The 144,179-nt window shown below is 29.4% G+C and overlaps 2 protein-coding genes across 2 annotated transcripts; both read right to left on the reverse strand.

Moving 5' to 3' along the window:
- Positions 1–16,401: 16,401 nt before the first annotated feature.
- LOC107452308 (dual specificity protein phosphatase 3) lies at positions 16,402–23,183 on the reverse strand. Its single transcript, XM_043045932.3, has 2 exons — positions 22,231–23,183; positions 16,402–16,974 (listed from the first exon to the last, which is right to left on the reverse strand). The coding sequence occupies exon 2, from the start codon at positions 16,954–16,956 to the stop codon at positions 16,417–16,419; it is 540 nt and encodes a 179-aa protein (XP_042901866.2). The 5' UTR covers positions 16,957–16,974; positions 22,231–23,183; the 3' UTR covers positions 16,402–16,416.
- Positions 23,184–39,232: 16,049 nt separating this feature from the next.
- On the reverse strand, positions 39,233–118,455 carry LOC107440672 (inactive tyrosine-protein kinase 7). Its single transcript, XM_087165629.1, has 13 exons — positions 118,199–118,455; positions 103,180–103,491; positions 65,239–65,526; positions 62,037–62,184; positions 59,718–59,857; positions 57,009–57,305; positions 54,734–55,021; positions 52,728–52,997; positions 51,130–51,402; positions 49,625–49,819; positions 45,801–45,998; positions 43,186–43,418; positions 39,233–41,486 (listed from the first exon to the last, which is right to left on the reverse strand). Exons 1-13 carry the CDS (start codon positions 118,236–118,238, stop codon positions 40,905–40,907), a joined length of 3,264 nt encoding a protein of 1,087 aa, XP_087021755.1. The 5' UTR covers positions 118,239–118,455; the 3' UTR covers positions 39,233–40,904.
- Between the last annotated feature and the right edge of the window lie 25,724 nt (positions 118,456–144,179).

The raw sequence follows: 144,179 nt of genomic DNA on the forward strand, positions 1-144,179 counted from the left end.
AGAATGTAACTGTTAATAGATTTTTTTAGAGGTTACCGAATGGTATTACGCATAAATTTAAATTAATAGTTCAACAAAAAACAAGTTTCGTTTGTTTTTTAAATTGTTTATTAATTATTGTGTATTAATGTAAAATATTAGGATAATATATTAACTGTAAAGGGCAACGCCTGAATAAATCTTTATTTTTTTCTTTCTAGAAGTTTTCTTATATTTTCAATAACAGAATTGACATGAACTAAATAGCTTTCATATATTTCTTATAAAACAAGATTATTTTGAATACGATATTAGTTTAAATAAAATATAATGAGATTGATTAAGATGATGTGAGTTTTTTTTTAATGCTTTTAACTTTTTTTCAGAGCATCGAGTTTTTTAGCAGTTTTGATTAGCGGTTCCCAATTTTTTTAGGGTAGCAGAACCCTGAATAATCAACCTTCTTTCGATGGAACCCCGACTTTGTAAATAAAGTTTATCAAGTTATAGTGAACGTTGTAACCTATAAATAACTATATTTAAATTTTTTATTAGAGGAGTGAATATTTTCTGTCGTTATAATAAAAATTTGGTAATATTAATAATTAATAATTTCATATTAGGTTTTATAACCGACAGTAAAATTTGCAGCCCTTGTGCTATATCTAGTCCAGTTATTAATTTGTTTATGGTAAATATGCATAAGCTGAAATTGAATAAAATAAGCTGACTTATAATTTACTTCGAAATGAAAACTTAAACGTTGAAAATGGTTATTAGGGAAACATATTTTTTTATTAAGAAATTTAATTAATTTATTTTGATTTAAAAAGTGCGATAGAAAATACAAATGCAATATTTTATAAATGCTTGCTCTTTTCATAATTTATTCAATGTAACAAATATTATATTTTCTTATAAAAAAATGCCATTTCTATTTCATTGGCATTTGAAATAATTTCATAAATACAGTAGGGAACCGATTATCCGGAACGATCGGGACCATCGCTATTTCGGATAACTGATTTTTCCGGTTTTCTGAATCGCTACAAAAAACCGTTTTTTTTATTGTTAAACCCAACTAAAAAAAAAAATTTGGAAATAATCTTAAAAAGAAGAAAAAACGATGAAGTAATACACTAATGATTATTTCCAAAACGATGGTAAGGTAAGGTAAACATCTTTCAAAAAAGAAAGAAAAATCCTAAAGTCTTTTAAGGAAAAAAAATTTTTTTTTCAAAAATGGCGGGAAAATTTATCGAATTTCGTTCCGGTTTTTTGGTTTCCCGGTTTTCTGATTTCCGGATAACGGGTTCTGTACTGTACAACCGAATGATTCAACATAATCAGATGTTTCAAAACTCATCACTGGGTATATAAATTACTAATTAGCGGAACACCACGCAGGAACCGCTGGTTTAGATTACACACAACCATGAATGCCAACATCTTTTATTTCAATAGTAGATATTTCTGGAAAATTTAAAATGTTCATACATTTTGAGCTTCATTTTATTTTTAATTTCCAAAATTTGATTTACAGTGACGCTAATTAATCACCACGATGTATTAAAAATAGCACATATATAAGATCTAATAAACGTTCAGTTAAGTGCTAAAGGCAAAAACATTCTTTGCATTTACTCAAATTAATCTTTAAAAAAAAACGCTTTAGAAAATTATTAATTACTGCGATGTATTAATAATAGCAAATATATAAGATCTTATAAACGTTCAGTTAAGTGCTAACGGCAAAAATATTCTTTGCATTTACTCAAATTAATCTAAAAAAAAAACGCTTTAGAAAATTATTAATTACTGCGATGTATCAATAATAGCAAATATATAAGATCTTATAAACGTTCAGTTAAGTGCTAAAGGCAAAAACATTCTTTGCATTTACTCAAATTAATCTAAAAAAAAAACGCTTTAGAAAATTATTAACTACTGCGATGTATTAATAATAGCAAATATATAAGATCTTATAAACGTTCAGTTAAGTGCTAAAGGCAAAAATATTCTTAGCATTTACTCAAATTAATCTAAAAAAAAATGCTTTAGAAAATTATTAATTACTGCGATGTATTAATAATAGCAAATATATAAGATCTTATAAACGTTCAGTTAAGTGCTAAAGGCAAAAACATTCTTTGCATTTACTCAAATTAATCTAAAAAAAAAACGCTTTAGAAAATTATTAATTACTGCGATGTATTAATAATAGCAAATATATAAGATCTTATAAACGTTCAGTTAAGTGCTAACGGCAAAAATATTCTTTGCATTTACTCAAATTAATCTAAAAAAAAAAAAACGCTTTAGAAAATTATTAATTACTGCGATGTATCAATAATAGCAAATATATAAGATCTTATAAACGTTCAGTTAAGTGCTAACGGCAAAAATATTCTTTGCATTTACTCAAATTAATCTAAAAAAAAAATGCTTTAGAAAATTATTAATTACTGCGATGTATTAATAATAGCAAATATATAAGATCTTATAAACGTTCAGTTAAGTGCTAAAGGCAAAAATATTCTTAGCATTTACTCAAATTAATCTAAAAAAAAAATGCTTTAGAAAATTATTAATTACTGCGATGTATTAATAATAGCAAATATATAAGATCTTATAAACGTTCAGTTAAGTGCTAAAGGCAAAAACATTCTTTGCATTTACTCAAATTAATCTAAAAAAAAAAAAACACTTTAGAAAATTATTAATTTTAATATCTTTTAATAAAAATTTGAATTTTATTGATTTGAATTTTAAGACTTAAAAAAAAAAATGTTCGTTTTCTAGGTTTATGAGGTTTAATCGTGTGTATGGTTCTTTTTTTTTTCTTCCACTAACTATGCTAGTTATAGAACAATAGTAATCAGTAAGAAAGTACATTTATGATCATATCAGGGTTCCCCCGACCTGAAAGTGATACGGAAAAGAGAATGATCTGGTTGTAGAACCATTGCAATAATAGATGATTTTCGGGAGGAGTAATTCTATTCTTAACAATAAACTATTCATCGCTATCATAATTTTCTTGAGGAAAAAGAGGTCCTATAGATGCATTGTACCCGTTAAAAACTTCTGGTAGTCATGGATTTTTTATTTTTCCTTTAAACATGTCAAAACTAATATGGTTCATGCAGTCTTAATAAATTTTAAATGTAGGTCGTAAAAGTTAAAAAAAGAGAAGTTTTATTTTATTAAACTCGCATTCGTTACCGTTTTTAACATTTCCAAATTATATTAAGTTTATTTTATTTTATATCCGTCGTTAAACAGCCGACTCAATTTGGGTTTACGACTACTAATGTTCAACTCCGTAGCCTTGTAATTTTGAACCCGATCCAGAAGACAAGGAAACTCCTGGATCAGTACACCCAGAGGTATTGATTTGTTATGGGAGCATGGAGGACTGTACGACTGGACAGATTTAACGTGCATCAGTCACCATTAACTACACGGAGTGTCTTCGGCAGGCTGGGATCGAACCCAAGAACTCTTGGACATGGGCCCAGTGCCCTACTAACCAGGCTATCCCGGTCGCATATTAAGTTTATTAGCGAAATTTCCGATTTTGCATCGTTAAATTTCAAGTAAAAGCTAATAGAGAGAAATTTTAAACATTTAGTTAACAATATTGCCGCAATTTTTTAAAGGACTCTACGAACCCTGTAAACTAATCATTGAAGCAAGTAGGTCCTCACGTGCCCTTGATTTAGAAACCACTCATGATAAAAAAAAGAGAAAATATTAAATTTATGTATATGTATTTACCGAGTTATTGTAGCGATTAAGAACGTTTATAACATAATTTTTACTAATGGAACGAAGCACATTATGTTGTACAAATTTCGTTACCACTTATAGTTTGGCGAAACCTTGTTTGATTGTTAGTGAGAATTTTCTTGTACAAATTCATTCTAGTACAAAGCACCAAGTTTTTTAAATGTTTCCTTTCCCCTCAATTAACCCTTTAACGGGCCCTTTATTTCTAGTAAAGGTAAATTAAAGTATTTTTGGAATTGAAATTGTTTTAAGAACAGTAATTGATGTAAAAAAAAAAAAACTCATTTAGTTTATAAATATGCCATTTTTTTGGTGGTAAATATATTTAACCTATTAGGAGCTTACTGACTTTTATTTTTCTTTATTTATAAAATAAATTCCTTAAATGCTACAAACTTCAAATGGAATTATGTACTTTATAACTTTCATACGTTTTTTAAAAGGGACAAATGGTTACCAATTTTATTCGAACTCACTTCAAGAAAACTGAAGTTATTGAAAAATGGAAACCTAAATTAAAAGTGGTAAAACGTGGTGGTAAGTATACTTACCACGGCCTTCAAAAGGGTTAAGAAGTATTAACGAGTTTGCAGGCTTGCCAAGGGTGACAAAATGTACAAAAAGTGCTGACAAATAAAATTCTAAACTTTATTAAAAGAAATTAAAATTAGCAAACTTTTTATTGCCTATATTTTCAGTTTACTATTGAAAGTAAATGCTAAAGTATGATTCTGTCTCATAAAGTCATGAACAAAATAGAAGATCAAAGTTTTTAATATCAGTGTAAATATAAAAATAAATTCTTCCTTCCTAAACATTTTGGACTAATTAGCAGTTATGAATCCACCTCCTCATCGAAACACTATGCAGTTCATCCTAAAGATGAATGGGAAAAAGGACGCAAGCGACCTCAGGTACCCGGATGTTTAATACCAATACAGTTACAGTTTAATACCAAATACAGATCAGTTCAACAGTTACGAAAATCTTTAAACACCATCTGTTCAAAAATAACTAACAGTAAAATAAAATAATTTTAGTTTATTAAATAAAAACTCCTGAAATTAAACAAAACACCAACAGATGTTGCAAAAATTCTGTTGTGGAATTAAAACGTTATCTAATTTGCCTCATGCATTGTAAAATAACAACCTCATATCTAAAAAGTTCTTGGAAAAGATAAAACTGGAGTTTTTTTTCAGTGATAGTTTCGATTTATTAATAATAAATGACATCTAAATATTTGTGGTATGAGAGGCTTTTAATGAAGAATGTGAGAAACGCGATATTATAAATTTTAAACACAGTGAGTGCCATTCCAACGATATTTACATAGTAATCGTGACAGTCTTGTGATAAGAAAGAAAAATTAGAAGAATTTGAAAAATTTCCCTCGGCGTTGTCATTTTGCATTTTTCAGAAAAAGTAGCCCCAATAAATTAAGAGAGTGGTATTGTTTGTTCTAGCTTAAAGTATTGTTGGATACAGAAGGACTGCTGGGATGTTCATTGTTTAACTCTAGATAATTCTCAACCGATTTTGCCGAATATGGTACATGGAAATAAAAAAATATTGTTAATTAAACTATAAAAAATGTCGTGATAGTTTGATTACAATACGAATTTTATTTTATTACCGGGATTAAACAGCCGAACAGAAACTGATTAATCTGGATATTAAAAAATGGATATATATTGGTCATGCTCTACGTAAAAACCTAAAATATTTTAAGTAAAACAAGTTTTTGATTGGAATTCTCATGCCAATAGAAAAAGAGGAAGACTTAAAAATATTTGGCATAAGACAATTATAAACGAATTGAAAAAAATTGGAAAAACTTGAAGAGAGGAAAAATATCTGGCCACAAATAGAGTGAGATGGAAAGCTATAATAGAAGCCCTATGCTGCAATTCGGAGTGAAGAGGAATATGTATGTTGAACAGCTGACCGAATTATGAGTTTACGACTATCAATGTTTAACTCCATAACCTTGAAATTTTGAAACCAATCCAGAAGACAAGGGAACTCATCAATTATTGGAACAAACCAGTCATCTTGGAAAACTTCATTGACGGAACTAATCCGCGGGAGCTTTAATTGGAGAGGAAAACAACGAAAACCTCGCATGGTTAGCTCGACGACAGGGGATTCTAATTCGTGATCCGTCTACCACTGCGAATATTGTACGTCAGCACTGTGGTCGGTGCAAGCCGGGAGTAGACTTCGTATCAACAAGCTGCCGCTGGAACTCGAACCTGGGTTACCTCATCAGGAGGCGAGCACTCTAACCTCTTATTGGAGTAACAATTCGTATTACAAAACAGTCTTTAATACCAAAGTTTAAAAATCTATCCATTCTTTCAACTGACAAATCAATTGTTTCAGCACACTTTTTTTTTCCGGTATGTTCAAAAAGGTGATAGCATTACGCCACTTTTTTTTTAGCTAATTGTTACATTCGATTATAAATATCATTCAAGCCATTTCACTTTCCGAAGTATGGTTTTTTCTATATTACTTTAATATTTATTATAGGTTTATTTAGAATCATTCTTTACAGAAAATAAGTCTATTATTTCAAGATATTTTTCTTAAGAATGTTTACAATTATGAGAGTATAAAGAACATCACTTTTTATAAACAAATTGCTCTGTTTACAAACAATTTTCTTCAATTCCCATTTGAGGAAGAAAAAAAACATGTTACATATATCAACAAATTTTTTTGAATATCCATTGCCTGAAGAAAACAGTCAAAATTCCTCATCTAGTAATAAATCATAAGCAAACACTTGAAGCAAAATAGGAAAGAAGGCGCAGCTCTTGGCATCTATTTCTATATTTAAGTGCCAAATAGAAACTAAAAAATGAGTGTTTTTCAGACCACACTTATGTCATCCAATTGTTCACCTCAAGTGGTCTATCTAACCCCTGGTGATTCTAGAACGACAGGAGACTTTCAGCACCATCAGACTGCAAGTCGGGCGCCTAAATGAAATTAACCGTTTAAAGGAACAAATAAATCTTTGTCATGAGGACTAAGAGATTTGCTCGGTTACAGTTTTAATATTTAGGAGAGATCCGCCGCCGTCATATTCAATCACGTACGACGAAATGATTAATAACAGGGCTGGTTGGCTGCCTTAAGCATTTGGCGAAGAAAAATAGCAATGCATGTTCTAAATGAGAGAAAAAGATGCCTTACTCCTCTTCTAACTGATAAGGAACACAAAACTTTCAACAAAAAGAAATTACTTTTCATTGAAGTAAACATATTTTTCCTAAAAAATATTTAATAATTTTGTTTTAATTTATTTTATTTTATTTATTCATTTATTTTGTCTGAACTGATGCACTACTACAAGGTTAACAAGACCTGGAGTAGGGCTGCCAACTTTCTACGCTTTTTGGAAAAATTTCTTCTAGTGGTAGCAAAGTTTTTGAATTAATGTATAATTCTTTATTTTGCAAATTTGATTTAGAGTTATTTTTCGCACCACTGTTTGCAAATGATTTGACAGTTCATATGAAACGCCACTTTCTTCCAGGTCTCTCGCGGTAAAGCTATTAAAATGTTGACAAAATTATCAAATTTTTTGAGAGATTTATTTTTTAGTTATTTACTACTCTATAACAGGGGTTTCCAACTTACATGAGGCCGGGGGTCACAATTAAAAACACCGGTCAAATGGCGGCCCCAACTTTGTCAAAATTTTATATAGGACCTTTTTATGTTTGAAGGAACATTAAATATTACTGTCAGATTTTTTTCAAGTTGTTCAAAACAAAAGTATTGAATTACAAATAATAATAAATATTTTCTTGAATAAATATTTTCTTGGATGCAAAACCTGAGAAACAAATTTTTTTGCACCGTTGGTATCTTAGATTTCACAGAAACGAAGAAATTAGATTTTTTTTTTAGCGAAAAAAAATACACCGAAAAGCTATTACATTATAGCCATCCTGCTAATAACATGTAGGACCACATTTATCCCTCAAAACTGCTTGCACCCGCCGTGGTATTGATTCCACAAGGTGCTGATAGGTAGTCTGAGGTATCTGGTACCAAGCGCTCACCAACTGGTCCTGCAATTCCCTCACATTGCGAGGGGGTAGCGTGGCTAAAAAGTGTAAGACTGTTTAGGGAATATTTACTTGAGACTTTTCCAATGAGGCAGATACTTTGCAAAATGATTGAGCAATGAATGATATATTTTCATATTAGCCAAAATTCTTAGGAATATTTACTTGAGACTTTTCCAATTAGGCAGATACTTTGCAAAATGATTGAGCAATGAATGATATATTTTCATATTAGCCAAAAAGTATCTGCTTAGCTGAAAAATATAAGGCTGATTCTTAGGAATATTTACGTGAGGTTTTTGCAATTAGGCAGATACTTTGCAAAATGATTGAGCAATGAATGATATATTTTCATATTAGCCAAAAAGTATCTGCTTAGCTGAAAAATATAAGGCTGATTCTTAGGAATATTTACGTGAGGTTTTTGCAATTAGGCAGATACTTTGCAAAATGATTGAGCAATGAATGATATATTTTCTTATTAGATATAAAGTATCTGTTTGGCTAAAAAGTATAAGGCTGATTCTTAGAAATATTTACTTGAGACTAGTCCAATTAGGCAGATACTTTGCAAAATGATAACAATAGTTTGTATTTATCCAGATTTTCCAATTTGTCTGCTCCATATTAATATTTCAACGAGTATTATCAAATGATTTAAAAGAGTCGGACAAAGATGGCTGACAAACTAACTACTCGGTATCTGACGATATCTGGAACAAAGATCATGCAATCGCTTGAACAGAATTTATTTTCCTTTCTCAGGTCTTTTCCAATTTTTGTAACTTTCCGTCAGCGACACTTTTACCCCTATTGTCCCTCATTTTAAGGGTGTTTCCTGGCGCCAGGAGACTATCTTTTCCCGCGCTTGTCTTTTTCTCAACCACAGCACGTTTTTATTAGAAAAAAAAGGGGGACGCATACGCCTGATTTACTTTCATAGATGAGCTTCCTCAAAATAACTTTTACGCTAAACAATATTGGAGCGACTTTAAATCCACTAAAAAACGCACCCTTGAAAAATATTTATCAGCTTTAGCTCACGCGTGTAGACGTCATGTAGCAGAAGAGTTGACAGTTAGATTAAAATACACGTGGCTGTGCAGGGATGACCGCTTAAGAGGTTAAATAACTGATCACGCTTCTCCGATATTATAAGTAGTTAGAGTGTAAAAAATCTACCATAAAAAACACAAAGGAAACATCTGTGAATTTCTTTTCATTGATCTTCTATAACAGGGGTGGCCAAGCTCCTTAATAGTCGAGCCATTTTTCAAAATTTGAAATTTTTCCAGAGCTGCAATTAAATACGTATTTAAAAGGTATGCAAAAATGCTATTAAAAATTTTTCTTTTACATAAATTATATTTATTGAGAACATATAAGTAAAAGCACAAAATATGTGTATTGAATTTAAATATTAAAAATTAAACACATTCATTTCACTTCTCTTGGTAATTCTTTAAAGTTTGGTGAATAATTGGTGACAGCACTTCTCATAAATTTTTTGAGATGCTGGTTAGAAAATACTGATCTGTGTTTGGATTTATGTTTTACATTTTAGTTGTAGAGCTTGATCTTCTTGCATCTCTATTAATTTTAATTCTCCAGATGCTTTTTGTGTCATAATTATATTGGAAATGGTAAACTCCCCTTGAATTGAACAACGTTGCACTTAATCTTTCATATTTGTTCTCAGTAATTTGAAAGACATTTTGAAACACATACGGAATGATAATAATTTTTTAAAATATAATAGCACAAAAATGAAAAGGGAACATGTGGCTCGCGAGCGGCAGGTTGGCGAACCCTGTTCTATAATATAGACTATCAATGAACATTAAATATTACTGTCAGATTTTTACCAAGTTGTGCAAAACAAAAGTATTGCATTACAAATTAAAATAAGAAGTAGATTTTTAAAAATATCTAATTGCATATTAAAAAATTCGGGTTACAATAACTTAAATGTGCACCTATGTGTTAAGCAATTAATGTGCAACACATATCTAATTGCTAAGATATAAAATTTCAAAAAGGTTGATATTAAAACTTACATAGTAGCACACAAAATGTTCAATGAGAAAATTGAGGTTTGTCTGCTGCAACCACCAGAGAATAGATTTTTACATTTTAAATTTACAAATGTGTGTGTAAATATTTTCGTCCAAAATGGGTGGTTTCAAAAACTTAAATCGGAGAATATCTTCGAGAAAATTTCTGATACACATATGCTAAATTATATTCACAAAATACAAAAAAAAAAAAAAAATGAAATAAAAAAAAAGCAACATACACGATTATTTTTGTATTTGAATAAATATTTTCTTGGATGCAAGACCTGAGAAATAAATTTTTTTGCACCGTTGGTATGTTCAATTTCACAGAAACGAAGAAATTAGGTTTTTATTAACGAGAAAAGTATTTTAAACCCTTACAGATTTGTTACGAAAATTGTCCACAAAAAAATGACAACTAATATATTTTAGTTCGAGCCGGATGTGGCCCCCGGGCTGCGAGTTGGAAACCATTGTCCTATGTATATTCGGTTTAAATTATTCATATGCAATCCATAAATCTCAATCCAGCAGGGTTCACACGCACCTGGAAAAAATTAAAAAGTGGTAGCAATATTTATTGAATTTTTTTTATAGTATTGTGCATGTAGCGTCGCCGATTTCAAAACTGCAATCGATTTTCCAGTACGTGTTACAGTTTTTATGCAATTTAATATTATATTCCTAACTAGAATTATTTTAAAAAATTAACTAGAGTGAATACTGGGCGTCCCCACTTTTCTTCTACGTTGGGGGAGGTAAATAAGCGATAATATATTTTAGTTTATGAACCGATACGCAAAAGTCATGTATTTTTTGCCCTGAATGTTATTTTCAAAGGAACGAGCAGTATCTGTAAATATACAAATCTATACGTCCTTTATAAATTTGTACATTCAAACAAAAACATAAACTAATTTTTAAAAAAAATCTGTCGCTTACCGAACAAAACTGATTTCAGATTTGAAATCCTCACATCTGAATTAGGTAAGATACTATACTTGTTTAAATGTGACAAAAAATATGTTCCACATTGTAAATGATGAGACTATCGTTAATTATATAGACTATAAATAAATAAACCTAAGAAACTGAAATTGTAAGATATTACTTGATTTAAATCTTCATTCTCTTCAAAAAATTAAAAATTGGAAATAGCAGTTGACATGTTATAGGCGTTCGTTTTTAAGACTTAACCAAGCATGAATGAGACGAAACAAAAATGATTTGAAATAAAATAAAAATAAAAAAAAAGTTGCTAACGAAAAATTGAAAAATAAAGGTAAGAAAACAAAACTAGAAAAAAACCACAGTAGCCGATAAACAAAAAAAGATGAAAAACAGAACTGGAACTACAAGGGTCGAGAAGGACAAAACAGAGTAAAATGCATTTCCAAGCGCTATGGAGTGATGGTGAGGAACTAATGTCGTTCACAAGGGAATCAGCATTCATATGAATAAAAAAAGATTTGAGGATATCAAGATGAGTGATGCGACTAAGGCGGAAATAATTTTGGTATTGTCGAAATTGATTTTATGCCTAAGATTGGTTGCAATTGATGATTTCTCGCATACGATATTTTTTTTCTCTCTCTCGGCTACTGTAGTTTTTTTCTAGTTTTCCCCATATTTTTCCATTTTTGTAGGCAACTTTACGTTTTATTTCAAACAACTCTTGCTTCTTCTCATTCATGTCTGGCAAGTTTTGAAAATGGGTGTCTATTTTTTGAGCGCTCGAAATATGTCGACTGTTATTTTCGATAGGTAATTTTTTTGAAGCGAATGAAGTTTTTAATGAAGTAATATGTATACAGAGTTGCCAACTGAACCGGATTCAACAAAATAATTAAAAAAACGGTGGAGAACTACAAACTAATTAAGGAAGAAGTGAATTAAAGAAAATTTCAGTAGTGGTAACAATTAGAAGGCGAATATCCTTAATTTTTCACATCTGTGACCACCGCTACTTAGTATTTTTCAAATAAAATCCTTCTACACTGGTGGACAAAATTAAGAGATGGAAGACATTTTCCCAAATATCTAAAAAAATACTGAATATAAATAAATGAAATTTGGTATGGATAGAGCTCATTTCATGATAATAAAGTATGCAAAACAAAAATGAAAGTGCCATTCACTGGCAAGACCTATTGCCATTAAAGCCAATGTAGTCTGAACTTAAGGATAAAAGATGACAATAAAAGTTAGGAGTTAAGGAGGACTTGTGGAAGAATCTCCCATTCTTCCACGAGAGCAATTTATAACTCCAGAAAGGTTCTGGGGGTAGGTTGGCGCCTCGCAATAGCTCTCCCAAGAGCATCCCAAGCACGTTCAATAGGATTCAGGTCAGGGGATTTGGCTGGCCAATCCATTTGTTGAATATCCTCGCTTTCCAGATACTCATCAACCATGAGAGCCCTATGTGGTCGCGCATTGTCGTCCATAAAAGCCAACTCCTCAGGGCCAACAGCGCCCCTGAAAAGACGCACATAGGGCTCTAGGACCTCCTGCCTGTACCTCTGGGCATTCAAGGAACCATTGTCTAACACATGGTGCGGTGTGCGGGTATCTTGCATGTGCGAATGAATGTGCGAAAATGCTTTCCATCTCTTAATTTTGTCCACCAGTGTATTTTAAAACTCTGTCCCACCAGGCCTCAAAATAATAAATTAGTATCTTTATAGGAGATATTCCTATTAATTTTAACGTGAATTTGTTTGTTAATTTGACAGTAGTAACAACAAGAGTGGTTGATTAGGGAAGGAAAAAAGATGAAGGAAATTTATTAACCTTCCGCAATTCGAGAATGCTAATTTTCGGAATAAATATAGAACTGCTTGTCAGAATATTTCAGTCCTACCTTATTTTCGCAAATAGTAAACAATAATGCTATTTATTAAAAATTGTAATGTAAGAAAAAGCAGGAAAATATAGATCTAATTTATCCCAGTAAAAAAAATTAAAATTCTAGAACGATATCAAATCTACATTTCAATCAAGGAAAAAAAAATAGAAGCCTCCTACTAAAGTTGTAAAACTGTAATCCATAGTTTTATGTGACAAATAACGAAGTTGTAAATTTTTTAATGGTCGTATGAAACTTACGAAATGGTGTGAGGTATTTTTTTTTACACATGATACAAAGAATATTTTTTTCAGTGATGGTCTCATTTTTAAAACATGTTTTGATCTTAACTAGAAGAATTTGAGAAGGAACATTACAAAAATAATCCAAAGGAAAACTTTAAAAACTCACTGTTTTTTTCTTTTTACTAAGATGGGTGAATCTTGAATTTAAAAGATTAATAACTTGATACATCTCATAAATCATTACACAATTGTGGCGCCTGAGTTATACGTGACTTAAATTCGGCCATAACAGTTTCTGGGTGGAAAAAAATATTTCGCAATTTATATTTCTGGAAAACGCAAACTTTATTTATGTCGATATCAAGTGATTTTAAGCGCAGATTGAGAAATCATAAAAACGTCTAACAACTTGTGTCATTGTGCTTTCTGAGTCCTTCGTTCTTCTTTTTTAAACTATGCTATACAACTTGAAAAATAAGTATTTTAAAACTCGTAAACAAGATTTACCGGTCAAAAAATTCTGTATTGAGTGGGTTTGAAATCTCTAAAAAGTATCATTTTTTGATCGATGACGAATCGAAGAAAGAAAAAAAAAAAGTGGGGTATAAGGTTGTTTAAAAATGAACTGAAATCCTAAGTTTCAATAAATTACTAGTGGTTTTATAGTACAAAATTACGAAACCTAAATAAATATTTATTTATGGAAATAAGTTTTGTTAACTAAGTTATGTTCTTCACGTCCAAAACGCATTCCGTCTATACTTTGCCTGTAGTTGAGTGCTTTATAATTGCAAACGGCAACGTTTGAGATATGATTCAATACATATGTGTGTATTTTCATATTTACACCTGTTCTTAGTCCAAAACGCGTGTTTTTTGAGTTGTACCACTATTGCAGCCCAAGAGTGATATATTTCAGCTAATAAAAAATGAAATTTTAGGAATAAACTAGCAAACTTTTATTAAAGCTTACGCAAACTTGTTACTATAGTTATAATTTCAATTGAATTTTTTCTCATTGAAATACTGTATACCTGCCAACTTTAAACCTTTTTCTCAGTGGCAGTAAAAATGAAAATTGAACTACAATTTTAAGCGGAATTATACTTTGTATTTTTTAAATGGTTAAACACACAAACATTAGATATTCATACATATATATGCGTTAATAGGTAAAAGTTGATTGCTATGGGACAGTTATAGGTGCCAACACCTGTATTTTACGGTAACAGTTTTCTTTAGTGGTATTAGTTCTTAATTAGCATTAATTTTAAATGTTTAATTAAAAAATAAATAATTAAAGAAAATTTTGCTCTTTTTCATTTCAATTGTGCAAGTAAATTCAGCGATTTTATTTAATTTATTTATTTAAAAAATATAGAGACTATTATCTATGGCGACAATTACTACGAATTCTCCGTACTTTTGGAAAATAGTTTTATTAGTGATAGCAAGGGTAATGTATTTATATTTTAACCCGTTGCACTCCGAGTACTTTTAAACGCTGATTGATCTAATACCATCACTATAGCAATTAAAATACATAATATACTATTGTTATACAATTTTAAAATTCTTTAAATAATGTGGTTACTAATTATTAAGATATGAAATTTCTTAATTTTAAAGTGGTGACTGTTGATGGTGCCTCAGCGGAGACATCGGAGTGCAAAGGGTTAATAAATTAGAGTTAATAAAAAGGGTTAAGAAGAATTTTGTCAGCCACTAAACACAAGTAATTTAAACAGATATATAAAATGTCGTCTTGACAAATGTTAAAGTTCTTATAATTTTTAAAAATAAAATGTTTTTTTTTAAATAATTTTACTTTAGTCCACTACCACCGTAAAAAATAATACGCAACGGCCTGAAATAGTAAGTCTTTGAATATAAGTGGAACATCTGAATTTGCTGTTGCTCGGTGACTTTACATTGGCGACTTTATTGCCCGTGTCGGCGAAATTAAGAAGTTCCGAATTTTTCATTCGTATTATTACTTTTTCAGCTTCTCAATCACTGAGGAGCCTACTTTTCGTTACATTTATGCAAGTACTTACATATTTTGGGTGTGAAAAAAAAAACATCTGAATTTACTGTTGCTCGGTGACTTTACACTGGCGACTTTTTTGCTCGTGTCGGCTAAATTAAAAAGTACCCAATTCTTCACTCGCTTATTACTTTTTCAGCTTCTCAATCACTGAGGAGCCAATTTTTCGTTACATTTATACAAGTACTTGAGCTTACATATTTTGGGTGGGAAGATTTATATTCTGAAATTAGTTTTGTTCGGAAAGCTACAGATTTTTTTTCCAAACTTTTATTTTTATTTAAGTTTATTTGTCAGAATGCACGAAATTATCAAGAATGTATTAGTTTATATACATGCATTCACGCTTGTCTTCTTTGAAAATAACACTTAAGACAAAAAACGTATGATCTTAATGTGTTGCTTCATAAACATAAATGTATTAACACTTTCTTCCTGCCACTTCTTACGCAGCAGAGAATTTAGGACACTTAGTATTCTCTTGAGTGAGTGTAAAAAAGAAAAATTCCGCATAGGGATATATTAATAAATTGCATAAACTTTTTCCATTCTTGGAATCATCAAAATGTGCACGAATGGCGGTATATAGCGAACACACTTCACATAACGTTGAGCATATTAAAATACTGATATCTTTATATAATATAAGAAGAGAGCGAAATGATAACACATAGCCAATCACAGAACACTTGCGGTTAGTAACGCACAAAACAGCCAATTAAAATTGAGAACACATGTGTGAGAAAAGGTAATAATTTTTAATAATGCTGCTTGCTAAAATGTTACAACTAAACTTACCATCTAAAGCTGAGTAGCGATTTTTATTTTATTTTGAGTATGTCTAATAATGATGTCAGAGTTTGCCATTGTTGTCCGTGCATTTCTATTGGACTAAAAATCACGAGGTAGGATCCAGTTTCTCCTCATTCATTTCAATATTGTTTTGGTTGTCATTAGCACAAAATTAACAAAAGTCGTAAAGGTATTGTTTTGCTTTAAATTTTTTTGTATCCCTAATTTAAAGTTAATTTCCAGTACTGCTATTATCAGTGAAAATTTTAAATGATGGTTGTAAACTCATCAAATTTGTTTGAACAATATAATGTTATAAGAATATAAATGTTATTTTAAAAAATGATTACTTCGAAAAATCACTTCTGTTCACCTCAAGCGTAAGCAAACAGAATTCCTTTTCGTACATATATTTTAAGTGAATAATTTTAACTTCAGTAGAAAAACTGTTTTCTGCCAAGAAAAAACAATTATTGCGAAGCAATCATCGGGGTTGGTGAGCGGTAGCGAACAGGAGGCTTAGACCCCTAGTATAACAAATAAAAATTTTAAAGACTGAGATATCTGTAACTATTCATAACTTTTTATTTCTATTTTCATTTAACATACACAACTGCAACAAGAATCCATCATTGGGTAAGATCTCTCTCCGTTGACGAACACTTCTTATAGCTTCTTGCAGATTCATGCCAACTTCTTTCACCAAATAAGCCAACACTAAAGTTGCTGAACGACTTATTCCTTCTACACAGTGCACCAAAATACCCCTTTCCGTGGATACGGCTTCTTTTATGAACACCAAAGCTTCATTAAAATGTTCGCTAATAGAGTAAGACATGTGGTCTATAGCCGGAACTCCAAGAAAACTTATTCCAGATTGAGTATAGTCTTTCTCGGAAAGAACGTGCACCATTTTCAGCGAACTGTCTGTTCCAAATGCAGAATTTAGAACATATTTAACATTCTTGGATTTTAGTTCGGCTAAATTGGCGGCAGAAGCTGAATTCCCAATGTATATTCCTGGATAAACCTCATCCATGTCTTCAGTGGGATATTCTTGCTTGCCATAGGGGAAAAGACAAATTCCCTTGGCCTCGTCCACTGTGCAATGCATATTGTTTTAATCACTGAGCTGGGAAATATAGAAAGATAAATTTTCAATTCGTGAGGTTTAACCAGAGTTGGAACATTATATGCTGAGAAATATACAGTTTCAGCTCATATAGACTAAAGGTTATGAGAAATTTTATGTATAATTTAATTGTACATTTTATAACCCGAGTGGAGCAGCCGACACAATTATGTGTGTACGATTATCAATGTTCAACTCCGCAGACTTGTAATTTTGTACCCGATCCAGAAAGCAATGGAACTTCTGGATCAAGCATTGGGATAAACTAGCCATTATGGAGGACTTTTTGATGGAACTAACCCGCATTTGTTGTTGAACCTAACCCAGAAGACAAGAAAATTTCTGGATCAAGCATCGGGTTAAATTAGAACTTCGTGAAGGGATTTTTTAATGGAACTAACTAGAGCCGCGATGGTTCCCGGGATTGAAAGTTTGCCTTCCAATGAGGTGAACCGGGTTCGAATCCCAGCGATGGTTGGTCGATACGAATTCCCCATCCGGCTCGCACCGACCACAGTGCTGACGTGAAATATCCTCAGCGGTAGACGGATAATGGGTTAGAGCAACAACTCCTAGTAAAGAGCAGGCCTCAGCACGGGTTACCATCCTTTCGATCACACAGTCGATCCTTTAGTAGTCCAAATGTAATGACATATTTCGTATTTTCCACCACTGCGCAGCTTAATACCCCGAACGTAATGACATCTTTCTTATTTTTCATCTACTGCGCAGTTTATCTTCGTTACATAGGACTATTACATTGATCCGTGCTGAGACCTTCCTTTTTCTAGGAGGTGTCGGTAAAAGTCTCTTTCCCGTCAGGCTGAACGTGGGAAGTTCTCGTGGTCTTCCTGTCCATATAACGCAAAAATGCAGATTATTTTAATCAAAAAGTCCTCCATGAAGGTAGATTTCCCCCAATACTTGATCCAGGAGTTTCCTTGTCTTCAGGATGGAGTTCAAAATTACAAGGCTACGGGGTTGAACATTAGTAGTCGTAAACTCAAAATTGGGTCGGCTGTTCAACGACGGTTATAAAATAAATGTAAAATGGAACTAACTAGCATTTGCGTTATAAGGAAAGGAAAATCACGAAATACTCCTATGGTTTTATTTTTGTCTGAAATCGCATAAATACGATTTCTTCAAAACTCTAAGCTGCTGTAGATAACACTAAAAATTAATCAATTGGAATAATAGTAAGTCTCACCAATTCGACAAGTAATAAGAAAAATAATTTTGTTTAAAATTATATTAATCTCAAATAATTTAAAAAAGGCCGGAGAGGTTCACTCATAAGGAACACAGCTGAAAGTAAGACGGAAAAGAGAAAAAACTGGTAGTAAAACCATTTAATTTATACTGATTTTCCGGAGGAGTAAAATTAGCTCTTATTGTTCTAAATTATAAACTATTAATCAGCATTTTAAACGATTAAAAAATAATAATCTGGTGTATAACTGTTTAAAAAATCATCCCGAAAGTGAAACTAGAGAATCAATTTTCTGAAGGATAGAGGATTGCCACCGGCTGTAGTACCTTGAAAGAGGAAGAAGTCTTCCCGAAAACAAGCTATTGTGAATTGATTTCCGTTTAACAGTTTTTGCACTTTTTCTTTTAAGTGTTTACAAATTTAAAGAGCTGTTAAGGAAACGCTTTTAATTACTGATTACTTCTACACCTTTCTGCTTAATTACTTTTCGTGTCACTACTTAATATAACAAAAGTTTGGCGAAAAGAAAAGCTGGCAATTGTGCATTATGAAATAAACCCTAGGTATAGTTCGTCCACCCTAAGAAGACGATTAAAAGTCGAATTTTAGTACGATTCCCTTATTTAAAAAAGAAATCACGCAGGAAAACGCTAAAAATAGTTTTCTACGATATTAAACGAATAGTTTTTTCTTTACCTAAAAAAAAAAAAAAAAAAAAAAAAGACGATAAATTAGATAGATAGAAAAAATCTCAGTAACACTGTTTCAATTGTCCTTTTAACGTGGGTGGACTTTATAAATTTCCTCTATTCCTTATAATTTCCTCTATGCTAAATATTCTAGAAACAGTGTGCATTGAACCAAGTGAGTATTTCATTAAATTCTACAAGTTCCTATATAATTGTAATTTTTACGACAAAAAAATGACAATGAAAACAAGTGAAATGAATGAAAAATAATAAATAAATCTGATTGCTAATAAATTTTAATAATTAAAACGAATATAATTTAAGAAATGAATTTTAATAATTAAAACAAATATAATTTCAATGTTTTAATAATAAATTTTATTAATTAAACCTAATATAATTTTAATAATTAAAATAAATATAATTTGAATAATTTAATAATGAATTTTAATAATTAAAACAAATATAATTTGAATAATTTAATAATGGATTTTAATAATTAAAATCAACTTTTAAAAATTAAAACAAACTCGTATAAAATCCGTCATACCAAAGTATAGGTGTTATACTGTTTGTTAGGCGTCAACTATAATAACTGATAAATTGAGTTATTTAACAACTTTATTAGTAAATTTTAATAATTAAAACAAACTTTTAAAAATTAAAACAAATTTGCTAAAAATTCTTTATGGAAAAAGTATAGATGTTGTACTTTTTATCAAATATAATAATTGATCAATTTTTTTTTTGTGCCGCGAAAACGAACTAAAGTCGCAAAAGTGGGCACAAATGATAAATTCAAATTAAATATTACTTTTAAAAACTACGAATGTTAAATAGGTTTTATATGTTAAGTCTTAAATTAAAACAATTTTTCGAAAAAAAAGATAAATAAATTTTTAAATAAATAGCCAATTTTTAAGTAATTAACTTTTAGTTTTGTTAAGAGAAATTTAATTTTCTTAAATCAAATTTAATTTATAACCGTCATAGAACAGCGGACCTGTTTCGGGTTTACGGCGAATAATGTTCGTCTCCGTAGCCTTGTAATTTTGAGCCTAATCCAGAAGACAAAGGAATTCCTGGATCAAGTATTGGGTATTGAGGACTTTTTGGAGGAACTAATCCGCATTTGCGTTACATGGAGAGAAAAACCTCCCACGGTTTGTCTGACGGCAAGGAAATTCCAACATATGATCCGTCCAACATTGAGGATATCTTACGTCAGCACTGTGGTCTGTGCAAGCCGGGTGTGGAATTCGTATCGACCATCCATCTCTGGGATTCGAACCCGATTCACCTCATTGGAAGGCGAACTCACCATAACTTCTTAAACCAATTCAAAAACTTAGTTTTTGACAGATAATCTCTAAAGGTAAGTAAAACAAAATAACACTGAAAATACATGCAGATGCATACCTGCCTACTTGTACTGTCGCTGAAAAAGATTTTACGACTTTGTAGTAAAACAACAATTAAGTTAGGAATTATTTTCAAAAAACGAAATGATTTAAACATCTATAAGCAAAATCAGTTTCAACACACATAATTAATTTATTACAGTACAGAACCCGTTATCCGGAAATCAGAAAACCGGAAAACCAAAAAACCGGAACGAAATTCAATAAATTTTCCCGTTATTTTTTAAAAAAAAATTTTTTTTCCTCATAAGATTTTAGGATTTTTCTTTCTTTTTTGAAAGATGTTTACTTTACCATCATTTTAGAAATAATCATTAGTGTATTACTTCATCGTTTTTTCTTCTTTTTAAGATTATTTCTAAATATTTTTCTTATTTTTAGTTGAGCTTAACAATAAAAAAACGGCATTTTGTAGCGATTCAGAAAACCGGAAAAATCAGTTATCCGGAATAGCGATGGCCCCGATCGTTCCGGATAATCGGTTCCCTACTAATATTTTTTGGTAGGTAAGAATAAGTAAAAACATTTTTTATACCACTTTTTTCAACATTTTTATACCACTTTCTTCAACATACAAAATTTTTTTCTCCCACTGCTTCCGGACAGGCCACTCTGAACGGTAATATTACTGCCGGTTAAAGTGATAAGGGTTAAAACACTGTATCGACCTGATCCTTGTATAGTTTTTTTTCTTTCAATATACCTGTTGTAAAATGCGTGTTTTGTTTATTCTTTCTAATTTAATAACATTGATTGGCAGTAATATTGACTTCCATTTTACAAAAAGTATTGAATCTTTTTACATTATTTAGCCAGAATAAAATAAGAACACTATTCTTAATTATAAACTATTCCTCACCTTTTTACTTTTTCTTAAATGAAAAACAATCCTCTACATGCATGTTGAAATTCTCAAAATTTCTTAGTGGACGTAGAAATTTTACTCCTCCTTAAAATCAACTCGAGTGAAATGATTTTTTCATCAGTTTTCGCTCTTTTCCGTATTGATTTATCTATAAACTTTCAACCGTAGTTTAGGTTGCGAGCAGTTTTGTTACTACATACTGGTTAGGTAGCTTGCTTTCTTTTGAAAAGTCTTTCTCCTTTAATTATTAATTTTTTTCAGGTTCCCACTGGCCCTAAAAGTTTTTAAAATAATGTTTAAAATAAGAAGACGAATCTCTATCAATCAATACAATTACGACCACCAATGCCTATTACTTTTCAAATAAAATGTATCTGTACAAAAATCCCGGCCTAAAAAGCCTCGAAATGTTAAATTGGTTTCTTAATAAAAGGAAATTCATATCAGTTTTAGAGTGATTTTGCTACCGATATTATATTTTTAAAAAACCGAGTGACACTTGCCAAAGCCTTCCCAACGAGGGTAACAATTTAGCAGCTATGCTGTTAGAAAAATATATGTCTAAAAGCACAAATGTTGGTAGATATGGTGTTATTGACGAAAATTGAAAAAAATACATTTTATTTTTCAAGGTCATGAAAATAAAAGGATATAGTCAATTTTTTAACATTATAATCTCTTCATAAATTTTTAACGAAATTTTATTTCAATTCATATAAAACGAAACAGATTTATTAAAAGGATGGCTTTAAAGAATCTAATTTTTCTGAATTTATCTGATATGCTTAAAATATATACTTGTTTATTTTTTAAGTATTTATAAATCCAACAAGTTAACGATAGTGCTAATATATTTTTAAAATAAACATTTAGAGAAAGAAACGAATCGTGCATTGAAACACCCGTTATGTAAACACAACAAAACAGACATTAACACTAGAAAACTATTTGCACGAGGAGAAAGTGAAATAATGTACACATAACGAATTGCCTAATCATTAAATTCTCCTAGTAAAAACATATCGCCATGCAATAATCATTTCCTTTCGCCTTTTCAACAGGAATTACCTGTAATCCTATTTTATGCACCGCATGGTGTCAAAATACTGAAGACTGCAGCAGCACCTGCTCAAATCTACCTCACAGATCAAATAACATTTTTAAAACGATTCTAAATTGGCGAATTCTGGCTTTTTTTTGACGCTGGGAGGCGCTGACTGACAGGTATGTTTTGACCTTACGACAGCAGGGGGAACACATTTAGAATCATGACTAAGACAGCTGGCTTTTCCAAAAACATTTTTAGCTGTCTCTTAACATCTTCAGATAACTTCAGGAGTTTAAATTTGGAGTCAATGGCACGCATGCTGTTTATCTCAGTACCGTCTATGTTGGCGAAAATTAGTACCATTTTCAAAGTAAATCTGGAACTATTACCTCATATTTGTCACGTTTCACACGTTCGATGTCAGACCGCGTAATTGATAATGGAATGAGTTTTGAGGATGTAATATTTCATGCAATGTAAGCGAACGTGCTAAGAAGATTTTTGGGTGTAAAGGAAGTTAGGCATTTATGCATAAGTGCTGCATGCTGCCGCTGTAGAACATGATGAAGGATCGTGTTCTCAAAGACAGCATTTCTTAACACGTAATTTCACACTATTCAACTTTTAAGATTTTTAGTTATTTAATCATTTTTTTAAATGCTTAAATAGTGACAGTACCTCTGCTGCCCTCTGTTAAAAGTAGATTCCATTTATTTATTTTTAGTACTTCATATGAAATTTAAAATTCTTCACACCCTTGTTCACCACTAATTTTGTGAGACTCTAACAGGAAGTTAAATATTCTGTCGTTCTCTACTTTACTTAATTAAAATGAAAATACTGACTCGATTTTATAAAAATAGATTTCCTTTTAACACATTTATTTACACAAGATGTTCCATCATATTGTCATAACAACCTGAAATCTACATCCTTTTAAAAAAAATAAAACGAGACGAATTCTAGCTTATAGCTCACACAAAGTTAAATAATAAACAAATGGAATCTATATACTCTTCGAACACCTCCTGGTGTATTAATGCTTTTTAATGCAGCTGAAATAGGATTGCAAAAACATATTGTTTTCATAATCTATATTCTAGTTTTTTTGGATACTTCTTTTTAGTATTTTTTTTTCCATTTCTTTTTGAGCAGATACACTTACGATTTTCAATGAAATAGGGCTTTACTCAGTGTTTAAAATGAATATTTTAGAATGGGTAGTTAATAACATGATTTGTAACCTGTAATGTCAAAAATAATTAACTCCCCGAAGATTTATTTAATCTTGTTTCGTGAAATTCTTTTTTTTTCTTAAATGAGGGGAAAAAAAATCTATATTGAAAAATTTATCAAAAAACATTTTTGTAGTAATTATAAGCAAAAACACTTCTGCGTATCTATTCATCTTAAGGTTTTATAAATAAGGTTTTGTTTGTCGAAACTTAACAAAACTATATTCACCAGTAAAAGGCTCTGCCCCTCTTCTTACTATCATTCGTCAACCCCCGAAATGTTTATACAGTTAATTTCTATCTTTTCATCTTCATCTTGTTTAATATGGAACAAGATGAAGATGGAAAGTTCTTTATTCATCTTTGAATGAAGATGGATAAATGATTGTTCTTTATCCATCTTTATTCAAAGTATCTGAATATATTGTTCTTTATCTTTTATATTAATCACATTAGAGGTTAGATTTCTAATCTTAATTTTTTACAAAGTATAACGACTGAAATATTTCTTAAAATAAAAGCAAGGACATCTTTTTTACAATTACTCCTCAACTGTTTTAGTTAGATTGACAATTTCTCCTTTTTTTAACAAGTTGTTGCAAGCAACAATACTTTTCGATTAATTGCGAGTAGTTTTTTTTCTTTACATTGAAAAATCCAATAAAATTGTCAATATAAACTATTTATTTATTTCAAAACTGATTCGAAATGCTAAGTCATGCTCATTTTCAGACATAATTGTTCGTAGCTGCTTATAGTTTTCGCTAAACTAAATTACGTAAAGGAAGAAAAAAATCAATTTTGACATAAAATAATTCAAAAACTAATGACCGTATCAGAATTATTTTGATATCAGATTGCTTCTTAAACATTTTTCTGGAAGTGTGCCAAACTTCATTTTTAAATTTTTTTTAAAAATTTTTTCTGAAATAGTGGTGGTCGTGGCAGCAACTTATTTTTTAATATAGGAAAATAAAAATTAATTTAAGAACAAGAAAAAAAAACATGCTGTAATATTTAAATCAAATGCAATATTGAAAATTTATGAAATATTTATTAATGCAAAAAAAGCTCTTTGTCTTAATTTATACTTGATATTCTCTGCAAAAAACAACCTAATAATTTTTTTTAGAATTAAAATGAAGTGATTTGAAGAAATTTCATAAATTCAGTAATGGAATAAAATAAATAATGGAAAATAACTCATTAAATAACTAGTATTTAAGCTATTTACCACAGCGGGGCATTATATACATTTGGTCCTAATGCATTGTCACTTTGCCTCACAATTTACAGTGATAACTTTTTAAATATTTCTCTGTAACTTAAACATTCTATAATAATCAAGTATCAAAACACTATTAATGAAACACCAAAAAACAATAACATAATTTTAACAGCAATAATCAATTACATTTTTATAACTGAAAAGAGTTGGAAAAGAAAATTGTTTTGCATTTGAAAAAAAATTAATACAAAACTCTTAACAGAGCTATAATTACATTCAATACTTATTTACCTACCATTAAGATCCTACTTTTTATTTTATTACAAAAATATTTCAAAAAATGATGAAAAATAAACATTAGAATGAAAAGATAAAATTTAGGATAAGTCAATGATGTTATTTACATACCATTAAGATAATAAGAACTTACTTTTTATTTTATTAGAAAAATATTCGAAATAATGATGCAAAATAAACATTCGAATGAAAATATAACATTTGCGATAAGTCTCATTCATGTTCAGGAATGTTTGTTTTTAAAATAATGATTGATGGCAGTAATTCGTAGAAATCTCAGGTTTCGATATCAGAATAATTATCTACATTTCAAAACCGGGTATGGATTTATTTTAATGGTATTTATATTTAGAAGTCTTTTTATTCTAATTTAAATATATAAAAGTCAACTATTTCAACAAGAAGTAGTGATTTATGAGTAAGTGATTATTTTGCTGAAATCACGGCATTCGCTTAAAACATGATTAACTAGAAAATGTGAACGACGTGACTTTTTCCTATTCGAATGAAAGTCAATAAAGATGAATAGTTAATAACTATTTTTTAAAAAGCAATGAATTTCCATAATATGCTGGATCACTGCTTCTCGTGACCTTCTAGTATATTGAAACCATATTAAATTAATCAACACAGCAAGTGAAAACTTACTTGACAATGGTTAAACCACATAAATTTGTATCATTTTCACCTAGTAGATATCACATTTTAATGCTTGTATATGCGTTAAATTTTTAAAAAAGTTGCGTTTTATTGTACTAGCTTTCATTTCTTTTACTAAGCATTGAATTACCATAATATGCTAACTCAATGCTCCCAGTGACCGCCAAACATATTGAAACGCTATCAAACTAATTATCATAGCAAGTGAAAATTTCCTTGATTAGAACTGAGCCACTGTAATTTAAATAATTTTCACCAAGTATCACATTTTAATGCCTGTATTTGCGTTAAATTTTTAAAAATATTGCGTTTTATTGTTCTAGCTTTCATTCCTTTTAAAAAGTATTGAATTACAATAATGTGCTGGGTCCATGTTTCCGGTGATAGCCAAACATGTTGAAACGCTATTAAACTAATTATCGTAGCAAGTGAAAATTTCCTTGATTAGGATTGAGCCACAGTAATTTAAATAATTTTCACCAAGTAGATATCTCATTTTATTGCTTGTATTTGCGTTAAATTTTTCAAAAAATTTGCGTTTTATTGTACTAGCTTTCATTTCTTTTACTAAGTATTGAATTACCATAATATGCTTACTCAATGCTTCCAGTGACAGCCAAACATATTGAAACGCTATTAAACTAACTATCATAGCAAGTGAAAATTTCCTTGATTAGGATTGAGCCACAGCAATTTAAATAATTTTCATGCATAACACATTTTATTGCATGTATTTGTGTTAAATTTTTAAAAAAACAATTTTTTTAATGTAAGTGATGCTACCAATTGTTCAATTTTAACTATCAATTATTTAGGCTGTTTACTGAAAGCTACAAAACATAATTTTCATTCTTTATTTATCGAAAATAAGTGTATTCGTTCTTAAAAAATATCAGCAATTTTAAAACATGTATCGCAGTCCTGCTTAGATAAGTACCAACTTAAGCATCTGAAGCAGAATTTATAATATAAATAATGCTACCAAATATTTAATTTTAACTACTAATTGTTTATGTTGATTACTGAAAGTTAAAAAATATTATTTTTATGTTTTATTTAATGAAGATCAGTGTATTCGATCTCAAAAAATATCGGCAATTTCGAAACATGTATTGCACACGTACTTAATAAGTATCAACAACTTATGTCTCTTATATAAAAAAACAATAAAACAAATTTTATAATATAAATAATGCTACCAATTGTTTAATTTTAACTATCAATTATTTAGGAGGATTACTAATAGCTATAAAAATGTTTTTATTTTTTTATTTATCAAATATTAGCGTATCCAATCTTCTTAAAAAATAACAAAAATTTTAAAAAAATGCTTCGCATTCGCTCTTAGATGTGTACTAACAACTTATGCATCACATTTTCATCGGAAATAGTTAATAAAAACGAAACATAATAAAAGATTTCGAAAAATGTTTTTGCAGGAACCATTGCAGGAAGGTTTGGAAAAGTATAAATTATCAAGTATTTTTGGAAACCATGGAAGCCGTTTAAATCAAATAATTCTAATAATAAAATATTATTAAAGCATATAAAAAGAAATGGATTAACAAAATATCTTATGGTAAAGATTGATCAGGAAAAAAGTTTTTTGAAACTTAGAACTGTTTGAAATATTTTCTGTTTCTCACTGTTAAATCTACATAAAATTCCAATAAATAATTATTTTTTTTGTACAATTACAATAGAGAAAGAATTGTGATTTTTACAATTGTTAGAATTACAATTTTGAATAAAAGTTGTTTTTGAGAGAGAATTACAATTTTTATAATTATAATTATGGAGAAAATTAAATTAATTATTATGAAATATTTTCGCTCAATTTCAGAGATAAAATGAAATCAAAAATTATCTTACCTTTGGTAAAAGACAATAATTAACCTCGGAAATCAAATAAAAATAAATCAACTGAAACAATATAGCACAGTCAAAGCACTCGGAGTTGATTCGTCTTGCAAAAACCTGATAAAATGTCATTTTAGCAGCAAATTATTGTTTTTTTCATTATTTTTTATTCATGATTCCATGTAATACTACATGCGATTTTTAACAATTATATTCAATATTTTTATTGATGCATAACTTTAGCTTTAATTAGTAATCCACACACCTTATAAAAATATTGCAGATTGTAAAATAAAATTTTTTTTCCTTCCATTTATGCGTATTCAATACAATGCGTACACTTAACCATTTCTGAAAGAAAAAGCGTGGAATAAATACACTACAACTTTCATTCTTAAAAAAAGAAATCTGAGAAGAACAACTCGATTCTGGATAACATCACATCAAGTTCAGAAACATAACATATCATTGTTCAAAGCCAACTTTAAATTCAGGAAATCATTTTCCGTTCGCAATGTTAAAGCTAAGTAGGGCGAAATCAACTCTTCTTGGAAAGAAAAGTGGGAATATCTTAAACGTGGAAGCATATGTAGCAGCAATTTCGCAACTGGTATCCAGTTGCGCTTCTCTCATTATCATTAAAAATCTTGTTCTTACTTATGTAAAAACTAACTGCGCAGATTCTTACATATACATAAAAACGTCAATTGCAATTCGAATTCTAACGCTCATAAATACTGTATCATTCTTAAGCGAACGCTTGAAAATGTGAGATAATTAACCATATGGTAAGGAATAATTCATCGATTTAATGTGAGACAATGGAATCTGATGAAACGCGGTAATATTTACATATATTTGAGTGACATTTAGATAATAATTTATTTTCGTAGATTTAAATGAGTGATTTTTAAACTGTGAGAAGCGCGTATTTATCTATTTAATCTAATATGAGTATTTAATGTAAAAAAAAAAAAATAACAAGCAAATGTAAAAGATAGTAAAGATAAATTTCTGTCAAATTATTTTCCTGCTCCATCGAAGGACGTAGTGAAATATGGAAATATACACTGCGGAAACTTGATTTGAAAATTAAAATGCATTGCGTAGTGAGAATTAGTTGTTGAATGGGATACTGATGGCATCTAGGACAACCCTTTTCCTGGAACACACGCTACAAAACTGACAAAATTTCCGTAGCAAATGCAAAATATTCGTCTCAATGGGTAGCAAAGTTTATGCTTAAATATTGTATTTCATGATTTAATAAATAAAATTAAAAGATAGAACTTTGACTACCACTGCATATAAATAATTTAAACGATGAAGAAATCGTCAAATACTTCATTGCAAAGAGGCCACAGGTGACTAAAATTATAAAAAATTGGCAGAAATGCAATTCTTTCTTTTTTCTTTATGTAATCTGTTTAATTACTCAATCGTAACTACCACCATTAACTTACATTGAAAATTGTTCATATTTAAAACAAAATTTTACCTATCACTCCTAATTGTAAACTAGGAAAAAAATGCAAGAAAAAGTTACTAGTTTCAATATATTTTTTTGCTTGTTATTAGTTCTTACTTTTTTAGTTGTCCATGGCGTCTGTGCATAAATAAATTTCTTATGCTTGCTGGTTTTATATTTATAGAAAAAAACTTCCAACTTTGATAAAAAAAAAATTAAGTTTCAGATCACTACTAGTTATTGCTTAAAGGAAGCCGGAATAATACGAGATAATTGCAATAAATAAATATTGTATATATTATTTTTTATAACTAAAGTGGTTGCTAAAATCACTCTTATAAAGTAAAGTTGCCATGGGCGACTAAAAATTCAAGAAATGCTGACTAACAAAATTCAAAATTTTATTAGAAGAAAGAAAAAATTGCTTCTTTTTACAGCATCTTTTTATTTTTCAGTTGAAAGTGCTATTAAATATGAATACTTTGATATATAAGTCACAGTGAAAGTTACGGTTGAATAATTAAAGATATAATAAATAAATAAAAAGGAATTGGGTATAATATAGCCTACGTCACAGGTTGTGTTGTTCCTACTAAATTTAACCCATGAACGGCATTTTCTGCGAGCCTAACTTCAAGCCACAAATAAACAAACGAAGTGTTCGATCGTTTAAATAGCTGCTCGCCAGATTTTATTGCATTATAAAGAAAAGTTATTGAAACTAAATACAACTAAATAAACAACAACAACTAAAACAACTAACAACAACTACTAATAACAATAACTAAATAAACAACAACTAAATTCCATTTGTTTAGCATTGCGTCATATGTTGTTCCTACTAAATCGAAGTAGTTGTGTTTTTTTCATATTATACCCAATTGAGCTTCTTCAACTTTTAAATTTTTTAGTCGCCTTTTGGCATTATAATATAAAGTCTTTGCAAATTATTGTTTCATTTTCTTAATATTTCGTCTTTAGATTTGCTATTGATTCACAATAAACAATTCATGCATTTATACCAGTGGTAAATTTTTTTAAATAATACTGTTTCTTTATTAGTTTTATAAGACAATAAAAAAACTCACCTTTCTATTAAAAGCACGAGTCTTCTTTGAAAGATTTCTTTAATCGAAAGGGGCGATGTTACACGACAGAAATGATGTACTTTTCACTTAGCACAGTGAATGAAACGGTTTTGCATTTCACTAAAGCACGATTAAACTTTCATCTTAGCACTTATTGTAGGTTCCATATTAATTTACCCATTTAATTGTGCATACTACTTCAACAACAATTTACTACCTTGCATGTGTTGTATCTTAGTTTAAATATTCTAATCATGCAGTCAATTTCACCACATATACCAAGAGTTTAGTATTTAATAACTAGAACTGCAATGTTAACGTATGCGATGTAGCTACCATATTTATCTCAAACCAGCCTTTAAAAGAATTGGCTGTTACACATTTATTATAACGAAATGAAACCAATGATCCAAGTAACTTTTTAAATTCCACTAATTTCTTTTCTCTTCACAAAAAATCTTTTCTAAATATCATTTCAAAGGTGTTTAGATCAATAGCTATCGGTTTATTGAAAAAACAAATTATATTGACATTGATTGTAACTGTTAACCATTTAATTATTAAGAACAAAATATTGCATATTTGTGCCAGGCAGTTTTGCCATTACAAACGTTTTGTATCATACATTTTTGTTTCATTTTATGTTTGCAATAAATTCCATGCATAGTTTGCTACCACAGATGCCAATCGAAGAAAGATAAATCTTTCGAACAAACCCTTTTTTCCAAGCTGCTATTTTTAATGGTTACCAATTAAGGTTCAAGAAAAGTGTAAATTTTGTAAATAAAAAACATTCAGTTGGCCTTTATATTCTCTATTTTATTCGACAGAAACTTAGTTTTTGCTTATTAAATCAACACCAGAAAGTAACCAACTTTTCTTCAATTTGGAAAATATCGTTTTCTTCACCCAGGATATGAACGATATTTAGATCTTTACCTTTTTTTTTTTCTTTTCTTGTTCTTTTGGCACAGATAACTTCTTTTTAATCCATAAACAAAACCCAGTTTATCAAATCAAAAAAAGCTTTTTTCTATAGTTTAAAACGTATCACACCATCAAATAAAAACATCTTCAACTAGTTAGTATTTTTCACCTTCTAATTGCACCAGTAACCTCTTTTCGATATAACCAGTAATAGCTTTTTTTGGTCTCTTTTCCACAGTTTTAAAAAGGATTAAAATCTTTAAACCAATCAAACGAAATTCTTCGAATGAATTAATACTTCCCGTTCTAATGAAACCTGTGATTTCCTTTAGATCTCAGGGTAAAATCCTGTCCATTAAATCAACACCAGTCATTATGGCTTTAAAATTATCACATTCTGAGGCAGTTGAAAGTTGATATTGATAGTTTATGTGGGCTGAGTTCGTTATCAAAGCAATTTGATTAGTTTATAGCTCTTTTATCCACAATTCCAATGCCTGCATCAGAAAATATTTCTCCGCACAGAATAGAACAGAATCATTGATGGGGGACCCCTAGCACTTGTCTGTTACATACTTTGGAATGAAATAAGAGGAGTTCGAGGTTGATTTCCTCAAAAAAGGGTTGCCACGACATCATTAAAGAGGATATGCCATAGATTATAGTTTGGGGTGCTTCATAAATGAAAGGGGGGGTCTGAGAACAGAAAGGGGATGAATAATTCGATTATTGTCCATCTGCATTCGCCGTCCTGAAGAGATTCGTCACGCTAAAAGGGAAAGTAGAACGAGCAGAATGTTACGTTCACAGTAATTTCCTGAAATCATAATCAGAAAACTATAGAATGGGTTAAGGATAGAAATAAAATTCCATTAGAAAAATGAAAGATAAAGGCCAACGTAAACTCAATGGGCTTTTCCAGTTTTTTTTTAAATAAATAAATAAAATTACGTTGGGCCTTGATTTAGCGAATTCATCGGCACGAACTAAGGGTTTAATCGTAAAATCCGGGAGCAGAACTAAAAACAAAAAATTTCTGTACTTTCTTTATAAATGAAGAACTATTAGGTAAATGCGCAAAAATATATCAAAAATTTTGCAATTTTTATAGAGTAGTTAAAAACACAGAATTCAGTGGAACTAACTGGCTTCACTTTATAGAAATTTTTTATCTAGAGGTAGCAAAATTTTTGATATAGTTAAGGTAGCCCTGGATGATTTAAAATTAAGAAACAGAGATGCCAACTTTCACTCGACAGCGGATAAATATTTTCGACTGGTAGTCTTCATATATATATATATATATATATATATATATATATATATATATATATATATATATATATATATATATATATATATATATATATATATATATATATATATATATATATATATATATACATATATATATATATATATATATATATATATATATAAAACCGTCGTTGAACAGCCGACCCAATTTCTGAGTTTACGACAACTAATGTTCAACTACGTAACCTTGTAATTTTGGTGGTTCAATTCAACTGGTTTTGTGCATTGATAGGAATAGTGGTTTTCACTGCATTTTAAACATTTGATTTCGTGATTGCAGGAACTTTGTACGTGATTAAACTTCTGGCAGCGGTGATATTGCGTGAAAGTGGTAGAAACTCAATTCATTTTTATGTATTTATTGTATCTTTAATTATTCAACCGTAACTACCATTATGACTTACATTTCAAATTGTTCATGATTAAAACAAAAACATTCGCTTGCAATACTAAACTGATAAAAAAAGTGAACGGTCTATAAATTGCTAATTTTATTTTGCATTTATTGTCACCTGTGGTAACCCAGTAAATAGAATTATCTGGTGTCTTAAATAAATCTTAATATTAAAACACTTAGATCAGTGATTCTCAACCTTTTTTTTGTGACGGCACACTTTTAACGATTTCGAAATTTGACGGCACACAATGAAAAAAATTAGTTTAAAAGTTATTTACTTAACTATAATACACTGTGTTAAATAGTTTGTGATAATAATTTTGAATGTGAAATAAAGTACTACAAAAGCACATTTATTAAGGGATTAATTATTTCTTTCGACTAATTTTTTATTAGTTAATAACAGTTCTTTATGTTTTTTGCTAGTTATTAATTGTTCGCTTGTTTTCTATAGCTAGTTTTTTTGCTGATTATTAATTCTTGTCAACTAGTGTTTTTGCTGATTATTAATTGTTAGCTTATTTTTTGTTAGTTTTTTTTTTATAACTTTTAATTGCATAGCTTACTTTAATGATTAGCCTTTATTTAAGTTTGAAAGTTAATATTTAGCTTTGCTTTCCTTTGATAATTAATAATTTTAATGATCATTAAATTTCCTACTTATTTCAACATTTTTTAAAATTGTCAACGACAATTTAAACACTTCCTTCTTATTTTAAGATTGTCAGAGACAAGACAATCGCTGACAAAGATGTTCCCGCGGTTAAAGAGTGGAAAAATTATAATATACACTTTTCTTTAATTTAAACTTTACTCGTAATTAAAAAAGCATTATAATTTTTACTGTATCATTTCTAATATTTGGCGGCACATTTTCAGAATTTGGCGGCACACAAAAGTGCCGCGGCACAGTGGTTGAGAATCACTGACTTAGATCAACTATCACTTCTTTCATTTGTGAGAAAAAAAGGAGTTGCGATTTTTTACGAACGCTAAGCATTAATGGGTTAAATATGTGCAACTTAAAAAAAAAATTCTAAGAAGAGGGGAGTGGTTGCTATCTCTGAGAATTATAAATGAACTAAGAGTTCGCATTGCCTTTGAAAAAATAAACAAGGGTTTGATAAAGTAAGAAAAAAACTTTTTTTAAAGGAGTTCGCATTAACCATGCTTTGTATTTCGAAATAAATATATCCAGTTGTGTACTCGATTGTTTTGTAATTTCAAAGCTGCTTCCTGCACCAAAAAGTGAAAGAAGTGGTAACCGATAAAAAGATAAAATCTGAAAAAAAGATGTAAAAATTGGCAGTTAAACATTTTTAATCAGCTTATTATTAACCCTTTGACGGTTATGAACGAGTTCAGCTCGCAGTCGAATCGTGCTTCATAATGCGCGCAAACAAGTTCCGCTCGGGAGCAAGATTTCGACCGTAATGGTTAGTAACGAGCACTACTCGCGAAGTGAAATTTCTCCCCAATGCGCGCTGACGAGCTGAGCTCGTTCGCCATTATTATTCTGCATTAACTATGTTAAAAACGAATCCTACTCTCGAAACGTAGTTAGTTTTACTGCCTGCAGAAGTCAGTACGGGTTCCATGAATTTCTTTTCATAATGAAGGGGGAATTTATTTTTTTACCTTGTTCTTTTTATGCGAATGCATTTATTATTTCTTTAACTGAAATATTGCACTTGTCTACACTAGCTATCTTCTTTCCGATATAACATTAAAATTTCTTCGGTAGTCTGACTCACTCATTGAAATTTACTCAAGTTGAAAAAGAGAACCTCTTATTGGAAGACCAGAAACGCTTAGCGGCAATGTTTTTCTTAAAACGTTCACGCCGGGAAAAGTGAAAATACTGGTAGAAGAACTATTTCAATATTAGATAATATTCGGGAGTAGTTGATCTAATCTCAACAATAACAATTCACTGTAAGGAAATTTATCACGGCGAAGAAGCAATTCAATATAAAAATTGCATCCGTTAAAAACAATTGGTACTTATGGATTTTTATTTTTCTCGGAAAAAAACTAAAAAATGAAATTTATTGTTACCAGTTTTTACTCCGGTGCGCTGCCAAGATGAGACAATACAGCGTGACCCACCGGCGTGAACGTGTTAAGAAATCATTTGTTCTATGGTGTCATGTAACAATACCAAATTCTTTTTCACAAAACGATACGTTATTTTTCAAGGGAGATAGGGTTCATTACAGGGCCTGATCTAGAAAAGCGGGAGCCCTAGGCACAGAAATGTCAGGGATCCCCTTGTCGTTAAACTAAATTTACATGTTGTTAAATTATGAAGTGTTTTAAAATTATTAATAACACAATTGAATTACGATTTACTAGCAAATTTGAGTTTTTATATTTATTTAAATTTTTGTTAACTCATAACTCTAATAGACAACTCTTAAGGGAAAACACAAAAGGAATTATTTGTAACTTTAAGGCCTTAAGATAAATCAGGCATTGTATGCTTATATGCGAGTATGCATAAGGGAATTTTCTTCAACTGAAAATTAGAAGTGTTTAGACAGTAAGAGCAAGGGTTTTCTTTTACTTTTAATAGCATTAAGAAATCAACGGAAGAGAAGTGACTAAAATTTATGGATCTCTAATCTTACTAACATTAAACTTGAATTTAAAGTTTAATCTACTTTTAAGATTTCTAATTCATAATAAAATTATGTTAACATACATAAATTTACTTAAATGAATTTTATTGTCTATTTATACTCATTAACTGCGGAAATAGAATTTAATTTCTTATGCCAAGAAAATGCCTTATCAGTGAACTTAGCTATAATTAGAATCAAAAGTACCGTTGTGATCAACATAACAGCAGGCAATCACACTTACTATTTAACTAATTCTTTTTACGCCAGATGGTGCATGAAGCCATAACTTCGGTTTTCCATACCTGCCGGTCAAGACCAAGAGTCACTTCCATTACATTTCCCCAACTGGACCATCTCAGGATGTTTCTTCCCTTTATTACCAATCGTCTGTAGGACAGTTTCGGCCGGCCTCTTTTCTGTTTTCCATCTGTTTAAGTTGGGTATTTTGGGGATAATCTTAGCAAACGCTCACAATTAGATTTTAAAGAATTTTTATAATTGTAAGTTTTGGACATTTTAGTTCACTTTTGAACAATTTTAGACAGTCAAATAAAATGCGCTCTTTCTAGTATTTAATAAGAGATCAAAACACAATGAATAAGGAATATTTTTTATTAAAGTTCAGAACAACCGCACATGACTAGAGAAAGGATCTCTCGCTTACAAACAACACAGCATTTTGTTTTTCAAAGTAAAAAAAGGACAGGACATTATATACAGATATAAATTGATGAAAATGCCAGCATTTCGTTTTTTTACCTATATAATAAATTAAGATAAGTCTAGATTATATTAAAAATATGGAGAAAAATATCAGACACATAATGATGAATTTTCATAAAAACACAACATTGCACATTTCAATAAGCGAAGTATAGCGAAGCAAATGTACAGAAAGAAATGGCATCAATTTTTACACTAAAAGCACTTTATAACTTTTACAATGATGTTTTTTACAATATTAATTAACTTCTTTTTACACTGTAAAACTTTGTGTTTTTTTTTCTTCAAAAAAGAAGAAAAAGTCATCAGAACCATATACAAACATCGAATACATTTTCGACAGTTTACAAAACAAATTTTGATGAAAATGCAATCAATACCAAAAGGCAACTAATATTTTCATTTACAAGGGAGAACTTTAATTATTCTGCAATAAAAAATACTCAGAAGTTGATATAGTTTAAAATAGAACTTTCAAACAAAAGCAGAAATTGAATCCAAAATAGTTTTGAATTATATAGAAATGAACCAGAAAATAAACGTTAGTAATTGAGCCTGATTAAAAAATGAAATGATATATTTGGAATAAAAAACTTATAAGAATTAATAAAAATGATAGTAGTATGAAATATAGTACAGATGAAGAGTCATGTAAAAGGAGTTTGTCTCAAGTTAATTACTAAATGATCTTTGTGGAACAAATGGCTAAAAATGAAGTGTTTAATATATATTTTTGAAAGTGTGTCAAGATTTATTTAGTTATGTTACAAAAAAACAAACTACAATGAAATAGTTTATAGAAACTGCATTGAACAATTCTCAGAAATAAAATTTAGATACAATTTAAAATAGCTTACCAAAAACTTAATAGATAGTAAACTATAAAAGTTATTTATAGCTTAAGACACAGACATTTTAACTATAAAATCAGCTATATTTATTTAAAAAAATTGTGCTTGAAAAAGAAAATTTAAGATAAGGTTTGCATTTTTTTTCCAGAGGGGAGAGAATATACATTGAAAGACAGTATAGAGCTTCATAAAAATTAAAATAAGTTCACTTCGACACAAATAGCTTATAATTTTGCTTCATTTCCTAAGTTTAAATAATTGCTGAAGTTTCATCTTGAAAAATTTATTTTTTAATCATCTCCAATCTAACATACCTGGCAGGAGCAGCTGAAAGCAATAAGGTCCAGCCCTAGGAACAGATATATAACTAACTGGTTAAATAACACAAATTTGAAAATAAGCTTATTGAATATAATGAAGAAAACATATGAAATATGCCATAATATCAGGTTGGTGGGAAAATTGTGGCCAAGGAGTATCCAAAAATAATGGCTTATTATTACAGTACTACCCATTATACTATTACATACTGTAATAATAAGCTTTTACACTAGGATACTTCTAAAATGGACACTTTGATATTAAAGTAAACCTCCACTAGTTGAGATATTAATCTAATAAACTAAAACACATTTTAGGTGCTATAAAAATACTTTGTATTGCTTATTATTTTATTATTTAATATGACAAATTTTTTTTTTAGCAATTCTTAACTATTGAAAAAATTAACCAAATTTAACAAACTTAATTGTCAGGAGATAATTTCATACCAACCTAAAAAAAAAATAAACTTGCACTTTTATTTAATTCGTAGGATTTTTGGCACTCAATCACCGATTTCACACAAAAAATAAAACATAGAGACATTTGATAGAAAACAGTTATCAATATCAATTGCTGATTATTTTAAATAAAACATAGAAGTCTTTTTTTAAAATTAAATAACTTGTAATAACTTGTTAATTTTGAGTATAATAAAAACTAGTTTGTTGATTGGTCAACGGCACTTCAAGGTTAATTTTTGTTTATTAAAAAAGGCTAAATTATAAAGATTTAAATAGGTTGAAATTTTGACTTGGTTTTATAAAACAATTTAGATAAAAAATATTATGGAAAGAAATTTTTTTTTTCAAAATTAAAAATAATTTTCTAACAACATGGTAAATCCGTATTGTTAGAAGAATTTCGAAGAACTATGTACTTTTCACAAAGGAAGACATTATTAAAATTACATAGGTAACTTCCAATACATATTTGAAGTAAAATATTGAAATATATCCACTTAAATTATCAAGCCATGAGCCAAGAAAATATGTACATATTTTCTTTATATCAATGATACTTTCAATTAGTTATTGTTTAAAATTGATATTTTAACATATAGAAATATGTTTATAATATTATGAATTTAAAACTTTTTTTCAGTCAATAAATGGTATTAAAATCAGTCTATGTTTGAGCATTTAATTACTATCTTAACTAACTAATTGAGCTTAATTAGCAAATTTATAAGTATAGATGATACTAAAATATCAATTACTTATCATAGTTACTTATCGTAAAAAAATTTACTTTTAATGGTTTGAAATATATAAATTCTTTTTTGGTGTTAATAGAAAAAAAAATTTTGCTATAAGTTCTCATAAAACATTGGTTGTAAATTAAATCGCTAATAATAAAAACCTATTGAATAAAAAATAACACACACACAAAAAAAAAAATTAAACATGAAAAGCTCTTATTATCTCATAGTTAAGAGATAGCAAAAGAACATTAGTCTTAAATTTAAGAACATTAGTCTTAATGTTAACATAACATAGTCTTATTCAAACAAAATAAATTCAACTTTTTAAACGTTTGAAAACTTGCTTGGAGTAAAATTTGTAGCTTTTTAACACAGAAAAATGTGTTCAATAGGGTTACACTACTTGATAGGAAAAAGTTTGATCAAGTAGCTCAATAACTTAAAAGGTAAGCACATAAAATAAAAAAAGTATGCTTAACATAAAATAAGCATTTTGATTTGAACTAAAAAGATAAAATGTTAAAAGGTTACAGATAAAATGTGTTAAAGTTAAAATGTTGGATGCATATTTTAATTTTGTTAACCAATATTTAGCAAGTTATATTATTTATAGTATATTAATATTATTTAAAAAATTATACTGAAGTTTAGTTTTCCAAACTTTTCAATATATACATTAAAAAAATCAGCGTTTTGTTATAATAAATTCAGAAAGTTCATGTTAAATTGGTAAATATCATTCCCATCATTCAAGTACAATGAGGCGTAACATAGTATATTTGATAAAATAAAAGTATTATTTTTTTTATACATTTTAAAAACTAGTTTGTAAGTCTAGTTGTCTGACTGATTCAAAATGTTAAAAGAAATAAAATGAATTTCAGGCATAGAGAATTCCAGTATAATCTAGATTAAACATATACGAGCATATCACAATAAAAAATTATAAAAATTGTGAAATGTACAAAAAACATCACAAGTCATAGTAAAAACAATACAAAATTTTAAGAAGAAATATCAAAATAGAAATTTTTGCAGTGAACTCTTTACTAAATTCATATCTATACACAAATATATCTACATCTTCTTGCAACAGTCACACATAAGCTTGCCAAAAATGAAAAGTGGCAACAATGTTTTATGAATTATGTGAACACATTATTTGGTAAATACCACAGCAGCAAACTCTCAATTTTTTAAAATAAATATCGACTAATATTACAGTAGGGATTAAATTGATCATATATTCAACCTTGTTTATATTTCATTCATTATTTCATGGAATTCATTCAACAGTTGCTCTCCTAACAACATCATTGTATGAAGAGATTTTTCTGAAGAGGAAATGCATAAAAATGTATTGTCTGTCTATGGAAAGAACTTCCCTCCCCATTTGTCTGTAGCGGTGACTATAATTATTATTAACTATTTCAAGTTGGGTCAATATTTAAGATAGGCTTTAGCTTGGATCGACAAGAGTAAGAGAATCAGGGAAGAGAGAAGCTCCCCTCTTTGAAATACGCTATTTCTTGTTCTTATAACAACAGGAGAGAGAAGTATGCACTTATATACATTTACAAAACATTAAAGAGGTCTATTTAAATCAGAATCTGACTGACATAGACAGCTAAAACTTGAACAAAACTTTCTAAATGGAATCAATTATAGTACATTAACATATAAATCTTTTTGTTTATGTAATCTTATTTACTTACTTTAAACTGAATAAAAAAGTTAGTTTGAAGAAAAGGAAATAAGTTTAAGAACAATAGAAATATACATAAATTTATTTTTAAAGCAATGTAAAGGTAAAACAACTTTAGAAAAAGAACCTTGATAAAAAGGAATAAAGAGCAAAAATATTATTATTCACTCAAATATTGATCTCATGATAATAAAATTTTAGAAGTAAAAAATGAAAAGGAACTCTGACATAAAAAAATTAAAAGAAATATATATATATATCACTTTGATTTCTTATATCTGAAACGATATTAAGAAGAATTAAAAGTCTTAAGAAACATACAGTATTGTATCTATACAATAGAGTCTAATTATTCAAAAGATTTTAAATGCACATTTAAATCTGTAACTGAAAAAAAATTTAATAAGTATGTTATTTAAGCTTTGTAATAGAAATAAAGATCATGTATATTTTTAAATGACTGAATGTTTGAAGATATCTATTCACTTTTAGTTTTTCCTGTAGAAAAACTTACTTTCCTTCATGTTATTTTATAAGAAAGATGTGTATTAAGAAGAGATTTCTCAACAAACTTGTTGAAAGTCGAAAGGCTTAACTGGTAAAAGTATTCAATAAGTTTGCAATCTCAATACTCAAAAAAAAAAAGAAAAAAAAAAAAAGGTTCAGATATGTTGTCGGGCATCAGGCAGTAAGGTGTATATTTAGAATTGAGAGTTTGCTGCATATATTTTAGTGCCAGCTTAGTGGAACTAAATAATTTTAGTTTAAGGATGGCATAAATTGTAAAAATTATAAATGACTGTCAACAGTCACTTGTCCTATCCTCTGGACAATGTCTGTAAATGTAGGACGGTCTCTGGCACAAGAACTCCAACAAGTCTGTAACAAAGAACACAAACTCAGTGGTGCCCCACTTGGTGGCTTCCACCTCAGTTCCCCATTGTCCAGCAACCTCAACACAGCTTCATTGGTCAGATCAGAAAAGGGGAGTTCCGCTTGTGTAAACAACTCCCACACAAGAACTGCAAATGACCAGACATCACTCTTTGTTGACCACTCATCCTCGAGTATCGCTTCTGAGGGAGCCCATCTCAAAGGGACGTTCTTGTTACGATACATAAAATATTCCTCGGCGTAGGTATCACGAGACAAGCTTGGAAAACTGATTTTGATGTTCAAACGTGAAGATACAAGGCAATTTCTGGTGGCTAGGTCTTTGTGGGTAAAACGTTGGTTGGATAGGTGTTCCATGGCTGTAGCAATTTGATGGCACACACCCAGCATCTGTGGGACATTTAGAGGTGGTGGTTTGGGACCTTTTCTAGAAACATTATCTCGACGAGTAGCGAGGAGAAATTGTTTCAAATCTCCCTGCAAAAATAAATAATATTATACATAAAAGTTACACAGAGTTAAGCGTTAAAAAAGTTAGGATATAAATTATTTTTGAATGTAAGTTAGAACTTTGCAATCTCACTAAATGGGTGTTTTTACGGAACAATTATTATGTATAGTACCTTTCAATACAAAAACAATAGTCAGCTATTAAAACCAAATTTAAAGAACAGATGACACTATAGTAGAAACTTCTTATACTCATTTAATAATATTATACTCAACTCATAAAAATATGATATATAAGTTACTGCAATTACAATAGAAGATCTTTATAACAGAAACCTTGAAATGTGATTTTTTGCATTTAAGAATTTTGTGTTATATGGATGAGTGCTTCCCAACCTTTTTATAGCTGCGGACCGGTCAATCTTTGATAATTTTAATGCTGCCTGCTGAGAGGGGTAAGTAGATTAATAATTATATTTTAGATAGTTTTGATTTAATGATTTTAATTTAATTGTATTTAAACATGCCTTGAAAATAAAATACAATAACATGCGAGGTATAAGCAGAGCTTTTGGTGGCGTTTCTCAGCTCTCAGTTAAACTCTTGTTCATGTGAAGTTGTACAAACATTACAATATATATAATGGAAATAATTGAATGTTAATTAGGCTGTCTGGTACTATTTGATCCGCAGGCCAATAATGGCCAGCGACACAGGGGTCAGAGACCACTGATAAAGATCATTTCATTTATTTTTAAACTTACTAATTAAACATGGCAATATATATCTGAAACAGATCAATAGCAATTTTTAAATACTAATGAGCACTTAAATACTTATTATGAGCATTAAAACTAAAAACCAAAATATTTAACAATTTTGGTTTGCTTCAGAGATTGTTTGGCTAATATAGCTTATGAACGATTGCAGCTGAAAGAAGAATTGCATTATATAGATCTTCTAGTGTATCTCAAGATCACTATTTCTCGTAAGGATTATATCTAGTGTTAATGCAATTATAATCTTTTATATTAAAGTTAATATGATAGCTAAAAACTTTTGCTTATTTTCTTTTCTTTTAAAAAAAATCTAGAAAAATTTCACAATTATTTTTCACTATTACAATAAATTTTGAATATCGAGTAAAACAATTAGATAGTTCCACAATTTATATACATAAATTGTGGAACTGAATGCGAAAATTAATTGTGAAAATTGACTTTTCTCCATTTTCTTTTCTTTTTAAAAAAAATCTAGAAAAATTTCACAATTTTTTTCTCACTATTACACACAATTTTGAATATCGGGTAAAACAATTAGATAATTTCACAATTTATGTATAGGACTTTTCTGTATTTTCTTTTCTCTAAAAAAAAATCTAGAAAAAATTTCACAATTATTTTTTCACTATTACAAACGATTTTGAATATCGGGTAAAACAATTAGATAGTTCCTGAATTTATGTATAGGACTTTTCTCCATTTTCTTTCCTTTTTAAAAAAAAAATCTAGAAAAATTTCACAATTATTTTTTCACTATTACAAACAATTTTGAATATCGGGTAAAACAATTAGATAGTTTCACAATTTATGTATAGGATCTGCATTTATTGAACCACATAAATCACTTTTACAACATAAATTTCAGGAGAAGAAATTTTTTTTATATTGTTAACAGTAAAACATTCTGCAATTTTTTTCAAAAAAATATTGAAGAAGATATTTACCCAATCACTGTATTCTGTTATAAATAAAAATGGTTCTGTCTCTCGACATATTCCTAAGAGCTTAGCAATATTTTCATGACGTAATTTGTTAAGCATATCCATTTCTCTTCGGTATTCGAAATGCGAGTTTTCATCTCTAGTCTGCAAGGCTTTAACCATGACTACGACCTCTTGGTCTGGATCGACAATGCCTTTTGCTTTGGCCAGAAACACCTCACCATACTCTCCATGACCTAAAATAATATCTCTAGCTTAAAACACATTTTTACAGAAATAAACGATGAAAAATACATCTCACATTTGATATTACTCAATTAACAACTTATAAATAAAGACAACTTTCAGCTTTTAATAAATTAAAATACAATCTTTTTTTAAAGGTTCAAAATTTTTATGAATTGAACTATTTACTATACTATTAGGCTATCATTATTTTTTGGGTAGGTGTTCATCCAGTTTAATTTATGATATCAAATATAATTTGCATATTGCTATCAATAACCTGTTGATGTCATTATAAATGCCTAATAAACAAATTAAAAATACAATGTCTAATTTTCAAATATTTCTTCCTTATCCATTCTACATCAAACAAATGACTCTGGGTTGTCTTTTCACTTGAAAAAGCTCTTCTGGAAACAAGCTTCGAAGTCGAAATTCAAAGCACAAATGCAAGATAGGATTAAATCCAAGACTTGGAGTAGTGAAGATCTTGCTAATATACCCGATTGCCCAAGACGTGAGGCAGTAGCATTGTTCCGGCTGGTTACGAGACATGACTGCCGGAATGAACATCTCCATACAATTGGTATTTTCGACACCCCTCTTTGTCCATTATGCGATCGGGGAGAATCTCTGAAAAGAGCTAATCTGCATCAATGCGGGGCACTTCGTGGCTCTGCAGACTGCGAGACTGCCTTGCATTGGAGAGCTAGAGAACGCCTGAGGCTTCAATGACTTCGGTCAACATTTGTAATTGCTAGCTCATTGTTTCGCATTGGCTTGTTTTTATAAATGAAATATGCCTTGCCATTGGAAATGAAAAAGAAAAATCTGCCTTATCCAAATCTAAGCGATTTAACAAAGTTATTTATTTAAACACTTTTTAACATTAATAAAATTTATTTTGCTGTTTTATTAAATATTCTAAGTAATAAATTATCAAGTTCTTTGCATTAAAAAACGTTTCCAATCCTATCTTAAATATAAACATTCAACTCAACTTAATATTTACTTCAAAAACCAAACTGTCTTATACTCGTATCAGGAGCAAGCATTAATTATTTGACCTATTTTCTTAAATACTTAACAATGTTTACTGAATAACTCTTATTTAACTACTATCTTCACTAAGGAAGCATGTTAATGGTTTCAATTCAATTTGCTAAGTCATATATCGAAAAATGAACAAAAATGAATAAATATATACATAAAAATTGCTTTTTAAGTACAGAATGCATTAATGTATGCTATTTTGAGATAAACTGCAAATTTTTAGACAAAATATGATCCCTTTCCATTTTTAATAAGAGAACAACAAACATTTATACAAGCATATTTTTGACAAAACAATTTAATCTATCTTTCAAGATACAGTAACAAAAGCAGCAATGAATAGACTTCTTACTTAAATGAAAAAAAAAAAGATTTGTTTACAACATTTCTGTATCTTTGGCATTCATGACAATTTACAGCATTTTGAATGGCAGAGGGAAAAAAACACGTTTCAAATGTAAAAAAAGATTTTATAAAAGGGGACATTTGTAATGAAATAATTAATAATGAAGTTCAATAAACAAATTGATTTTATCACTGTGTAGAAGTCAAATTTTAATTTTTTTGGTTTCTACGTATTCTTTACATTTAAATATAACAAGAAAACAATTCATCCATGCGCTAATAATAATGGTAAAATAGTGATTTAACATAACAGATTACAAAATCACCTCCTTTCAGTAACTTTTAGACGAAAGAACTATGATAGCACTATATACCACTAACAAGTAGGTTCTCAAACTTTTCAATGAAAGCTTATTTCAAAAAATAATGTTTCTCACGTATAATTAAAAAAAGTTATTTTTTTTTTTCATTTACATTAAAAATTTTTTTAGAAATATTTTGACCTGAATATACATTTAAATGTAATCATTTTTAAAAACTGCTTATAATTATAAATGGCGCAGTGGGAATTATGCATAAAAATTAGAAATATTAAGATTTTAGCTTAAAAAAATAAATAAATAAAACACGAAAACGAAATAACATTTACAGTTTATTTTTAATAAAATAAAAATACTGTAAATAACTGCTTGAAATATAAATTCAATGAGACTTGCTTTTTTCATTGTATAAAAACATAAGCATATCGTTTAAATTGGTTTTAATTATCATTCTGTTTTGTTGTTATAAAATATAAGTTATATATTTTTTATATTATCAAGCTTGAATATAAATTCAATAAGACATGGGCTTTTTCATTACATAAAACATGACACAAAATTCAAAGATAACTTATGCTTAAATCAGTTTGAATTGAAAGAATGCTTATTTGTTATGAAACTATAACATAAAAACTTATTAAATAAACGTAGAATTCATTTCAATTAACTGCTCACCTAGCAACATCATTGTCTGAAGTTCACTTCTAGGAAAGTGAGATTTTTCTAAAGAGGAACGACTTTTCTTTGAGTAATGAGAACCAGAGCTGTGAGACTGGGCTTCACAATCACTTCTCCCAGCACTCCCATTTAGTGGTTTTGTCACAATAGCATTCATTTCTGTGTCATTGGGTAATGTTCCATTTTCACTTTTAGCTGAGGGTAAAAATGAGGTTATTAGATTCTGTAAAATATTTATAAATTTGTGTTCTTTCAAAACAGTCATTTAAGGAAATTTATGCTTAGTCTTTTTTTTTTTTTTTTACCTAAAATTTATACCTTATGAGTGCTCATATGGAGGTCAAAAAATAGTTCATTTAAAAAAGCGATTCCCAAAGTGGTCTATATCGGCCCCCAGGGGTCAATGACAACCTTCAAGGGGTTCGTGTCAAGTGAAAAAAAAATTGGGGGTCCATGAAATGAAAATGGGGATCAACGACAGTGGATCTCATATAAGCAAGTCATGACTTTAATTTTGGCATTTCATGAATGGAATAATCAACATACACTGATAGTACCTATTTACTTACATTATACTACCTTATAATATAAAGACATACATTTATCTAAATTCTACATAATTTATAAAAGTTGCTATGAAGTAAAAATTTTATTAAAATTTAAGTTATTAGGATTATTTTCTGATATACGAAACTGAATTATTATAAACTAGCAGTTGCCTGCAGCTCCACCCGCGTATGTTTTTATTTTCTCTGTGTGTAAGGATTTATTTTGTAACAAAAAAGTATTTTTCCGCGGTAAATTAATTTGAATTTAATTAATAAATGTATAAAATTAATATGTGTTTCTTCTTAAGTTTTCACACTACAGTTAGAAATTTAAATCTTTCACAGTGAGTAGCACTATACCAGCTGTCAAAAATACATTTGAAGTTGCTGAATTTACAAAAAATCAATATCAGGTAAATAGGGGGTCGACCCAAAACCGAAAAACATGGCAAGGGGTCTACTAGACAAAAAAGTTCAGGAACCACTGATTCAAAATTAAGGATTTGAATAAAGTAAGATATATAAATGGTTTTTGTGTGTATGGATGAATAAGCAATTTTGTAAAATTCAAAAGTTATGCTAATTAAATTTGCTAATACTAAAGTTTATCTACATATCAGTGTATGTTTTTTAATGCAGAAGAGCTTGAATCAGCTATATTGAAACAAAATTATTGATTAACTGATTGAACTCTAACTTCCTTTTCAATTTGTTTGCAAACTTTTTGTCAAGAAATAACTTCTTAGTAAGAAAATTAATGTTTTGTTAGAAAATTAAAAATTTTTCACTCTCTTTTATTGGTAAATAATAACATACATAACTTGATAAAAGTGTAAAGATGAATTACTTGAGACTTAAAAAATACAGCTATCACAGTTTTTAAAAGCTCGCTTATTTTACAAATTATATTATTAATAAATAATTATAGTAAGATTAATTTTAAAAGCAGCAAAAATGAAAGAGAGAGAGAGTCAGATAATAAAATAATTGTATATATCAAATGAGAAAATGATTAATAACTTCAGTTGATTCGATTCAAATAATAACTTCCGTTAATTGTTTATAAATTAATAAAGATAATACCAGACTTCTCCCGAGGAATAAAAAAAAAGGCAAGGCACTATAAGTTTTAAAAAAGGGCACTATAAGTTAAAAGGGCACTCATTCAACTCTGTACAAATTTATCAAAATGTGTAATAAGTAAATATTTGTAATAGATAATTAGATTTGTAACAGATAATTTTACCAATGTGTAATTATTATTTATACAGTGAATTAATTTAAAAAAATGGAATATGAATAAAAAAACAGTGTTTCTCAGGGATGGGCGGTTTATTTTTACAAAAAGGACTAAGACGGTGCATTAAGTCAAAAAGCAGTCAAAATGGATTGCTTAAGGGAGAACATTGATAATACGGATTAAAAAATTGCAAATAAAAGCTGTTAAATTCTTATTAAGGAATTCTTTAAGAACAAACAAATTGCTTTAATAAGCTTTATTTAAACTTATAAAAAAAAAAGTAAGTATACCAAAGAATGTATTTTTTTGGAGCATTCAAAATAAATTTTCGAAACAAGAGCTTGGTGGAAAAGGTTGTGATATCTTTTAATGTGATTAATACACTAGTGCTATTGAAATTTTGCAAATAATCATGTTTTTTTATTAAAAAATAAGAAAAAAAATTCAATATCAGTACTGATGAATCAATGCTGCTTGAACATTCTATTTATGAAGGCCGAAAGACATAAACAAAATTGATTTTAGACAACAAAATTTTTTGCAATGAATAAAAATATTTCATTAAAAATAAAACAAGTAACATGTTTACAATTACAATAATTATATATTACATAACAGCAATTATATTTTCCAACTATTTTAATGTTCAATAAATTGAAAAAAGTTTTATAGAAGTTGCAAAGTAATAGGAACTCAGTAAAAAAAAGTTAGTTTATGGTTAAAAAAAAAAAAAAAAAGTGTAGCAGTGAGTAAAAAAAAAGTAACACAAATTAGTAACCCATTGCATTTCAGAGGGGGTTCTCATTGTTACATATTATTTTGTGGCCTCCAGGTATTATATGCTAAATGTGAAAATAATGAGTTACATCTTGTAAATATTAAGTGGTTATAATTTTTTTAAAAAAAAGATTAGGTAGGTAGGTATTTTATTTACGTCGCATTTAAGCAGCACAATGGGCTATTGGCGACAGTCTGGGAAACATACCAGATGATGATCCGAATACACGACATCACAAGTATACATTAGTGTTAATTCATTACTCCTCTGCACAGGGGATGACTCCTCCAATTTGAAAAAAAAAAAAAAAAATAAAAAAGGTCACTAAATGACCATGAAGAGCAAAGGGCTATTAAACTTCAAATAATAAAAATAAAAACAGGGTGCATAGCTAAATCTCTCAACAAAAAATAAGCACCTTTTAAGCACTAAAAAATATTTTTAAGCACTATATAACATTAACAAAATGCAAAATAATTTTCAATACATAATCATGACAAAATAACTAGTGCCTGACAAAGAACTCTTTTATTGATTATATTAGCCACCATAAAAAGGTCTAGAGATTTTTCGGTTCAATTTAAGAGGATGAAAGATGAAGCCTGAAATTGAGAATATCTTGCAAAATGCAACAGAGTTGCACATGAGAGTGCAAGAATCTCATCGAATCCAGCTCAGTAGTCACTCCCAAGTATTTCATTAAACATGATTGGCGCTATCATACATTACGGACCGATGGCACGCCGAAATGGATCGTGGTTGAATGAATTGTGAAAACATAGAACAGAAAAATTTGAAAACCATGCTTCTACATAACATGTAGCGAAAATCAACACGATAAAGTAAAAAAAAAAAAAAAAAAAAAAAAAAAAAATCCTTTTCGAAAAGGGAAAATTAAGCACTTTTTAAAAACATCTCATTAAAAGAGCACCAAAAGGGTTTTCAAAAAAACAAAAATCAAAAATAAGCACTTTTAAGATTTTTTTAAAAATGCTAAGCACCAGGAAAAAATATAACTAAAAAATTATTACAAAGAATAAACCACAAATTATAATAAATTTCCAATTGTTTTCATGCCAATGCTTAACAATTTAATAAATTAAAAAATTGAGATAAAATTATTATTTGTAAAAATTTAGATATAATACAATGCAGATAACTATTTAAACTTTTTTTTTACAATAAATAAATAAATATAATAAAATAAAATCTAGTTTATCAGGAAAAACAGAAAAAATATTGAAAGGTTATTTACTTTCAGCAGTAGCTTCTGCTAATAATCTTGCCTTCTTTCTAGCCCTTCTCATTCTGCAATAAACCATTAAACCAATCACAAGAAACATATAGACTCCTGCAGCTCCTAACGTGATTCCAACAGTTTTGGACATGGGTATATCCTCATCGGTATTAAATCCTTTACCAGCACTATTTGGACTGTAATGTTCAGCACCTGCAAATACAATTGAATAAAATGTTAAGAGGTTCAACAAAGGATTGGAAATACTTGGCTATGTAGAATAAAGCAAAAAATGAAAAGACATAAATTGACATACTATGGTTTCAGTTTTATTAACAAGAACCTTCCTCAGTATTTAAACGTCAAACTAATAATAATAATAAAAAAAAATGGTTTTTAATGATTAAACACTAAGGAAGTTTTTTGCTAATAGAACTGAAACTACAGTATGTCAATAATGCTTTTTCGTTTGTACTCTTTTCATGCTTTTTGCTTTATGTTAAGAGGTATTTAGAATTTTAATAGTAAGCACACAAAAGTTATCTGTTGGCTGTATAAAAGTAGAATAAATTTTCCAGTGTAGATTCCCAGATGTTGTTACAGTTTATTTATTCATTCAATTTTTTACTATTATTTGCATTTGCTAAAACAAACAAAAGATTATTGCTGATTTCTGACTTGACTGTTAAAATACTGCTCAATCGAACTTATTATAATAAATTCTTATAAGAGCCAGTACAGAAAAAATTAACTGATTCATTAAAGTAATAGCTCTTTATGGAAATTGTTCATATAATTATGTTACAAAAAGACACTTTACTAGGTAATAAAATGGATTTTTGTTTTTTTATATTAGCAAGATAATGCAAAAAGAATAACACTTATTTTAAGTATTATTCAATATGAGACAATGTTAACTAAAAGCTAAATAACTAGTTCATATATGTTAAAATAGTTATAATATAAGTCATAGTATGTTAAAACCAAAAACATACTGTATTAAAATAGTTAAAATAACCAACAATTTTCAAAGCTACATTGAAGCATCTTCTCAGTGCATCATACAATATAGAAAAATTTGATGAAAAATATTACTAAAAAGCATTAATAAATAAATAAAAAGCTATTCAATGAAAATTGAGAGCTATTAGACATCAAAATGCATTAGGGGTTTTATATTCTAACAAAAGAAAAACAGATAAAATGGAAGGAAAAATCACAAGTTTCATTATTTCTTACTAATCATTTTAGTTTTTTGCTTCCATTTTATTGCATTGTGCATAGAAGGTATTGTTTCAGTGTTAAACTAAAGCTATTGCATTTTAACTATTTTAATATAAAAGTTTACAAGTTTTAATATGATTTTTGTTTTTCCCATCGACTTTCTTAAGGTATAAATTTGTGTCTTAGTTCAGAGCAATAAGAATAATTTAAGCAATAAGTATAAAATTAATATAAAATCTTTCTGAACCAAACATTTCAGGTTATAAATTAAAAATAAATATCACATAGAAGACACTAACTTTTGACGTTCAAGGTTACTTCTGCCCTCTTAAATCCTCCACTATTGCCAACTGTACACCCATATTTTCCTTCATCTTCCATATGAACTTCAGAAACATAGAGAGACCCATTCTCCATCACTTGAAAACGTTTCTTGTCAAAATTGTCCATCATGTTGTTTTTATCCCACTGTACGGCAGGCATGGGATCTCCTAAAGCTTGACAATGCAAGATTGCAGGATAACCTTCATACGCCTGAGTGTCAACAGGTTCAACAACAAATTTTGGCATTACTAAAAAAGAAAATTATACAGACAGAAATCAGTGACAAAAGTTTCTAGACATTCATAAGCATTTTTTAATCAACTTATATGGTAAATTGTCTTAGAATTCCAGGACATTACAAATATACTACATGAGAATTTTTTTTTTTTACATAGAGTTATAATGTTGCATAAGGTCATTTTGGCACTTTTTCTAGACTACAAACAAGTTGACAATCCAGCTTTCTGCATGAAACAGCATACTTAGAACATTAATTTATTTATGGCTAAGAAGTATGGCTTGAGTTAACTCTAAGATGGAAGGAACTAGTATTCTGTGTACAGTCATTAATAACCATGACTCAATAGTTAATAACCATTGTGAACAAACATATCACTTCGAACTCCAGATGATATTCAGGAAGGCTCATGAATTATACAGATGATAATGGTATTTAAAAAAAAAAACTGAAAAATGTAATTAAAATATTTATAGCAATAACAATTAAAATTTTCGTTTGGCTTGAAAGTATAAAAGTATAACTAACTTAAAGATTTTGCATAGCATTTACTAAAATCAAGTTAAATTTATTATAATTGTAACGTTTAATCAAAAGTAATTTTCATATCTATATTTATAGCTAGAGTAAATATATTTTTATGAGCTGTACATAAAATAATAGCTTTGAAAATCCAAAAACAATATAAAAACTAAACCAGCGTCTTTAATAATTTACTTTCATATCAAAATAAAATACCAAAATTAACAAATGATTAGCACCCAATTTCATAAATTATATGCATATCAATTTAACAAATTTTAATTAGATTAAAAGAAAACAAGAACAAAAGTTAGTAGAGTTATTAATATTTAAGAACATGACATACCTGCCAACTTTTAATCCCTTCCATTATAATTTTTCCCAGTGGTATTAAAATGGAATTAAACTTCAATTTTAAACAAACAAATACGTTGTATTTGAGAAAACTTAAGTTAACTACCATGATAGTAACGCATATTAATATATGTGCTTATTTTTTTTAAAGAATAGTGGTGATCAAAATCATCCAAAAATTAAGTTTATAAAAGAAAAAATAGTATATACTTACTACCACTTTAAATATGAAAATAAAATCTTCCGGAAAATCCGGAAGAATTGGCAGGTATTACATGAACAACAAATGGATCTTTTAATTTTTAAACTCAGCTTTAAAACAAGTATTTTAATTAGCAAACAATAAATTTTAATCACATAAATATGTGTGACAAACAAATTACAAGTCTTTTTGACAATATTTAGATTATAACAAAATGAGCATACATGATTAGATAAAACTATGCATATGTGACTCACCAACCACATCAACATTAATTGTGGCATTGATGATTCCCTGAGAACTGGTAGCAATGCAGGTGTATTTTCCAGCATCTTCATGAGTGACTCCCTTGAAAGTGAGAGTCCCATTATCGTCTTGTATGTGAGAAGGCCAATCAAAAAAGGGCTGACCCATCTTTTTCCACCGGACAACTGGGGCAGAATTTCCTCTGGCCTTGCAATAGATCTTGGTATATGCTCCCAACTCTAGTCGCGTGCTAACAGGAGGTGGTACAAATTTAAGTTGTTCTGAAAAAAAAAAAAGTTTCTTATCAATACATTAATAGAAATTCCACTTAGAAAGATAAAGAAAAATTAGTCATAAGCAGACAAGTAAATACAAATTACAGATATAGCAGAAAATAGCAAAAAGTTTTAATTATGTGACAAAAACCTGAAATTTAAATATACAAAAAAAAAAAAAAAAAAAGATAAATGATTGCTAAATGGTACATATTTTATGAACAAACATACTTAATTTTGTCAGTTTTAAAATGTTATAACAGGGTGTGTAGCGAAATTATTCAACAAAAATAAGCACCTTTTAAGCACTTTTCAAGCATTCAAAAAATATTTTTAAGCACTTTACAAAAGTATAATTATTAGGCAGGGTTGGAAAGTTTTTAACAATTGACGGTTTTATCTTGTTTTAACCGTCATGTCAAAAAAAATTGTTTTGGCATTGTTTTTGACAAATTGGCATAAATCATGAAATTTTGAATCATGTAAAACGAATAGCGTTTTCATACGCTACGGACTGACAATACGCCGAAATAGATTAGGGTTGAATTAATTATGAAAAAGTTGAATAGAACAATGTGAACTGCGTCTTTTTGCATAATTTGAAGAGAAAATCAACATGGTAGAGAATAAATGGCTGAATACCCTATCTCCATATGAGGTAAAAAAAAAAGAAATCATCAATTAATCACTATCATACACAGAAAAAAAAGGTACATACTCATACAATTAAAATTTTTTTTATTTTTTTTAGAATTCGTCTGATCAATTTACATTATTAGGTTGAGCAAAATGCATTTTTAAGAGTTCAACTTGTCAAAATAAGGTTTGACTATCCTTTCACACCAAAAATAATGTTATCGATCTCAGCTATCTTATATTTGAAATTTACCACAATAAACCATTTTTGTCAATGGGTTGGCACTTCAGTATAAAAGTTACATTTTCTTATTTAAATTTCCCATTCTTAGATAGAAAGGTAGTTTTAGAAATATGTTTCAAATGTACAACTGTAAAGAAAATGTCAGATAGCTTAAATATACTAATTCAGTGATGTCACTTTCATATTCCATCTAAATATTTTATTTTACTTAGGCTTACCTGACATAAGAAATAAAAAAATACTTCAGAACATCACCTTGCAATAACTTGCCGTGTGTCTCATTTTTGATTAAATACACTTAATATCAAACATCACTAATTTGAATTTTTAAACTTATTTTTTACTTATTAAATTATTATACTACTTATTTATTAAAACAAATACAAATTTTAAAGCTACATATATTCTTTTGCTTCTTTTACAAAATGTTAGATACACAAGAAAAAAGTGTATAAAAGGATGGAAACATTGCATATTTATTGAGCAATTAACAAATTAATACGTTACTGTGTCTAGATTTCTTTTACAACCTAAGAAATATAAAAAAAAATATGGACTAAATTACGTTCAGACGGATAAATAATATATTTAATACTGGATATACTTAATATAATAAATTTAAATAATCAAAATACGAAAAGTAAAAATTATTGCCATTTATTTAACAATTAAGATACTGATTTTAACATTTCTCAAATGTTTAGTTGCAGTAAAATGGTGAAGACAAAGCATTTTGAATAAAACACTTATAACAATTTACATACTTCATTTAGCTATGTTTTAAATGCTGAACTATATTCCAACAATTCAAATCAAATTATTTAACAATTAATTTTTTTTAAAAATTCCGTTTTAAAAGTACCTTTAACTACTAATTTAGCTTCTTCAGATGTAACAGGTGGAAAACCATTAGTGATGACCTCACATGAATAATCTCCAGCATCAGACAGAGCAACCTTGTGAATATATAGTGTGCCGTTGTGGGAATAGATGTGTGAATGCCCATTTCTGGCTTTAAATGGTTGTTTATCTTTTAACCACCTAACAGAAGTAACTGGATAAGGACTCCCGCTGAATTCACAGGTAAAAGTAGCAGGATCTCCCTCTTCTGTCACCAAACCAGCTGGTGGTAGGATAATAGAAGGAGCAGCTAAAATATACAAAATTATCATGATTACACAGCTAATTACACCTCTGAATCAAATAAGTATTATTTAAAGTCAGGGCACAAAATTTCGATACCATAATACTAGATTAGACTAACATTATACTCGCAACTATTTTCAAGAAAAATAAAAAATTTTTTTTTTAAAATTTTAAAAAGTGTAGTCAAAGAATCATTTTAACGACTAAAACCAGGAAATAATGTAGAAAATGAAACATGTTTATTGCTAAAAAAACATTGCTATTAGTCTAAATAGGTTTCAATAGTTCCAATGTTATCCACATATCATTAAAATATGAAAAGAAATCAAAAAATTAAGACGTCAGAAATGTTCCAGTACTTTTTATACTTCATATTTGTATACCATTGCCTTTTGACACTAAAATTATAAATTTTGGAACTTGTATCAAACTCTGTAAGAGGGGATTTAATTTATTGAAATTCTGAGCAAATCATTGAGTGTCTCAGTCTTTTAAGAGTTTCTCTAAGCTGTCTTATTGTGACAGCCTATCTCTCACGCGTAGACGTGATACAACAGCACGAAAATGTGTATTTGGGAATCTCACTGAACATTTTTCATTGTTAAACTTCTCCAGCATCTGAATCAAAGTTAGTGAAGTGAACAAAATTTTTGCCGTCTCTACCTGCACAACATCCATTTTATCAATAAAAGAGATTTGTATTTAAATTCATGGAGAGTTTCTTTTATCTCATCTAGCCAAAACTGAAGAATTTTTTTCTCCAGAAGGCCAAAATGCATGCATCATGGAAGGCAAAAAGGTAAAAACCTAACAGAGATATTATAACATCTATTAATATGGATTGCAGTCTTTCTGTAATGCACATCTTTGCATATTTAATTTATCTCTCTCTTAAAGTCTGAAACTATTGCTCCCCATTTTTTATATTTTATTTTATTAATCGATGTTGAACAGCTGACCTAATTCTGAGTTTACGACTACCAATGTTCAACTCTGCAAACTAGTAATTTTGAATCCAATTCAGAAGACAAGGAGAACACTTGGATCAAGTACTGGGAGAAATTTCGTTTTTGTGGAGGACTTTTTGATGGAACTAACCCGCATTTGAGATACATGGAAAGGAAAACAATGAAAACCTCAAACGTTTAGCCTCATGGGCAAGGAGACACTAACCCATGATCCGTCTACCACTGAGGATATTTTACGATAGCACTGGAGTCGGTGCAAGTCGCGTGTGGATTTCGTATCTACCAGCCATCACTGGGATTCCAACCCGGTTTACCTCATTGGAGGGCGAACATTCTATCCCGTGAGCCATCACGACTCCCTTTTTTATATTTGTCAGCTGAAAGCTCAGAACTCTTAAGAAAAGTATGGTAGTTTCATTTGAAACACATCATTTTGTAGGACAAATCTTACTCAACAGCACTAAATATTCAGTCACCAATAATGAGATAATGGAAAAGAGAACTTGCCTCGCAAACAAGCAATTAATCAATAATTTTTCAATTAAATTATTAAGAATTCCCTTTTTAAAAAATAAACCGAATAAAAATAAACCGAATATTTCAGAAAAAAAAAAGGTTTAAACTAATTTCTATAAATAAGGCTTAATTAAGTAGCATTAGTAATACTTATTTAAATATTCAAGCTGGCAATAAACTGTGGAAAAATTCTATTTCAATACGGAAATTTTTAGAAACTTACTCAATTTTAAGAAATTTTCTAAATTATAAAATAATTAGAATTTTTACTAAACCAGTAGACCAGGAAAAACTGGCAAAATCCAGTAGAGTGAGTAGGCAGCTATGAATGTGGACTCATTTTAGATTCAAACATTTAAAATAAAATAAATCAAACATGTAAAATAAATCAAGTTCTAGAAGATAAAAAAATAAAATAGTTAACTCTTAGACTCAGCAAGAATTTTAATGTGGAAGATGCATATACTTTAACTGGCATAAAAATGTTAAAATAAATATGAAAATTACCTGCAACATAAAAGTACAAAGATGTTTTTTCTTCACCAGCAATATTTGTAGCGACACACGTATAATTGCCAGTATCCGTCTTCTTTGCATTATCTACTATCAGCTGAGAATCATCCACACGAATTCGTCCGCTATCGCTAATTACATGGCCACTGGGATCTTCCCACCAGATTCGTACTTTTGGCGTTCCACCAGGATTGACACAGGTCACTTCAAACTGACTGCCTAATGCCACAACTTTTAACTCATCATGCGTAATTGGAGGTTCAAAGGGATTATCTTCAAAAGAATTAATATCTAAAAAAAAAAGGATATTTAAATGTTAAAAATATAAGGTTGACAATATATATATTTATTACAAATATTTTGTCTTCATGAATATCTTTTAGTAATGTAATTTAGTCTGTACAAAGATATTCGTTGCTTCAAGTTTATATAATTTTCAAACTTTAGAATACTATCTTTAGAGCCTAATGAAAAAGCCTCAATAGTTTAAAAAAAAACACAATAGAATGCAGCAAGAGACAAAAGCTTAGAAACTTTTAAACATTTACAAACAAATAATTAATCATTAACTCAAATTGGGCCAAGATGAAAGTCACAGTTGGAGAGTTTAATTTATAAGCAGAATAATTTAAAGAAAAGACTTAAAAAAAAAAAAAAAAAAAAAAAAAAAAAAAAAAAAAAAAGGTTTTAAAACAAATTAGGACAGGATTTTGAGGAATCTGCATTCCCAGGAATTAAATTTTTAAACTTAAGCTTCTCATTACCACCTTCAGGGGTAGCAAAGTTTTTTAAAATTTTAGGGTAATTTTAGGAACTTTTTTCAAAAAATTTTAGGTAAATTTTAGGGGTAATATATGATTTTGCTAGGATAAAAACAGATCACACGGTAGTTTATTACATAACAGAAGATTATTACAATTCATCCACACATATCATAAATAATTGCAAGCCATAAAATAAAGCTCTGAAATTTATTAAGTCAAGAATGAAATCTCTTAAGTGTATAAATGAAATTTCAACTTTACATATTACCTATCAGAAATTAAGTGCATAATTCAGGAACAGGCAAAAGTGAGAATAAATCAAGAGAAAAAATAAATTAACACCAACTTGGATTTTTATTTAATTTTTACCTTCTTAATCAAAACTTTAGTACAGTACAGAACCAGTTATCCGGAAATCAGAAAACCGGAAAACCAAAAAACCGGAACGAAATTCGATAAATTTTCCCACCATTTAAAAAAAAAAAAAAATTTTTTCCTCATAAGATTTTAGGATTTTTCTTTCTTTTTTGAAAGATGTTTACCTTACCATCATTTTGGAAATAATCATTAGTGTATTACTTCATCGTTTTTTCTTCTTTTAAAGATTATTTCCAAATATTTCTGTTTTTTTTTTTTTTAGTTGGGTTAAAACGGCTTTTTGTATCGATTCAGAAAACCGGAAAAATCAGTTATCCGGAATAGCGATGGTCCCGATCGTTCCGGATAATCGGTTCCCTACTGTATTACCCTTTACCTTACTTTATTAAGAAAAACTATTGTGTGATATTATTAGATTTCAAATCAGCAATTTATATTAGAAGTTAGAGAAAAACTAATTAATCATGATCATTTTTCTAATATATTCTTGATATGATTTGTGAGATTCTTTTACTGCCCTCAATAGTGTTGTGGTGATCTTCAACACTCCTCCATAATTTCGAATGGTATCTTTGATTAGTCTGAGAGACATAATAGTATTCTCATGGTGACTCACATTAAGCATTGCTTTATTTATCGAAAAACCTCTATCGGGATCAGAATTCCCATGTGGCAAAATTAAAACAGTTTTAATTAATGCAGTTAAATTCTTATATTTTAGATTATTGCTTTTTTATTTATATTTAGCCTATAACCCTAATTTTTTAGGAACACCAACAAAATTTTATCAGATTTTTAGGAATTTTAGGGTTTGCACATAGTTTCAGGAATTTTATGAATTTTAGGGGGAATGTGACCCCTGCAACTTGTTTATTTACAAGAGGGAATGATAACAGGATCGTTAGAATGCTCCTTTAAAAGCGATTTTAAAACTCAACAATTTGTTTTGCAACACATGAAATACTAGGTCATTGCACAATCAAAAAAGTAGCTATAATAAACACACTTTAAAAGTTACTTAGTAAAAGTTACTTAGTTAGTAAAAGTTACTTAGTAAATGACATTTTAAGAATAACAATTAAATCTTATTATTTCTATCTTTCAAAATATTGTTATACCCTGATAAAAATCTCACATCAACAGGAAAGGCACAAGTTTTTATCAAACTATTAGTTTGTGGCAGCTGAAATTAGTTGCCACAACCTCGAGAAAAGTTAATAAAATACTCCCTGGACAATGTTACTATTAGATTAAGTTCTACTAGAAACAATTTTCTTGTAAATGAACTGCTATTTTTTTTTTTTTTTTTTTTTTTTTTTTTTTTTTTTTTTGCAGATTGATTGCAATTAAAAAAAATCATACAACTTAAAAGACAGTTAAAGGAATTAAAGTTTCATTACATAAAGAGAAGAAAAAAAATTGTTAAGAATGCAGAGAACAAAATAAAGTGTTTTAGAAAAAATTTCTGACAGAAGAACACAAAATTAAAAAACTTTGGATGACACTATAAACAAGATAATATCACCCAAACAACTTATAAACAAGAGTATATTGAACTTACAAGCTAATTTTAGTCTTGCAGCATATATCTGTTGAGGAGCTTCTTTGCTTATGTCACTTATACCAACACACTTGTATATTCCTTCATCAGAATCCAATATACCCTTAATGTGCAGGGAACCATTGGGAAACAGTGTAAATCTGTTTAATAAAAAGAATAGCTTTAATATTCAACATATCAATTGATTAACACCATATTTGTATGCTTTGCACATAATTTAAAGGAAAATATGTAATTTTCAATTTTTGAGATGTGCTTTAAACTCCCCTAACACTATGTTGCAACATTTTTGAGACACCCAATATATTTAACAGAATAGGTAGGGTCTAAAAAGTTTATTTTTTAAAACTTACCAATTTAAAGCTTTGATAAAATGTATTAATAATACTTAATATTATTCAAAAACAATAATATAGCTAAAATATTTAATATTTCCAACTAAAAATATTGCTTAATTACGACAAACTAATCAATCAGGGGTCTGTCTAGGTTTTTCTGAGAGGTACCTATTTTGTGAAAATTAAAAATATCAAAAAATCATAAAAAATTTGGATTTATCCTTTCTTACGGGATACAAAAATAAAATTTTAAGAAAGAGTATTTTGTGAAACTACCGTTTTTCCTAAAGTTGAATTTGTGAAGGTACAGCTCTACGGTAGTTAATTTGGCCTGGACAGACCCCTGTCAATGAATAAATAAAAACATGCAATTTTTATGCAAGCACGACAAACATCATAATTGTAATTAAATATCATTATTAATATAATTATATTTTATAAGTTTTAAGTACATGCATTTAAATAACTAAATTCAAAATGGAGATAATTCAGACATTTTCATTAAACAGCAAATTATTTGACATGCAGAAATTATAATTTAAAACTTATATTCACAATTTATTATTACTTATTAGTTTATTTTGAGCATCAAGTAATAACATACATACGCTTGTCATTATTTCTTTAACTTTATTAAAAATACAGTCTTAAGAATGTACTTATACATTATAGTGTCATATTGCATAAAAAAATATTTTGACTTCAGTAAATGCTTTACACAATTGCTTGATTTAAATCAAGTGCTAAATTTGATTTAAATCAAATACTACACCAACCCTGACACATTGACAAACAGATTACTGTAAATGAATATTTACATTTGGATACCTGCAAGTGACATCATTGTAGGTAAATTGTGCAATTTGTCGATTCAGAAGCCAATCACATTCAACACACACATATGACGCTGCTTACAGATAGCTAATTATAACCAATTTAAATCACATGGTTAAGCCAATCTAAATGACACTAAACGTCAATATAGAGAAAAGCTTAAGTTTAGTGAAAATGAAAAGCTTTTGTGGTCTAATTTTTTAATCTTTAAAAACTTACTCCAACACTGCACTACTTGAGCTCATAAAATTTGCAAAAACTGAGAATACGGCAGTGATTTCGAAATTGCTTAACTAGGTGGGAAAATGACGATTTAAAAAAAAAAAATTTAATAACTTTTAAAATTATTTAAGTTATTTGTTCTTGAGTCCATATAATTCTTTATGGCAAGATTACATACAGGGAACGTAGCCAAATCTTTCAACAAAAAATAAGCACCTTTTAAGTACTTTTTAAGGATTAAAAATATTTTTGAGCACTATATCCATCAACAAAATGTGAAATAAATTTCAAAGACTTTACATGATCATGATAAAATAACTAGTTTCTGACAAAGAACTCTTTTCTTGATTATATTAGCCACCATAAAAAGATTGAGAGATTTTTTGGATCAATTCCAGAGAGTGGAAAATGAAGTATGAAATTGGGAGTATCTTGCAAAATGCAGCAGAATTGCATAAGAGAGTGCAAGAATCTCACCGAACCCCACTCAGTATACGCACATGAGGACCTGCAAGTATTTCATCAAACACGTAAAATGATTGGCGCTTTCATATGCTATGGACCCCGAAATGGATTGTACTTGAATGAATTGTGAAAACGTTGAATAGAACAATGTGGAAACCACGCTTTTGCATAATACGTAGCAAAAATCGACATGGTAATGAATAAAAGGCAAAATTTTCGAAAATTGAAATTTAAGCACTTTTAAAAAACACCCAATGAAAAAAGCACCTTCAAGACCTTTTAAAAAACGAAAATAAATACCTTTAAGCACTTTTTAAAAACTTTACGCACCATGATATAGTAGTTTAAAATTATCGCATTGCTTCAAGTGCTAGGCACCTAAACTATGGCTTTTTTAAAGTTTTCCTAATCAGCAGAGATTCAAAAAACAGCGTCAAACAGTTTAATAGGAAATATGTACCTGCTATTATTGACTAATGGAACATCATTTGTTTGAGTATACCACTCAATAGCAGCAGCATTTTCAAACACACAATCGAACCATGCAGATCCGTTTCTGGTAGATATTGTATCTTTTGGTAATACTTTAATATGAGCAGCTGTATCACCTAAAATACAACACAAATATATTATTAAATAAGAAAAGTACAGAAGTACTTATGGCTAACTTTATTTTCTGTTATTTATACACAGTCTTTTGATATAAACAAAGCACATTTTCGAAGTTAGGCAATGTTATGTAGATATAAACGTTTTTCCTTTTACAGCTAACACAAATAAATTAAGACAACTTTTATACAGAAATATAGTACTCAGTATGTACTTCTATAACACAACATACACAGAATGATACTTATAATTACAAAACTTAATAACATAGAAGCAATATCAATAAATATACAGGGTGTTCCAAAATTATCTTTACAATTTCTAAAATTCATAACTTCGAACATAAACAAGATATTTATATTCTGCCCTTTACATGTATTACTGCAACTAATAAAGTTTTTTTTCTCAATAGGCTGAAAAGTTATAAGTGAGGATGTGGACACCACAACAGAAAGCTCAATGCGTCTCATGGTTCATAGAGACGAAATCAGATACACAGGTTCAACGGAACTTCAGGTCAAATTGCCAAAGAGACCCACCATCCAGTCCCTCTATCCGTGCATGGCACACAAGCTTCATGAGCACTGGATCAGATAAGCATAAAAGTGGAGCCGGACGACCCAGCACAAGTCCAGAAAATGTGGAGCGAATACGGAAATGAGACGCATTGAGCTTTCTGTTGTGGTGTCCACATTCTCACTTAAAACTTTTCAGCCTATTGAAAAAAAAAACTTTATTAGTTGCAGTAATACATGCAAAAGACAGAATATAAATATCTTGTTTATGTTCGAAGTTATGAATTTTTGAAGTTGTAAAGATAATTTTGGAACACCCTGTATAGATTTTCAAATTGTCCTTGTTATTTACTTTTTCATATAACTGTCCGAATCTCAAACTTTACTGAAAACAATGATCTGCAACAATCAAGTAAGGCAATTTGAATTTAAAATTAATAATAATGAATAGTAAGAAAAAAGTAACCATATTGATTTACCTTAACCCAGGTTATCATAAGTAAAAAAAAAATATATCTAACTGATTCACTTATGTATAGAAAAATCAATCTTTTTCTTTATAATTTAATTTAAGTAATAATTCTATTGTTAGAACAAATGATAATTTTAAAGCTAAAGAATAATTTAGTTAAACAATGAAATATTTGAAATGCATTGAATTACAAGGAACAGAAAACAAGCAAAAATAAATAATGAAGTAAATTGCACAAGTAGAAAATTACATTTAATGACACTGATTAGAATGGTAAAATGATAAAATTAATGCACAAAAGACCAGCCATAAGTAAGCATTAGGTTTTGTAGTAAAGAAGCTGACTAAAATATGAGGGAAGAAACTCAAGTTTAGCATTATTGTTCAATAAAAAAAATATTAACAACTTGGAATGCAAAACAAGGGAGAAAAAAAAGTTAGAAGTTTAAGATAAATCAATAACAGAAATAAGTATAAACTAAAAATTAAAATAAATATAATGCTGCATTGTGTTTAGCCAAGATATTTAATAAGAAATAAATTTACCTTAAAATAATTTTTAATGGAGATCAAAAAGTTGGAAAGTATTATACAAAATAAGAAATTCATAAAATTGGAAATGTTTCTCAGTTAAATATTTATGAATTCTGTTATTAAGATATTCACTTTACTTATGAATGACGTGAGGCAATAGAATGACTATTATAGAATTTTGAACTACCTATCTGGAAATAATATCTAAGAATTAGTTTGGTGTAAAAATGTTGCTTTTGTAAAAACTGTGTAATCACTATATTGTCACAAATCCTATATACTATATACACTTTATTTACACAAAATACATGAAATCAATTAAGAAATTATGTGATAATTGTTTGCTTAAATCAGTTTAATTCTACTTGATTTAAAAAAAAAATCTTCGATTCAAAAATTAATAGGGAATTTTTTGTAGTTGTTAAGTTTAGAAAACCATAAAACAGTAACCATGGAACAGACTTCAAATGAAAAAAAAAATTGTGGGGGGAAATTTCAAATTAAAGATTAAATTTTACATCAGCTTGAAAATGCTATTCTAAATGGATTAATGTAACTTAAAATCAATTGATATTTTTATTACTATGTGCAAATTAAATAAAATCCACTGTATTTAATACAGGGTAAGAATTTTTCCGGAACAAATCTTTTCTTTCCAGAACATGGAAAAAACTGAAAAATTGGAGACACTAAAATTGACTAATACAACTGTTTAAATTAGAATAAAAATAGTTTAAATTAAAGAAAAAAGTGCTTCTTCAAGTAAAGATGGAAAAAAAAATATAAAACTACATTCATATTTTTTTTTTCAGTTTTAAAACGAATTTTAAAATCTATATAACTCATAACAATATTTTTTTAATGTGATTTATGATGTCTTTATTTTATAAATTAGATGGAAGTTAATACTTAGATAAATTTTAGATATTTTAGATATTAATTATTTATTTAGATATTAATTATTTTTAATACCAGGCATAATAAAAAAAAAGTGTACTATTGCATGTAATTCTGTGCAATATTTTCAATTTATTGCATTCTGCTAAAAAAAATTAATGCATATTTAATAATTGCACACCACATTATTTAAATTCCGACTATTGTTGCAAATATTTTCGTTTAAAAAATAACGCTTTGTTAAAAATAATGTTCAACTATTTAAGTTTTAAAAATACTTTTTTTAATATCAAACTATTTTTTGGTGATTTTAGATATCAATTGTTTTTAATACCAGGCATAATAAAATAAATAGCTTGCAAATTAATATTTAATTTAAATAGATTAAGATTACAATTATAAACTGCATAAAAATTTTTTTTTTTAAAAGTTTGTTTTATTTCTTTTAACTTGGGCTGGAAGAAACCTATTTCTTCTGGAGTGGTTTGTCCATGGTTTTATCCATTGTGGAATATGGAAGGTATTTGCCATCCCTGAATTTCAATTTTTGTTCAAAATGTGAGCTATCAATATCGAAGAAATAGTAGTGTTAAAAAATTCTTTAATAGTGTAATTAGTTAAAAACAACAACATACTAGGTAGAATCAAAGCAAAGTTGTCAGCACTATCAACAACACCCACATCGCTGATTGCTCGACAAGAGTATATTCCATTGTCTGATGGTGTGAGGGATGCAACCTGTAAACGCTTGTTCCGGAAAGAGATTCTTTCATTCCTGAACAGTCTCAGACCATTGTGGAACCACTCAAACCGAACTTCAGAACTTCCTTCCACTTTGCATCTCAGGACCATTTCGCCCCCTTCCTTCAATTCCTCAGGAGAATCTGGACTTTGAAGGACAACACGAGCTTGGTCTCCTATCCCTATAAAATAAAGACATAAATCACTTTAAAAAAAGAACACCATTAATGTATTATGAAGAAGTTTAGCATAAGAAAAAAAAAATAGAAATTTTAAAAACAAAATTTTTTAATAGGACAAAAAAGGAGAAAACAATTCAGTTTTTGTCAGACCCAAAACGAAATAACAAGTCGTACGTCAGTGATCGCCTCACTTTTGATCACTCGTGGACAACCACCTCAATCTTTTGAAGGTAAGTTTCTCATATAATTCAGAGAGTGTGTTTTTAAATGTCTCCTTATAAAACAAAATTGACGTATTTCAGCGATTGTTGAAAAGTGTACTTTATTATTAAAGACATTTTAAATTAACATAACGACCAAGATTGAGAAAGAAAAGTTCCGCATCCGGCTTGCACCGACCACAGTGCTGACGTGAAATATCCTCAGTGGTAGACGGATCATGGGTTAGAGTCCCCTTGCCGTCAGGCTAACCGTGGGAGGTTCTCGTGGTCTTCCTCTCCGTGTAAAGCAAATGCGAGTTAGTTCCAACAAAAAAGTCCTCCACGAAGGCAAATTTCTCCCAATACTTGATTCAGGAGTTCAATCGTCTTCTGGATTGGGTTCAAAATTACAAGGCTGCGGAGTTGAACATTGGTAGTCGTAAACCCATAAAATTGGGCCGGCTGTTCAACGACGGTTATAATGATTAAGTAAAGTCTGCTTAGTAAATAAAAGTAATAATATTCAATCCGCGTGACTTCACTTCATCAGATCACTGGGAAAGGCAGGAATCCTCGTTCATTTATTTTTTCGCGAACGTAGAAAATTCTTTCACTGACCATCAGGGTCCACCGTTTCACGACCACTGTCCAGCGTATTGGTCTGACAAAAATTAAAATTTCTCAATTTTAGTATACCGGAAAAACTGATACTTCAATTACTTTATTCATTTACTTTTGTTTGTTAATATCGGCAAGTTTTTAGAGTATCGATTATAGATTGAATGGCGAAAAATTTTGCATTTCACGAAAGAATGTTCAGATAAAATAGAAACTTTTTTAGAATTAATTATAACATTAATCATTAGTAAAAATTTCTTCATCTATACTATAATATTTTAACAATTTTGGTCAAGGTAAAAATTTTCTTCCATCATACAGTGTTTCCTCTACACAAGTACTCCAGTAGAAGAAACACTATGAAATTATATGGGAATTATATTTTTGAATCACATTACTAAGAAACTTACAGATTTAATTAAATGAAAATTTAGTAGTTAGAATTGTGTCATACTTGACCGAATTTATCAATTGGTTTTGTAGAAAAATAAGTTTTTTTTCTTTCTTTTTTTTGCATTTAATACATCTTATTATCACACAAGCTAAGAATATGTTACCATTACCGCCGATTTAAATAGCTTAGTTTAAAGAAAAAATGTATTCCGTGACTATGGTATAATTATGCGTTGTACATATTTGTTTTTCGGAGTGAAATAAAGTCGATTTTTGGAACTATTATTTAGATAGAGGTCAATAAAAAACATCATTTTAAATTAAAGAGCACAAAGATGTTCGTTTTGCTCCAGCAAAGTTTTTTTTTTTTTTTTTTCACTTTTATGAGTGCCTAGTAGATAATGAGCAGATTATCTAGGTAGTTCGCAGATTACCTAGTCAATTCGAGAAATGAAACAGTTTTTTGGACATTTAACGGATCACCCTAGTTAATCCGCACATTAGCTAGATAAAGTGCAAAATAACACTGATTTCTACACTTCGGAGATAACATATAAATTATTTAGTGATTGATAAGAAATAAACAAACAGTAACGTCCATCTCCCCACATAAAAAAATTTAAAATAAACATTTGGGGGTGAGTTTTGCTTTAGTATATAATACCTACATCGTAGTACATTTGAATATAATAGCATGATTAATCAAAAAGTAAATAAAAAGTATTAAGTTTAATTGGCCTAAAAAAATATTATCCAGATTTTAAAAATTTCAGCAAAAATCTCAAAGTACTTTAATGGCAGTGATTAACTATGTTTTGAATGTTCTACAAGGGGCATGAAAAAGGTTCGATCTACAGCAAAGTCAAATCATTAGTTTCCTTATATTTTCCTCCCTCCCTCAAACATGACTCAACAGTTATTCCTATCTTCATTTTTTATGAGTTATTTCATCTACAAATGTGATTACTATCGATAAACTGAATAAAGAAAAAAAAAAAAAATGGCGATGGAACGCCGAAAAACCCGATGTGGCCAATGTTGCCACCACTACTCAAAAGATTTGCCGCCTAGTTATTGAGTGGACAGGTAGCATTTAAGCTGTCAGTCGAGCCTGGATCTAAACCTTCTCGAGGCGGTTGGCACTTAATCATCATCAGAAATACCACGAAATAAAAAAGAATAAAACAAAGAGCAAACGAAAACAAGCTTTTCCTCCATGCATAGAAAAGAACGTTTTTCAACAATGTCGGCCTCGTCTGCTTTTATGATTTTTTGTTTTCCTCAGAACTTCAATAAGTTTAAGATCTGCAAATACCCATCCCAGCGAAAACCCGAGGGTCACGCCCAAACCGGAAACCTACGCAGAAGGAATGTCTACAAATCTTCCCAACTACTGGGCAAGAAAAGGCCCCTTAATTATCATTACTCTATCATCGATGTGGGTAATTGGTCTTCTAAAAAGTAAACAGAATATAAAGAAATGAAGGCTTACAAATGCTTGCCGATATGCTATTAGCAGAAACAAAATCTGTCATCCTGTCAACGACGTAGAGAGTAATGAAAACTGCAGAAAAATAGAACCTATTCATGGAATAATCATCTGCTAACTAATAAGAGCCAGAAGAAAAGAAAAAAAAAACAAGCTTTAAAATTATATTGATGACATGACATATTGAGGATTATATCTTCAAGGTACTTTGTATAATTAACAACAAATAATTGTCGACCATTTTTCTTCAAATTCGATAATGAAGCACGTTCCTCTATTTATAATCATACAATAAAATGCAACAATAATTCGAGATTAGGACGTTATTGACAGGGGAAAGAAACATTTGTATTGAATTCTTTTTTCACAGCCGGAGTATATACTGCTACCGAGTGTTATTTACGCGAATTTGTAAAAATACGAATGTCTGCTTTAATCTCAAACAGTCACCACTACCAATAACTACTAGTGTATTTCTAAGGCGACGTTAATAAGCAATTAAAACCATGAAGGGCAGTTTCAGGTACGGCAAATGATTTTAAAAATATTTTGTAATGTGCAGATATCATCCTTTTACAGTTTTTACGTTTACGAAGCATGATAAACGGCAATAAATAATTTTTAAGATCCTTGCTTATATACATATTATTAATAAGGATTAATAATTACGAAGAAATATGAGATTAATATACTAACTAGTTTAACTGTCCAATGAAATTTAAAGATATTTCTTATCCGTCTTTTTACTCAGTTTTCTAAGGCATTCTAATAGGTTTTGATGCTTTGAATCTTCCATTACTCGTTAACGATTGGTCAGTTCTTGAAGAAGTCTTTATTTTTTCCTCGATTAAATATCATTTTCTGACATTCATTTTGTGCATTTTATTGCATCAATTCTGTCAAGGATTCCAGAATTATATATTTATTTCGAATGCTGTAGCAGATTCAGAAGATGTTACAAAGTGAAATTCTCACTCACTTGGGTTTATCGATTGATAAAATGTGGAGTTGGGTGGACTACGCTGAACTCGCCCGACACACTTATTTAAAAAATATTTAATACATGCTTCAGACATACATGAAAACTTTAGATAGTTAAATTAAATGGCTGTCACAAAAAATGCCCATTACTTTATTTTTTAATTTGAAGATAACATTTTAGTTGGACTGTCGGTCAGATACAAACAAGGAAACAAGCAAATAAATAAATCAAAATGACATATATAGGATTGTAAGGTTGATTGCATGTAATGTTCAATAATAGAATGAGAGCCAGGAACAACTATACTGCAATTAACACATACGTTATTACATACTAGATATGCAACGAAATCAAAGAAAGAAAAAAGACTAAGAAATAATTAGCGACGTGAAACTCGTGTTTACTTGAAGAAAAAAAAAAGGATCGGAACAAAATTTTTATTAGTCCATTCAGGACGGATATCTGTAAACCAATTTATTTTCATAGGACTAGCAGTATGCCTTGTTGCAATTCAAATTGCAGACGATTTTTTATACTATCTTTGAAATAACACCAGTGATATTTTCTAGCTTACAGCTCCATTTAATCAAAGAAAGCGCTTCACTGATAGTAATTCTTGAGTAATTGGGTATTTGCAATTTGAAAAGAAGACGATCACTGATACACAAGACAGGTGACCTATCACCTCAGAGCCAGCTGATTGTTTACAAACGAGACATTTATTAAATACAACAACGCCGTACCACACATCGAATCTGTTAAAATATAATTTGTTCTCGTCTACGTTTTTTACCTAATTTAGATTTTATGTATTTTATTGTAACCGTGATATATTTTTGCTTTGTGTACCTGGCAACTTGAATGCATTATTAGTTTGTCTATGTTCTACATGGCTTCATGTGTTACTACATGTGTTAAATAAGAAATATATGACGAGAAAATTTAAATCTTAGTGAAAGAATATAGTATGTCTCAATTTAGAGAATTGATATTCGACGGACTTGGATTACTCGAAAAAGAATGGAAAGAATAGTTGCTTACGTAAACAAATGCCACGTTTCAACAACCAATCAGGATCGAGATACTACGTCACTTGCAGGTTCTCCATTATTTAACTTAGTCTCATCATGCCAAGCAAGCATAAATAAAATAAACGTGGACATGTGCAAGTTAGGGTAGACGTCATAAACTAGTATTTTGAAAGCTATATGAAATCACGTGCTTACTTTGCAGATAAATACGATTTTGAAACATGTTTCTAAAAACTTAAATAGTTTAAAGTAAACGAAAATTGAAGTAAAAAAATCTAAGTTTACATACTATGGACCAATTTATTGGGAAAATTACTTGGTTTTGGTAAATCATAACTATCATTTGTTGACCGCGACCAATAGCATAATTTTCGATGCAGAATTAGAGCAGGGTATGCTGCGAGTCCTTCAAATACATCGTTTAAATTAGTTCGAGTATAGTTAATCTTTTTAGTGATAATTTTTATCTCTAAAAACGTGTTTTTCTTCTTCTAGTAATGTTAAGTCACCAAAAAGGGCCTTTTTGGTAAAAAGACCTGTTTTTTTTGCTTTCGAAAAATCTTATAATTTGGCGAAATATAAGAAAAAAATCTTAAGAGATTAAGTATTTTTTGTGATATTGGGAAAAATTACAAAAACTAATCTGCTGAAAATTTTGAAAAAAAAAAAAAAAAAAAAAAAAAAAAATCCTGTTTTGTGAAAAATTATTTCATAATTTTCTGAATCTAAGAATAAAGTAGAATTTGATTCTTTCTGATAGGGCCCTGGTTTTGTCAATAAGTAAAAATAAGGTTTAACTCTTGAAAGGAAAGGGGAAAAAAAACACTCGGTTTTCTAAAGAATTATAATTTTAAATTGTGAATTAATGGCATCATCGATTATATTTTTCAAAAGAACAATTTAAAAAAAGGGTGCATTTGTAAAGTGAAAAATATTGTGCAATAATTATTTGAATAATTAATATAATTATTCAAATATTAATTATTAGTATTATAATTATTAATATAATATAATTATTTGAATAATTAATTATTTAAATAATAATTATTCAAGGTAAATATTTTGTAAAGTTCGGCTTCCACGATAAAATTAAGAAAAGTCTTGTCTTCAAAATAAAATAATCTGAGAACGTGAACTGTTTTTATGTTAATATATTTTGAGAAAGGTTCGTTAACAGACCCAAATTTTTCATATAGAGACCTCTAATTATTAAAAATAATAAGATTTTTTGATGTTTTTTAAAATTATTTCAATATATGCCTTTCAGTTTTGTGCATCAGCATGCAATTTTAATTACTATCACTTTTTTTATACACCATAAAAAGAAAGGCTATTCAGTAATCATAAAATCAAATTCTATCAACTTGAAAAGTTCACCCAGCATTAAAAAGAATTCTATTTAATCATTGTAAATTAATAACGAAATAAATTCCGCTAACAAGATAATTACGGATTTCCTTCAATTTCATTACATACGACAGGTGAATTTTAATCAATTCAGACGGATTATATACGGATGAATAATAAAAATAATTGCAGAGCTAATTTAATATGCATCGATAGACGGTTATCGCCATAAATAATCAGACGGGGAATGATATTATAAGGAATAAGATCCCTTCAGACGGCTGTCACTTATAATTGCAATTTCGAATTAAAGCTTAATTAACGTTTTAAATCATGTCGACAGTTTAATATGAATTACGCGTTATTACGTTATTCCTCTTGTCTTTAAAATATGTGAGATCCTTTAAAACAATTGAAAAATGATGTAGAAAGATCGCTAGAAAGCTATCTTCCATAAATGTTTAGTAACTGGAAAACTTAACATTAGAGATAGGTGGTGGCAATAGAGATAAGAAATATGTAAAAATTATCTTTTATGTTCCACACAACTCACAATATAAGGCCGATTCAAAATTATTTAGATACCATATTCCTCAAAGTTGTCTTGTCTTAAAAAAAAAAAAAAGATTATTTTAAAACTAATGTATTTGTTATCGCGTTGCGTAATGAAGAGTTGCTAACTTGCTCCGGACTACGAATAAATATTTTCGAGAGGTAGTCTTTTAATCAATGATTTTTTGTTAGGTAAAATCGATTTAGAGGGTTTGTTTTCACCACTATTTCTAAATAATTCAAAGGCTTATGCTATACGTCTCTTTGTTACGGTTAAGCCTTTTAAATAGCTGGCAAACTTAACAGAATTTTTTAAATTTTAGTGTGTAGTTCTCTATCGTTTTCTAAAATATTTTATTGAATCCGAGCATTTGGCATCTCTGGTAATGTATCATTGAATTATGAACTTGTTGTAATGTATATCAACAATGCGCAATGCTAAGCACATTGCCATAGTCATACCATTGGTCATGAACTTGTGCAGTGTTAACCTCCATGACCAACCCGCCCCGCAACGAAAAAGCTTCATACTCTACTTCGTCGTTGGTTTATCACTATAAATCTCTTATTTATTCAAGTTTACAAGGCAGCTGATTCTTTTTACAACAACACTCCCGAATGCGCGAAGACCAGAATCATGAAGTTTGGGGATAGAATATGAAAATGGTAACAAAATTGGACTCAACTGCAGTATGGAAAATATCATATGATAATACCATACTACAATAGTGTTAAACGAAAAACCCTTGGTTAGATACCTATTGACCAAGCATGCAATGTTATCACATTTCTTCGTTCCTTCGATAGGTATTCGTTTTTTCTGACAGATGCATCTACTGGTCATGCCTTTCATACTAGCTTGTCAAATGTATTCACCATCTTTTACAAATATATTCTTTAATGAGACCATGGAAAACAGAAGCCACATCTGCTATCATAGACACTCATCCTTGCAATACAATTGTTTATGCAAATAATATTTCAAGATACAGTAACGATACAATAGTATTCAATACAATAAAGCCTTAAACCACGTGACGTAGTGACCAAAGATGCAAAGTAATGACACGTTCTTGGACAAGTATTTTTTCCCTACTCTACTTTAAGTGTCTGTCTATCATCTAAAATCAATCTAAATCATCCATCAACTCTTATAAGCGTACTCTTTATTAGGCCATCATACGTCTTCCACTAATATCATGAGCTAGTCTCGTAATACGATAGAATGAATACTAGTTCAGGGCTAGTTCTCGTCGTCTAACCAGGGTTCAAATTTAAGTGGTATTACCATGGCTGTCAAAAATGATAGACCTGGAAAATGGGGCTAGGTGCTTGGCAATGGGCGTGTGGCGTGCATAGCTCACGATAATGCCTTTGGTAAAACACCTACTGGTCAGAAATGCCACGTTTACCTGCACCAGATGTGTTCGTTCCCACTAACAGATGTGCTAACAAGCCGAATCCTTCAGTACCAGCAGCAGGCGTAGCATTCAACAGCAATTATTGAGGTACCTGGTACCTCTCCAGTACTTGCCAAACGATATATATTTTGCTTAATTAGGCACCAAAATCTAAGACAATAATTGAGTCTACAATAATTTTTATAGATAATAATTGTTAGCTATCTTAAATAATTAATTCACTTACGGTAATTCGTATTAAAAGCGTATTGAATTACGCTCTGAATAAGAATTACATCGCTCATATACACATATTATTGCACATATATAAGCTTAAAAGTTGAAACTGATGAAGCTTAAATATGAGCAATGTTTAAAAACAAAAATGTAATATATTTTAATATATCAAATACGTTGAAAATTATAATAATACAGCAACTCGTTGTCGGTCTTTAGTGGGAAAAAAAAGTGAAAAATTCTAAAACAAACCCTATCTCTACCATCGATAGTTTGTTCAACGATTATCTTTAGACTTGAATCTTCTTTTAACTGTGACCGCCGCCAGAGGGTGTGTCGATGATAAAAACTGTTTTCCATGTCAGTCACGAAATCTTTCAGGACGGCGGAAAAGCCGATTACGTTGGCTAATCATGCTTTCATTCTAGTCGCCACAACCTCCCCTTTTTCCAAAAATAAAACTTTTTTAAAACTTTCATTCGGTATCCATTTTCGTTTTTACACCCCGTTTCACTTTCAAACAATCGTTATTTTCCCACATTTTTCACCGCAAAAGTGTTTTTTTTTTTTTTTTTTTTTTTTTTTTTTTTTTTTTTTTAAATGGTTGAGTATTTGGAATATACAAGTTTTAATGTGTTATTTCTATAAATAGAAGAAAAAAAATTAGATAGAGAGTTAGCTTACATTTCAGAAACTGTAAATAGTTTAGATTAAAAATAAGCTTTTCTACAAAAAAAAAAAAAAAAAACAATGCAAATGAAATTTTAAAAAAATTACATCCTTTTATAAGAATTTTTTAGCTTTAAAAGAATTTTTTAACGAATTAAGAAAATAAAACAACTAAAATCTTAGAATAGTAAAAAAAAAAAAAAAAAAATTTCTTCACTTACAGCGAAACTAAAAAACAGCAATGTAATCAGTAAAAATAACGTAACACTAGATTGCCTAAGGAAGTCATTTTGACTGCTTTTTAATTTCAATTAAAAAAACAATGGTGTATATAATGACTTAATTTCTTAGAATTTTTTGACTTTTTGTGCAACATATAATTTTTTTATTTTTAATATTTACTAATAACTTGTTATACAACTGTAAATAATATAAAAAACATTAAAAATTAATTTTAAACAAATTTCTTTATTCTTTTACAATCCAATCATTCTGACTGCTTTTGATCAATATAGGTATATACTAAGTTTCAGTCTCTCTAGTGTTAAATTTGAGATATTAGAACAGTTACATTTTGGAAGTTGTTAAAAAAAAATACGTGTGATTTAATGAGAGGTTGTTCTACATGAATATAAGGTACTAGTTAACTTTCACAACTGAATGATTCAAAATCGCATTTGGGAAGGATGATTCAGATCCAAACATGAAGGCTACACCATTACGGATTTTACAAAATATAAATCGATATAGGCAATTCGACCCGTTTAGAAATACTACTCATTTACCAACCATTGGCCAGGTATAGTTTCCATTAAAAAATCTTTGTTCTGATTTTTATTTGAATCAACTCTTTACCCAGCATGTCATTTAAAATACACATCAGAGACATTTCGGTAAATCGATACTTCGTGGAGATCAAGTCATTTTTATCTGTCCACAATTCAAAGATATCAGGGGTAGGCATTTTCCAAAGAACTATATCCAACAAGCCATTTTTGATTGTTTTAATAGACCCCAAATCAAGATAATTGAAATTTTCAATTTTAGAATTCAAACAAACCTGAAGAGACAAAATTATGTTTTGGAACTACTATCAGACTCGAGAGGATCTTCGGAAGTCAAAATAAGTTGACTTTGACCTCGACTTGGATTTCTTTCTAATGATAATTAATTTTCTGATATTTGAACAAAAATTCCTTTTAAATTTTTTTAAACCTCAAATTGCTAGCTTTCTTGAATTTCTTTTAAAAATTTTGCATGTAAACCACAAGCATTTGTAGATATAGCAGTTCTTAATATAAACGAAATGAGAACGGTAATTGAGTCATATAAGATACATCACGGGCATCAAACCTTAATTCATCCCAAAAATATCTTAACCTGTTTTAACATTTAGTTAATTCAGGCATTTTACAGGGCAGATTTGTTGGCCACTCTTCCAGGGGCAGCATATTAGGTGGGCCAATGTTGCTCCCACAGTAAGAATAGATAGTACAGAGAATAAAAGAACATTCATGCCTAGCCCGGGATTCGAATCCAGAACCCTTGAATGAGAGAGCATTTCCTCTCTCATTCACAGCAATTTGCGGACAAGTGATCATTAATTTTATAAATCACGCTTACGAAATAATTGAATAGCTTCTAACAACAATACAGATAGCGATTTTTCAAAAAAAAAAAAAAAAAAAACAACAACACAAAAACCAGTGGCCGGTTCAAAATTTTTGTAAAAGGTCCTGTTTTGTAATACTGTGGAAAACCTAACCTCTACATAATTTTGTGAAAATAGGGTCCTGTTTCTGTGATTCTGTCGGAAACCTACTCCGAATTATGTAAAATCGCTATCTTTTTTTTTTTTTTTTGTGATGCTGAGGAAATTCAATTCATAATTTTGGGAAAAAAGGGTCCTGTTTCTGAAATACTTTGGAAAACTTCAATAATTTTGTGAAAATAGGATCCTGTTTTGTGATAGTGGGAAAAACCTTAATTTTGCGATCCACTTTTTGTGACACTGTGAAAAACCTATTTATAATTTTGTGAAAATAGGGTTCTTTTTTTAATGATAGTGTGGAAAATCCATTCGTAATTTTGTGAAAAATACGACTCTATTTTTGTGATTTTATAAAAAATTACAAAAACTAGTAGTCTGCCAAAACTTTAGTAAATGATCCTATTTTTTTATTTAATTTTTAAAATTTTTTTTTAAATGTAAAGTTGCCGCACAGTTTTTATTTATTTATTTAATGTAAAGTTGCCGTACAGTTTTTATTATTATTTTTTTTTTAATGTAAAGTTGCCGTACAATCGGATTTTCCTGGTAGGTTTATGTTTGTGTGAATATCTGAAAATATGAGTTTTCGTGGAAAAAACTATATTATTCAAGGAGTTTTGGTAATAAAGTTATGAATTAAGGAAGTCATTGACAAAGTTTTCAAAGGGAAAAAAAAAAGAGTTTTATGAAGGACCCATTTTTAAAATGAAAAATGTAGTAAAAACGGACCCAATTTCCTCCTAAAATAACCCCTGCAATTATTCAAATACGAACACTATTGCATTCATTTTGGCGCTTTTTAAAAACTTATTTAAGGTACAAAAGAAATAAAACAAAGAGGATTTAGAAGGAAAAAAAATATATACATGAAACTTAAAATCCAGTGAGGCTTGCGATCTTCTTCTTTCTTATCTTCAAAAGTACTTCCAAAAAATGGTTTAAATATTCCCCAAGAGACGCAAACAACGATCACCAACCAATTTTGAAAAGAGAAATTTTCCTTCAGAAAAACTTCTTTTTTTGGCGTGAAAATAAACTCTGGGCGATACTTTTTTACGAGAGTAAAAGCTATAAAAGTTCTTGAGAACAAAAGTATTACAGATATGGAAGCTTAGAGAAAACATGTTACTGTTAAAACTATTTCGCAAGGTAAATAACTTATTTTAGAAAGTAGTTGGTTTACTTTGAGCACAAAGAACAAAAACACTTTCATAAATTAAAAGAAACTTTATTTTTTATGGGAAGTCTTAACATCTAAAGAAAATGGGGAAACATCTTATAATTACACGAACAACATTATTGGAATTATTTTGTAACAACCATGCGTTGTTTTGTTCTTAACTATACAAGTAACAGTTTTTTAAGGTATATACAATAGTTTTAAGGAATAAAGAAGTATATACAATAGTTTTAAGGAATAAAGAAGTATATACTATAATTTTAAGGAATAAAGAAGTATATACAATAGTTTTAAGGAATACAGAAAATAAAGGGGATTCTTTAGCAGATGAGGAGAAATAGTTTGAAAATTTTTTGAATTTCTAAAGATTGTTTTTCAGAAAGGAAAAACAATAAATGTAAGCGATTTGCGGTTTCAAGTACGGAATTTCAAGCTACACATTTGTGAATTTTTAGATTTCTTTTCTTTTCTTAAACAACGGTTTAGTATTTTTCAAGTTACGATAGATATTGATAATAAAGTCAATAAGCACTATCACTTTATTTGCAAACAATAAAAAGGAAGGCACATTATGAATTTTCTCTCCCAGTCTCCACTACATCGATAGTTGGAGGGGAAAAAAAAGAGGTCTCTTGACAATTTTTTTTATCCTTGAAAACGAGCCCCTAACTAATAATCATTGAAATATTCCCAAAAAAGAGAGAAATTTGATGAAGTCCTGGGTACATTACCTAAGGAGAAATGGTATTCTTTGATTAGTTGATCTATCAATATTTTGAACGTATTGCACGTCAATAAATAATAAAAATTTGTTTTGAGCATAAAAATCATGCTTCTGATAAGTTGTGGATTAAGGGGAAAGCAGTAAAGCTGATATATTCTGAATTAGAATCAAAACACAATTTCTAAAATTTACCAAATATCACACTTTTTTATCGCTCCCCTGAGATGAAAGTTGACGCTTCATCCGAAAAACACCAATTTAAGAACTACGATAAGATAAAATGAAGATATTTCTCTTTCTCTCTCTTTCCCTAGGGCGGGTGACATTGATGACACATTTATGAGTGTGAAATTGAGAAGAAACATTTGAGTGGTCGTTAGCCTGAAGCAGACGATTTTATTTCATTCCTCAGTCATCAGCGACATAGAATAAAAAAATATACAAAACTGATATAAAATTTTGTTCGATTCCTTTGATGTTATGTTTCGATTATTTATACTGGATAATAAAGCTAGAAAGTAATTTCATTTGCATGCAGAGAGCTTCGCGATGATATTATTTTATTCTACAAAAAGTATCGATACTAAAAAGTGACATAATGTAAATCAATAGTCCATATAATCGTCATTCATCCCTACTTTACATTAAGATAATGTGGTACCCTATAAATTCTAATTTTTATTATTTACTTCTAATCTTTATTACATCTAATTTTTACTTCACAAAGCAATTATCTTTGTGAAAATATAAATGGTTTTACGCTGGTTGGACGGATTTTGTTTCCAGACTCAATTGTGAAGAAATACATTATAAAATATACGACAATATACGAGGTTTAATTAGTTGAATCTTTTTAAAGAAAATATTTTATTTCCTTCATGGTTTTACTTTCTACTAAGATACATATTTTCTAATGCATTTTCATTTATTATTTAAAGTTACGGTTTCGGAAGAGTTAATGTACGAGAATTCTCTATTTTACGATAATCTAAGACTTCAAAATTTAAAATTAAAAATCTAGGTAACTTGAATACGTCACCTCACTCAATACTAGAAAGGAGAAAAAAAAAACATATTCTGTCAAAATATTCCGAATTTTTGTATTCCATTTTCGCCAAAACTTTAATCTCTTAAAGTTATACTTTTCTAAACCCAGGGGTCTGTCCAGACATTTTGTGAAAGATCCGTTTTCGTAAAATTGTGAAAAAATCACTCGTAATTTGTGAATATAAAATAAATGTTAAGTCACATTCTTTCAACCAGGGTCCGGCTTTTGTGAATTTGGGCAAATAGGGTCCTGTGATTGCAAAAAACTTTTTCAAGGAGTTTTTAAATTGTAAAGAGATACAAGATTATGCTCAACGCTGTAAAATTATAATAAAAAAAAATTTATTTAAAAAAATAAACAGCAATTGCTGCTACTAAATTAGAGATGCAACATACAAATATTTGCTATTTAGCCTATACTGCTGACCGCAGAATATTCATTTCGGACGAATAAAGGAAGAAGCGTCTGCAAAGACAAAACTTAGTTCGTTTACATGTCTTTCTTTCCCCCCTCTCCCCTGGGAAGGGTATATTCGATTAAAAAAACGATAATGAAGATAAACAAATTAGTGAAGGGTCCGATTAAAAGATAAAAACGGACCCTTCACAAAATAATTTAAGTCAAAATATTTTGTGAAGGGTCCGTTTTTATGAAAAGATATTTTGTGAAGGGTCCGTTAACGGACCCAAATTTCTTCTAAACAGATCCCTGAAACCTTTATATTATTTTCTTGCAAAAAGTTTGGGGTTTAGTTGTCATTTTTTGCTTAGTAAAAACTCTTTATTCTTGTGCAGCCTGTGTAATTATTAGTTAGTTACTGCATTAAAATTAACGCTTTGTTCCTTTGCAGCCTGCGTTATTAATAGTTAGTTACTGCAGTAAAATTAAAAAATCTTGACAGGCAAAGCATTAAGATAAATGTCTTGAACGCGTGACTGAATAAGACAGCATCAACAATTACACTTTTTTTAAAAAGCAATTTTAAACCTATTCTTTACATTCTCGTTTGTGTTATCTGATCCCAACTGGGCCTCTTCATTCGATTCGTGAGCCTTCATCAAATAGAACAAATTACTGTCCTACTTTTATTTCAAGTAGGCATAGGAAGGGAAACTCAAGATTAGAAATGGATACCTTGTTGAAAAGCCTCAAGAACCGTGGTGTTTTTTTTTTGGACGAAAATTATGGTGACGGAGACTGAAATCTGTAATCTGAGACATTAAAAGATGGGACTAGCGAATAATCAAAGGACAGAAGGCGAGGGGGGGGGGAGGTTCATCGTTTTTTTGTAAATTTTATAGTATATATCTTAAGGACATTTTCTTCTTTTGTAATCCTGAAGAAACAAAACTTAGTTTGAACTATTTTTAGTAGAACTAATCAAATTTTTAACTTAGCTCAAAATCTCTGCAGATCAAATTTTTGACTTAGATCAGAATCTTTTAATCAATTTTATCTTAAATCAAATATTTAACTTAGTTCAAAATCTCTTTAGTAGAATAGAACTTATCAAATTTTGCACCTCAGCTCAAAACCTCAGTAGAACATATCTCCAACTTCCCTTCCAAGATCTCTCATATTCCCTAGTTTCTGAGGCTTAGTAGGACGTAACATATCGAAGAGAATCAACCTATTAAAGCCTGCGTTTCTTTTATGTGCCGTGAAGCAAAAAAAAAACTGTTAAAAGGTAATGATTTATTTTAAATAAATGAATATTTTCCTCTGTTAGCTACTACTCTGTTGATTTTTGAAAAGAATAAGGTAGGTAGGTACTTTATTTACGTCGCACTAGAGCTGCACAAGGGGCTATTGGCGATGGTCTGGGAAACATCCCTGAGGATGATCCGAAGACATGCCCTCGTAATTCTGATCCTCTGCAGAGGGGATGACTCCCCTGCTTTGGTAGTCCGACGACCTGAGTGTGAAGTCGAGCACTTTACGGCAGAACAGTTTAACGAGGACCGATATCGCACACCCTCGGTCCTTACGCAGGCCGATCAAAGTGGACATCCAACCGCTTATTGACTGCAGCCAGTGATGCTTGGTTTCGGTGTTCTGCTGGGAACCGAGTCTTTACGATCAGTCTAATACGGGACTGTGAAAATAATTATATATTTAAAAAAAACAAAAAAAAAACATATGCTTGGTGCGAAATTAGTCCTTTTTCCAAATCAGAAGAATTCTTATAATTTCCATTACATATATGTCCATATAAAATCAAATGGAAAGAGTCTTATAAGACTGACTTTATTCAAGTTCTGAGAAAAATAATCAATAAATAAAAATGTGTGAATATAATTCAATCTTGTCTGCGTCATTTATTTAACTATTGGTAGTTTTATCATTTGTTTAATTGTATCTGTGATTATTTTTGTTTTAAGTATCTGGCAATTTCTTTTAATGTTAAGTTTGTTTTTTTAGTTCTAGATGACTTCGTGCCTGTTTTGTAAGTAAGGAATAAATCTAATCATTCTTAGGAAAGAAAATAGAATATATCATTGAATAAAAAAATAAAAAAACAAATATGAATTACAATTCCTCGAAAGGAGAAGAATGTTTGTTTTTTTAAATTTGGAAGCAAACTTTTTATTTTAAAACGAACATTAAAAATAAATAAATAAAATAATTCCAAACGCCATTAGTATCGGCATACAATACGCAGGATTTACAGCATAACTTTAATCATAAATCAATACGTTAACCAATAAAAAGATAAATTTTAATTAGGGCACAAATTAATTAAAAATATCAATGCCACTAGAAGAAAGATAAGAAAATATGCATATCGATAATTAATTAGGCTAGCAAAAAAGAATAACGAAATTACCTATCTTTAGCAGCAAACGATTTAGTATAAAATTTTATCAAAATCAATAGAAAGCAGATGTTCTTTCTTTCAAAAAAAATTACTCGTGTTGCCAAAGTAGGAAGTGAAAAGAGATGGCGATAATGCAATTGCATTTAAGTCTCGGAAAAATTCATTCTTGGCGGCATTTTCCCCCATGATCAACAGTAATGGCACGGAAGACGCGCGGAAATTATCTCGGCATTTAATCAAGAAATGCACACAGAACAGTGGAACGCCTTTTGCGGAGGAGGTCATTATCGTTAATTTTAATGGCTGGCGGAGTTTACAAGCGGATTTTGGGAAACATCCCTTGTTTTCGGGGGTGGAAAGCTTCGTGTCGGAAGTGAAGGGGTTTCGCGGGCTTTTACATCAGAATGAGAATAAGAGGGGCGGATTTCAATGGGAAGGAAAGGAATGCTTAAATGTGAGAATTTCTACATCTGTGATGGATTGCACTTGAATTTCTCTATGTAATTTCAAATAATGTTATGATGCAGGGGAGCTTACATAAAATACAGCAAAGAAAAATTTATCGCAAGCCTATTTACAAAGGGTTTAATAAAAGAAATTACAAAATGAGCATGAAAAAACATCATAACATACAAGCTTTGATATTTTTATGAAAGAAAACTAGTCAACTTAAAAAAAAAGGGCAACATTATTTAAAAAAACACTTTACGTGTTCTGCCATTGACGAAATTTAAAAGTAAAATTTTTGACGAACAAACAATACCAACGATCCAACGAACTTCAGGGATGAGAGTAGTCAGAAAGTAAAAAAGAGGAAATTCAAGAGTGAATATACATATATTTCAGAAAATACGAGCTATATTGTTGGGAGGGCAAAAATACGGAAAATTTTATTTTCTGAGCGTATAAGCGGAGAAAATAGCTAAAATAAGTAAAAATGCGGAAGGGTTGGCAGCTACGTAGATTGAATTTTCTGTTTATTTTTGAAAATCGGAAATAAATATTATTTTATTTCAACGACTGAATTTTCTGAAAAAACGGAATATTTATATGAAAAATCGAAACTTTTAGAGAATCGGAGTTTTTATAAAAAGACTGAAATTCGAGAGACAAAAGCTGAAAGCCGCTAAAAAGCGGAAAAATCTAATCCCTGGAACTTGTAATGCATTTTAAAATCCTTCCCATAAAAGGACCGTGGTCACTAATGGGTTAATGTTAGCTTGTAATTGCTATGCAGAGAACAACACTATGAATGCTTTTACACAAAAGAAAAACAAGTATTTGCACGAATAGATCAAGTATCGTTATAGACTTTGGAGCTATTTATTCTAGTTAAAAATATAAAGTTAAATTTATCGATGATAATATTCATTAGATAAAATCTACTAACTTTTACGAATTGGCGCCAGTGTGTTCCATCCATATTCTTATGTCCTCAACTATGTGGGAGACTTAATTTACAACAATTAATGGCATAATGATGACGTCATATATTAAAAGCGTAATTGAAGAGATGAGTAGATGAAAGTTCTAAGAGACATTTTACTGAAATTGCGTAGATTAGCTTTACAAATTTATTTTATTTAATATCCGTCATTGAACAGTCGACCCAATTTTTGGGTTTACGACTACTAATGTTCAACTCCGTAGCCTTGTCATTTTGAACCCATTTCAGAAGACAAGGAAACTCCTGGATCAGTACCCCCAGAGGTATTGATTTGTTATGTTAACATGGAGGACTTTGCAACTCGACAGATTTAACGTGCATCAGTCACCATTTACTACACTGGGACTCTTCGGCCGGTGGGGATCGACTTACAATTTTATTGTTGACGGAAGGAAATAAAGAATATGCCTTGTATATAAGTGTTGCCAACAAACTTCTAATTAGCGATGAATATAAATTTCCAACGCCTATTTAAACTGCTTGCAAAACAATGTTCGCAGTCTTTCCGTTTAAATTTGCCAAAAGTCATCTTTAGGGTTACTTGTGCCGCTGTGGCTCAGGGGATAGAGCGCTTGCCTCCCAATAAGGTGACCCAGATTTGAATCCCAGCGGTTTCTGGTTGACACAAATGCTGCTCGCACCGACCACAGTGCTGACGTAAAATATCCTCGGTGCTAGAAGGATCATGGGTTAGAATCTACTTACCATCGGGCTGATCGTGGGAGGTTTTCCACTCTCTGAAACACAAATATGGGTTAGTTCCATAAAAAAACGAAGGCTAGTTTGTCCCAATGATTGATCCAGGAATTCCCTTGTCTTCTGGGTTCGGTTTAAAATTACAAGGCTACGGAGTTGAACATTGAATTAAGTCAAAATTGTGTCGACTGTTCAACGCCGGCTTTAAAATAAAAGATAATGTTAAATAAGGTTAATTGGTTTGTTTCCAAATGCAGTTCGCGGTACTTTTCATCCAATTCCTATGAGATAACTATAAAAATTCGTCATCTTTCATCTTCATTCACTGAGATTCTCGAAATTCAAAGACTTGGCGAAATGAATGAGTAGTTAAGTAAGTTTAAAATAAGATCTTTTCTCGAGAAATCGCAATTTTTTTCAAAAATGTCTCTTAGAAAACCTTTTTTCTTACTAATCTCTTTTATTATAACAGCACTAATTACCCATTTTTAAGGATGAATAATCAATGCAGAATATTAAAAAAAAAAAAAAAAGTATATATTACTTCCAGGGTTGGGGTTTTGGACGTCCTTAACTGGTTTTGGACAGGACACGTGGGTTTTACTGTCTTAAACTGGGTTTTACTGTCCTAAACTGGGTAAAACTGTCCAAAACCTTGAACTTTGGTAAAAGGTAAAAATTCTATAGGTGTAGCCATTGTACACATAATAATTACATGTATCAATAAATATTTGATATTTTTTATACAATTTACTTTAACTTATCAAAAGAAAATAACATAATATAATAGGAAAAGGTTTATAATTTGTGTCCCAGTCCCTCCATAATTCATTGAACAACAAAAGTGAATACCTAATCCTTTAGATATAAATATGCTTTTAATACTGATAAATAATATTTTTGCATAAGGATAAATAATGCAATATTAAAAAATAATAATTTTTTTAAAAAAAATACTAAATTTGTTTAAAAATTAACCTTTTATTTTTCACAATATTTTTTTAAAAAAATGTTATAATTTCTGCATCACAGGATGATAAAGACATCTATTTTAAAAAAAAAAATTGTTTTTAAACATAAATATATTAGTTTAGATTGAAAATACAAAATAACTGAAAAATGTATTAACAGTTTTGAAGGGCATAACATCAATTTCAGTTACTGACACTGGTGATGTATAACCATTATGCTAAAAGAATTGAAACTGAATGAAATAACAGTATTCTTGAATAGTACTATAGGTAAATAAGCCTGTTTATGACTAACCCAGCACTTAGTCCCTAATAGCTTAACCTGTATGGCAAGGTCCAACTTCAGTTATGTACTATTGAATGAGAGGACCAATTGAACTTGATTACTGATTAATCTTCCTACGTTTAATGTTTAAATTGAAGAGTCAAACAATATTAATAAAGCATTATACTTTTAAAAACAAATATTCTGTAGTAGATTTAATTATCAATATGTCATTAGTTCTATGCTTATTTTACCTCTTAAATATTGTTCAGATAAAATTGTGACATAATTTGAGTAAAAGGGTTTTGGACAGTTTAAGACAGTTTTGGACAAAGGGGTTTTGGACAGGACGGTTTAAACCAGGGTTTAAACCGTGGATTAATCCATTCTGTCCAAAACCTTGCCAACCCTGATTACTTCCCTTCTACATCAAGTGGCGACTTTAATTTAATAGAATTATTAACCAATAAAATGGCCTTTAAGAAAGCTAGAAGACGCGTATTTTTTTAAACAATATATACACAAAAAAGGAGGGAAAGAAAAAACAGTGGAAGGTCAAATTATCAATCGAAGCCATGAACGTGTTTTCGCGAACAGTTTTTACTTAAACCTGGCTACGTGATAGAAAAGAAAAAGTTCGATTAGGCAACAAGAAACAGTTAGGTCAATTAATATCCAACCACCATTTCAACGCTCTTGCTCAAATGGGTTAAAACGAAGAAATCGAACAACCCTTCGGGCACCATCACTAAATATATTCTCGTTTGCTCTCCCACCCCTTCACCGACAAGATAAAAAAAAGAAGCCTTTTGATCATGCCGCTTAATGAAAGATTGGAATCGCCAGTCGTGTACGAGAGGCGTGGTGTTACTTGAACGCAAAAAGGTAGCCCTTATCTTTGCTCGCCAAAGAAATGGCAAAAAATGCATGCCCATCGACTAACCTTCCACCATCCAGGATAATGCATTATTCTTATGATTAGTCTCATAAAGTTCTTCTTGAAACAACAGATCATTTCCTTTTCGTGGACGGATTAAATCATGTGGAGATCAGAAGGCGGTCCTCGCAAATGGCGAGGTAATTTCGGCATGTCCTTACATCTCTGGCGATAGAAACAAAGAATGGGATTTCGCGGATTAGAGAGTTAAGATCGGATGATGACGAAAGGCGTTGATGTTCTGTAACGATCAAATTACCTTTAAGAAGTGCAAATTATCGAGCAAAGGAATGGTAATAAAGATAAGGCATGAGAACCTTAATAATGAATTGCTATCATTATCACCCATAAAATGTAATAAGATGGAATTTCATCAAATAGAGTAGTAGTGCAAATGTACAAATGTCTCATTGCTTAAAAAGCTTCAGTTTTGGTAGCAGGTTTCATGACCTAAGTTCATATTTTTTGTAATCTGCATTTTCGTAAGATAGTATTAGTTCTCTTTCACCTGCATCACCAAGACAAGCGCAGAACATGATAATGAGAGCTTGGCATTTGTCCACAACGACATTGTGTACTGCAGCGTCTTTGAGAGGACACCATATCGCGGAAAAATTCATCGCAAATCCTATTTCACCTCCATAACTAATTTAAAGTTTAAAGCATAGAAAAAGTTAGTTTTAACAAACATAGAGTAAACCCTGAAATGTTAATTGCTGAAAAAAAAATTAAAATATCAAAATGCAAGCAAATTATTGGAAGAGAGTTTCTCCATTGCGTAATCTTTAGTTACCTTCTCTTAATTTGCATGAAGGTGAAAAATAATTTGCAATGAAAAATTTCTCCCTTGGTATGGCGTCCTCTTAAAAATATTTCAACGACCTGATAAACAGGACAAGATATTTGTTTGAGGTTATCGATTAGACCGAAATAGTGACAAGGATAAAAAAAAAGCAGAATTGTTAACCAGATAACATTCATTTTTTGCACTTTATTCTAATTCTAAATCATCACCATCAAGTTTATAGAGTAGGAGGGTTCAATTCAAAGTACACATGGTCAGTTTAACTTGCTATTACCTCTTTAAAAGAGTGTTTAGGCTTTGACACCCTTGTATTTTGCATTTAATCTTACATAAAAAAGAAAAAATCAATCATACAACGAAGATTTAGTATTTCAGAAAATAACAGATAACTATCTCCAGTATTTTGTGTAATTCTTTAGATAAATAAATGTCTCGAATTGACAACAATAAATAATTAAATCATCTGACAGAAAAATATTTCAGAATTTAACCATATTGAAATAATTAGGTTTAGCAGTTTCAATTACCGAAGAGAATTTATTAACAAACAAGTAATTTAAAACCAAAAAAATCAAACAAAGCGTCAACTTTTATTTAACGAAGCGAAACAATTTTCCCAAACAAAATCAGACAAGAATTTTCAACTTCTCGCTAATTAGGAAGCAGTCGTAAACTTTTTAGTTTGTTCTCTCCCCAACTATTTGTAGCTAATTCCCTGATGTTAAAAATGAAGATAGGAAGGAAGTAAATCAAGCAAATGAGCGGGAATATGATGAAATTTGAGAGCATCTGGAGAAGGACCATCAGTGAAGGAAGAAAAAAAACTACTCTAACCCCCCCCCCACACAAGTTTTTCCCCAATTAATAATAATAATAGAGTTAAAAGAAATAGGATATCATATTTCTGCCCCGTTCCACAACTTGGGAGTTCGAGTTCAACCATATAAAAACTGAAATGAGACATATGGTGAGATAAGAAAACAACCATAGCGTGCTGATGAGGAGACAACAGCTGCATGCCGAAACGCCAAACATCATTTAACTGTCATCTTTGGGTTTTCCAATAAAACAATAATCGTTATACGAAAAACTTTTTTTCATTTTAATTACATAAACAATAACGTTAACTCAGATGATAAAGCGTTAAATATTATTAACTTCTTATAAATTAAGCAGCTATTTTTAATTATCATAATATGGGAAGGCCAGAAAAATAACGACATGAAATAAATTACTTTTGCTACAAGTTACAAAATTTTTTCTGCAAGCACAATCGAATGAAAAGAACTCTATATGAAAATATAATAATTATTCTCATTATAGTAGTGCTGAATACAATTTAATACAATGCAACTATCGTTACATTTTAATTCACCGTAATCTAGGCATAAATACAACAATACATATGGCCATAGGAAGCCGAAAACTCCAGCAAACTCTACTTTGTTTTGCAAAGATTTGACATCAACATTATACTGCTCTTTTAAAACCTACAGAATTTGTTACCACAAAAAGTACTTGTCCACCTCTTTTTGTTACTACTTAAAAGCTCTTACAATAAATACTTGTTGAATCAGAACATTGGAAGAATTGTCAGCGACTTCGGTTAGTTCTTAAATAGTTCACAATCTTTCGGGAACAGATATGAAGTAGGAAGTTCTTGTTTAGATAACTATATTTTAATTTCTCTTGTTAAGCGAAGAGTCGAAATTCTATTCTGATTTTATAGTGCTATTCTTTTTTTATACAAAAAAAGAAAGAAAGTTTAATTTCAATATCTCTTCTCTGTGCAGCTAGCCAGAGCATAGCAACAAAAGAAAATTGTTTAATCATTTACATCGATTTATATAAAGTAATTTGATTCCTTTACAAGCGGGATATTCAAATATCCATTATACAATTGTATAGGTAACTTACAGCTTGAAGAATAAATGTTTTATTTATTTTCACAAAAAAAAAAAAAAAAAAATCAAAAGCATTTACATTTAATGTAAGATATCGATATGTTCTACAATGGCATTTCGCCACGGAAAAACAACTATAATAATTTAAACTAAAAAAAAAGTACGAAAACAATAAAAATTGCAAACGAAATTTAAAAAATAATCGTTAATTATGTTGAATTCAACACATTTTTGAGGGATTGAAGGGCTAAATATTATTAAATTGGTTCGTGATTTCTATGCATTAATTCTCAATGTAGTTGTTTTTAAAGATATGTTCAAAATTTCATAATAGATAACTACAGAATTAATATTTATAAAACAAACAAAAAACGGAGTGTGTTTTTATTAATTTGACCGAGTTAGCAAAAAGAACCTATTAAGGGTCTATTTTGTCACACAGAACGCGATTCCTTCACAGAGAAAAAGGATTTTACTAACTTAATGCAAACCAACGGAAAATTGTACGTCTGAAATTTTCCTTTACTTATTTACTATTTCGTTTCATTTTATTCATTGAAGTTTGTTCTATAGAAGTTAGTTACCGAATTTTAAGATAGTATGTATATATAATTTTTTTTCATAGTTTACATAGTACACATGTATTTAAAACATCGCAACTGAATTTAATCAAACACATTCCAATGATTAAAATAAAACAAAATAAAATATTCAACAATATTAATTAGTTACTGAATAAATAAATTACACACCAAATTATTCACGATAGGTTAACATGGTCTCTTTTCTGTCTGAAGAAGACCCTTAAGCTGTTTGAAGGAGACGCATTGCAACAACTATGTAAGCAGCTTCACAAATTGTTTGGGAGCCCAAATGAAATTAAAAAATACAATAAATACAAGATGTTTTTCCTCAAAGAAAAAGACTGGTGTTAGAGTTATGCCTGGTTGTTATATTAGTCGAAACAGCTACATTATCTATTATCAAAAATCCAGCTGAAGAAGAAATTAAATATTAAAAGTTACTTGGTTCAAGCAGTTTAATTAAGCCTTTCAATTGTATATTTTGAATGTAAGAAACTCATCGAGAAACACGCCAAGAGATGGCGCTGATAATTTATGTCGGTTGTAGAATTTTACCACTAAAAAAATTTTTTTTTTTTAAGTGATGATGTCTGTGTTTTAGTTCTGTGTATTTTATTTAATGAACTGTTTTAGGTACCACAGCAACAAATTTAAGATACAAAATTTAATGTGATCCATCCAACGAAAACAACAATAAATTCAAAGCGTTTTAGCATTAACAAAATAAGTATGTTGTGTTCAGATCATACAAAAAAAAAAAGAACAAACATGAAGATAAGTAAAACAAAAATGGAGGATAAACAAACTTGACGTTTCATTACGTTTCTCACTATACATAAGAAACATTCTACTGGGGAAATAAAGTAATAATATAAAACAAGACATTCCCAATTAACGTTCGGTTCACCGAATCAAGAAACGTGTTTGCCCCTACAGAGGTCCCCATAGAGAGGGCAAAACCTCCCTTAAACACATAAAAAGAAAGATGGACGCTAGGAAGGGCAAAAGGTTCGATTCGAAATATCGATGGATGCTGAAACGAACATGCAATCTCGTCCGAACCTCTCAACTCTTTCCATATAAACGATCCAATAAGATTAGGGAGAGGGCAGGGGATAATAGCCGGCAGTGAAAGAAAAGAATATTTCCAGCCGAAAGAATATATTCGATAGCGAGCAGATGGATCAAGTTTCGAGAACTTAACTCTTTTTTACTCCAGATTTCTTGCTATGGAAATTCGAATGTTATTCATGAACGGAACGCAGATAAAAATGACTACAGTAAAGATGTCAAATATTTTTTTCGTAAAGGTATGAAGGAATTCAAGATTTCCCTGGAGCAGACGGGTGCAGAATAAAAAATTCTTTTTGCAAAAGAGATGTGGAAAGGCTATTCCGGGGAAAAGTAATATCCACACAAGGAAAAACTAAAGCATATATTTTCTTTTCTTTACATACCAACACCTCCAAACGATTTCATGTTAAGAAGTAGGGGTTTATTTATTTCGAAAACAGACGTCACCATTCGAAACTCAACTTAGGCACACAATTTTTTCAAAATAGTTTATGCTTTTTCTGGAATATTCCTTTTTCAAAACCATTTATTTTTCAGCCTTTTTATTTATTTCTTCAATTTTTATTTTTCAAAAGACCTATTTTAAGCTTTTTCACGTTTTGCGCTTACGAAGAAAAATAGTGCGGATTTATTCTTCAAAGAATAAAAGTTTTAATGCGGAAAAAATACAAAAAATATTCTCGTGTGCATTATCATATCCTAGAGTACATCATGTCACATCCTAAAACATATCCTCCAGCACATTATCTTATCCTATGCAGAGCAAATCATTCATCTTTATTTTAACATATACGGGTTATTCTCAAATAACATATATATGTGCATATTTTAGAACTCTTGCGTAAATAAACAATAACGACTGTCATTGTAATGAAATTCTTGTGTACTTAGAGCTATTTTTTAGTTTTATGTTTTCGAATAATATTGTCAAAAATTGTAAAAGCTCGAAAATAGCTATTTTATAATAATCTTAAGATTTGGAGACTAACTTAGAAAACCCACTAAATTGGTCGCCAAATTTTTAAATTGTGTAGCAGCCTTTTACATACCTGCCAACTCTTCGGAATTTTCGGATGATTTTTGTTTTGATATTTAATATGGTGGGAAAATGCATACGTTTAAAATTTTTATAAATTTAATCTTGTTTTGGATAAATTTGATTTAAAGTTATATGGGCTTCCACTGCATTTTAATAATTTAACGCTGTTTTTCAAAGATCTGTCGCCAAGGAAAAAAAAAAAAGCCATAGTTTAAGTGCCTTACAGTTGAAGCAATGCGATGATTTTAAACTATACAATCTTGCCGTAAAGAATTATCTGGTCATTAGAACAGACAAATAACTTAAATATTTTAAGAGTTACTTGCTCTATTAACGACTGTTATTCACGACTGTTAGGTTACGTTTTATAGTTCTTTAGCCGCATCTTTTCATGATAATTGTGAAAATGAAGCGAAATGTCATAACGAAGAAAAGCAGGTTTTGAGGAAATAAAAAGCGTTTTGTGACTAATGCTTTTGTTCAAAAAAGTAACTTAACAACTGCATTGTTTGGATTCATAAAGTGATGAAAAAGTTAAGAATTATTCTATAATTTTAATAAATGAAGAAAAAACTCGCCAAATTTGCTGTTTCTTGAAAAATTCGACATCTTTTCTTAAAAAAAGAAATTTTTTCAGCAATTTGTGTGCTATTAAAAAAAAAAAAAAAAATTCTCTATAACTAAAGGAAATATGCAGCCTACAACACAGAGTTTTGGGAGCCCACCCCTAATTTTTTCAACTTTAGAAAAGTTTATCGTTTAACGAACGATTTTTCGATTGATTCAATTGGATACCTCAGAGGGACGTCATCGTAGGTAAATTGTGGCATTTGTTGATTCAGAAGCCAATCAGGTTTGAGACCACGCGTGACGCCGCTTACAAGTATCTAATTAAATCTGTTTTAAATCACTTGGTTAGGCATAATCACTTCCTTTTTTCTCGAGTTGCAAGTACCCAATTCATAATCTTTACGTGACGTCATTATTCTTATTTATTAAGGCGACTGCCTGGGTACGATGAAATTTTTTTTAAAAATTAAATTTTTTTTTAAAACATATGTGTTATTGGTTCATGTGTGACATAAAATGATATAAACAAGGAGAAATATTTTTGAATATCGCATAGTTTTTAAAATATTTGAAAAATTAAGCCTAAAATGAGCGAAATTTAGAGCTTACGCCAGACACCATGCACTTAATTTAAATGAATAAAATACAATTTCTTTTTCTGTACAGATTATTTTCACCCTTATCTGTGTTCTGAACTAAAGGTTTATGAAAATTTTAAAAATTACCCAAATTAAGTGCTAAAATCTAGAAAAACGGCAATTTTTTCTTTTTTTTCAATAGTTTTTTATGTTTATATACCTGTAACATGACCAAATATTTAAATTGAAACTTAGTTTTAGTTCAAAACACAGTATATATAGTTTATAACATTGTTACCAAATTTCATAAGAAAATTTCCATTAGTTTTGGAGTATGAGTGTCTGGCGTGAATCAAAATATTGAAAAATACAGTTTTTCAGAAAACGCTTTTAAAGATTTACTTAAACAAAAATAGTTACATAGACTTATTCAACAAGCTTTAATTTAATAATATTTGTAGTTCAGCCCATTATGTAGCTCTTGCTTTTTACAGTTTGCATTTTAATTCATTATCTTTTTTTTTTATAACCAATTTTCTATTGAGCGACAAACAGTAACTCGAGTCCGCGATTTTCTTTTTTTCAAAATGTTTGTTATGTATGCAATAATTCACAGCAAATTACCACCAAACTCCTTCTAAAACAGTTTTAGGTTGTTAGAATCAATTGGCAAACAATACCTAAGTCATTTTAGAATGTAGTATAGTTAAATATTTATATTTTTTCATAAAACAGGCAAAAATGACGCGTTAATTTTCGCTGTATTTTGTATACACAACTACATGATTAAAAATATTAACTTCATACTACACACTAATATTATTTTTAACTTTATTTCAAACAAAAACTGTATTATTTTAAAATAAACATTATAAGATATGCCTTTCTTATAAAAACACAAAATTTTACAGTACATAATTTTGAAAAAAGATTTACTATGTTAGCATATTTGTTTACTATAACTAAACAGTGAAATAAAATTACTTAAATAACAACTAAAACTACCGTCAATTTAATATTAAAGCTTTTTTTAATAAGATCGTGGCAAATTTGAACGCTGAATAAATCATAGCAAACAGAAAATATAAATATCAAAATTGATGCCATTCAATTTCACTTCCTTTAAAAAGTTTATACATAATTTGTTGCCAGATGCGTTTAATTAATATTATATAAAAAAAAATAACAAATATTAATATTTTTAATAGCGTTACAAGCAAAAAAAAATTCTTATTGGCTCAAAACTACATTGTTTACAATTAATTTTGACGTTTTCAGTGCACTTCCGGTGTTTCGGAATCGCACTTCCGGTTTCAAAATCAGCTATAACTTTGCTTCTAATTATCGAAATTTTAAAAACAAAGTATTTTTAGAATCCTAAGAGTTCATTCTTTTCAAAAATGCAAGAAACAGAAATTCGAATTATTTGATGAAATCGGTCATTTTAAGGCAGGCAGATACCCTAAGAATTCTTTTATCAATATTTTAAGCATTTTTATCAGAAAATTGAGCTAAAATAATAATGTTAAAGTCCTAGATAATAATAATAAAAATTAAAAAAAAAACAATTCACGATTTTTACAAATTTAGAGAACATTCTTAGTGTACGTGGTTAGATCGTACTACTTAAAATGCATCTATCAAATTCTCAATTTCTAAATGTATATTTTACATGAATTTTCATTTTGATGAAAAAGCGACAATATTGTTGGTGCAGCATTGGAAAATATTTTGCATTACCATAAAAATTTTGTTTTCAAAACACTTGACTTAACACAAAATCATTTATTTATAACAAAAAGAGAAGAAAGGAACATCTCAACTCTTCTCTAAGATGAAAACAGATTAAACTTTTCATTCTGTTTTCGAACGGGCTTCAGAAATTCCGTGTCGTGGCTAACAAATGTAAGTTAAAAAGTGTAAACTTAGTTTAAAGTTTAATGCACTGCAACTTACGTTTTATTTTCCTCTTCGAAAAAGCTTTAAGAATCTCAGTATTAGTCAATTTCTATTACATTAAAAAGTGAAAAGACGATCGGGGGAAAAAATCGAATCCAGGAAATCCAGTCCATGGGAAAGTGTTTCATCAAGTTCTGGAAGACCGATTTCAAGTGAAATAAAAAGCCATTAGGTACGCTTTAATAATATTACCGGCATCGACTTACTTCGAGGAAGAGGGGCTCTACGCTTGGCAGTTTTTATTATACAGAAAAGAGTAATTTAATATCCGTTAATTTAGGGCACCTGAGAACACAGTATGCACCGGTACAGAGGTCAAGCAAAACCAAATTCGAAGGACACATGTGATTATACGGTGAGATACAATTTTAAAGAGGAAACAGCTGTGAGTATTTAAGCACGATAATTTGCATTGATGTTTCTGAGTAATAAAATGGCCATGATTAGTATCATCTCAAAAGCTAGAATTGTCGTATTATTTGAACAGCGGAAATAGAATATAGAGTGTTCGACGGCGGCTAGTTAAATTAAATAAAAGATGGTTCACAGTGGCCGTAATTTAAGCAGACCCCTTAGATTCTTCCCAGTAAAACTTTCTCTGACTTTTCATATGGTTATCACTTTTCTTTAACACTATAAAACGAGGGATAAATTCCATTATATCCGGCACAGTCATAGGGTAATCGAAAAATCCAGCTCTAGTCGCCGATATTCGGTTATGCGAAAAGTTAATTGGATAAGCCTTCAGTATTTTCGAATCAACCTGATATTTTTAGACTTATTACAATATGCTAAAATACAGCTATATTGGCTAGGTTAATTAGAAAAACTGTGAAGAAATACTCAGACTAAATTTGTTAGCATTTCCAGCAAAAAATATTAATGAGGCCCATAAACAGTAAGCCTTTACTACCATCTATCTGCTGAAATAAATCAGGCTAATTGAGAAATCTTATTTTCTAATTAACGTAAAGGTATGAGGCCTCCCTGCAATAAGCCTAAAAAGTGCCAGGCTGATTAGAAAAAGATTGGAGACTTTTCTCAATTAGCCCAACGCATTGCAAAATGACGGTAGCTGTTTGCTTGGGCTACGATGTACGTAATGAAATTGATTCATATGAAATAAGTACAAATAAGGAAATTATTGGACACCCTTCGTGTTTATATTTTATTCAAGAGGGTCTATATCGCAAAAGAAAACCATTATCGCAAATTCTCTTTTACTTACATAAATAATTTACAATTTAAAATATAGAAAAATTGAGTTCAGATTAACCGACAGTAAACCATTTTGTTCCAAATGCTGAAAAAAAAATTTACAATATCAAAATGCAAATAAATTATGGCAGGATTACGCAATGGAGAAGTAATCTAGTAGTTAAAAAAAAAAAAAAAAAAAAAAAAAAAAAAATTTTTAAAGGGCAAACTAGAGACTAAAATAGTTTGGGATGCTCCCTGATTATTTTCTCTGAATCTCTTGAAAATTTCTTGACATTTCTCCGGTCAATTTTGTTTTTTTCTTTTCTTATTATATTTTTTTTAAAAATACTTTATCATCTTGGAAGCACATTTTTAATAAAAAAATTTTCCTAAAGCAAGAGTTTGCAAATAGTTATAATATTTTATAGGAAAAAAATCATTTGAAGGAAATTTAAGTAGCTGATGTCAAGTTATGTTCCTTTTTTAGCAATGTCTCGCCTTCTCAGATCCTTATCGAGCAGAAACGTGCTTCATTCCACACCGACGAGATCTTCTCTTCTTTGTGCATTTGCCTCAGTCGCCGAAACGCTCATTATTTTTCGAATTCTCCGAAACCACTTCTGTCAACTAGCTCAGCACCACCAAAAGGCGTGAAGCCAGAATGAAAAAAGTCTTCATTCAAGAGTTTTCAACCAAAAACTAGCTGTGTGGGGTCACGTTTTCAAAACTGTTGAGAATTTTCTTCCATCCCTTCGCGAGGGCCTCTGCCTGAATCTACTGTTCTGTTCCAAAGGAAGTAATAACCCACGACCACCCCCTACTCGCATCGTCGAATTTTTAGTATTCTCTTTTACTCTAGGAGGGCACTGTTTATGGAATCTATCCCTTTTTATTGGCTTAGTAAATCGTCCACGCCACGTGCGCTGTTCTTGAGTTATAGATATCCATGGTTCAGCAGATGACGCTTTCCTTGGGGCTCTGCGAAAATTGCCAGGAGGGTTGGTGATGGGGGGAACACTTTAAAATGGTGCTGACTCATACCCGGGGCTTACACCAAAAAGAGTGGCATGCCTTTTTCGCATAAAACATTCTGAGTAAAGAGAATATTAAAAGTGTTTAGGGCTTTCTAGATGAGGAATGCAAGCGCGTCTTGTTTTATGTCTTTTCATTTTGGAAGCATTAATTCGTGCAGTTTGCGGTACATTATGGATGTCACTAAAACAAAAAATGTGAAATAAATTCTCTAGTTTCCATAAGCACGAGTTTTGAGTTTGAGTTTTAAATAAACAATTTAATTTCTAAGCTGGGATTAAATAGAGATAAATTTCTAGAACCTTCTTAGGACAATTCACATAATTTTGATCGCTAAAAAAAGGACCACAAAATTCTTAACTACGTCCATTTAACTTCTTGTATTTAAAAGTTTACCAGGGGCTGTCCAGACATTCTGTGAAAGGTCCGGTTTTTGTGAAAAAATTACTCACATTCTTTCAACTAGGGTCCTGCTTTTATGAATTTGTGCAAATAGGGTCTGGTTATTGCAAAAAACTTTTTCAAGGAGTTTTTAAATTGTAAATAGATACAAGATTATGCTCAGCACTGTAAAATCATAATAAAAATAATTAAATTTTCAAAAATAATCAGCATTTGCAGCTTCTAAATTAGAGATGCAACATACAAATATTTGGTATTTAGCCTATACTGCTGAACGCGGAATATTAATTTCGGTGAAAGGTCCGATTAAAAGAAAAATCATTTTGTGAAGGGTCCGTTTTTAAGTTAAAATATTTTGTGAAGGGTCCACCGTTAACGGACCCAAATTTCATCTAAACTGACCTCTGTTTACGTTTACATATTTTTATATAAACATGAAATTATTTATTTCTTAGAAATAGGGGTTTAGTTTAGAACGAAAATAACTTAAATTAACTCTTAAATTAACAAATAAATGTTGGAAACAAAAACAGCTCAATTTTATTTACATGAATAAATTAAATTTAAAAAAATATGAAAAATCCATATTTTCTGACACTATGAAACGATATTGAAATTCTGAAACAGTTCATTCCTGTTTATAACTATCTGAATCGGGAAAATAATCATTTTCAAGTGTTAAAAAATAACCTTTCTTTTCTATAAAGTTCTGGCAAGAGAACAAGTACTTTTTTATAGCACGCACTCAAGAATTACAATGTAACATGTTTATAAATAAGCTAAAATGAAAAGCGTTAAAGAAAATAAATTGAAATGTTTTCAGCGCGTCAAAAAATATATTTTCTGGAAAAAGGCAATTTGCATACAAATGTTCGATTCTTTCCTTCCAGTTCAAGATAAGCTACTTCCATCTAGCGTTGCAATATATCTTCACCTTTCCTATTTTAAACAAGATTTGAAAAGAAAAACTCGGAATAATCACGCAATTTATTTCCCTTTGCTATCCAAGAAATGTCTTGAGTTCGAGTCTCTCTTTAATGGGATGCGACCGCTGATGCGTCCCCGTGGGCAAACACTCCCTCCTCTAATTTCCCCCATCGCTCCTCTTGAATCTGTAATGCAAGTCACGACGCCAATCTAATTGTTGGAAGAAAAACAACTTTAAGACTTAGATTTGTTGTAGAGATCCACCGTAAGTTATTTGGATGGAAAGAAAAAGTATTTCATTATTTATTTTTATCCAAAAAGGTTTGGCGTTAACTAAACTAAGTTAATCTATTACTCTAAAAACAGTTTTCTGATAATTGTAATTATATTTCAAAACAAAATAGATGGATGAAGTTTTGTAGTTGGTTATATGAACATGAAACATACAAAGAGGAACAACACGTAATAGTTTGAGATCAATGTATAGTAAAATCAGTATCAATTTGTAAATATTTTCTCATAACCATACCCATATTTGATTAAAATTTGCAAGATTTCCTCAATCAAATAATTTTGAAGGTAGAATTTCAATAATCCCGAAATGAAAACACAGTGAATATGCCATTTAACATATTGGTACAAAAATAATTTAGCGGATGATCCCTCAATTAACTTTTTAAAAATTCTAGGATATGATTATTGTATTGTTGATTACAATGGAGCATTTCTCAAATCAGATCAAGAGACGAATCAATAATTGTGAAACTACTAAACTTCACTCTTTAAGGCTTGTTATCGCATTTGTTGAAAATAATAAAAAAGTATGCGGATCCATGAATTCATCAATTAAATTTGACAATGTAAGATTGCTAAATTAGAATTTGTAAAATTAAATTTAATAATGTAAAAATTGCTAAATTACATTTCAATTTTTAAAATTAAATTTGATAATGTAAAAATAAAAATTTGATAATGTAAAATTGTTAACAGTTTCTTTTTATAAAATGATAGAATTCAAGGAGAAATTAAAATAATGAGTCCTGCAGGTAAGGCTACATGTCTGAATAATATATGTACAAAGTAGATGCTCCTAAGTTTGAACTATCGAAATTTGCAATTTTTATTAGCATTTTTAATAGGGTTCCCACTCAATTTCAGAAAAAAATTTTCCTGATTTTTCCAGGTATATCAAGTAAATTTCAATGAAAATCAATACCATATTTTATCTATGCGATGAAATTTTTCATCAGAAAATTTTGATTCTTTTATTTGTAATGCCAAATATTGGATTTTCTATGTAAAATAAATATTATATGAGGAAGGAAGCATTTCAATTTGTCTAAAATGTGAAATTTTTACAATAAATAATTGTAATAGATGTTGGAATTATTTAACTCGAATCTCAACAACTGAGTAGTGTTACTGACAATTTTAAGACTGGTTTTTTTCCAGGTATAATGAAGAAATTTTCCAGGTTTTTGTAAAATTGCAACTTTCCCATACCATTCCCTGATTTTTGGAGTTGAAATAAAACTCCCTGACAATTCCAGGTTTTCCCTGACCCGTGGGAACCACCCTGATTTTAATTAAAATAAAAAGATGGTGGACCAAAAATCCAAATTTTTTGATACTTAATATCGATTATTTTAGAATCCGCATCTGCATTCGTCGAAAACATGAACCCAGCCATAAGCTTTTTTCCATCAACATCATCTGCTTTCAGCGATCTAGATGTAAAACGCTCATGCTTCTCCGATCGATTAACCGAAAGCCCAAAAGGCACACTCCACGCACCGTCAAACCATCTAATCTCACATAAATTAAATTTATTTAAGAGTTAAAAAAAAAAAATTAAAAAAAAAGCATAGGAGCTTATCGAATGCTTGCTGGCAGGAACCAGATTTTGATATCCGTGTGACAAGCAGAAAATGATGCACGTTAAATTCTATTTCTTATCTTATCAGAATGAAAAACCTGGCGAGGGCTGGTTTACAAGCTTTATGAAACGAATCCTAGGAAAAAGCTTAGCGTCTTTGATCGTTATGCAAACCTGACACCCGTGTCTCATGCGAATGGAATAAGTGTTAACATGCGAATGGAATAAGTGTGGCCATAGTAGATGGAAGAGCTGAAAATGAGTCAATAACTGATATCACAATTGTGACCGGTAGGGTTAAGTGATAGGTATGGAATACAATATATTCTTCAACACATACGTAATTAGTAATTTTAGACCGATGTAACCTTAGTACGATGCTAAGTTTTTTCATAGTGTCGTACGAATTAATTCCTTGCATTTAATCATTCAATACTACCGTTCAACGTAAACAGATATACCACTTAAATCAACATATTTATTAAGGTAGCGGCAAACTTGTATGATACAGTGGTTCTAAGTACCAACATTACCATGCATTAATGCTAAAGATCTTTTTTTATTTTTTATCAAATCCATGTCACCGATTTGAACTATTCTAACAAATAAGATTTTAAGATTTCAAAAGTGCATTTATACTAACAAACAAACAGCTCTTCATACAGATTCACTAACGAGCCTGACATAATAGTCAGTGCTTATTCAACGAGAATAGTCACTAAAATGGTTACAAAAGAAAGCAATACGCTTAGAAAAAAAAAAATTAATATTGCACATAAATCTTGTACGCTTTAAATAAGCTTAAAAGCCGCTGTTTTTAAAAAGAATCGTTCGTATAATTCATTTAACTTTTTCACAGAAATGATCGCGTAGACATATCCGGCCTGCATAACGTTGGAATTTACGAGGACATAAAATGTTCTTTCACCAAATACTTAACCCAACACTGACAAGACTTTTAAGAAAGGACGACGAAACTTTTTGGTCATTAAGTAACGAAATCTAATGGTTTTTTCCCTTCTTTTTATCGTCTTTGGTTGACACTCAAGTCTGCTCGCAAATCATATTAAGATGCCTTCTTCTTAAGATCTCTTCCAAGTGAAATAAATCCGCGCATCATTAGTTTCACTCAACGAGTTTTATCGGAAAACTGGCTCAGCTTTCACGGGCGATGAATCAACAGCGTCCATTTGTATCCCAGAAGACTGGACGGTCACCATTCTTGTAGGTTTTACAGATGAATCTTCTATCGGAATCAATATTCCGTTAAGGAACGTTAAAAGGTTTCCAACACTTGCACAAGAGAAATGTAAGAATATTTTGAAAGGTTTGCTTTCTTGAGAGGCTCATCTTCTTTATTTAGTTATATTTATTTGAATTTTCTAGCAATACAGACACCGTTTAAATTTTTGAAGAGAATCGAATCAAAATATCATTTAAAATTATTGTAATTTCAAGGTGCGTAGCCAAATTATTCAAGAAAAAAAAAAGCCCTTTTCAAGAACTCAAAAAAATAATTTTAAGCACTTTTTTTTGCATAATTCGAAGCGAAAATCAGCATAGTAAAGGAAAAATTTCATTTTGGAAAAGGGAAAATTAAGCACTTTTTAAAAACACCTAATGAAAAAAGCACCTTTAAAAAAACGAAAATCCAAAATAAGCACCTTTAAGCACTTTTTAAAATCGATACGCACCCTGAATTTCAATATGGTGCTATGTTGAGTCATATCATACTTCATAAACTTAATTTCATGATGCTATGGTTCAACTCTAACTGAAACGGGATTCAACTGAACACAACTTTGCAGATTGTAGGAAATTTGCAACGTTGATTCGATTTTTCTGACAGCGTAATTAAAAGTGAAAAAAAATTTATTAATGTTCATTTATTACTTTCACTCAGACTAATGAACATCATTAAGTTACCCTCAACGAGTTTTAAAGAAAAACTAGCTCAGCTTTCACGGGCGATGAATTTAGAGCCATTTGTATCCCAGAAAACTGGACGGTCGCCATTCTTGTAGGTTTTGCAGAATCTATCAAAATTAATATTCCGTTAAGTACGATAAAATGTTTCCAGCACTTAAACAAGAAAAATATAAGAACAATTTGAAAGGTTTGTTTTCTACTTAAGGCTTACCTTCTTTATTTAGTTGTATATATAATAGTTATTTCAATTTGGTAGTAATGCACCGTTAAAAATCTTGAAGAATAGAATCATAATATCGTTTAAGTAATTGGGTGAGATTTTTATAGGGTGCTAAGTTGAGCCATATTATCGTACTTCATCAACTTGATTACATGATACTATGGCTTAACTGTAACTGAAACGGGATTCAACTGAACACAACTTTACATAATGTAGGAAATGTGTCCCATATTATAGCTAAACGTTGATTTTTTGACTAAGTGAGAAAAAAAATCTATTTTGATAAGGACTTTTTTATGGGATGGGAATCTTTCAATATGTACTACAAAATCTAGGAGAATGTTTGATAAAACCAAGATAAACTAGCAAAACATAATCCCGTATTGAAAAAGCTATTAAAAATGGTTATCTATGTATAAACGTCTTTAATTAAATATATCATAAATCATTCGATTGGAAAAAAGATCCACTCCTTATGTTTCGGCAGAGGTTTAAAAAAATAATAAATCCTGGCTTACTTTAGGTTTACCTGAATTCATGAATGAATTTTTTTTATACGTTAAATTTTAAATTTCTTAGGCAGGTTAAAAAAAATTTGCCATTCATGGAATTCTAGAGTTTTTGAATAGCCTTCTATGGAGAATTCTTGAAGAAATCAGAATTCTTCGAGAACTATATCCTCATGGTTGTAAAAATTGTTAACAAAACGTAGTGACAAACAAATATTTGCTGAATTGATTTCTTCTAAGATTATGTATTAAAAAAACTTGTGTACTTACAAAGAATATTTAATTGAGCTCCTTGACTAGCCAGAGATATTCCAGTAGTGACGTTAGTAGCAATGCACTTGAATTCTCCAATATCCTTAGATGGGTCAACTCTAGTTATGTGCAAATTGCTACCAACCTGAAACCGGCGAGACGTGTTAGCAACTGAATCCCCATTCAATGTCCAATAGAACACCACGTGTCGGTTGTTTGACACGCCACATTCGAGAGTGACACTTTGCCCCTTCCGAACATCCTGATCTTGTGGATGTGGTTGGAAATAGTAGCTGTCTTGTCCGAATGTCAAGGTCAGCAGAAAGTATTCTGAAAAAAAGTGCCGAATAAATTTATTAAGCTCAACAGAAAATGAAGTACAGTACGCACAAATAAATCCAGAATGTAGATTACTTAGCTAAAGTTTAAGTCAACTTATAGCTTATGTACCAATGGATGATTAACAAATGTAAACAAAAAACAGGCAACTGTGTATACTATTTAATTACGAATCAAAAACGTTTGATTGCAGAATTTTATTGGCATAATTTTGCCATCTGTAGCCTCTTTCGATAGCCAGAAACGGACAGTTTGGAAGCGTGAAAATTTACGAATCAAATAATTGTGTGTTTTCGTTAGCAGTATTTTCTCATTAGCTTATTAAATATTCTGTACTGCTTGGTGTAATAATCGATAATAATAGAACACCGATAAGTAATAAATCGATTAATAATAGAAGTAAAATCTGAAAGTTTTCTGATTCATTTCCAATTTCTATTGGTTAAAGTTACTTTAAAAAGCTCTCTTTTCTGGTCTGTACTTAAGTTTTTTAAAAGCGTTTTACTTTAGAAATTGTAGTTTTCTTTAAACCTTCGAAGTTCCGGCATTATATTTTCTCCTTTCTTTATTGCTGCTCAAAATGCCCTTTCCTTTTCATGAAAAAAGATTTTTTTTTAAAAAAATCAACCACTTATACTTAAGAATCTATTCAGTAAGGAAAGCAACTGATTCGCTTTCGAAAATAAATTCAAATCTAAACGATTTAAAAAAAATATTTATTCACTGTCAGTCGAAAAAAAGTCTTAACAAAACACGAAAGTAAAACATGTGCATAGTCGTTTAACTTATCCTCAAAATAAATAAATAATCAAATAAAAGACATCGTAGATTCCGAGAACCTCCATTATCCTCAAAAATTATGATTCAACGCATTGTTCGCAAAGTGGTGATTATGTTTGAGTAGTGCTTCTTAGCCAAAGCTGGCTTTCATTTCAAATTTTTATACTTTCTCTTTGCTCGAGAGAAAGCAATAAGAAAAAAATCACGATGCGTGGCGAAAAAAAAAATCAAGAAACATGATATAAAGCAAAACAGAAAAATGAAAAACAAACGAGCACAACAAAAACAATAAATAAAAGGTAGTTAATTTTCTAAGACGATGCCAAGTTATTCGGAATAGCGTGACCACCTGTTGTGACGTCAGCGGCCCGTCATCACTCATTGGAGATGATTAACGAGAGTGGGCGTGGTCTGACCAAGACCTTAAAAAAAGAAAAAGTTCATCTTGGCAAAGAACTCAAGTGGTTGTGTATTTATTTCCTTTTAAACCAAACCACCTTAACCTTCAGGTACAAAGATGACTTATACAATTTCAATAATTTTATGTTGATGATAAGATGCAGCTGCATTTTAAAAGAATTTTAAAATACAATCGCAATCACTTTCTGCAAATTATTTTTGTCTAAAATATCTGTCATGAACTTTCGTCGGCAGGTGATGTGTTTTTTTAAGATTCGTATCGCGTTTGAGTGAAGTATTGACAGAGTAATTATTTTTTTGCTGTTGATGTAATTGAGCTAAAATGATACAATCCACATACGGGACAGGTGTCGGGAAAAAATGTTAAACAGTGTGCATAGCCAAATCTTTCAACAAAAAATAAGCACCTTTTAAGTACTTTTTAAGCACTCAAAAAATATTCCTAAGCACTATGTACATTAACAAAATGCAAATTAATATTCAAAGACTTTACATGATCATAATAAAATAACTAGTTTCTGACAAAGAACTATTTTCTTGATTATATTAGCCATTAGAAAATGATCGAGAGATTTTTCGGTTCGATTTCAGAGGGTGGAAAACGAAGCTTAAATTTGAGAATATCTTGTAAAATGCAGCACATGAGAGTGCAATAATCCTCACCATACACACAGCTCACTATGCGCACATGCGGATTTGAAAGTATTCCACCAAACCTGTAAAATAATTGGCGCTTTCATACATTATGGACTGACCAAAATGAATTATGAAAACGGCTGAATAGAACAATGTGAAAAGCACGCTTTTGCATAATGTGAAAATCGAAATGGTAACGAAAAAACATCTCATTTTTGAAAAGGAAAAATGTAACACTTTTTAAAAAAACACCCAAAAAAAAAAAGCACCTTTAAGGACTTTTAAATAACGAAAATCGAAAATAAGCACCTTTAAGCACTTTTCAAAAACGCTACGCACCATGTTAAATAAAGGCAAATTTCAACGACGAAGGGGAAAAAAATGTTGAAATTTTTTTTTCAATCCACTTGTTTAGTTTACTATGAAAACATATTTGCAGTTTTACAATATTTCTTTACTCACCATTTTTTAAAAAAAAAATACAGTAAAACTAAAAATATTTTTATTTTAAAAAAGTTGATAAAATTTCATTAAAATTTATTTTTGATTTGAAATATTTTTTTTATTTGTTTTATTTATTTATTTATTCTTTGTATTAAACGGAGAGAAATTTAAAAAAGTTTGTAAGAAGGCCTTATTTGAATAGTGAACCACTAAATCTTTTAAAAATACGGCGTCAGCCTATTTTTCATGTCCATACAAATTATTACTATCTTAATATAAAATTAGTTAATTATTTCTGCAACCAAACAGGGGTCACTACAAAAACAAATTAAATAAGAAAGGAAAAATAATGCACACACGCGATCATGATGCTCAGGACAAATTTTTTTAGAACACACATTGAAGAATTTTTAAAGGATAACTTTCAAAACTTGTTGGCAGTTTTGTAGTAGCAACTCGAGAAGTGAAGTCATTATGCCTAACTATGTGATTTAAATCAGATTTTGTTGGATACCTGTAAGCAACGTCACACCCATGTGTCGAACCTGATTGGCTTCTAAGTCGACAAATGCCACGATTTACTACGATGACGTCACTTGTAGCAGTGTTTTCACAACAGCGCGAGAACGCGAGAATCTCGCATATTTTTTTCTTTTCTCGGATTAAAAAATGATTACCGCGAGAAATTCGCGCATTCTATAAATCAATTTCAAAATTCGCGAATTTCTTGCATTTTGGAAAAAGCTTCGAATTACGCCATTTAGAAAAAAATCCGTTTCACTTTTCTTCCTAGATCTTTCATTATTTTCATCATCTGCCCCATTATCTAGCTTCCCTATTTACCAGTATTGTTTAGAACCTTTTCGAACAACAGAACACAACCACGGAACCCCTTTCAGAGCACATTTCTCTACAATCACATGTTCACCGTAGGTAAGGTTTCTTCATGTTAAGACGTTCAAATTTTTTATGCACTTATGTAAGATGGACAAATACCTTGTAAAGGCAAAATCTTCTATGATGATGCACCAAAAATATTCAATGCTTTAAAAAATAGAAGACGAAAATTTATTATAATTAAAGAAATAATTTTTTTAAGGAGTTTTTGTGTTTTTTTAGTTTTTAGAAATATCACTTAACTTTTTGAAATCTCACCCTGCTTTTGAGAAAGGGTGAGAAATTCTCACCCATTTTTTTTCTATGATGAAAACACTGCTTGTAGGTATCCAATTGTAAAAAAATGTCAAGTTATCTAAGTTGGTAACGGTACGGTATTTTACGTTCATTGAGTTGATGTGCAAGTGGAAACTTTTTTCTTTTTCTAGCCATTTTTAAGCATTTTTCTCCCTGTTGAAAATATAAATTTAATGATTCTAGATTCAAGAGAAAAACTGCTTTCGAATTGGCAATTAATATAAAGAATTAAAAAATATATATATACCAACTCCGAAAAGTCCCTTTTAAAAGACGTTTTCTCCAAAACCAAATATAATTTTAAAAGGGATGTTTTCGAAAGGTGAGGATAGAAAAAGATGCTTCTATCCATTGTTATTTAAAGTTAACAAATAAATTGATAACTGTTATTTACTCGGCAGTATCTTTCTTGGCCAATACAGGATACAAGGTCGTAGCTCTATCAGAACTATATTTACCGAGAGGAAATTAACAATTCAAACGGATCTTTTCTGCCTAATTTGTATCAATAAATTCCGCTATCGCCATCTTTAGAAAGATTGTACAATATCATACCTTTATCTGCTTTTAGATTTAAAAAAAAAAATTGTTTTTGGATAATTTATGTAAAAGGAATTTCGAAGCTACACACAAACCGGCATGTTAAAATGAAAGTTAATATTTAAATATCTAAACAGAGAAAAAAATGCAGCAATAATTTAATCAATTCAAAATTATTAAAAGCTTAATTTTATTAATTTAATTTTACGAAATTTGGGAATAGATCTGAAATTCATAGAAAAAAAAAATTTAATTTAACAAGATCTAATTTTCCTAATATAAAGCAAAGCCTTTATTTTTCATTTTTTCTAAAAATATTGCACGGAGTAATGATGACGTTCTCTCATTATAAGTTTGTTAAAAACAAAAAGCATCGTTAAAACTAAAATCAATAAGTTTTTCTAAAATCCAAGAAAGCAAAAGCAGAGCGCTTCTAATTATCAAATATCAACTAATGCGTCGAATTTAAACTGAAGTTCCGAATTAATTTTTAGATTGAGGAACGAAACCATAAAAAAAAAAAAAAAAAAATTTAAAAAAAGGTTCCCTTTTCAGCATCTAGCGCAATTACCAAACAAGATGCCACTCATAAATTAGTTTATTATTATGTAGTACTCAGACGATGAAAAAATTCAGCGTTACAACAATATAGGTGATAAGACACAGCTTATAAAAAAAATTTCAGCTGCTATGGCTTCGTGCTAGCATTGAATACTTAATTGAAAATGTCAAATTGCTCCACTCTCTACCAGGCAAACTGAAAGTAAATACTTATCAGAGAAAAAAATTAAGGGAACCAACTATTTAAGTGTAACTTCCTGAAATATGCAGGGGGGGGGGTGACGTGTAAATGTTGTGGGTGGTTACTCTTAGCAACGCTATCAGACCAGAGACATAGATTTGCGTGTTAGTAGGCAGTTCGTGCAAATTATTGGAAGCCCCGCCTTCTCTTTTTTATTTCTAAGTTTTCTTCAAAGAAATCAATAAAGTGCATAACATTTAGTTGCTACTTATCATCAAATGCTTCGATTTAAATCGTAAATGATTAATGAGTAAAATATTTGTTGTTTGATTTTCGGTTTTGGATGATAGGTATGGCTCTATTACAATGTATACTTTCAGTCATGAATTACTGATATTTAAATTAAATTTTATAAATTCATTCCGTTTAATTCTGAGAAAACATACTGACATTATAAAATTAAATTTCTAAATAACGTAGATGCCAATTGAAAATTGCATAAAGAAAATTCTGTTTTAGACATTTTATTTATTTACAGTCAAATTCATATAATAAAAATATTTATTTTCAATAAGGGAAAATTTTGAAATTTGCAATAATTAAATTCTATAACCTTTAAGATAATAACATGTGTAAGCATTTAAAATCATTTACTTTGCAAATACACATTCTCAAAGCTATATAAGTTATCGTGATAAGGCTTTTATTAAGATAAATTGATATTGCGCTCATGAGAAATGAATAATATATTATAAGTGATTGGTACAAACAAAATGTGCGTTAATATGACCCCTAAAATTTTAAATTTACTTTTTGAAGCCCTTCTGAAAACTAAGTGCAATCTTCAACAATCATACTTTTTTTTAATGCGTGATTTAAAAAAAAAATATGAAAGAATTAAACTTGGATTGATTTTATTTGAAAACAATGTCTGATTTTTGCATTGGTAAATGGAAAACTAGGTAGCCTTTGACCAGGTATGTTGAACATTCTAAAATCATTATTTTCGAGACTCAGATTATGGAGATACTCCAGTTACCATTCCTTTACTCCCATTCGATATTCTTAATCAAGGCTGTAAATAAAAGTTATAGTTAGCTATAGCCAAACGGCTTTGTCGTTCACTTAATGAACGTCAGTTAACTCTTAACAAATAAAATGGATACACTGAACAGAATTAAACGGACATCCTAATCAACCAGTTAAACGACATAACGCAACTGTAAGGGACTAATGTAGAAAATTATCAATACAAAGGGCCCTTGAAGTACTAAAAAAAGTACAGGCTTATTTTATACTCCACCAGACGGTATAGCACCATCTGAGTCACAAGAGAAGTACCAAATTGGCCAGACTCCCCCGCCACTTCACATGGTCAATAGTTCTCCAGAGATGAAGGGGGGAAGATTGAAGTACACCCATATACAGGGTACAGCCATAAATTGCGCCACTCCAACACAACGAGAACGGGAGCTGAAGATTCGACAAACGGAAAAACCAATACAATGGAATAGTTGATTCACCTTAAAAGGCCACCAGAGACAAGAGAAAGAAAAAAAGATTTGAACTATCCATCATAGGAGAGCGATCCACCTAAAACTAGTTTTACTACAAGGAATATGAGAGAGACCTCATTCGGGTAGATATTTGGAGTTTTATTTTTTACTCTCTTTGAATCGTAAGCAGTGATTGAAGCTGTAATTCTCAATTTAGCAGCTGTACAGTACGGAAAATCTGCTTACTAACAGTTACCAGGGGTCTGTTTAGAAGAAATTTGGGTCTGTTAACGGATCTTTCACAAAATAATTTATCTCTTAATCGGACCCTTCACAAATTTGTTTATCTTCATTATTGTTTTGTCAATCGAATAAACCCTTCCCGTGGGGGGGGGGGGAGAAAGAAGGTTCGAAACGAACTAAGCTTTTCCAAATGCAGTATTCTAAGAAAATATTTCTACTTTTACAAACATCGTATGCACATTCTCATTGATATTAAATGATAATTTTTGTTTGCAAATAAATAATTGATCAATTTATATTTATTCATAAAATTAATTAAAAGAATATTATGTAAATAAAAATTAACTTCTGGCAATTTTTTAAATGAAATATTATAAATTTAAGAATTGTTTAAATTTACTTAAAGCGTAACACATTAAAAGTGATACATAACTAAGTTGTGCTATTCAAAATACGTCAATTGAAATTATTAAAAATGTGAGTGATTTTGTTTCCATTATTCGTCCAAAATGAATATTCTGTGTTGAGCAGTATAAGCTAAATACCAAATTAATATTTGTATGTTGCATCTCTAATTTAGTAGCAGCAATTGTTGAGCAGAATCTTGTATCTATTTACAATTTAAAAACTTCTAGAAAAAGTTTTTAGCAATTTTTGCAATAACAGGAACCCTATTTGCACAAATTCACAAAAGCAGGACCCTGGTTGAAAGAATGTGACTTAACGCTTATTTCATATTCACAAATTATGAGTAGTTTTTTCACACTTTTACAAAAACAGGAACCCCTGATTCCCCAACATAGATGAACGAAAAAGAGAATATGTCTCTTCTACAAAATAGCATACATTCACAAAATAGCAGAATTTACTTTCATTTTTTAAAAAAAATGGCCTTTCATATGATTTTTCACAATTTGAAATGATTTTTCACTGTTTTCATACAGATAGCCGGCCTTTCATCTGATTCTTCACAAATTGACAAAAACATGTATCTACAGTATGTATTCTACAGTCTTTTCAGACCTCGGGGTTTTAAGATTCAGTATTTAGAATTTCAGTATTTAGGATCCTATGCTTCAAAAAGTAGAATTTTCATTTAAAAAAAAGAAAAGGCAATTTATAAAGTCTGCTCAAAACCCTGCTTTGACAAATACTAAGAGTCTGAATGATTATTTAAATGTGAGAAGAGAGTTGTGTTGAAGGAAGGTTATATAAAATAAAATCATTTAAAAGCACGTTATTTGTGAAATAAAATTAGAATGCGGCCCCAATAATGTCTCTTTGTCAAAATAATTAAGAAAAGAAATAAATTTGTTGATAAGATGTTTAACTTTCATGACCGGTATATATTTACTTATATCTAATTATAAGTTTAGCTAGGATAAAATTTCAAATCAAGATTTCGCTGTTTAATATCCGTTTATAACAAAGGATTATAAAATAGGAAATTCTTTTGACAAAATTTTCCAAAATAAGAAAGTCGGTCTTTCTAAAACAGCGTTATCATATTTTTTGCTTAACTTCGAACATTCTTTCATTGTAATACCATTTACAAAGAGCAGAAATTAAAAAAAAAAAAAAAAAAAAAAAAGAAAGAAAAAAAAAAAGAAGCATCTCAATAAGTTTTAATTCAGTTAGATTTTTTATCATAATTTTCGAGCATGCATTAAGATATAGTTCGTTAATAACTACATCTTAATCCTTATAGTTCGAGTCCCTAACGTCAAAATTGCTAATTAGAATACCGGCAAGTGACACCAGGCGTGTGCGACGAGCCTGATTGGCTTCTGAATCCACGATTTACCAATGTTATAATTTACCTATGATGACGTCATTTGCAGCTATCCGATTGAATTATGCAAAAGATATTGAAAGTTACAAAATCTGACACAAAAATGTACTACCTCAGAAAAAATGCATTTCGAATAGGTCTAAAACTATTATAAATTTAAAAAAAAAAAAAAAAAAAAAAAAAAATGACTTTCTGAAATTTTGTTTCAGAAACTATTCGACCGATTTCATTCAAATTTTGTAAAAATTCGCCCGTTATAATAAATTTTTTACAACCATTATAATTCAAAACAAAAAAAAAATATTTTTTTTCACGAAAATATTTTTGAATTAACGAGCCGGACAATTGTGCGATGAAGTTTGTTCGAATTAATTGCTTTTCTCTGCCTGATTTCGTAGTTTAAAATGTCGTCTGATCGAGTTCATTAGCATAATTAAAACTTTAAGTCAATCCTTTGAACAATTAATAATGTAATTAGTAAGTGTAAATATGATCAATAAATCAAAATTTTAGACGTTCTGTTTTCATTTTTGCGCACAGAACAACCTACAATCTTGATGACTTTCCTTTCAACTCAAGAAATTATACTTCATTCTTTTGAAAAAAAATGCAAGGTATCATTATGTTTATGCGATTTCTTCGGCTATAAAATTCTTTAAACTTATTATCAACAATATATCTAAACAAATAATGATGGTCATCTTTATTTGACATTGTACTTCGATAACAAAAGCAAACCAAATCATAAGCCACGCTTCTATTACAACAAAAACTAATCTCATCCATTCAATTTCTGAAAACGATTTTGGAAAAGTAGCTACTACTGTAAATTATTCCAGTAGCGCCATTTCTTTCCCAACGCGTAGTTTTCACTTCTATCCTAGGCTATCATTAAATTCTATTTGATGTTCGAGGCGAGAAAACCCTTTTAGAGTAAACAGAAAAAATAGCTTCGAAGTCAACCAACCCATACACGTGGGATTTCAAGGAAGATAAGGAAAAAAAAAATATGAAAAATATATAAGAATAAGTTATTTTCTCCTCAGGTCCGAAGAATAGATCTTCCATTTCCCAAGATACAATGGGATTTTTTTATTTTTTATTAACACATGAAGAGAAATAACTTAGTCGCAATATTCTTGTAATGTCTATCTGTGCGATTGTCAACTTCAAATTTATTCTTCAAGAGACATTCAGGAAAAAAAAGGAACGGAAAACAAACATTAAATAGTTAATATAGAGTGGGAAAAAACGTTCTAAACCATAATAATAATAAAATAAAACGCTAAGCAAACAATTGACAAAACTTGGGCGCAAATTTTTAAATTTCGGAGGTCATTTACCTCTGATTGTTTATATATATAAAAAATTTTTGAAACAGTCAAAAATTTTCTCATAATTTTGTGAATTTAAAAACTGGATCCTGCTTTCGTGAACGGCGATTCAGTTCAGATGTTTCGTTACGGATCCGTTTTTGTGAAAATAAAATCCTGTCTTGGGGTGAAAAAAAGGTAGGGTGTTTCAAAGAGTTTAGTTCTAAAATTATGAATTAAAGATATTATTTATTTAGTTTTTTAAACGAACAGTTTTATGAAAGGGCCGTTTTCGCAATAAAATATTTTGAAAAACAAGTGTAAAAATGTTCGTTTTACCGATTAAAATAGTCAGGGGCCTGTCCAGATATTTTGTGAAAGGTTCGTTTTTCGTGAAATTGTGAAAAAATTACTCACATTCTTTCAACCAGGGTCCGCTTTTATGAATTTGTGCAAATAGGGTCCGTTATTGCAAAAAAAAATTTTTTTTCAAGGAGTTTTTAAATTGTAAAGATACAAGATTATGCTCAACACTGTAAAATTATAATTAAAAAAATTAAATTTAAAAAAATAAACAACAATTGCTGCTTCTAAATTAGAGATGCAACATACAAATATTTGGTATTTAACCTATACTGCTGAACGCAGAATATTAATTTCGGACGAATATGGAAGAATCGTCTGCGAAAGACAAAACTTAATTCGTTTACATCCATCTTTCTTGTTTTCTGCCCTGGAAAGGGTTCATTCGATTAACAAAATAATAATGAAGATAAACAAATTTGTGAAGGGTCCGATTAAAAGAAAAATCATTTTGTGAAGGGTCCGTTTTTAAGTTAAAATATTTTGTGAAGGGTCCGTTTTTATGAAAAGATATTTTGTGAAGGGTTGTGAGGGGAAATTTCTTCTAAACTGTATAGTGTTGTATAGTTCCCTGATAGTGTTGTGTTCATGGATCCAAATTTCTCAAATAATGATCCCAAACACATCACCTAAACAAACATTTAACAAAAAAGTTTTAAAGCTCTACGAACCGCTTTCGTAAGCAACAAAAAAAACTTTGCATTCTCAATAAATTTTTTTTAATAGATTCAACTATTTTTTTTAAAATTAAGTTCTGAAATTACAGGAGAAATAAAAAACATTATACAAAAGGTGCTGTTTGATTTTTGGAATTTATATGAAATCATATATGATACTGATAAAATAATAGATGCGTATTAAGTGAATTATATGATAGAATAGGAAAAACGAATAGATAAATAACATTCTTAACTACTCAATATAAATCGACTAACTTTCTTTTGAGTTAGAAAAGAGATTTCTTTAGCTTGACTATTTTTGTTCTAATTCAAATAAAATAAACAGGGGTATCACAGAATTTAGACTTTTTGTAATAAGTACTGTTCTAGTGAAATTCTCAAAAATCTACTCATTGTTTTGGGAAAATCAAATCCCGCTTTTGTGAAAAATAACCAAAACCAGTGATCTGTCCAGATTCATTTTTCTTCTTTCTTTTTGTGATTTTGTAAAAATCTACTCAATTTTCTATATCTAATATATTAGTAAAACTCGGATTCTTGTCAGAGGGTTCTTTCTGTTTTTGATAATAATCTAAAAATAAAGGTCCAGTTTTAGTTGGAAGGAAAGGGGGGGGGGAAACATCTTTCTAAGAGTAATGATTTTAAAATTATGAATTGAAGACAATCGGCTTTTTACAATAAAATATTATGTGAAAGGTCCGTTTTAACTATAGTAAATATAGTTAAGTGCCCGTTAGGTCTCCCGAATGTCTTCTAAAATGAGCCCCGAATATAAAAATATTTATTTAAAGCTTTATATCGTTTTGCAGGCATAGTTTTTGGGCCAAAAAATGCAAAACAGACAATTATTAGCTTAAAATTATTAAATATATATATATATATCTTAGCTAAAAATGTAGCTTTGCTTTAAAATTTTTTTTGATATTGTAGATTCAATGGGAAATCAAAACAAATGAAATAGAATAAAGGTAAATTTAAACGCAAAACCTAATTTACTCTACCAAAAAATAAAACATACACTTAGGATACATAACAGGATTCAGAAAATTCACCATTCATACTACCATTCAGAAAATTTCAGAATAAAATTAAAAAAACGCAAAGTGTATAGATATTTACTTTATGTTCTATATCATTTCATGATATTTTTTTTTGAACCAATTTTTGTTTTTTTTTAAAGGCAAAAATAACAGACAATAAGTTATTAAAAAATTAAAGAAAATAAATATATTAAACAAAAAATAGCTTTCCTTTAATAGTTTGAAACTGAAAGTATTAATTTAATGAGGAAATGATTAGAAAAAAATAGAAACCAGAGCATTTTAAATACGAACTCTAATTTTTTCCATCAATAAATAAACTAAATAGGATCTATTCTTCACTGCAATAAATCTTTGACTGATTGAGAAAGCAGTTTCTTAAGGTGCTGGCGGCAGGGTTAACATGATATAAATCAGTTGATTTAAATCATGATTAAAATCACGATTTAAATCACATTTTTAAAAAAATAAAGAAAAGAAAGGAAGAAAAAGAATAGAAAATTATTATTTTTAAAAAATTATTCATTTTAAGCAATGGATTTTTTTTTTTTTTTTTTTTTTTTGAATCAAGTAGAAAATATTTTTATAAATATATTTTAAGGCTGTGATTTTTTTTTAAAATCTGATTCCATTGATAATAAAGGCTTCAAATGATTCCATAATGAAAATAAATAATGAAAATAAATTATGTTTAAAAATGACTAATAAATAAATAAAATTAGAGAAAGTGGAAAAAAGTTAAGTTAAACTGATAAATAATAGTTTTTCCTTCACTGTATTTAAAATAGCTTGAGGGTAATCATCATCATCACCATTGTTGGTATGACAAGCCATGGGGGGCCTTGGCTCCTTTGGAAAATATTTCCAGTCTAGTTCTTCTGCATATAAAACAAAATGGGTATAATTGAAATATGTTTAATACTGGTCATAAAATATTTCAATTAGACCTGTTTAGTTTTTTGTGCCTATTTGAATACCTTAAGTGCTTTCAAGCTAGTGATTTTCAACACTGAAGAAAAACTTGTTCAGTACAGAGAAACTTACACATTTTTATATTTCCTTTATGTATTCTGATCTAAACTAATTTACTCTTGATTGAATATCTAACTTACAAATTGCCTGCCTGTCTATATGTTTTAGGATGTTCAAGTTGAATAAAAATAAGCATGATTTATTTGTTTAGTGATTAGTTCGTAGTAATTAAATATAAAATTTTTTAAACATCTTAGTAGTCTCAGTTAGAAATTTTAACTATTTTAGCTGATTTGTTGATTGTAAATAATATTAAAAATGGTTACTAGTTCCTTATCAGATGATATGGCTAGTAAATATTAAAAAAAAAATAAAAAAAATCTTATTTAAATAAAATATATTTGATTTTAAAAAAAAAAACAAGAATTTTTCTAACCCTGATTGGCAGAGACATACGATACTGTATATGAATGTGGAAAACTAAACTTATTGCAAGGATTAATTCAAAGCTTGAATTACTATATTTCCAATACAAAAATTTTCCTTTTTTATACAGTATTAAGACATACAAACTACATTAACCATCAAAAATTAAGGAGGTTAATCTATTTTTTAGCTAACTTTTTTCACCGTCCCTTTTTTTAATAGAAAATTATTATAAATATACTTATTTAGAATCTAACTATGAAAAACATGACTACAATTACTAATTTATCTTATATGGTAATTAACCTGTGGTTGTGGTAGAATCAACCTTGAATAGTCATTATGTAATCCCTAAAGATATAATTACTTGAATTGAAATGATGGGGGAAATTATCTAATAAGCACACTTTGTCCAAATAAGACATTTTTACAACAAACTGTTTCTTGGTATTGTTTCCAGATTGCTACTTCAAAAGTTTCTGAAATTTCTACTAGATAGCATGATTAAATATTTTTTTGGCTAAAAAAATAAAGAGCGTTGCTATTTGACAGAGACTTTTCTTTTAAATAACTTGCCTGCACAATTTGAAAATATTACTTATCATTAAATTGTTCCAAGCACTTACACTAATATCAATGTGGCTGATTAAATTCAGGTGTTCTTCAATAAACAAATAATATAAAAATAGTAGGAGAAAAACGTTTACTTAAACAATTAAAATTAAGCAATTGAATTAAATTTGTAAAAACAATTGAATTAAATTTTTAAGACTTAAGAAAAAATCGTAAAAGAATCCCTTAAGAATTTATAAATATATCTTATAGTAACATATTAATCTTAAATAGCAATAAGATCCATTCAAATAATATTTTTAAAATGCTAATATAGATATTAATATTTAATTTATAAATATATCATATATTAATATAAATTTTGAATTAAGTTATGGTGTTAGCTTAGATTCAATATTATGAATAGAAGCGTGTTTAATTTTGTTTATTCTTAATCTCAGAATCAAAATATTATTCTATAACAATACATAATTGAATAGTATTGAAATATAAAAACAATAATAATTTGCAAAATAATTACGAGACAATTAAAGGAAATATTTATGATATTTATTAAAAAACTAATTTAGAATAGGAAGTTAAAATTTGCTGTTCTAATATATAATTAATAAATAAATTCATATATTTGTTTAAGAACCTGGATGAAAATATTTTTATGTGAAAATAGTATGTATGAATTGTTTACAGAAAAAAAAGATAATAAAAATTTACATTATGAATGAAGATTGATCATAATTTTTAAAATTTGATATGACAGTACATTTGATGTATTCTAAAAAACATATTGTGTGATAATTTATTTTGGTATAAAGATGTAAATAAAAATAAATGTTGCACATGAGAAAAAATGTTTCAAACTATCCAATTTTTTTTTGTTAGAATTTATCAATAACAGAATTTAGTATTAAAATTTTTAAAAATCGAAGACCGATCAACACACATAAGATCATACCATATTGCTATTAATGCCGGCATCATATAACAGAAAATAGTGGACGCGAGAAAATATATTGTAAGAAAGAAAATAAGAATCGAATCGCTTACCTATGAAAAAACAAAGAAAGGTTTTACGAAATATATCCATTTTTTCAGCTGGATGATTGGCCTTCGAGATGATGACACTATATCTGAATCATTATAATTCTTGAAATTAAGCGCGTCGAATATCCATGGAAGCGTTAAACACAATTTAAAGAAGCGGGTAAAATCACGCGTTGCCTAGCCGGTCGATAAACGACAACAAGAAAGATTCAACAACTTGGCGGAGTGCTACACTGATGCCGGGAGAAACCATCAAAGATACCGCGAACCGGATCTAAATTCTAATACTCCGCCACGAAAAAAAGTTCCATGTTTATTTTTACTATTTTTCAATTTTGAAGGTATTTATATAAAGAAATGTATAAAAAGATGGAATAATTATACTTTTTCTCTTATTTTTCATAATAATAGTTTTAATAATACTCGGTGTTTGAGAATTCTTCGTATCCTTCCGCGAATTCGAAGGTTTCGCTTGAGGACTTCTCGGTTCAATTGTTTATCGCTCATCTGGCATAGTATGTTTCCATTTAGATCATAATGCTGTAATTATGGTAATGAATTTTAGAAAGCAGGTGTTAACTAATGGGGTTAAGGTTTCGAGGAAATGAACTTGAAATCGTAGCTGTCGTGCTTGTGTTGTTAGTAAATAAAATACGATACGAAAGTTAGGTTCTTTTAAAAATATTAAAATCAATTAATTCAGCACATTAGATTTTGATTTTATTTTTCTCTGCATACATCATTTTTATAATAATAACTGATTTATGTTTTTTTAACACACAATTTCTATTTCATAGCATTAAAATTTAACTCAACGTTAAATCATTAAAAATAAGAAGATTATTAATTTATAAAATCACTTACACTATCTGCATTATTTTCCTTTCGGATATTATTTTTATTAATAAGGTATCACACCTAAATGCAACGTAAGTGTATTTTTGGTGATTTTTATCTTATGCAGTTTTTAAATCTCAGTATTCCTTTATGCTTAAGTAAAAGTTTTTTCAAAACGTATTCGTATTTTTATTTATTTTTCAAATTTATTTATTTTCGCTATTGTTAAAGAAGGACTTTTTTTCCTCATTGAAAGAAATTTAATGAAAATTTTTAAAGTATAAATAACATTAAATAGTTTGCAAATTAAGTTCTTTATGATCAATTTTATATAATTTAAAATACAAAATTTTATTGCCGCTGATATGAAAAAAAAGTGCAAATTGAGCTTATTTTGATTGTATTTTCTTTAAAGATATTTATTTCTCTGTTTTTCAATATGGGACATTTATTTAGAAAATGATATTTTTTCAATCCCCTTTATATTTTAAAAAGAAAAAGAAAGAAAGAAAGAAAAAAAAAAAAAAAACAATCTAGGTGTTGGGCAGATTTTGCATTTTATAATTCAGTTTCAATTGAACAATTTGGAATGAACGGATAGAAATATATAACTATCCAAAGCAATATTTCTTCTTTTTTTAAAAAAAAAGATAAAAGAAAAAAAGATACTTTTTATAACACTATTCTATTCGGATCTTTATATTTCTTATAAAAACTTAGACTTTGAGCTCTTTCAGTGCAATTATCATTCTGTAAATTATCATCAATTATCATCATCATAAATTATCAGTGTAATTATTATCAATCTTTAATAAATAGCCGCAATTACTCCCCTTTCAAAAAAAAAAATTAAGAATGTTTTTTTAATTCAATAAAATTGATTTGTTAATAAAATTATTTATCTAATTAAATATTAAATCCTATCCCTAAAGAATAACTTTGTCTCTAAAATAAGAAGAAGAAAAAATCCTATTAAAAATAGATGCATGAAGAATACATGCAATTCTCATTATACATGACCATAAGGAAAAACGTTGAACAACTCATTAAAAAACGAGTAAATAAACAAAACGATTGTTATTGATTTATTGTTATTGATGTTATTTTATTAAACTACATGAAAATTTTTTTCGTGCCGTATAGTTCTAAAAACTGTACCTTATTTCTTTTGTATGTATTGCGTGTCAAAGTTGATTGTAATACTGTAATGGCATTTCGATTAAATTAGGAACTTACGTTCAATTTATAATTCTTTTTATAACTTTTTTTAGCCATAAAAAATATTGCAATGTTTTTGAAACCTAAAGAATGAATTCTCCTGTGAAACCAACTAGTGTTTGAGCGAAGGGCAGGCCTAAATGTAGGCATTCTGAAAATTACAGATTTCATATTGATTAAATTAGGTATTACGATCATTGATTTTCCATATAACTTGATTAGCAACGACGAAATTACTTATTATTTGCATATTTGTGTTCACTACCTAAAAGGCACATTAAAAAATAACAAAAAATTTATAACCAACAATTTACTGTTACGATATTTTATAAAGACAAATTTACTTTGTTGAAAGGGGAAAAAAGAAAATGGCATCCACTCTCATTTCATGGAATTGTTTATTTTCTCATTCTTTTGAAATACGAAACATCAAGAACTATTATTTCGTATAGACATTCAAAAACACTGAATCCATTTCTTACATCGCTTATTCAAACGGCCTTTGCATCTCATAAATCTGTCAGGTGCAATATTTATTTGAGCACTTATTTATTTATGCAATTCGGTTCAAGCGCAGGCACCTTTTGATCGTAAATCGTAAACAAGGCTATTTCATTCCTTTTTATTTTATCAGCCGAAATGTTCTTTGTAATTCAAGTAAGTAACAATAATGTTTCAGATGAAAGTTGGTTTTATTGATCGTACTTGAATAATGTTTTAAAAACGTGCTATTTTTCCCTCTTTCTTTCTAAAATGTGCTTTTTACATGTTAAAATGCAAAAAATAAAGAACATAAAACTCTTCCTTTATAACTTTTTATCTAAATATCAAATTTTCGCGAATTGAGATGATAACTTCAGAATTCGAAGGGCTAACCTTAAATATGCTAATTTAATGAGCAAACGATATATTAAGTCACAGTTTTATCTGATGATGATATGATCTTGGCTTACATTTTCAGTGCATTCAGATCTACACCAGCGGTTCCCTATTTTTTTTCGGCCGTGGAACCCTAAATGATCGACCTTCTTTTGGCGGAACCCCATGAATTAATGAATAAAATTCATTATTAATTATGAACATATAAATTAGAATGGAAAACTATTAATTATTTTGAAAATATGTAATGAGTTTAATTTTATAAATTATTTTGAAATTATTCAGTGAATGAATGAAGAAAATGGAATTTTTTCATCATCTTGTTTTACTAATACTATTAGTCTCTAAATTGGATCTTATGCCAGACAGTTTTTATAATTCATTCATTTTATTGTTAGAAAAAAAAAACATTGTTTTGAAATTTCTTTCTTCGCAAGTATTGAATTTAAATAATTTCGTAAAAATAACGAAAATATAAAATAACAAATAGCTTATTACTTGAATATAAATTTAATTCCAGGTTTCGAATTCCAAACTCATTTAATTGCAGATTCAAAAATTTCCAAATTTCGGAACCCTAGGGTTCCGCGGAATACCATTTGGGAACTGCTGTTCTATACTTTCAGTCTAGAATCTATTCATGAAAATTTGGATTTTTCACTAAACATATCTTTATTTTCATGACAAATTTAAATAAAATAATGTAATGAAAAATAAAAAAAGGAAGCGAAATGTTTTGAAAACTGAACTCAGAAAAAAAAAAATGTGATTAAAGGTTACTTTATGGTAGTTTTGAATAAGTAAAAACATGAAGAGCTTAATTTTATTCTTAGTGCTTTTCTGGTGCTATTAGTAGTACTTATAAAATTCTTCAATGCCGCAAGATTTTTCAAAACTAGTAAAACTTTTAGAAGTAAGATTTTATATAATGTAGTAAAGCATCTAGAATGGAAATCATAAATGGTAAGTATAAATAGCGAGCAATGTCCTGCCGGGTTATTGATCTGGTTAATCCAGTCATTATTATTAATATCCGGTGATTATGAACAATAATCACGTCTTTTGGTTAATGCAACAAAAAAAGCCCATTAATCATATTTACCTGGTATATGCTTACTTATTGTTGTTCCCCACACCCTCTTTTTGTAAGAAAAAAATAAATTATGGCCACTATCTAATATTTTTAACTTATTTGGAATTAAAAAATTTCGTAGGAATTTTGGAATTAAAAAGTCTACTGTTCGAACTTTAGATAATTTAGAAATATCGCAAGAGAGAGTTTGAAAACTAAATGCTTTTACTCAGGGCCCGACTTTGCTAAATTGGAGCCCGGGGCAAAAACTTCTTTGGGGGCCCTCCTCTACTTCACTATTTCAGTTATGAAGAACCAAACTTTATGGAGGTATTTAAATTTTTCACCTCATTATAGATATATAACAAGAAAATTGACTAGAACCTAAAATAGCTATAAATGTCCCCCTCCCTCGAATGGTCAGGCGAAATATCGTTCTGTCTATTTTATCCATTTTCTGATCATTCTGTGTCCATCATGCCAAATGCAGTTTTCTGATTGTTTACTTTGTCATCTATCTACAAAAAATTCATATCCTTGCTGACATTAGGGCGGAATTCAGCAAAATTTTTGCAATTACGATGTTTCAATTAAGCCAAACAGAAACCTGTAATTTTCTTTAACATATCGCATTTTTGCAATATGTAAAAATACAGGCTTTTGATTGACCAAATTTCGAAAATTTAGTTATGGATTTACAACTTATTTATTTAGCCATGGATTTACGAAATATAGATTGTGTTCATACAATAGATTAATGAAGACGCCAACATAAAACTGACGACTTTACACTGGACAGATATTTCGTTTTAAAAAAAGTTCATAAAAGAAGGAAACTTAAAATAAACTTTCTATTCGATTTGGGGGCCCCCTCTCATGTGGGGGCCCGGGGAAGCTGCCCCGTATGTCCCTGCCTTAGTCAGGCTCTGCTTTGAACGCATATGCAACAAAATGAAGTGTTATTTTAACATTTTGCTGACCGACAGTTTTGCACAAACTATGTCATGCTACAGGCTATTACTTTGTCATTGAATATGGAAGTAAAGTTAAACATTCTAAGCGATGCGCAAGCTTTATATCTCCCTGGGTTTCTTAAATTGAAATCAAGTGCAATGCCCAATTAATTCCTCATCAGTCAACAACGTTTGGGCATGAAAAGACGAGTTCAAGCGTGACCGGTCAACTATAAGTTAATACTAAATTGTAGTGCTCTGCATTTTTTTCTTATAGACCATTAACAGTATCTTTTCCGTATTTTGATTTTTTTTAAACAAATATCTTTCAGATGCTGGGTGGTCCACTTGGAAATTCATCTGGAACCATAAATTTCATCGGACAAGTAACCCATATGATAGATGACACAACTTCAGCTGTGATATTTACAATGTTAATAATAAATATTTTTTTGTTTTTTTTCAAATGTAAGTCAATAACAAAAAATATACTATTTAAATTTTGGCAGATGCTAAATTTTATTTAAAAAAAATACTTTTTTATAGAATTAATATAAAATGTATTATTTTTGTAAAAAATATTCATAATTTTATAAGTAAATTATGCGTGCAAATATAAAGTTATTCCTGTCTGAAAATAATAAAAATCTTTTTTGTCAAGTTGAAGAACGTAATTTTTTAAATTTTTATTTTATTTTATTATCGTATGGTGCAGAAAAAATATTATTATTACAATTACAAATAAATAAGAATTATTTTCACATTTTACAAATTCTATATTCATATCCAAATATATATTCCACATTTCAAAACATAAATTTAAAATGTAGATCCGAGGATGTGTACGATGAAAAAAAAATTCTCAGGCAAAAGAGAGATAAAATAATTATTAATTATGTTTCTTTAAGTAAATAAACTCCTCTTTTAGCATTCGGTCATATTTTTTTCCTTTTAATATTATTTTCATGATGCCGGATAAAGCAATGACCCGCAACTCTATAATAAGACACTCCTTTAAATGTTGTGAAATCTTTTTTACCAATTTTTCACAAGTAACCTGCAGAACTGATTTGAATAAAACTTTGGCTGAGATATTTGTTTTGCATTTATATAAATAATATAATTATAAGATAGATAAAATAGTATCGTAATTGGTTTATTTAAACTTTTTAAAAGACTCCGTGTACAGAACGAAACAACGGTCTTGAGTTTAATTGCCTTTGAAAAAATTTGTCTGATATAAAATTCGATATTATTTTAAATATTGTAAGTAATAAAAAAAAATTACGTTGCATATTTACTGAACAAAAATTCAAAACACTTTTTTTTAATAAATTATTCGTAAGTAAAAATGTTTAAGAATACAGGAAAATATTTTTGAAATTTAAAACAAAAACATTCTAGTTATACAAATACATTTTATATTTGCCTTTTTGAATATACAATATCATTAATAAGATTTCAAATGTAAAATAAAAATCAATTCCTCTTTCCCCATTTATGAATAATGCATTAAAAAAAATAGAACAAACATCGTTTGTTTTATAATGATGCAATAGAATAAATGTTCGTTTTTTTTTTTTTTTTTTTAAATCAATTTGTGATTTTTAGAATCATTTTTAAAACGTTTCTTTTTCCTTTCTGTAGTAAATGTCAAACACTTAAAAAGTTTTCTGTGGTCTTATTTTATATTAGTGTTAAATAAAATAACTATTTATAAAAAATATGTATTAATTTTCCCCCTTTCTTTTCTTGCAAGATTTTATAACTTATTTCTAGCAAGATTTTATAAGTTTTTTAAAATGTTTTGTCTAAATCCATTATCACTATACTGTCTTTCTTTTTTTTTTTTTTTTTCAGTAAATTACATTTAATTTTTTTTTTCAGAACAAACTGGCATATTCTGTTCTTGGTTCTAGACTCTTGGTGTATACTATTTTATTCCTGTTAAAAAAATAATTTATCAAATTATAACTTGGTTATTTTTTTTCGTTTCTTTCATATTTTTAAAGATGTATGAGTCCTTTGTTAAAATAATTAATAATAATAATAATAAAAATAATAATAAGTCGCCTTAACTGTCGTTGGTTATAAAATAATTTGTCGAAAATCGTGATATGCGTTTTTTTCCCGTCTCTAGATTTGGTGCGCATTATTTTATGTTCCTATATTATATTTAAATTAAAATTAAAGCTATTTACCAAACTGTGATTCAATCATTCTCTCTCTTACTATCATTCTTTTTTATTTTTTCGAGATATTTTAGTCCTCTGTCAAAAATCGAAAAATTATAAAATGTTTTAACTGTTGTTAATTCCAAATTTTGCCCATAACCACTATTTCCTTTTTTCTTCTTCTTTCCTTGTTTTTCCTTTTTTTTTTTTTTTTTTTTTTGATCCCCTCTTCTAGACTTGAAGTTTAGTAATATATGGTTTTGCAGTCCTATATTATTTTAGTATGTTAATCTATCTATCAAATCATAATTTAATCGTTTGCTTTCTTTCTTTCATTCATTTTTTTCTTCTTGTAACATATATTAGTTTTCTGTTAAAAGATAAGTCATAAAATAGCAACTTAAAAATGTTTTGGGTTAAACTACTACCACTATACTGCCTTTCCTTTCTTTTTTTGAATATATTTCGTCCCGGGTTCTAGACTTGATGTGTACTATCCTATGGCCATAGCTCCATAATTTATTAGTGTAAAAACAATTATAAAATTATTACTTAATTATTTTTTTTTCTTATCTTGTAAGTTGTATATGTCTTCTGTTAAAAACCTTTTTTTAAAAAATCGTAAGATATTTTTATTGCCGTCGGTTACAAAATAATTTGCCTAAAATCGGGGTTTGCAGTTTTTTTCTCCTTTCTTTTTGTTGTTGTTGTTCTCGGTTCTAGATTTCGTATGTAAATACTACTATTTTATGGTCATTAAAATTAATAATAAAATAAAATTGCATTAAAATTATTAATGAAACTATGACTAAATTAATATTATTGTGATTTTGTCAATTGTTCTTTTCCTTCTTTTTTAAGTTCTTAAGTTATTTAAATCTTTTGTTAAAATTCGAAAATAATAACTTTTTTAACTGCCGCCAGTTTTAAAATTTGTCCAACACCGCTATTTTCTTCTCTCTTCTTTCTTTTTTCTATCTTTTCTTTCTTTCCTTTTTTTTTTCGTTCCCGGATTCTAGACTTGGAGTGTAGTGTTCTATGGTTCTATTATTATTTTAGCATTTAAAATTATCTATCAAATTATAATTTAATCATTTTGTTTTTTCTTTCCTTCTTTTTTTTCTTGCAAGAAATAAAATTTTTCTGATAAAAGTTAATCATAAAATGTTTTAACTACTGCTGTTGGTTACAAAATTTCCCTCGTTTAAAAACAACTAACGAATGATCAATACTTGTAAATTATCTTACACTTAGGCCTGAAGAATAAAATCTTCACCTTTTCTTATGATTTATGGTGTTTGCATAAATTTGCTTTAAGATTTATTTTTTCTTCTTGGCTATTAGTTTTTGGCGAGGAAATAATTATCATGAGTAAGTCCTTTTAGCCATAAAAAGCTAGAATATTTTGTTTTTATTATTTAATTTTGCCCGGGTAGGAAGTTTGGTTTTAAAGGAATATTAAAAACACGGAAAAGGGGTGAGCTATTTTCCTTAAAGGGGATTTGTAAATTTATCACATTACCATAATTTGCATGGGTATTTAAATTTCCTTTTTAAATGTTTTTCTTGTGTTTGATTAATGTCCCTCGATAGGGATAAAGAGAGAATAGAAAGGGAAAAAACTCTGAAGCAAAGATGGGTTTAGGGATTATTAATGTCCATTGATTAAAAAAGCTAATTGCCTATACCTCTTAATTATTTTTAAACATATAATTGGTGAGTGATTGACCTTTTTTAAACATAATATTTCAAAATTGTCGAAAAGTTTAGCAGTGAGGTTTTTGGAAACTCAATTATTTAGAAAATAGTTTAAAGGGTATCCTCAGGGTGGCTCAGGGGAGAGAGCGTTTGCTTTCCAGTGAGGTGGACCGGGTTCGATCCCAGCGATGTCTGGTCGATACGGATTCCGCACCCGGCTTGCACCGACCACAGTACTGACATAAGATATCCTCAATAGTGGACGGATCATAGGTTGGAGTTTCCTAGCCGTGAGACAAGCCGTGGGAGGTTTTCGTGGTTTTCCTCTCCAAGTAACGCAAATGAGGGATAGTTTCACCAAAAAGTCCTCAATACTTGATCCAGGAGTTCCTTTGTCTTCTGGATTAGGTTCAAAATTACAAGGTTATGGAGTTGAACATTAGTAGTCATGAACCCAAAATTGCGTCGACTGTTCAACGACGGTTATAAGATGAAATAGTTTTAAGGGATAACAGCCTTTACAAAAAATTAACGAATTATTTCCTTGAATACAAACATACAGGTTATATTTTTGGAAATATTGGAAAAATGTTTGTAATATATGTTTCTTAATCTTCGTCAACTAAATTCATTGTCTTCACCTTCTTTAGGTGTTTTGCGATTTCTCAAAGTATTCTTATAACCATGTCATCATTCGACATTGCAAATTTTTTTTATTAAATTTAGTATTTTATAAATCAATAATCTGCTTATAAATATTCAAAATTATTATTTTTTTCATTTGATATTTTCCCCCCTCCTGCTTTATTATTGCATCATGATACCATTAAAAATAAAATGTTACAAACCCCAAGTGTTAAATATCAAATATATGAAACAAAGCATTCAAATGAAAGCCTCAGTTGCACCAAATCGAAGATATCAAATTTTTGGTGTAAAGCATTCAATTTAAAATATGCATAGCACCAGGTGTTAAAAATCAAGTTCATGAAGCAAAATATTCGAATTGACTTATAAGTTGCACTAAGTGTTAAAAATTAAATTTTTATGCAAAGTATACGAAGTAAAATTTACATTGCACTAAGTGTTAAATATCAAATTTATGATGCAAAGTTTTCAAATTAAAATTTATGTTACATCAAGTGTTAAATATCAAATTTATAGTACAAAGTATTCAAAATAAATTTTTTATTACACCAAGTGTTAATTATCAAATTTATGTCACAAAATATTCAATTTAAAATTTTACATTGCGTCAATTATTAAATATCAAATTTATGGAGCAAAGTATTCAAATAAAAGTTTAGATGCCAACTTGCTCCGGACTGCAAATATATATTTTAAAGTGGTAGTTTATTAATCGTGATTCTTGGTTTAATAAATTCAATTTAGTAGATTTGTATCCACCACTATTTCTAAATAATTCGTAGGCTTATATAATCCTCCACTTTATAGTACTTATGTCATGCTATAACTTTTAAAAAGCAAGCAAAAATAGTCAAATATTTGCAAAATTTACTTTGTAGTTATTTACCGTTTTTTAAAATTATTTTGGCGTGTCCGGAGCAGTTGGCATCTCTGTATTGCACCAAGTGATAATTATCAAACTTAAGCAGCAAAGTATTCCCTTTAAAGTTTAAATTGCACCAAGTTAAATATTAAATTTATGGTGCAAAATATTTAAAATTCCCGTTGCAGCAAGTCTTAAATATCAAATCAAAGAAAATATTCAAATTATTGATCAAGATACCAATCTTCGCTACAACATACTAACTTTCATCAACTTCCTTTCTCCCAGTTTTGTTTGATTATCAGAGTGGGATCTCACTGTTTATTTTCTTTAAAATACTTCAATTTTGAAGAACCAACAAAGCAACTGGTTTTTGAAATGCATTATTTGTATAATAGCCCTGGCGTGAAATTTGGCGAAACATTTTCTTTTCTATAACATAAAAAGTAACCCTAGTAAAACTGCTGAAAGCTTGCCTCACTCGCCTTGTTAACAAGCTTTCTGTCCTTTCTACAAAGCCCCCCCCCCCATTCAATCTGAACCAGTACTGAAATGGGGGGCCCTAAAGACCCCAAATTCTCGAGAGTCTAGTTTTTTTTCGCGGAAGAGAAAGAAAAAAATAAACAAAATAATCGAATGGACCCTTGTTGCTTGAACACAGCTAGACACAACAAGTCGCGATTTTTAAGATAAGCTCTGTTGAAAATGAATCCAACCCTTACGCCCGCCTCAAATTTTTTGAAAATTGGTTGGGGGTAAGAAAAGAAAAGAAAAAAAAGACTTTAATTTCAAACCCACTCGGCATGGTTATCTTTTTATTAAATTTTTCCTAGTTGTAAAGTTCAAAAGAGCTTTTGTTCGTTGGACATGAATGCGTTTTTGTATTTTTCGCCACATGAGGGAAGGGAATGACTTTATCGAATGTTTTTTGAACTGCGCTTGATTTAATAGTCACTGGGGTGTCCATTCTAAATATTTAAATAAAATGAATTCAAATAAATATGCATTTTTTTTAATTTTTCATTTCGTGTTCATGATTTCTGTCCGCAGACGTGAAACAAAAGAGAAAATATGCAAGGAAAGTATGAATGACCCTATTTTAAAAGTATTAATATTTTCGAAAATATTACAGTTATTAGAACAAATAATGCATTAAATAAAAAAGCCAAGCTTTTTTTCTGTCTTAAATATTCTTTGTCAGACATTAAAAGCATCTAATCTGTAATTAAATTCGTTTTGCTCATTTTGTTGTTGTTGTTCATTTACGTCGCACTAGAGCTGCACAATGGGCTATTGGCGACGGTCTGGGAAGCATCCCTGAGGATGATCCGAAGACATGCCATCACAATTTTGATCCTCTACGGAGGAGATGGCACCCCCGCTCCGGTAGCCCGACGACCTGCACGCGAACTCGAGCACTTTACGGTAGAATAGTTTAACGAGGACCAATACCGCACACCCTCTGTCCCTACGCAGGCTGATCCAAGTGGTCACCCACCCGCACACTGACCGCAGCCAGTGATGCTTGACTTCGGTGATCTGCTGGGAACCGTGTCTTAACTATCAGTCCACTGCGGGACTGCTCATTTTGTATTTTAATACTTAAACTGAACAACTGCTTTCTTTAAGTTCAGTTTTAAGATTTATAAACTGTGTCAACAAATCCCAAACCCCTTAAATATAAATTACACGGTGTTAGGTTAGGGAGCTATGTAATTATGTTTTACAACGAAACAAAAGGGTTGCGCATCCAAACAAAGGGATTTCCAAACAAAAGGGTTACACATCTAATAACTGCGAAATTTTTTTAAATTTTTTTCTTTGGTTAGAATCTTTTTGTGTCGATTAAAGGTGTTGAGTTTCCGTAGTTTTCTTCTCCATGTAACACAAATGTGGATTCGTTCTGTCAAAAAATCCTCCGTGAAGGCTAGTTTGCCTCAATGCTTGATCCAGTAGTTCCCTTGTCTTCTGGATTGGGTTCAAAATTACAAGCCTACATTGTTGAACATTGATTGTCGTAAACTCGGACAGTTCCAATGAACGGCTGTTCAATTCCGGTAATAAAATATTTTTCTTTAACTTCGCGTATCATTTATTGTAATATGAAATTATTTATTGTTTCGAAAATATAATTCGTAGTAAATTAATTCAATTATTCATTGGTGCAAAGTCTGTAACTAAGCAATTAACAATAACTAAGCAACTAACAATAGCACCTAAATCATAGACAAGTGAGGAATCATAAACAACTAAGCAAAATTTAAAAACTTTTATTTTTCATATAACGTAAGTTTTTACTTTTAAGATTATAAGAACGCATTTTTAACTATTCACAGAAATTTATATTTACATTTTATATCAAATAAAAATAACGTGTGCATGTATAAACTTTGCTACCACATTAAATATAAAAACAAAATCCTCCAGAAGAGCTGGCCTGTATGTATTATATTATTTAGTTACACTACATTATTTAAAAATGAGTGAAAAAATTTAGATTTTGGAAAAGTGAGTACAAAAAAATAAAAATAAAAATAATATTTTTGAAAACCGCGATTTTGTAGTGGAGAATAATAATTAAAAAACAAAAATTTGAAAAACGAAAAACTTGGGGCGCATGAAATACACATTATACAGTATGTGTGCACATGAGAATATGTGTATGTATATCTGTAATTGTATCTGAATGTGGATGAGGTTGTGCATGTGTATGAGTAAGAAAATGTGTATATGTATGTGTATATGTACTGTTATGCATTTCATGCTCCCCACGTTTATCGTTTTTCAAATTTTTGTTTTTTAATTATTATTCTCCACTACAAAAACGTGGTTTTTAAAAATATTACTTTTATTTTGATTTTTTTTTTGTTCTCATTTCCAAAATCTCAATTTTTTCACTCCCTGTACACAAAACTTTTCAACTGACATATGGCACTAATTTGAAATAATCGAATCGACAACAAAACACAATCTCGAATATATTAATTTTTCTTTAATTTTAATTTTATTTTACTTTGTATGTCTTCTTTCTCTTCATTCTCATGCATTGTCATCCAATTCTGAACTATGTGCCAAATTTGAAGTCTGTTGCTAGTCGGGAAGTTAGTTTAGAATCGATTAAAAATTTCCACTCGAACAGACATACACGAAGGTAAGTTGATATAAACGTGGTAAAAATGTGAAAAATTGGTGATTAACTTTTCGCTTGAGAGCTGAAAATTTTATAAAGTTAGATTCCACTTTAGTTTTATAATATGATTTTTTAAGTTCTCACACCCTTATAATCAAATTTATGAAACTGTTGACAAATATGAATCAGGTTTATAACAGTTAAAAACTAAATAGGTTATAGTTGCTTAAACAATAATTAGAAGTTCTTTGCGTTTATTACAATAGCTTGACGGAAGTAAAATAAATTAGTGCACGGCAAGTATTCAAAATTTGAAAACATTTAATATTTATTTTTTATTGCTTTACGGGAATTCAAAATCATTGAAGAAACCTTTTTCTATAAAACTATCATTAAAACTAAACTTGTGTTTATCTCTAAAGAACTCACACGCCCAGTATCAGAAACCCTCCAGCAAGGCAGCGAACGCTGCAGATTTTTGCAACTTCTGCAGATTAAATTTCGTCGGTTTTCTTTTAATTTTTAAAAACCAAACAAGCAAATGGTGGGAATTGCTAAGACTTCTTTTTAAAACATTTCTAAATTTGTTTTTAATAAACATTGAAAAGCTGAATTGAGAAAACACAGCAAAGAACAAAAAGTTAAGAATTTTTCTTTCTGTTTACTTGTTTACAGGCTTAATTGTTCATTTTTTTTTCTCGCCTCATTGTATAAAATTTAACTAAAGAAAAGTTTTTATGTAATATTTTTAGGGACCTTATAAATACCAATTCTGATACAAGTATGTTACATTAAATTAAATTTTATCTCCAACTATGCAGAGTTCGTAGACAAATTTGAATTTAGAACGTAGTGTAACAGATTCGCACCGTAAATTCAGCTACCGGGTAAAACAGTATATCTCTCCCTCAAAAAAAAAAAAAAAAAAAAAAAAAAAAAAAATCATCTGAAATTACTCCAAACCTGCCATGATTTTAAGAACTATTATCAAATAAGATCTTCAAAAACTATCTTAATTTTTATTTATTTATTTATATACTTATTTATTTCTTTTTCGAAAATTAAAAGCATGAATACTCTTATTGTAACAAAAAAATATAATAACGATAAAAAAAAGTAATAAAATTAAGTAAAAAAATTAAATGTACTGTTTCAAAACTGCATGAGGCTGGCGAGGATAAAAGTAACTGAAGTACTTTCCTCTGAAGTTAAAAAGAAGTTTTCTTGAATTAAAAAGACTTCATCTTTTAATCAAGCTTTTAATTATTACTTTATTTTTAGCTTGTTTGAGGAAGTCTTGGAATGTTAATGAATTTTAGAATGCTAATGAAGGTCAAAAATTCTAAGAATGTTGATGAAAAAAAGAGAAACGGAGAGGGCTGCCTTTCAAGCTTTCTATTCATGCAGAAAATTAAAGAAAATATATTAAAAATCACAGTCAATGAAAGCTTTCATTTTTATTAAAAAAAGAAAAGGAAATAAATAAATAAAATTAACTTTGTTTCAAAAATAGCACCAATTTTCAAAAAAAATTGCAATAGCCAAATTGATTAGTGTCATAGATGTTCGAATTTATTCGAATCATTTACATTGAATCGATTCGATTTCATTCGAATCGATTCATTTTTTTCGAATTTATTTGATTGGATGTAAAGTCGTTATATTTTGCTAAAAACATAGGCTTTTCCATCACTGCAAATGAATAAAAAATTTAAATAAAATGACATAGTCAAGTAAAATCAAATATATAAATTGATAAAACTAAATTATAGAAATAAATACATTAAAAACATTCATGAAAATAACTACTTTTATTTATTAAAGTTTAGTTAAATTCGAAGTCTGTTTATAAGTTTTAGGATGTTTCAAAAATAACACCAATTTTTAAAAAAAAAAAATTGCAATAGCCAAATTGATTAGTGTCATAGATGTTCGAATTTATTCGAATCATTTACATTGAATCGATTCGATTTCATTCGAATCGATTCATTTTTTTCGAATTTATTTGATTGGATGTAAAGTCGTTATATTTTGCTAAAAGCATAGGCTTTTCCATCACTGCAAATGAATAAAAAATTTAAATAAAATGACATAGTCAAGTAAAATCAAATATATAAATTGATAAAACTAAATTATAGAAATAAATACATTAAAAACATTCATGAAAATAACTACTTTTATTTATTAAAGTTTAGTTAAATTCGAAGTCTGTTTATAAGTTTTAGGATGTTTCAAAAATAACACCAATTTTAAAAAAAAAAAATTGCAATAGCCAAATTGATTAGTGTCATAGATGTTCGAATTTATTCGAATCATTTACATTGAATCGATTCGATTTCATTCGAATCGATTCATTTTTTTCGAATTTATTTGATTGGATGTAAAGTCGTTATATTTTGCTAAAAACATAGGCTTTTCCATCACTGCAAATGAATAAAAAATTTAAATAAAATGACATAGTCAAGTAAAATCAAATATATAAATTGATAAAACTAAATTATAGAAATAAATACATTAAAAACATTCATGAAAATAACTACTTTTATTTATTAAAGTTTAGTTAAATTCGAAGTCTGTTTATAAGTTTTAGGATGTTTCAAAAATAACACCAATTTTTTAAAAAAAAAAAATTGCAATAGCCAAATTGATTAGTGTCATAGATGTTCGAATTTATTCGAATCATTTACATTGAATCGATTCGATTTCATTCGAATCGATTCATTTTTTTCGAATTTATTTGATTGGATGTAAAGTCGTTATATTTTGCTAAAAACATAGGCTTTTCCATCACTGCAAATGAATAAAAAATTTAAATAAAATGACATAGTCAAGTAAAATCAAATATATAAATTGATAAAACTAAATTATAGAAATAAATACATTAAAAACATTCATGAAAATAACTACTTTTATTTATTAAAGTTTAGTTAAATTCGAAGTCTGTTTATAAGTTTTAGGATGTTTCAAAAATAACACCAATTTTTTAAAAAAAAAAAAATTGCAATAGCCAAATTGATTAGTGTCATAGATGTTCGAATTTATTCGAATCATTTACATTGAATCGATTCGATTTCATTCGAATCGATTCATTTTTTTCGAATTTATTTGATTGGATGTAAAGTCGTTATATTTTGCTAAAAACATAGGCTTTTCCATCACTGCAAATGAATAAAAAATTTAAATAAAATGACATAGTCAAGTAAAATCAAATATATAAATTGATAAAACTAAATTATAGAAATAAATACATTAAAAACATTCATGAAAATAACTACTTTTATTTATTAAAGTTTAGTTAAATTCGAAGTCTGTTTATAAGTTTTAGGATGTTTCAAAAATAACACCAATTTTTTAAAAAAAAAAAAATTGCAATAGCCAAATTGATTAGTGTCATAGATGTTCGAATTTATTCGAATCATTTACATTGAATCGATTCGATTTCATTCGAATCGATTCATTTTTTTCGAATTTATTTGATTGGATGTAAAGTCGTTATATTTTGCTAAAAACATAGGCTTTTCCATCACTGCAAATGAATAAAAAATTTAAATAAAATGACATAGTCAAGTAAAATCAAATATATAAATTGATAAAACTAAATTATAGAAATAAATACATTAAAAACATTCATGAAAATAACTACTTTTATTTATTAAAGTTTAGTTAAATTCGAAGTCTGTTAATAAGTTTTAGGATGTTTCAAAAATAACACCAATTTTTTAAAAAAAAAAATTGCAATAGCCAAATTGATTAGTGTCATAGATGTTCGAATTTATTCGAATCATTTACATTGAATCGATTCGATTTCATTCGAATCGATTCATTTTTTTCGAATTTATTTGATTGGATGTAAAGTCGTTATATTTTGCTAAAAGCATAGGCTTTTCCATCACTGCAAATGAATAAAAAATTTAAATAAAATGACATAGTCAAGTAAAATCAAATATATAAATTGATAAAACTAAATTATAGAAATAAATACATTAAAAACATTCATGAAAATAACTACTTTTATTTATTAAAGTTTAGTTAAATTCGAAGTCTGTTTATAAGTTTTAGGATGATTCAAAAATAACACCAATTTTTAAAAAAAAAAATTGCAATAGCCAAATTGATTAGTGTCATAGATGTTCGAATTTATTCGAATCATTTACATTGAATCGATTCGATTTCATTCGAATCGATTCATTTTTTTCGAATTTATTTGATTGGATGTAAAGTCGTTATATTTTGCTAAAAACATAGGCTTTTCCATCACTGCAAATGAATAAAAAATTTAAATAAAATGACATAGTCAAGTAAAATCAAATATATAAATTGATAAAACTAAATTATAGAAATAAATACATTAAAAACATTCATGAAAATAACTACTTTTATTTATTAAAGTTTAGTTAAATTCGAAGTCTGTTTATAAGTTTTAGGATGATTCAAAAATAACACCAATTTTTAAAAAAAAAAAAAATTGCAATAGCCAAATTGATTAGTGTCATAGATGTTCGAATTTATTCGAATCATTTACATTGAATTGATTCGATTTCATTCGAATCGATTCATTTTTTTCGAATTTATTTGATTGGATGTAAAGTCGTTATATTTTGCTAAAAACATAGGCTTTTCCATCACTGCAAATGAATAAAAAATTTAAATAAAATGACATAGTCAAGTAAAATCAAATATATAAATTGATAAAACTAAATTATAGAAATAAATACATTAAAAACATTCATGAAAATAACTACTTTTATTTATTAAAGTTTAGTTAAATTCGAAGTCTGTTTATAAGTTTTAGGATGTTTCAAAAATAACACCAATTTTTTAAAAAAAAAAATTGCAATAGCCAAATTGATTAGTGCCATAGATGTTCGAATTTCTATTCATGAATCACTTTCATTTCTATTCATGAATCATGAATCACGTTCATTGAATCTATTCGATTTCATTCAATCGATTCATTTTTTTCGAATTTATTTCATTGGATGTAGTCGTTATATTTTGCTAAAAACATTAGCTTTTCCATTCCAGCAAATGAATAAAAAATTTAAATAAAATGACATGGTCAAGTAAAATTAAATATATAATTGATAAAATTAAATTAGGTAAATAAATGCATAAAAAAACATTCATGAAAATAACTACTTTTATTTATTAAAGTTCAGTTAAATTAAGTTAATAAACAGTACATATATATATGCATGGTAAATTGTACGTCACATTGACTATTTATATGTTAAAAATGATAGTGGTCTCTAATGGTTAATAAATAATCAATAACGATTATATTAAAAACAATAATAATCGTCGTTTCCATAACAACTCTTCCAATTTTTCTGGAAGATTTTAGTTTATAATGTGGTAGCAAAATTTTTGCATTCATGCATTATTATTTTGATTTATAAATTTGATTTAATCCGGTTTTGACAAATTTAATTTCGAATCGATTTCGGTTTTTAATTTATATACTTTTGACTTGCATAAAGTGGATCAAAATTTTTTTTAAAGTAAAAATTAGCAATACAATTGTGTTATTATTATTGTTTCTTTTAAATAAACAAGATAGTTTTCTCTACCATAATTTAATAATAATATAAATATTTATACACATCTGGACATTAAAATCATGACACAACACAGTTCCTTTTCAAAGCAAAAGTGGTAAGAAATCAGAAGAAAGATATCACTTTGGAAAGAAATATCCATATTGCACTGCACACATATGTCCTACCACTTCTTTCAGAATCCTACTTTTTATAATACGTCACAATGCTTACAAAAACGACGTTTGTTTCATTTTTTTTTTGAGAAATGGATACTTGTACTTCAAGAAGAAGAAGATCACGGATACCCACACATGTGACCTATGACATCAGCTCTAGCTGATCGCTTACAAGCAAAATGGCCTTTTTAAGTTGTGTGAAGTTTCTCCACTTAAGTTAGAATGTTAATCGAAGCGAAGTTAATTAAATACAGTGCCGTACTGTACATCGAATTGGTTGAAATATAATTCTTTCTTGTCTACGTTTTTTACTTAACTTAGATTTATTATTTGTTTATCTATTTATTGTAACCGTTGTCACAAAGTCATCCATGTTATCATAGAAAATCATACCTCTGGGGGTACTGATTCAGAACTTTCCTTGTCTTCTGGATCGGTTCAAAATTACAAGGCTGCGGAGTTGAACATTAATAGTCATAAACCCAAAATTTGGTTATAAAATAAGATATAAAATACTTGATCCAGGAATTCCCTTGTCTTCTGGATTGGGTTCGAAATTACAAGGCTACGGAGTTGAAGATTGATAGTGGTAAACTGAACGCCGTTTAAAAATAAAAAAATAATGTTATAAGCTTAAGTTAAAAATACCAAATAGCTCTGAGGAAGAACGTATCACCACTTTTGATATCTGTTTTAAAGAACGAGAGTATAAATACAGATAATGGTAAACTCAGGTTAATCTTAAACTTAATAACTTTTACAGGATTGCTACGACTAGAGAAAAAAAATCGATAAGCGATAGCCAAGGTTTTTCAATGCGTTCAAAAAATGTTTAAATTTAATGGTTTCTTGAGCATTGCAAAAGCATTCTTAATGTCTTTTGTACTCATGTATGTTTTCTACAAAGCCGACAGGCCTGTGTAGGGGACAGGGAACTGGTCTTGCATCAGAAAGTATCTGGGTTCGAATCCCGGGCAAAGGCATGGATGTTCTTTCATTCTTTGTACTATCTGTCCTTAATGTGGGAGCAACGTTGGCCCACCTAATATATGGAGCCCCTGGATAAAGTTGCCAAAATTCTGTTCTTCAGATGCCTGTATGACGTAGGTCATACCCCTGGCGGGCATTGAAAAAAAAAATATTTTCTTCAAATTAACTTTCTTCTTCTTTTTTTAGATACAAGTAACTTAAAGCATTTATATTTTCTTACATTTTGCTACCTTTTAAAAAAAAATTCAGATCGTAGCAACTCTGTCTTATATTTCTCGTTAATCTTGATATTGCGTTGGTGTATCCTTTTATTAACCTTTTAGGCCTCCTAATTGTAATTGATCATCTCAGGTAAAACAGGTATGGAGGTTAGACTGAATTTTTTGATTAAAGTCTAAAAAAAAATACACCGCACTTAGTCTAAATTGAAATTAAGGGCGTTCTAGTCAGGCGTTGTCGAGATTCCGCTCAGCAATTATTTCATTCTTACAAAAGAGAGGCTAGTGAGTAGAGTTTTTATAAATTTGCCAAGAAAGTTTACTAATCATTATTTTCTTTCAACACAATTAGTTTTTTTTTCTCGTTAAAATTTGGGCATTTACATTCATTTTAAATGTTATTTAAGCTAACTTAGATGCATATTTGCATACTTTTTTAATAATGTACATATATTAGTTAAAGACATTTATTTTTTTATATATTTTTCTCTCTCCAAACTATACCCATAACATCGGACTAGTTAGGACACGCCTTAAAACTATTTATTTAATCTGTTTTTATTTGTAAAATAGTTTAAACAACTAATTGTAGTCTAAAAATACAGTCCTGAGTAAATAAATACTCTTCGCATTTTTTGTAATATTTAAATGCCAACATCTCCAATTTCTGCAAGAGAGTAGTAACAAATATGTAGTGGTTTTAAAGCAGTTGCAAATGTTAAACTTTACTATTTAATTTTCGATACAATAACTTTGATTTACTCACATTTTCTAACATTTGATTTAGCCATTGTGACATGCAAACAATTTAAACAAAAATATGAGATATGATTGTTGTGCTTTAAAGTTCTTAATTAATAGCAACATTAATAGAAACAAACTTTTCTAAATCTTAATTGTTATTACATTAGCTCTTTAAATATTCTTAGAATCTACAACTTAAGCATTAGTAAATACATAAATATTGTGCCTTATATTTCTTAGACAAATTTTATATTCTTAACGAAAATTCAGACAAGCTTCGACAATTCAATGTATTTGTGGTCACCAATATACGTTATTTTAAAATAAAAATATATAGCTGTGTCTCATTTGTTCATATGTCTCGTATATCTCATATAATGTCTTTCGGTGTTTTTGATCTAATTTTTTTTTTTATATTTAAAAAATTTTAATAATATTTCATTTTATAATCGTCGTTGAACAGCCGACCCAATTGTGAGTTTACGACTATTAAAGTCCAACTCCTAAGTGTTGTAATTTTGAACCTAGTCCAGAAGACAAGAGAACTCCTGGATCAAGTATTGGGGAAAATTTGCTTTCGCGGAGGACTTTTTGAGGGAACTAATTAACGTTTGCGTTAATAACCCACACCACAAAAATCTCTCACTGTTAGCCTGACGACAAGAGGACTCAAACTCATGATCCGTCTACCACTGAGCATATTTTAAGCCAGCACTGTGGTCGGAGCGAGCCGGGTGCGGAATTCATATCGATTAGCCATGACTGGGATTTGTACCCGGTTCACCTCGAGGCGAACGCTCTATCCCCTGAGCCACCATGGCACTTTTCTACAACATAACATTGTTTGAACACATTAAAAAAAATCGCAAATTATTATTGACTTAAAATTTTTTTTTACAAACGGAAAAATCTCACGAAGTCGATGATTGTTAAAAAAATTAATAACGTTTTAAATATTTAATCTTGTTGTCTTTTTTAAAATCCTGATAATTCCTGAAGAAGAAGATAATGTAGATAGTTAAAAAGTAAAGCGTTGCTTAATGTTTAAAATACTCAAGCTATAGCTTTTTTGCTTATGGAAAGAACATCGAAAAATCTACTTTTATCCACTTGCAATCGGTTCGTTTTACTTAATAAGTAAGATCGCGAAATTTAGCTACATCAAATTATGCCTATTTTCTTTGTTTTTTTTTAATATTTTTTACTTATTGCTGCTGCTTGGCAGTTTCACGCTTTTCGTCACGCAGGTTTTTCTTCAATCTTAAATGGAACATTCTGTTAATGACGTAATTAGGGCTCGTGAAAAAGATCAAGTCATTGGCAACACGTAATGAAGTCTTAATCATCTCAAATGGAGAAAGCTCGAACATAATGGAAAGACATCGTTAATAAGGTCCTTTTCAGAAAAAAAGAAGTATTCTTCAGCCAAACCTTAAGATTTGCTCGCCAAAGACAAGAAAATTAAGTTGATACAGATGTTTCAACGGCTGGCAAATGATTTCTTTAAGGTAATTTCCTATGAAAAATGACATTTTGGCTGTCATTAATTGAAATGTCGGTGCTTATAATAAAGAGTGCTTGTCGCCTGCTTTTGCAACACCAGTGCCTTCGTGTTGTAAAACACGAATTGCGATAAAATTTAACTGGAGGCCGTTTTATACTTTATGAATGAATAAATATGCAGCAACTTTATGAATAAAATAATAATTTACCCCCGCAACGTAGAATCAGAACTCTGTACCAGTTTCTCCAATTTTTTTCCGACTACGGAACACTAAATAATAAATTTTCTTTCTACAGAACCCCGACTCTATAAATAAAGTTTCTAAAGGTAGTTGTGAACCTATGAAAGATAATTTTTAAATATTTAATCTAAACTATGTATTTATCTAAACTATGCCTATAATCTTAAACTATGTTTTATGTCCGACAATTGAATTTGCAGTCCTTGTGCTATATTTAACCCCTTAACGATCGGTTAATTTTCAAGAAAACGGTCATAAAAGTGTCTATTTTGTCAAATACACGTATTTGATTTGTGCTAGTATCTAGTTTTAAATAAACTAACTATTTACAATTACCTTCAAAATATCCTGGTACTGCTATATGGTGTGTAAAATGAGAAATAAAATGTTTTCCGGGCAAAAGTAATGAATTAGTTTTATTCTTATCTGAACACTCCAGCCCGTCAATATCACGGGAGCGAGAAGAAAAGGAAGAAATTACTTGTTTTAAAAAGTACTAACTTACGGAGTCCCATTACCTTTTCCACGGAACCCAAGGGATCTACGGAACACCATTTGGAAAGCCCTGCTCTATACTGCCAGCCTTTTCGAAAACTGGCAACCATATTGAGAATTTAACGAACTCATAATTATTTAAATTTAATTTGAAGAAATTTAGAAAGTGTAATTCTAAGATTTTGAAAAAAATCAAGTTAAACGTAAACATTTCTAACAACTTGAGGAAAAATTTGCTAGCTGTTAAATAGCATTTTAAAACGTTCGAGCTTTCGAGTTATAAGCACAGTATCTAGTTTCACGTTTTAACTGCTACTTGCCACTATCGTGTCAGTTCAACTTTAAAATATCGTGTCAAAATTATATGTGGCATAATTCTTTAACTGCTAAAGCATCGAATAATTACAATTAATTTACTTTAGTGGCCAGTTTCTATCAGATTTCTATCTCTACTTTTTGTTTCATGGAGTTGAACAGTAAGTGTAGCAGTCATATGTTTATTAACACTTCTTTTTGTTTTCAGAATTATATATGGCATAATTCTTTAAGTGCTAAAACATTGAATACTTCAGTAACAATTAAGTTACAAACAATTAATTTACTTCAGTAGCCAATTTCTATCAGATTTCTGTCTCTACTTTTTGCTTCATGGATTTTTTTGATTCAGAAAGTGTAACAGCATGTTAATTAACACTTCTTTTTGTTTTCAAAATTATATATGGCATAATTCTTTAAGTGCTAAAACATTGAATAATTACAATTAAGTTACTTTAGTGGCCAGTTTCTATCAGATTTTTCTATCTCTGCTTTTTGTTTCATGGAGTTATTTGATTCAGAAAGTGTATCAGTCATATGGTCATTAACAATTATTTTTATCTATTTTTTTTAAAATTTATTTATGCTTATTTTTGCGAAAAGGCATTTTTTACAATATTGATTTGATCAATATAAATACAATATTCATCTGATATTGATCTATACTCTAAAATACCGTGTCACAATAATATACTGAGAAACCAATTTTTATCGTTAATCGATTTTGAAAATGAAGCACAATTTGATTTTGAAATAAAGTCACAGGCACAACTTTTTTCTTCTTCTTTTTCACGAAAAGAGGCATGTCTTGCATCGTTGTGAAATTCGTAGTCTATTGGCTAAAAAGAAGAGGGTAAACAAAGCTGAAATAATCCCAAGCTAGATTATTAATCAATTACTGTCTTTACCTTGGCAAACAAAGAGCTAGTATCCTCTCGTATCCTTTGGCCAAGGTCTTTACTATTACGGTGACAAGTTAGACTGATTTTGCTTACATTTCAATTTCCTTCTTTTTTCTTTCTTAACCTTTATTATTTTTTTTAAAATGTAAATGCATTACACCGAACTTTTTCGAAAATAACTTTCTGCCTTTTAGAGCCTTTTTTTATCCATAAATTTGTCAACAAATTGAAGATGGGGAAGAAAAAAGGACTCAATTCACAATTATCCGACACAGCAGAGGAGCTTAAGTAACGCTTAAACGATTTCCTTGAGACGTGCGCCTGGCATTTCCAGATTATGATTCAACCCTCAACCTCTGGGATTTCGGGAAAAGGGAAATTGGACACAGTCCGGAAATTAAATGAACCGTTCATTCCATCACAGCAATCTCCAGTTTTTTTTCTTTACAGGGTTAGGAGCCCTAATGCCGTAAATCCCTTATTTATATTAAATTTCGATCGAAAATTGCCACATTCGATTAAATTTTCTGCCATTTAAGTATAATCAGATCCTCCTTTTTAATTGTTTTGAATTAGTTTCATTCTTTAAAAAAGTTTTCGTGGTTTTACTTGTAATGCTCGTATGTTTTGAATGTAGGTAAAGTCGTTTGTGCCCTGGAAAAGATTAAAAAAAACTGGTAGTAAAACCATTTCATATCTAGCTTGTTTGCAAGGTAAATGAGTCCAGCAGTGCCACTTGGATCAGTCTGCGTAGGGACCGAGGGTGTGCGATATGGGTCCTCGTTAAACTGTTCTACCGTAACTTCGCGTGCAGGTCGTCGGGCTACCGAAGTGGGGGTGCCATCCTCTCTGCAGAGGATCAAAATTGCGATGGCATGTCTTCGGATCATCCTCAGGGGTGTTTCCCAGACAGTCGCCAGTAGCCCATCGTGCAGCCCTAGTGCGATTTAAATTAACTACAACAACAACATCAAGGTAAATGAAAAACTTTGGTTACCAAGACCAAAAGTTTCAATTTAAATACAATATTGTTTCCTATCGTTGAAATTAGCTGTAAATAAAGGATATTCTTTTCTTTTGCGCAGAGATGCCCAGTGCCTGATTTATCATTAGGCCGGAGAGGCCTAGGGCCCCCACATTTCTGATGGCTCCCTAAATCTTACAAATAATTCCGTTGTGTGTTTTTCCTTAAGAATTGTCAATTAAACCTATGAGTTTGCAAAAATTGAAACAAATATAAGCTCTAACTTACTAATATATCGTAATTTAATAATTAAACAACAAGTAAATTTAGGTTTAAGTAATGACCAGGGGGGCCCCTGACAGTTCTCAGCCTAGAGCCACCACATTTCTAGATCAGGTCCTGGAGATGCCACAGGCAAATTGTA

The sequence above is a fragment of the Parasteatoda tepidariorum genome, chromosome 6 (assembly GCF_982258835.1).
Source record: "Parasteatoda tepidariorum strain Cologne lab strain chromosome 6, Ptep-v5.0, whole genome shotgun sequence".
NCBI lineage: Eukaryota > Metazoa > Arthropoda > Arachnida > Araneae > Theridiidae > Parasteatoda > Parasteatoda tepidariorum.

Bases quoted from the DNA above. Each gene is read 5' to 3' on its own strand.
- LOC107440672 (XM_087165629.1), bottom strand. From the start codon at position 118,238: ATGGATATATTTCGTAAAACCTTTCTTTGTTTTTTCATAG. The intron at 51,403-52,727 runs GTGAGTCACATA...TTTCTTTTTTAG, and splicing joins AATTAATGTTGATGTGGTTG to TAATGCCAAAATTTGTTGTT. The intron at 41,487-43,185 runs GTAAATATCTTC...TTATTTTTGCAG, and splicing joins TAACAGAATACAGTGATTGG to GGAGATTTGAAACAATTTCT.
- LOC107452308 (XM_043045932.3), bottom strand. From the start codon at position 16,956: ATGCATTGCACAGTGGACGAGGCCAAGGGAATTTGTCTTTTCCCCTAT.